At 40.8% G+C, this 139,806-nt stretch overlaps 4 protein-coding genes and 2 non-coding genes across 6 annotated transcripts; 3 read left to right on the top strand and 3 right to left on the bottom strand.

Annotated features, from left to right (window-relative positions):
* Positions 1-4,599: 4,599 nt before the first annotated feature.
* TRNAS-GGA (transfer RNA serine (anticodon GGA)) lies at positions 4,600-4,671 on the bottom strand. Its single transcript has one exon. It is a non-coding gene; the product is annotated as a tRNA-Ser (tRNA).
* Positions 4,672-40,342: 35,671 nt separating this feature from the next.
* On the top strand, positions 40,343-40,819 carry MPC1L (mitochondrial pyruvate carrier 1 like). Its single transcript, XM_068963029.1, has one exon. It carries the CDS (start codon positions 40,343-40,345, stop codon positions 40,817-40,819), a length of 477 nt encoding a protein of 158 aa, XP_068819130.1.
* A 5,728-nt stretch (positions 40,820-46,547) lies between these two features.
* CXHXorf38 (chromosome X CXorf38 homolog) lies at positions 46,548-71,556 on the bottom strand. The gene is made up of 7 exons (XM_068962983.1): positions 71,341-71,556; positions 71,039-71,173; positions 64,576-64,695; positions 62,660-62,809; positions 61,093-61,266; positions 47,206-47,368; positions 46,548-46,766 (listed from the first exon to the last, which is right to left on the bottom strand). The coding sequence occupies exons 1-6, from the start codon at positions 71,554-71,556 to the stop codon at positions 47,207-47,209; spliced, it is 957 nt and encodes a 318-aa protein (XP_068819084.1). The 3' UTR covers positions 46,548-46,766; position 47,206.
* On the top strand, positions 52,834-52,905 carry TRNAW-CCA (transfer RNA tryptophan (anticodon CCA)). Its single transcript has one exon. It is a non-coding gene; the product is annotated as a tRNA-Trp (tRNA).
* A 3,939-nt stretch (positions 71,557-75,495) lies between the features above and the next one.
* MED14 (mediator complex subunit 14) lies at positions 75,496-135,361 on the bottom strand. Its single transcript, XM_068962199.1, has 31 exons — positions 135,153-135,361; positions 131,127-131,153; positions 127,898-128,003; positions 122,082-122,255; positions 121,320-121,449; positions 120,727-120,855; positions 120,299-120,406; positions 119,415-119,547; positions 118,554-118,704; positions 117,946-118,057; positions 113,780-113,905; positions 111,406-111,484; positions 107,834-107,993; positions 104,744-104,938; positions 104,211-104,345; positions 101,390-101,466; positions 97,653-97,813; positions 97,391-97,537; positions 96,627-96,718; positions 95,734-95,886; positions 95,247-95,516; positions 91,856-91,996; positions 90,203-90,314; positions 87,309-87,440; positions 84,350-84,532; positions 83,231-83,466; positions 80,692-80,871; positions 80,489-80,596; positions 79,072-79,197; positions 78,609-78,801; positions 75,496-76,061 (listed from the first exon to the last, which is right to left on the bottom strand). Exons 1-31 carry the CDS (start codon positions 135,359-135,361, stop codon positions 75,988-75,990), a joined length of 4,359 nt encoding a protein of 1,452 aa, XP_068818300.1. The 3' UTR covers positions 75,496-75,987.
* Positions 135,360-135,704, top strand: LOC138071825 (putative uncharacterized protein MED14OS). The gene has a single exon (XM_068963226.1). The coding sequence runs from the start codon at positions 135,360-135,362 to the stop codon at positions 135,702-135,704; it is 345 nt and encodes a 114-aa protein (XP_068819327.1).
* Positions 135,705-139,806: the final 4,102 nt, after the last annotated feature.

Genomic DNA, 139,806 nt, shown 5'->3' with positions numbered 1-139,806 from the left:
TTAGTCAACATAGCTTTGGAAGTCCTAGTCACATCAAGAGAGAAGAAAAATAAATAAAAGGAATCCAAATTGGAAAAGAAGTAAAACTGTTACTGTTTGCAGATGACATACTACACAGAAAATCCTGAAGATGACACGAGAAAACTACTGCTGCTAATCAACGAATTTAGTGAGGTTGCAGGATACAAAATTAATGCACAGTAATTTCTTGCATTCCTATAGACTAGCAATAAATGCTCAGAAAGAGAAATTAAGGAAACAATCTCATTTATCACTGCAACAAAAAGAATAAAATACTTAGGAATAAACCTACCTAAGGAGGCAAAAAAACGTGCCCTGAGAAGACTATAAGATACCAATGAAAGAAATCAAAGAAGACACAAACAGATGGAGGGAGATACAGTGTTCTTGGATTGGAAGAGTCAATATTGTGAAAACGACAATAATTACTCAAAGCAAGCTACAGATTCAATGCAATCCCTATCAAATTACCAATGGCATTTTTCACAGAATAAGAACAAAAAACTGTACAATTTCTATGGAAACACAAAAGACCTAAAATAGCCAAAGCAATCTTGAGAAAGGAAAATAGAACTGGGGGAATCAGGCTTCCTGACTTCAGATTATACTATAAACCTACAGTCATCAAGACAATAGGGTGAAAAGTGAAAGTGCTCAGTTGTGTCACACTCTTAGTGACCCCATGGACTACAGAGTCCATGGAATTCACCAGGCCAGAATACTAGAGTGGGTAGCCTTTCCCTTCTCCAGGGGCTCTTCCCAACTCAGAGATTGAACCCAGGTCTCCCGTATTGCAGGCGGATTCTTTACCAGCTGAGCCACCAGGAAGCCCAGAGACAACAGGATACTGGCACAAAAACAGAAATATAGGTCAATGGGACAAGACAGAAAGCCCAGCGAATAAACCCATGCACCTATGGCCACTTCATCTTTGACAAAGGAGGCAAGAATATACAATGGAGAAAAGACAGCCTCTTCAATAAGTGGTGCTGGGGAAACTGGGCAGCTACATGTAAAAGAATGAAATTAGAACACTTCCTAAAACCATACACCAAAATAAACTCAAAATGGATTAAAGACCTAAATATAAGGCCAGACAGCACAAGACTTTTAAAGGAAAAACAAAGGCAGAACACTTTGGCATACGTTGCAGCAAGATCTTTTTTGACTCATCCCATAAAATCATGAAAATAAAACCAAAATAAACAAATGGGACCGAATTAAATTTAAAAGCTTTTGCACAGCAAAGAAAACCATCAACAGGATGAAAAGAAGACCCTCAGAATGGGACAAAATATTTGCAAATGAAGCAACTGACAAGGGGGTAATCTCTAAAATATACAAAAAACTCATGCAGCTCAATATAAAAAAAAATCCCAATCAAAAGATGGGTGGTAGCCCTAAATCGGGGCTTCCCAGGTGGTGCTAATGGTAAAGAACCCACCTGCCAATGCAGGCGATAAGAGACACAGGTTCAGTTCCCTGGGTCGGGAGGATCCCCTGAAGGAGGGCATGGCAACCCACTCCAGTGTTCTTCCCTGGCTGACAAACATACGAAAGATGCTTAACATCACTAATAGTCGGAGAAATGCAAATGAAAACTATAGTAAGTGGAGAAGGAAATGGTAACCCTCTCCAGTAATTTGCCTGGAAAATTCCATGGACAGAAGAGCCCAGCAGGCTACAGTCCATGGGATCACAAGAATCAGACATGACTAAAACACCATGACCACAGATGAAACCACAAAAAGCAAAAACCTTGGATAATAAGGTTTATTATCCAGTACTATTTACAATAGCTAGGACATGGAAGCAACCTAAATGTCCATGAACAGATGAATAGATAAAGAAGATGTGGTACACACACACACACACACAGGAATATTACACAGGCATGAAAAGGAACAAAACTGTGTCATTTGTAGAGACTGTATTGCCTTTTAACTATAAAATGATTCTCCAAGAGAATAAATGAAGAAATAATTTTTCCCCAGAATTTGTCAGCATAAACTTAAAGTCTTAAGAATCTCAGGAATGAGAAAAAAAGTTAACACTAATTCCAAGTTTTCAGTTAGGAAACAAAAGGTGATTTTACAGTCTCCTACGTTTTGTACTCCAATGGACTTACTCAAATGTTCTGGTTATCCTTCAACATTCCTTCTCAAAATTTTCTTCTAAAAATCTCATTGAAACCTTATCTAATCAAGTATAGTTGGAAACTCTATACATCTGCTTCCAGGTCACAAGCTGTTGAGAGTAGGTAGACTTAGGTCACAGTGAAGCATCTCCAACCACAGATTACTGGAAATGAAGGTGAATTTAGGGATGTTCTATTTCACCCTCTTTCCCACAGGGATAGAGATAACCATAGCACTCACAGATGACCTTCAGGACTGATTGGTTGGCCAAGTGATTTTGATACATACTTATTTAGCTTAAATGGCAACTGTCTTCACATCTATTTGTAAAGAAACATTTTTCATTCAGTATCTTTTAAAATGTAACATGCACACATACACACAAAACCAATACCACCTATACCTCATTTTAGTAGTACGAATCCCAAATATTTCTTTAGAAGGGGAACTACCCATTGCAGGCCTTCTGTCTAAGGATTATAGAAGTTTGCCACCTACTGATCTTTCACTGAAGCACCTTGTCCTCCATGAAATGGAGATTGCTAATACAGTGTATGGAGTGACATACACTGACATACACTGACATACGCTGTTAACGTTCTGCAAGTATTTCCCAATAAAATGTTAAGTTCTTTAAAATATAAAATTACAGTGACTTACTACCTCACACCAGCAGAATGGTCATCATCAAAAACTGAACAAACAATAAATGCTTCAGAGAATGTGGAAAAAGAGAACCCTCTTGGACTGTTGGTGAGACTGTAAATCTGTACAATCACTAAAGAGAATAGTAGAGAGGTTCCCCAAAAAACTAAAACTAGAACTACCATGTGACCCAACCATCCCACTCTTGGGCATTTATCCAGGAAAAAACCCATAATTTCAAAATACATGAACCCCAATATTCACTGCAGCACTATTTCCAATAGCTAGGACATGGAAGCAACCTAAATGTCCATGAACAGATGAATGGATAAAGAAGATGTAGTATGTATATATATCAGTTCAGTTCAGTCGCTCAGTCGTGTCCGACTCTTTGCGACCCCATGAATCGCAGCACGCCAGGCCTCCCTGTCCATCACCAACTCCCGGAGTTCACTCAGACTCACGTCCATCGAGTCAGTGATGCCATCCAGCCATCTCATCCTCTGTCGTCCCCTTCTCCTCCTGCCCCCAATCCCTCCCAGCATCAGAATCTTTTCCAATGAGTCAACTCTTTGCATGAGGTGGCCAAAGTACTGGAGCTTCAGCTTTAGCATCATTCCTTCCAAAGAAATCCCAGGGCTGATCTCCTTCAGAATGGACTGGTTGGGTCTCCTTACAGTCCAAGGGACTCTCAAGAGTCTTCTCCAACACCACAGTTTAAAAGCATCAATTCTTCGGCGCTCAGCCTTCTTCACAGTCCAACTCTCACATCCATACATGACCACTGGAAAAACCATAGCCTTGACTAGACGAACCTTAGTTGGCAAAGTAATGTCTCTGCTTTTAAATATGCTATCTAGGTTGGTCATAACTTTTCTTCCAAGGAGTAAGCATCTTTTAATTTCGTGGCTGTAGTCACCACCTGCAGTGACTTTGGAGCCCCAGAAAATAAAGTCTGACACTGTTTCCCCATCTATCTATATCTATATCTTTATATATATATATATACACACACACACACACACAGAAACACACACACAATGGAATAATACTCATAAAAAGGAACAAAATTGTGCCATTTGTAGAGACTGTGGAAGGACCTAGAGTCTGTCATACAGAGTGAAGCAAAAAGAGAAAAACAATTATTGTGTATTAATATATGCATATATAAAAAACATGTATTTCTGCTTTATTGACTATGCCAAAGCCTTTGACTGTGTAGATCACAATAAACTGTGTAAAATTCTGAAAGAGATGAGAATACCAGACCACCTGACCTGCCTCTTGAGAAATCTGTATGCAGGTCAGGAAGCAACAGTTAGAACTGGACATAGAACAACAGACTGGTTCCACATTGGGAAAGGAGTATGTCAAGGCTGTATATTGTCACCCTGCTTATTGAACTTATATGCAGAGTACATCACGAGAAATGCTGGGCTGGAAGAAGCACAAGCTGGAATGAAGATTGCCGGGAGAAATATCAATAACCTCAGATATGCAGATGACACCACCCTTATGGCAGAAAGCGAAGAAGAACTAAAGAGCCTCTTGGTGAAAGTGAAAGCGGAGAGTGAAAAACTTGGCTTAAAGCTCAACATTCAGAAAACGAAGATCATGGCATCTGGTCCCATCACTTCATGGCAAATAGATGGGGAAACAGTGGAAACAGTAGCTGACTTTATTTTTCTGGGCTCCAAAATCACTGCAGATGGTGATTGCAGCCATGAAATTAAAAGACGCTTGCTCCTTGGAAGGAAAGTTATGACCAACCATACATTTCCTTCTCCAGGGGATCTTCCCGACCCAGGGATCGAACCTGGGTCTCCTGCATTCCAGGCAGATGCTTTAACCTCTGAGCTACCAGGGAAGCCCATGACCAACCTAGATAGCATATTCAAAAGCAGAGACATTACTTTGCCAACAAAGGTCCATCTAGTCAAGGTTATGGTTTTTCCAGTGGTCATGTATGGATGTGAGAGTTGGACTATAAAGAAAGCTGAGCGCAGAAGAATTGATGCTTTTGAACTGTGGTGTTGGAAAAGACTCTTGAGAGTCCCTTGGACTGCAAGGAGATCCAACCAGTCCATCCTAAAGGAGATCAGTCCTGAGTGTTCATCGGAGGGACTGATGTTGAAGCTGAAACTCCAATACTTTGGCCACCTGATGCGAACAGCTGACTCATTTGAAAAAACCCTGATGCTGGGAAAGATTGAGGGCAGGAGAGGAAGGGGACGACAGAGGATGAGATAGTCGGATGGCATCACCGACTCAGTGGACATGGGTTTGGGTGGTCTCTGGGAGTTGGTGATGGACAGGGAGGCCTGGCGTGCTGCGGTTCATGGGGTCACAAAGAGTCAGACACGACTGAGCAACTAAACTGAATGCATATATGTGGAATCTGTACATGGTACAAATGAACCTATTTGCAAAGCAAAAATAGAGTCACAGACAAAGAGAACAAATGTATGGACACTAAGGGGGAAGGGATAAATTGGGAGACTGGGATTGACACATATATGCTACTATGTATAAAATAAATATCTAATGGGAACGTACTGTCCAGCACAGGGGGAAAGGAAGGTGCAATCTATTTGCAGAACATACATTGTTGTTTAGTCGCTAAGTCACAGCCAACTCTTTTGCCACCCCACAGACTGCAGCCCACCAGGCTCCTCTGTCCATGGGATTTCCCACACAAGAATACTGGAGTGGGTTTGCATTTCCTTCTCCAGGGAATCTTCCTGATCCAGGGATCAAACCCACATTTCCTGCATTGGCAGTCAGGTTCTTTACCACTGAGCCACCTGGGAAGCCCAAGACATATCAGGTTTAAAAATGTAGCATTTATAAGGTGCAAACAAATACTGTATGATTCCACTTAAAAGAGGTACCTAGAATAGTCAAATTGGTAAGAGTGAAAGTCCATTGGTAGTTATCAGGGGTCTGGGGGTAGGGAGTTGGTTTAATGGGGATAGACTTTCAGTCTAGTAAGGTCAAAAACTTTGGAGATGGGGCGATGCTGAGAGTTGTACAATGTGAATGTATTTATTGCCACTGAACTGTACAATTAAATGTGGTTAAAATAGTATGTTTTATATTATGTGATGGCTTTTACCATAACAAAAAAACATTTAAAAAGATACATGGACCTCTATGTTCACAGAAGCACTAAGCGTGGAAACCTGAATGCCCATTGACAGACAGAGGAATGGATAAAAAGATGTGGTGCATATATACAATGGAATATTACTCAGCCATAAAAAAGAATGAAATAATGCCATCTGCAGCAACATGAATTGATGTAGAGATTGTCATACTGAGTGAAGTGAGAAAAAAACACCGTATTATGTCACTTACATGTGGACTCTAAAATGTGGCACAAATAAACTTATCTACAAACGGAAACAGACTCACAGACATAGGCTTGTGGTTGCCAAAGGGCAGGGGAGTGACACAGGGAAAGACTGGAAGTTTGGGGCTACAGATGTAAACTATTACATATAGGATGAATAAGGAGCAAGGTCCTCTGTGTAGCACAAGGAACGGATTCAATATTCTGTGACGAACCATAATGGAAAAGAGTTTTTAAAAAGAACGTCTGTATGTGTATAACTGAGTCACTCTGCTATATAGTGGAGATTGGCACAACATTGTAAACGAAGTATACATACTGAAATTTAAAATTTTTCAAAAATAAAAAAATGAAAAATTTAAAAAACCTTGTACACAACTGTTCACAGCAGCACTATTCACGATAACCCCAAACTGGAAACAACCCAAATGTCCATCAGCTGATGAACAGATGAACAGATTGTGGTCTATCCCCATAGTATATGAGTGTTCCACCATAAAAAGGAATGACATACTGACACACACCACATGGACAAACCTTGAAAACATAATGGTAAGTGAAAGAAGCCAGATCAAAATGCCACATATATGAGATGTCCAGAATAGGCAACTCCTTCGAGTCAGGAAGGCATTGAGAGGGTGCCAGGGGCTCTAGGGAGGGGACACAGGAGGAACTATCAATGGGTATGGAGTTTCTTTTTGGTGTAATGAAAATGTTCTAGGATTGATTACCTCAATGCTGGCACAATCTGTGCATATACTAAAAACCACTGTGCATTTTAAATGGGTGCACTGTATTATATGTGAATTATACCACAATACAGCTGTTTATACTCTGTTGACAAGGCTGTGGGGTAACACACACTCCTGAACACTGTGAGAATGCACAATGGAAGGTGGATTGTCAGTATCTAACAAAACTAGGTTTGTATTAATATTTAGCCTTTGACCCAGAAATACCATTTCTAGTGCCTTCCTCTTAAAACACACCAGTAACAACAAGAAAATACACAGGCATAAGGATACTCAGCATTACTCATGCTTACAAAATAGTAGAAACTACTCAAGTGTGCAAATCAAGGCTACTGGCTAAATAAATGATGATACACCCACAATACGGAGTACTATGTCGCTGTAGGAAGAGAGTGTGGATGATCTCTATGAGGTGGTGTGGGGTGGATTCCAGGGTCTACTTATCTATATACACAAAAATATATACATCATCCATTCCCATTTATTTAACAAAGGGGAAAGAAGTAAATATGCATATATCTCCATACTTTTGCAAAAGGAAACAGGAAGGATGAACCAGAAAACAATTCACCTATAAGTTTAGGGGTGGATGTGAACAATATGGAATAAATCAAAAGGAAGCTGGCCCTTGCAGGGTATATCTTTGTGTATAGTTTAATGGTGAAAGGTCAGAAGAGAGAGCTTCTAGGGGCTCTCAGTGTCCATATATGGGCCAACTGGGGCATCAAATAAAGGTGACAGTAAAGGATTATTTCAAGGGATTAGATCTGGTAGACAGTGCCTGAAGCACGATGGACAGAAGCTCGTAGCACGTACAAGAGGTGGTGACCAAAATCATCCCCAAGAAAAAAGAAATGTAAGAAAGCAAAGTGGTTGGTCTGAGGAGGCCTTGCAAGCAGCTGGGAAAAGAAGAGAAGCGAAAAGCAAAGAAGAAAGGAAAGGTATACCCAACTGAATGTAGAGTTCCAGAGAATAGCGAGGAGAAGAAAACACTCCTGAGTGAACAGTGCGAAGGAATAGAGGAAAACTATAGAATGGCAAAGACTAAAGAGCCCTTCAAAAAAACTTGAGGTGCAAAGGGAACATTGCATGCAAAAATGTGCACAATAAAGGAGAGAAACCACAAGGACCTAACAGAAGCAAAAGAAATTAAGAAGAGGTGGTAAGAATACACATAAGAACTACACAAGAAAGGTCTTCACGACCTGGATAACCACAATTGTGTGGTCACTCACCTAGAGCCAGATATCCTGGAGTGTGAAGTCAAATGGGCCTTAGGAAGCATCACTGTGAAAAGGCTAGTGGAGGCAATGGAATTCAAGCTGAGCCATTTCAAATCCTAAAAGATGATGCTGTTGAAGTGCTGCATTCAATATGTCGGCAAATTTGGAAAACTCAGCAGTGGCTACAGGACTGGAAAAGGTTAATTTTCATTCTAATCCCAAAGAAAGGTAATGCCAAAGAATGTGCAAACTACTGTACAATGCAACCATTTAACATGCTAGCAAGGTAATTCTCAAAATTCAAGCTAGGCTTCAACAATACATGAACCGAGAACTTCCAGATGTACAAGCTGGAGTTAGAAAAGGCAGAGGAACCAGAGATCTTCAAATTGCCAACATCTGTTGGATCACAGAAAAAGTAACAGAATTCCAAAAACAACTACTTCTAAAAAAAACAAAAACAAAAACAACTACTTCTGCTTCACTGACTACACTAAAGCCTTTGTGTGGATTACAACAAACTGTGGAAAATTCGTAGAGATGGGAATACCAGACCACCTTACCTGTCTCCTGAGAAATTTATATGCAGGACAAGAAGTAACAGTTATAATCAGACATGGGACAACAGACTGGTTCAAAATTCAGAAAAGAGTATGTCAAGGCTGAATATTGTCACCCTGCTTACTTAACATCTATGCAGAATACATTATGTGAAATGGGCTGGATGACTCACAAGATGGAATCGATTGCTGGGAGAAATATCAACAACCTCAGATATGCAGATGATACCACTCTAATGGCAGACAGTGAAGAGGAACTAAAAAGCCTCTTGATGAGAGTGAAAGCAGAGAGTAAAAAAGCTGGCTTAAAATTCAACATTCAAAAAACAAAGATCAGGGCACCCGGCCACATCACTTCATGGCAAGTAGATCGGGAAAAAGTGGAAACAGTGACACATTTTCTTTTCTTGGGCTCCAAAATCACTGCTGATGGTGACTGCAGCCATGAAATTAAAAGACTCTTGCTACTTGGAAGAAAAGGTATGGGAAACCTAGACAGCATATTAAAAAAAGAGACATCACTTTGCCAACAAAGGTCTGTATAGTCAAAGCTATGGTTTTTCCAGTAGTCACGTACGGATGTGAGAGTTGGACCATAAAGAAGGCTAAGTGCTGAAGAATTGATGCTTTCAAACTGTGGTGCTGGAGGACTCTTGAGAGTCCCTTGGATAGAAAGGAGATCAAACCAGCCTATCCAAAAAGAAATCAACCCTGAATACTTATTGGAAGGACTGATGCTGAAGATCCAATACTTTGGCCACCTGATGTGAATAGTGAACTCATTGGAAAAGACCCTCATGCTAGGAAAGATTGAGGGCAAGAGGAGAAGGGGGCAAGAGAGGATGAGGTGGTTGGATGGCATCACCGATTCAGTGTACATGAGTACAGCTCAAGAACCTCCCTGAGATTCACCTCTAGGCTGTATTCTCAGGATCTGGAAAAAATCTGACCCTGAAAATCTTAGAAAGCAAAGGCTCACATTCTTTTTGCAACAAAACTTGGAACCGGTACAAATTGAGGAAATACGAAAAATAGCCTCTGAATGGCACACTAAATTATAACACAATCCTCCAACTTGATCTCTTTTGCTGTTCCTCATGCTCAAACCTTATGGCACTTAGTCTGACTCGGACTCATGCCACATACGTCTTTCTGTTGCCACCTTATCCCCTCAACTCTCTCTGGCTCTCCCTCTCTGTTAGATTTCTGAGCCCAGGACTTTCTCCTATAATCAAAAGCCTGGGAAAACTCTCCTAACATTCTAAAGAATCCCCTTCTCACTCCTCCTACCTCTTGGGGGCAGGGTTGGGGGGAGGGAGAAGAAAATGGGAAAGAAACCAAGCTTCCCCTCTTTCTGCAAGTTCCCTTACTCCTCCAAATTCTTCTGATCAAACTAAGATCCCACCTCCCCAGAGGAAGAATCGCTGCTGGGACAACATCAGTCAGTCTGCCCCTGTCATCAGAGCCAATTTGAGCACTCTCTAAGTTAAATGTTATCTATGAAACTATGACTACAAAACAGAGAGATGACATTTTTGACATTGGATGGCCATGATATTCTTTAGACCCTGAAAAAAAAACTGGTTAAAATGAAATCTTTTTGAAATTGCAAAACTGGTTCTTTTTGCTATTGCAATTAGGAAAAAGCTGGTTTGTTAAAAAATCTCTTTTTCTTTTTTTAGCTCTGACCCAGCCTGAGAAAACAGAAACATACCTAGGAAAAAGCCTGAAGTTAACTTACCATGCCCTGAAATATACACCCCACTCTGCCTGAGACTCCAGCCATGAGCAAGTTAGCAAAACTTCAAGCCAAGGATAAAAAGGGGCAAAGAGACATGTTAAATCTCAAGCGGAAAACTGTGAGATCTCTGTCCAGATTTATGTATGTCGCAGTGTGTGTCTGTATCTTTGGATAATATTGCTGAGGTTATTCTGTCAATAGGCTCTATTTAATATGCCTAAAGAAAAGAAAGCACTTACAAATCATACAATTCTTAAGTCAAGAAAAAAATCAAACTGAATGAATTTCAGGTTCATATGAACTGGAAAATATTCACTATTAAGTTAATACCTGGTATTAACATTTATTTGTTAATCTAATGAACATAGACATTGTGAAGGTAGTTTTAAGAAAATGCAAATGACCTAAGAGTTTTGGGTGATTTATGTTTACCAATCTACGGAATGCTTATATAAAGGACAGTCCATGCTGAAGGAAAGTAGGATATACGTTTTCAGTAAAAAGGTATAAGAAATGAAATTACATTCTATTAAGGGAAAAGGAAGTTAAGTCTAAACTTACAGGTGCCTGTTCTCTGACTGAGCAAGTGATGTATTTACAGAAAGCATAAAAAATGTTTGTGGGACATGGACCCTGGGAAGAGAGCTTTGTGCATGGTACAAGTTTCTTAAGATGTTAAACTGCATTTGAAATCTTATTGTTACTTTGGCTAAGTGAATAACTATTGTTTCACAGTGAATATAAGCTGGTACCAAACTGGAATTTGGTTTTCTCTCCCTGTTAAAAGAATAAACTTTTCTTGGAATATGGCCTTTAATAACAGATTATGTAAATTTCTTCATCTTTAAGTGATTTATATTTGCTTTCGAAACTTACTGTTACTTTGGCAAAATGAGTATTATTTCACTATGATCTATGAAGACTGTGACACACATAGACAAAGCTCATTCTGCTCCTACAAAAATTAACCCCTCATCAACTCCTAAGTCAGGGAATTTAAAATGGATAAAGAATGGCTGTAAATCAAACAGTCAGGGCTATGAGAAATCCAAGATGGCTGTTTGGCTTTTCCTGGCTCCCTGACAAACCTCAATTTCATTTGATGCAATAAAGCCTTTCCTGGCTGCAGATTTGATGCTCTTACAATGAAAAAAAAAAAGTTTAAAATGCTTCTTCCACTTGGATATATGTTCTACAATCTCCAGTGATCAAGGCACCCACTTCACTGGACAAATCATACAAGCATTAACAAAAACTTCACAAACTTCTTAAAAACTATCACTGTCATCCCCAATCATCAGGCAAGGACAACAGAACAAGATTAATTACATAGGATTAAATAAACTGCTAAATATGATTACAATTTTCATGACTTTTTTGTCTTTGTTTTCAGATATAAAGAAGCTCTTCTCCTCAAACTAGTTGTGGTCTAAAACAATTTGGCAATTTACACCTATGGGTAAAATTAAAACTTTTTTCTCTCTGCCTTGTCCCTCTAGAAATTTGAGACACTTGAGCTCTGAATAACCTTATCAGGTAAATGAAAAGACTGTCTCCTGGCATATACAGAGATTTCAAAGTGTAGCAGGGACCTATAGAAGAAAATATCCACCTTACAAAAACTCATGACAGGTGTACGGTATCTATAGTCAATGGACCAAACTTATTTTAAAAAGAAATTAGTCTTGACTGTGTTTAATAAAAATGGGGGCAGAAAAATTTATGTTTCACTGAATATTAAATTCTAGTTTTGTTAATTTAAGGTCTGTGTTTACCAAGACTCGCTTCCCAGTTAGTTCCCTGCTGTTATGTTTTACTATTATAAGATCTAATTGAGTTGATAAAAGGACACTCTAAGGTTGTTTCTGAAGCCTAACTTCATAATCAATCTTTGGATAAAGATCAGGTGCCTCATGACCTACAACCAGGAGATGAACATCAGCCTACAGTCGTTCAACAAAGTCAGACAACATGGTATATACTGGGCTGCATCTCATAAAGGTTCTTAAATTCTTACTTGTGAACTTACTACTAGCATATTGTTTTCTTTTTTAAATTAATTGGAGGATAATTTCTTTACAATATTGTGGTGGTTTTTGCCATACATCGACATGAATCACCCACAGGTATACACGTGTCCCCCACGTCCTGAATCCCACCAGCACCTCCCTCCCCACCCCATCCCTCTGGGCTGTCCCAGAGCACTGGCTTTGGGTGCCCTGCTTCATGCATCGAGCTTGCACTGGCCATCTGTTTTACATATGGTAATAGACATGTTTCAATGCTGTTCTCTCAAATCATCCTACCCTCCCCTTCTCCCACAGAGTCCAAAAGTCTGATCTTTACGTCTGTGTCTCTTTTGCTGCCTCGCATATAGGATCATTGTTATCATCTTTCTAAATTCCATATATATGCGTTAGTATACTGTATTGGTATTTCTCTTTCTGGCTTACTTCACTCTGTATAATAGGCTCCAGTTTCATCCACCTCATTAGAACTGACTCAAATGCATTCTTTTTTATAGCTGAGTAATACTCCATTGTGTATATGTACCACAGCTTCCTTATCCATTCGTCTGCCAGCGCACATCTAGGCTGCTTCCACGTCCTGGCTATTGTAAGCAGTGCTAGCATCTTGTTTGTTATATTGCACAGTTTACAAAACTGTTGTCTCTTACATTACCAAACGTGTGACTGAGCCTCTAATAAACTGATGATATACAGTTCCATATGAGATCGATCAATGATTGTAATAATGTTGACTCTAGATATGGGAAGAAGCAACACGAGGGAATATTTTCCTGGACTGTAAGAGACTAGCAAGGCAGATATGGTCCAGGACTTCTGTTACTTTCACGGCCTAGCCCAGTAATGGCATACTGAGTGACCTATCGAAAATAAATCTTCACCAGACCTGAGCACTGCTACCACCGTGGGACAAAATGGACCATGAGTTGCCCCCAAAACCAAGGTCAAATCCATAGCCACGAAGGAGCCCTGCTGACTGGAAACTGGCACTTGCTGTTTGCCTCTACGGAGATAAAATCAGGAGCCACTGCAGCTACTGACCTTCAACAGCCCCTGAAAGCAGTTCAGGGTAGCAATCACAACTGAGGCACTTTGTGCTCTGGGGAAAACTGGCAGAAAAGGCCTTCAGATAATTAGATATTTTCATGAGTCCCAATTCTTGCATCTTCGCACACCTGGAGAAACACCAACATCATGGGCCAATGTCTGATCCTAGTTCTCCTGACTAGCCCCTCTTCTAGGCCCCGTGGCAGCTTCTCTACTTCTGTTTATCTTTGGGCCACGTTATCTCTAACCATCCTGATAAGTTTGTTTTTTTCTAGAAGACACCTCCAGATGCTGTTGCAAGAAGGATACCAGCTGGGTAACACATTGGAACAAGCGGTTTTGTCATTCTGTGGACTCTCAACTCCCTGAGCAGATGCACCCTGACAGGGAGCGGGCACTGGGACCCAGGACCCCACAATGCCCCTGTCCAGCAGGAAGAAGCCAGAGTGGTCTGTGCCCCTTGCCCCAATGACCTGGGTCCCCACGTCCCAAGACCAGGATAGGCTGGTAGTTAGACATGAGCAGGGTGTTAATGGGCCAAAGATTCATAAGAAGAGGGACGAATGTTGAGTTCCTGCCCCCAAGGCCACAGGTGCGAGGCCTTGTACCAAGGCCACAGAAGCGGAGCCCAGAACCAAGGACACCTCTGAAACTGACTGAACCCCTTTGAGATCACTGAACCCCTTTGAAATCCCTGATCACTAACAAGCTTCCTGATTCCCAATTAGGTCTTAGGAGTCTTGGGAAGACTTGGGAAGGTGTCTTGGGAGGACCCCTACTCCAGTAAACACCCTAAGGCACCCCAACTAATCACCTAATGTCAACCATCCAGCAGGAATTTTGTCTTGAGGCTATAAAAATTGGCTATTAACTCACAAAAACTATCGACTCTCCCTGGCCTGTCAGGAGGATGGCTCACTGCACTCACGGTGCCCATGTTATCTCTGCTCTTTGTTCTTAATAAACTAACTCCCTTCTCAAATGCTCTGTGTCTGGAAGTTCTTTTCCAGCCCTGACTCAACAAATACTATCTACAATGATGATAAGGCTTTGGCTGGTTAGGCTGATCTGTTAAAATACAGGGAAACATACAGCAGGCCTAATTTCCCTGTGAGGAAAGGTAATTGCAGACCGACATTACTGATGTTCTCTACTCCTAAAACTGTTTCATAACTACCTCTGCCAGGCAGGATTCTCTACATGTTTGTTCAGTTTTCACCTGGTATCCTTCTCGAGTCTCACCAAGCTGCACTGAAATGTCTTATTCTCCACTTGGGCCATTGATTCCAACAGTAAGAACCAACGAATATCTCCTGGGCACAAACCTTATACAAAGACTACATTTAGCTAGGCATCTACCAGCTGGGGTTCTACTAGGAAAGTCACTGAAAACTTTGTCTGTACCTCCATTTCTCTGCTTTAAAATAGCCCCCGTGAACAGGAAGATCTTGTCTTCAATTTGGGCCACGTCCAGACAACACATCAGAGAAGGCAATGGCACCCCACTCCAGTACTCTTGCCTGGAAAATCCCATGGACGGAGGAGCCTGGTGGGCTGCAGTCCATGGGGTCGCTAAGAGTTGGACATGACTGAGCGACTTCACTTTCACTTTTCACTTTCATGCATTGGAGAAGGAAATGGCAAGCCACTCCAGTGTTCTTGCCTGGAGCATCCCAGGGACGGCGGAGCCTGGTGGGAGGCCGTCTATGGGGTCGCACAGAGTTGGACACAACTGAAGTGACTTAGCAGCAGCAGCAGACAACACATTAGAAATGCTTGTGGGGAGAAGGAGTATTTCATTTGGTGATACTTCCCTAGCCTAAGGGAACTTATAACACAGCTGGAAAGACAGAAACACATCAGACATTAAAGTGATTTGTGCAGAGGATTGATGTGAGAAAAGGAAATTTTAATCCTGGTCTACCATGAATTCCCTGTGTCACCATGGCACATGATACAATCTCTTAAACCTTCCTGTCTCATTTGTAAACTGAGAAGGCTGGACTGGATGATGATAATAATAACAGCTCAAATTCACTGAGCATTTCTTATATACCAGGTCCTATATTAAGTACTGACCATGGATTAACACACTGACACCTCACAATACTGCTGAGGTCGGTACCATTATCGCCCCTATTCTGCAGATAATCCATGAGATCCAATGTTCTATAATTATGTGGTTTCAAGTTAAAGATTATGGTGGACTGTATTTTCCAAAGGTGGCCCCAACAATAGTTCCCATTCCACGTGCTCTTCTTAGAAAGCATGACTTTGACACTCCTGCTTTAGAGAGGTCAGTCTATGTCCCCTCTCACTGAATCTGGGTGGGCTTTTGTCTGGAGAAAGTTATGTTATGGGACTTCTGAGAAGAGATCATAAAAGCCAATTAATACAGCTTATATTAGTTTTTAACTGCTGCACAACAGATTATCAGAAACAGTGGCTTAAAATAAGACATTTGATCATCAAAAAATCTATAAACAAATGTTGGAGAGGATGTGAAGAGAAGGAAACCCTTCTACATTAGTGGTGGGAATGTACATTGGTACAGTCACTATGGAGAACAGTATAGAGTTCCTTAAAAAACTAAAATATAGAGCTACCATATGACCCTGCAATTCAACTCCTAGCCATATAGTTGGAGAAAAATACAATCCAAAAGGATACATCCACCTCAGCGTTCACTGCAGCACTGTTTACCACTGCCGAGACACAGAAGCAACCAAGACCCAGAGGAATGGATACAGCAAATGTGGTACATATATACAATGGAATATTATTCATCTAATAAAAGAATGAAATAATACCATTTTCAACAACATGGATGGACCTAGACACTGTCATACTGAATGAAATCAGAAAAAGAAATACATGCAGACGCTAAAGACAAATGATAGAAATGAACTTATTACAAAACAGAAACTGTAATACTGAGTGAAGTTAGTCAGACAATGAGAAATATATGTGGAATCTAAAGACAAATGATAGAAATGAACTTCTTTACAAAATAGAAACAAACTCATAGAATGAATTTGTGGTTACTAGGGAAGGGTTGGGGGGAAGATATAGTTGTGGAGTTTGGGACTGACATGTACACACTGCTATATTTAAAATGGGTAACCAACAAGGACCTACTGTCTAGCACAGGAAGGTCTATTCAATGTCATGTGCCAGACTGGATGGGAGGGACGTGTGGGGGAGAATGGATCCATGTATATGCATGGGTGGGCAACTCTGCAGTCCACCTGGAACTTAGGTGGTGTAGCAGTGAAGAATCCAGCTACCAAGGCAGGAGACGCGAGAGACGTGGGTTCAATCCGTGGGTTGCTAAGATCCCCTGGAGTAGGAAACAGTAACTCCCTTTAGTAATCTTGCCTGAAAAATTCCATGGACAGAGGAGCCTGGCGGGCTACAGTCCATGGGGTCTCAAAGAGTCAGACAGGACTGAGCATCCACACATGCACTTGCCTGGAATACTCTTCCCCACCTCCAGTGAAACTATCACAACATTGTTAACTGGCTAAACTCCAATATACAATTAAACATTTAATAAAGAAACTACACAGAGAACATCAATTGGGATGTCTGCAACAAAAATGACAGAGAATATCAAGTGTCAGTGAGGTTGTGGAGACACTGGAACCCAAATACATCACTGGTGGCAATGTAAGAAAGATACTGAAGCCCACTTTGGAAAAACAGTCTGGCAGCTTTCAAAAGACTAAACACAGAGTTACTTATGACCCAGTCATTTCACTCCTAGGGGTCTACCCAAGAGATGTGAAAACATACAACCACATAAAACAACCCAATCAAAAAGTGGGCAGAAAGCCTTAACAGACATTTCTTCAAAGAAGATATACAGACGTCAGTAGGCACATGAAAAGGTGCTCAACGTCACTAATTATTAGAGAAATGTAAATCAAAAGTACAATGAGGTACCGCCTCACATCTGTCAGAACGGCCATCATTAAAAAGCCTACAAATAACAAATGTTGGAGACGGTGTGAAGAAAAGGGAACCCTCCTACACTGCTGATGGGAATGTAAACTGGCACAACCATTATGGAAAACAGTGTGGCATTTCCTCAGAAAACTAACAACAGAATTACCATATGATCTAGCAATCTCATTCCTGGGCATATACCCACACAAAACTATAATTCAAAAAAGATACCTGCAAAAAAACACTTGAAGACATTATAGTCAAAAACTTCCAAACATGAGAAAGGAAATAACCAGCCAAGTCCAGGAAGCACAGAGTCCCATACAGGATAAACCCGAGGAGAAACACGTGGAACACATATTAAACTAAAAAATATAAATTCAAAGAAAAAGCATGAAAAGCAGCAAGGGAAAAGTAACAAATAATATACAAGGGAAACCTCATTAGTTTATCAGCTGATGTTTCAGCAGAAACTCTGCAGTCCAGAAGAGAGTAGCAGCGTACATTTAAAGTGGTGAAAAGGAAAAAACTACAACCAGGATTACCCTACCCAGCAAGGTCATCATCCGGATTCAATAGAGAAATCAAAAGTTTTACAGACAAGCCGAAACTAAGAGAATTCAGCACCACAAAATCAGCTTTACAACAAATGCTAAAGGAACTTCTCCAGGAGTGAAATATAAGAAAAAGACTTACAAAAACAAACTCAAGAGAATTAAGAAAATGGTAACAGGAACATATATTGTGATAATCATCTTAAATATAAATGAATTAAATGCTCCAACCAAATGGCACAGGCTGGCTGCATGGATACAAAAACAAGACCACTATATATGCTGTCTACAAGAGACCCACTTCAGATCTAGGCACACATACAGACTGAAAGTGAGGGCATGGAAAAAGATATGCCATGCAAATGGAGATCAAAAGAAAACTGGAGTAGCAATATTTATATCAGACATAATAGACCTTAAATTAAAGACTCTTGCAAGAGACAAGGAAGCACATTACATAATGATTAATGAGAATCCAAGAAGATACAACAATTGTAAATACATATGCACCAAACATCAGAGCACCTCAATGCATAAGGCAAATTCTAACGGCCATAAAACGGGAAATTGACAGCAACACAATAATAGTGGGGGACTTTAGCACTCCACTTACACCAATGGATAGATCATCAAGAAAAAAAGTTAATAAGGAAACACAAGTCTTAAATGACACACTAGACCAGATAGACTTAATTGATACATATAAGACATTCCATCCGACCGCAGTAGAATACACTTTCTTTTTAAGTGCACATAGAACATTCTGCAGCACAGATCACATCTTGGGTGAAAAATGAAGACATGGTAAATTTAAGAAGACTGAAAGCAGATCAAGCATCTTTTCAAACCATAATGCCATGAGATTAGACATCTATTACAGGGGAAAAAAACTGTAAAAAAAAAAAAAACACCCACAAAAACATGAGGGCTACATGATATGCTACTAAATAACCAAGAGATCACTGAAGAAATCAAAGAGGAAATAAAAAATACATAGAAACAAATGACAATGAAAACACACACAAAACCTATGGGATGCAGTAAGAGCAATTCTAAGAGGGAAATTTATAGCTACCTCAAGAAACATGAAAAATCTCAAATAAATGACCTAACCTTACACCTAAAGCAAGTAGAGAAAGAAGTACAAACAAAACCCAAAGTTACTAGAAGGGAAGAAATCGTAAAAATCAGAACAGAAATAAATGAAATAGAAACAAATAAAACAGGGGTAAAGATGAATGAAACTAAAAGCTGATTCTTTGAGAAGATAAAAAAAAATTGATAAACCTTTAGCCAGACTCATCAAGAAAAAATGGAAAAGGACATACTATATAAAACTATAAATGGAAAAGAAAAAATTACAACTGACATTGCAGAAATAGCATCATAAGAGACTACTTACAAGCAACTATGAGGCTTCCCAGGTGGCTCAGTGTAAAGAATCTGCCGGCCAATGCAGGAGATGTGGGTTCAATCCCTGGGTTGGGAATATCCCCTGGAAAAGGGAATGGCAACTCACTCCAGTATTCTTGCCCGGAAACTCCCATGGAAAGAGGGATCTGATAGGCTACTGAATGACTGAGCATGCATGGACAAGTAAGTATATGTCAATAAAATGGATAACCTGAAGGAAATGGACAAACTCTTAGAAACGTACAATCTTCCAACTGAACCAGTAAGAAACAGAAAATATGCACTGGCCAATCACAAGTATTAAATTGAAACTATGTTTAAAAATCTTCCAACAAACAAAAGTCCAGGACCAGATGGCATCACAGGTGAATTCTATCAAACACTTACAGTAGAGCTGGGGAAAGGCAATTTTTAAAACGTACTTGTAAGTAAAACACAGAGGAACATTTAAGAAATCATCTCACCGTCTAGAGATAGCGGTGGCTTGGCGTTTTGCTCTTTATCTTGCTAGTGTTCTATCTGTATGCATTATGTCTGAGAAAGACATGGTCTCCAGACAGGCATGCTGCTGCTGCTGCTAAGTTGCTTCAGTCGTGTCCGTCTCTGTGCAACCCCATAGACGGCAGCCCACCAGGCTCCCCCATCCCTGGGATTCTCTAGGCAAGAATACTGGAGTGGGTTGCCATTTCCTTCTCCAATGCATGAGAGTGAAAAGTGAAAGTGAAGTCGCTCAGTCGTGTCCGACTCTTCGCGACCCCGTGTACTGCAGCCCACCAGGCTCCTCCATCCATGGGACTTTCCAGGCAGGAGTACAGGAGTGGGGTGCCATTGCCTTCTCCATAGAAGGGATATATTGTCCATGGTGTTTTGCTGTCTACTCTTTCACTTTATGTTGTGAACACTTCTTATTTCTTTTAAGTCTGCTTCTCCAGCAGGGTTTATAATGGATAGTACACCTTCTCAGCTATTGCTCGTCATTTATAACAGCTGCAATAGTAATCCTCAGTTAACGGAACAATGTCTATCTTTCTGCTGGACATTTAATTTCTTTTTAGGGTTTTTTTCCTTGTTCCTAATAATGCTTTGCTTTATTCCCCAAGTGTTCATTTATAATGTTCTAGGTACCAAGCATTCCTATTTTAGGTACCCAGGAGAGAACAAGTGAACAAAAACCACCTCTGCCCTGAAGGTTCTTACAGTCCAGCTAGTATCTGTAGCTCGCCATTGTACGTATCTTCCTTTGTTTGTTGGGGTTCACTGTGCCCTGTGCTTTCTCCTATGCCTGTCTGTTGTCTCCCACTCCAATTTCCTTTGCTCTTCTGGACAGCAGCTTTGTAGTGTAAAGGCTCAGCCTCAGTGAAAGGGAAGCTGTAGAATCTGCTTGCTTGTGAGATTAGAATTAGCCTTGGCTCAGACTGCTCCTGGTTTTCTAGTGAAATCCTCACGAGTCAGAATCTACGGGAAACAGCATATGTACGCTTGGTTGACTGGGGGAGCTGTCAGGAAACATGTAACGCTAATTAAGGAATTTAGTCTGTTATTATTACACAGAGAGTGACTGAATGGTGTCTTTCTTGACCTGCTTTCTTAGCTGGCCTCATGGGAAGCCCCGCGCAGCATAGGAGAGGCATGAAGAGGGTGTGAGGTTGCATGCCTTTCCTGAGTCTTTGACCTTGGCAAATAACTTAGTCTCTTTGGGCCTCAGTTTACTCTTGTGCCTCTTAAGAGTTGTTGCCAGATGTGGATCAGATGTGGGAGTTGCATTTGGAATGGGGTCTGGGAAGTGGTGATCACTCGAGAAAATGGAGACTGGTCTTGTTCCCATTGGACAGCATTTTGCATCACCCTGTGAGTGCCGGCGGTGGACAAGCTGTAGAGCAGATATTTGCCATTCTTTCTTCCTTTTTTTTTTTTTTAATGGACCATTTTTTAAGTCTTTATTGAATTTTTTACAATGTTGTTTTGTTTTTTTTTTTTTTTGGCCTTGTGGCATGTGAGATCTTACCTCACCAAACAGAGATTGAACCCACACCCTCTGCATTGGAAAGTGAAGTCTTAACCACTGGACCACCAGGAAAGTCCCTTGACATGCATTCTCATAGTAGATCAACATAGGCGGAATTCTGTCCATTTTTGCTTCATATATTTTGAGGCTCAGTTGTTAGTGAATATACATTTGTAACATCTTTCTGGAGAAGGCAATGACACCCCACTCCAGTATTCTTGCCTGGAAAATCCCATGGACGGAGGAGCCTGGAAGGCTGCAGTCCATGGGGTCGCTGAGGGTCATACATGACTGAACGACTTCACTTTCACTTTTCACCTTCATGCATTGGAGAAGGAAATGGCAACCCACTCCAGTGTTTTTGCCTGGAGAATCCCAGGGACAGTGGAGCCTGGTGGGCTGCTGTCTCTAGGGTCACACAGAGTCAGACACAACTGAAGTGACTTAGCAGTAGCAGTAACATCCATCCTTCTGAAACTCTTCCAAAAAAATTGCAGAGGAAGGAACATTCCCAATCTTATTCTACAAGGCCACCATCACACTGATACCAAAACCAGATTAAAATATCACAAAAAATTATAGACCAACATCACTGATGAACATGGATGCAAAAATCCTCAACAAAATACTAGCAAAAAGAATTCAACAACACAGTAAAAGGACTGTAGAACCATGATCAAGTGGGATTTATCTCAGGGATGCAATAATTCTTCAATAAACACAAATCAGTGTGATACACTGTATTAATAAATTGAAGTATAAAAACCGTATGATCATGTCAACAGATGTAGAAAAAACTTTTGAAAAAATTCAGTACCCATTTAGACACTGAGGGAAACTACCTCGACATAATAAAGGCCATATACAACAAAAACAAAGGAAACATTCTCAATGGTGAAAAACTGAAAGCATATTCTTCAAGATCAGGAACAAGAGAAGGATGTCCACTCTCATAACTATTATTCAAAAATAGTTGTGGAAGCACTAGCCAGGTCGGCAGATAAGAAAAGTAATGAAATCCAAATTGGGAAAGAAGTTATAAAACTGTCACTGTTTGCAGATGACATACTATACACAGAAAATCCTGAAGATACCACCAGAACATTACTGGTACTAATCAACAAATTTAGTAAAGTTGTAGGATACAAAATTAATCCACAAAAATCTGTTGCATTCCTATACATTAGCAATGAATGATCGGAAAGAGAAATTAAGGAAACAATCCCATTTATCACTGCAACAAAAAGAATAAAATACCAAGGAATAGACTTACATAAGGAGACAAAAGACCTGTACTGAGAAGACAATAAGATACTAATAAAAGAAATCAAAGATGACACAGATGGAGAAACATACCATGTTCTTGCAATGGAAAAATCAATATCGTCATGAAAATGACGATAACTACCCAAAGCAATAAACAGATTCAATGTAATCCCAATCAAATTACCAACGGCATTCTGCACAAAATTAAGACAAAGAATCTCACAATTCATATGGATACACAAAAGATACCAAATAGCCAAAGCAATCTTGAGAAAGGAAAATGCAACTAGAGGAATCAGGCTTCCTGACTTCAGATTATACTACAGACCTACAGTCATCAAGACAGTAGAGTACTGGCACAAAAACAGAAATACATATCAATGGAACAGAATGGAAAGCCCAGTGATCAACCCATGCACCTATGGTCACCTCATCTTTGACAATGGACACAAAAATATACCATGGAGAAAAGACAGCCTCTTCAATTAGAGGTGCATGGAAAACTGGACAGCTACATGTAAAGCAACGAAATTAGAACACTTTCTAAAACCATACACAAAAAATAAACTCAAAATGGATTAAAGACCTAAATATAAGGCCCAACAGATAAGACTTCCATGGGAATACCAAGACAGAACACTCTTTAGTATAAATTCCAGCAAGATCTTTTTTGACCCACCCTACAGAATAATGAAAATAAAAACAATATAAACAAATGGAACCTAGTTAAACTTTAAAGGTTTGCAGAGCAGAGGAAACCATCAACAAGACAAAATGATGACCCTCAGAAAGGTGCAAAGTACTTGCAAAGTAAGCAAATGAGAAGGGAGTAATCTTCAAAATATACAAACAGCTCATGTAGATCAATATTTAAAAAAAGCCAATCAAAAAAATGGGTGTTATCCCTAAACATGCAGTTCTCCAAAGAAAACATACACATAAAAATATGCTTAATATCACTATTTATTAGAGAAATGTAAATCAGAACTACAGTGAGGTACCATGTCACACTGGTCTGAATGGCCATCATAAAAAAATCTACAAGAAATGAATGCTGCTGATGGTGTGGAAAAAAGAGAACCCTCCTGCACTGTTGGTGGGAATATTTATTTGTACAATCACTAAGGAGAACAGTATGGAGGTTCCTTAAAAAACTAAAAGTAGAACTACCACATGACCCAGCCATCCCATTCTTGGGCACATGCCTGAGAAAAACCACAATTCCAAAAGATGCACGGACCCCAGTGTTCATGGCAGTACTATTTACAAGAGCTAGGATATGGCAGAAAGTAGAGAAGAACAAAGGAGCCTCTTGATGAAAGTGAAAGACGGGAGTAAAAAAGTTGGCTTAAAATTCAACATTCAGAAAACTAAGATCATGGCATCCGGTTCCATAACTTCATGGCAAATAGATGGGGAAACAGTGGAAACAGTGGCTGACTTTAGTTTTTGGAGTTCCAAAATCACTGCAGATGGTGATTGCAGCCATGAAATTAAAAGACACTTACTCCTTGGAAGAAAAGCTATGACAAACCTAGACACTGTATTAAAAAGCAGAGACATCACTTTGCCAACATAGGTCATCTAGTCAAAGCTACGGTTTTTCCAGTAGTCATGTATCAATGTGAGGGTTGGACTATATAGAAAGCTGAGCACCGAAGAATTAATGCTTTTGAACTGTGGTGTTGGAGAAGACTCTTGAGAGTCCCTTGGACTGCAAGGAGATCCAACCAGTCTATCCTAAAGGAAATCCGTCCTGAACATTCATTGGAAGGACTAATGTTGAAGCTGAAACTCCAATACTCTGGCCACATGATGCAAAGAACTGACTCATTTGAAAAGACCCTGATGCTGGGAAAGATTGAAGGCAGGAGGAGAAGGGGACAACAGAGGATGAGACGGTTGGATAGCATCACCAACTCAATGGACATGTGTTTGAATAAGCTCCAGGAGTTGGTGATGGACAGGGAAGCCTGTGTGCTGCGGTCCATGGGGTTGCAAAGAGTCGGACATGACTGAGCGACTGAACTGAACTGAGGATATGGAACCAACCAGAATGTTCATGAAGAGATGAATGGATAAAGAAGATGTGGTACACAGATACAGTGGAATATTACTCAGCCATAAAAAGGAGCAAAATTGTGCCATCTGTAGAGACTTGGATGGATCAAGAGCTTGTCATACAGAGTGAAGTAAGTCAGAAAAAACAACTATTTATCATATATTAATGCATATATGTGGAGTCTAAAAAAAATGGTACAAATGAACCTAACTGCAAAGCCAAAATAGAGACACAGATGTGGAGAACAAACGTATGGACAACCAGAGGGGAAAATGGGGGCTGGGATAAATTCGGAGACTGGGATTGACATATATATGCTACTACATATACAATAAATAACTAATGAGAACCTAGTACACAGTACAGAGGGGAAAATGTACAATCTGTTTCAACACATAGGTTATTGTTGTTCTTTAGTTGCTAAGTCATGTCCCCATGGACTATAGCCCGCCAGGCTCCTCCGTCCATGAGATTCCCAGGCGAAAATACTAGAGGAGATTTCCATTTCCTTCTCCAAGGGATCTTCCCAACCAAGAGGTCAAACCCACATGTTGTGCTTTGGCAGGGGGGTTCTTTACCACTGAGCCACCTGGGAAGCCCAAGACATATATTAACTTTAAAAATGCAGTGTTTACTAGGTGCAGATAAATAGTTTGATTCCACTTATATGAGGTACTTAGAATAGTCAAATCATAGAGTCAGAAAGTACACTTGTAGATGTCAGGGGCCCTGGGGTGGGAAGTGAGAGTGGGGAGTGTTTAATGGGGACAGACTTTCAGTTTAGAGAGGTGAAAAATTTGTGAGATGGGTGATGTTAAGAATTGCACAACAACATGAATGTATTTCTTGCCACTGAGCTGGACAGTTAAATATGGTTAAAATACTATGATTTAGACCCAGATAATCATGATGATGTGATCACTAATCTAGAGCCAGACATCTTGGAATGTGAAGTCAAGTGGGCCTTAGAAAGCATCACTATGAACAAAGCTAGTGGAGGTGATGGAATTCCAGTTGAGCTGTTTCAAATCCTGAAAGATGATGCCGTGAAAGTCCTGCACTCAATATGCCAGCAAATTTGGAAAACTCAGCAGTGGCCACAGGACTGGAAAAGGTCTGTTTTCATTCCAATCCCAAAGAAAGGCAATGTCAAAGAATGCTCAAACTACCACACAATTACACTCATCTCACATGCTAGTAAAGTAATGCTCAAAATTCTCCAAGCCAGGCTTCAGCAATACATGAACCGTGAACTCTCTGATGTTCAAGCTGGTTTTAGAAAAGGCAGAGGAACCAGAGATCAAATTGCCAACATCTGTTAGATCATCGAAAAAGCAAGAGAGTTCCAGAAAAACATCTACTTCTGCTTTATTGACTATACCAAAGCCTTTGACTGTGTGGATCACAATAAACTGTGGAAAATTCTGAAAGAGATGGGAATACCAGACCACCTAACCCACTTCTTGAGAAATCTGTATGCAGGTCAGGAAGCAACAGTTAGAACTGGACATGGAACAACAGACTGGTTCCAAATAGGAAAAGGAGTACGTCAAGGCTGTATATTGTCACCCTGCTTATTGAACTTATATGCAGAGTACATTATGAGAAATGCTGGACTGGAAGAAACACAAGCTGGAATCAAGATTGCCGGGAGAAATATAAGTAACCTCAGATATGCAGATGACACCACCCTTATGGCAGAAAGTGAAGAGGAACTAAAAAGCCTCTTGAGGAAAGTGAAAGAGGAGAGCGAAAAAGTTGGCTTAAAGCTCAACATTCAGAAAACTAAGATCATGGCATCTGGTCCCATCACTTCATGGGAAATAGATGGGGAAACAGTGGAAACAGTGTCAGACTTAATTTTTTGGGGCACCAAAATCACTGCAGATGGTGACTGCAGCCATGAAATTAAAAGACGCTTACTCCTCGGAAGAAAAGTTATGACCAACCTAGATAGCATATTCAAAAGCACAGACATTACTTTGCCGACTAAGGTCCGTCTAGTCAAGGCTATGGTTTTTCCTGTGGTCATGTATGGATGTGAGAGTTGGACTGTGAAGAAGGCTGAGTGCTGAAGAATTGATGCTTTTGAACTGTGGTATTGGAGAAGACTCTTGAGAGTCCCTTGGACTGCAAGGAGATCCAACCAGTCCATTCTGAAGGAGATCAGCCCTGGGATTTCTTTGGAAGGACTGATGCTAAAGCTGAAACTCCAGTACTTTGGCCACCTCATGCGAAGAGTTGACTCATTGGAAAAGACTCTGATGCTGGGAAGGATTGGGGGCAGGAAGAGAAGGGGACGACAGAGGATGAGATGGCTGGATGGCATCATGGACTCGATGAACGTGAGTCTGAGTGAACTCCGGGAGATGGTGATGGACAGGGAGGCCTAGTGTGCTGCAACGACTGAGCAACCAAACTGAACTGAACTATGATTTATATTATGTGATTATTTTTACTACAATAGAAAACATTCAAAAAGATACACACACCCCTATGTTCATAGGAATACTAAACATGGAAACAAGCTAGATGCCCGCTGACAGATGAATGGATAAAGAAGACATGATGCATATATACAATGGAATATTATTCAGCCATAAAAAGAATGAAATAATGGCATTTGCAGCAACATGCATGGACACAGAGATTGTCATACTGAGTAAAGTAAGTCAAAAAGAGAAAAATATCCTATGATGTCACTTAAATGTGGAATCTAAAAGCTGGTACAAATAAACTTGTTGACAAAACATAAACAGATTCACAGACATAGAGAATAGACTTGTGTTTGCCAAAGGGGAGGGGATTAAGAGAGGGAAGGGTTAGGAGTTTGGGACTCCAGATGTAAGCAATTGCATATAGAATGAATAAGCAACAAGGCCCTAGTGTATAGCAAAAGGAAATGTATTCAACATTCAATGATAAACCATAACAAAAAAGAATTTGAAAAAGAATGCCTATATGTGTAAAACTGAGTCACTTTGCTGTACAGTGGAGATTGGCACCGCATTGAAAATCAAGTATACTCCAATTTAAATTTTTTCAAAAATAAGAATTTGAAACAGCCTTGTACACAAATGTTCACAGCAGCACTGTTCACAGTAACTGAAAAGTGGAAACAACCCCCATGTCCGTCAACTGCTGAACAGATGAACACAATGTGGTCTATCCCCATACCAGAAGAGTGTTCCACCATAAAAAGGAAGGCAGCCCTGATAACAGACTGCTAAGCGAAAAAAGCCAAACCAAAATGAGGTGTCCAGAATAGGCAACTCCTCAGAATCAGGACGGAGAAGGCAATGGCACCCCACTCCAGTCCTCTTGCCTGGAAAATCCCATGGACAGAGAAGCCTGGTGGGCTGCAGTCCATGGGGTCGCTCAGAGTCAGACACGACTGAGCGACTTCGCTTTCACTTTTCACTTTCATGCATTGAAGAAGGAAATGGCAACCCACTCCAGTGTTCTTGCCTGGAGAATCCCAGGGACGGGGGAGCCTGGTGGGCTGCTGTCTATGGGGTCGCACAGAGTCGGACACGACTGAAGCGGCTTAGCAGCAGCAGCAGAATCAGGAAGGTGTCAGAAGGTTGTCGGAGGCGCTGGGGAGAATATCAGGGAGGAGGAAGTACTAATGGGCATCAAGTTTCCTTTTGGGTGGTGAAAACGTTCTAGGATTGATGACCATGCCGATAGCACAGCTCTGAGCATATACTAAAAACCACTGTACATTTTAAAGGGGTGAATTGTATTATATGTGAACTATACCTCAAAACAGCTGTTTATACACTGCTGACAAGGCTGTGGGGTAACACACACTCTTGAGCATTGTGTGAATGCACAATGGAAGGTGGATTGTCAGTATCGAACAAAACTAGATCTGTATTAACATCTAGCCTTTAACCCAGAAATACCATTTCTAGTGCCTTCCTCTTAAAATACACCAGTATTGGGGCTGGTGCACGGGGATGATCCAGAGAGATGATATGCGGTGGGAGGTGGGAGGGGGGTTCAGGATTGGGAACTCATGTACACCCGTGGCAGATTCATGTCAATATATGGCAAAACCAATACAGTATTGTAAAGTAAAATAAAGTAAGAATAAAAAATATATATATAAATAAAATAAAATACACCAGTAACAAGAAGAAAATACACAGATACAAGGTTATTCAGCATTACTCATACAATATGGAAGAAACTATGCAAGTGTGCAAATCAAAGCTATTGGCTAAATAAATGATGATACACCCACAATACGGAGTACTATGTAGCTGTGCGAAGAGAATGTGGATGATCTCTATGAGGTGGTGTGGGGTGGTTTCCAGGATACATTGTAACACAAAAAGTGTATAAATCATCCATTCCCATTTGTTTAACAAAGGGGAAATAAGTAAATATGCATATATCTCCTTATGTTTGCAAAAGGAAACACAGAAAGGATGAACCGGAAAACGATGAAGTTTTCTACTTATAAGTTTGGGGGTGGGGGTGGACAACATGAACTAAATCAGAAGGAAGATGGCCCCTGTAGGGTATATCTTTGTGTGTATTTTAAAGTTGAAAGGTCAGAGGAGACTGCTTCAAGGGGCTCTCACTGCCCAAATGTGGGCCAACTGGGGCATCAAATTAAGGGCCCAGTAAAAAATTATTTCAAGGGATTAGATCTGGCAGACAGAGTGCCAGAACTATGGACAGAGGTCGCTAACACTGCATAGGAACCAGTCACCAAAACCATTCCCAAGAAAAAGAAATGCAAGAAGGCAAAGTGGTTGTCTGAGAAGGCCTTACAAATACCTGAGAAGAGAAGCAAATGGCAAAGGAGAAAGGAAAAAATATACCCAACTAAATGTGGAGTTCCAGAAAATACCAAAGAGAGGTAAGAAAGCCTTCCTAAGTAAACAGTGCACAGAAATAGAGGAAAAGAACAGAATGAGAAAGATTAGAGATCTCTTCAAGAAAATCAGAGATACCAAGGGAACATTTCATGCAAAGATGGGCACAATAAAGGACAGAAATGGCATGGACCTAACAGAAGAAGATATTAAGAAGAGGTGGCAAGAACACAAAGAACTGTACAAAAAAGGTCTTAATGACCCAGATAACCACCATGGTGTGATCACTGACCTAGAGCCAGATATCCTGGAGTGTGAAGTAGAGTGGGCTTTAGGAAGCATTACTATGAACAAAACTAGTGGAGGTGATGGTATTCTAGGGGACTGTTTTGGATCCTAAAAGATGATGGTGTAAAAGTGCTGCACTCAATATGCCAGCAAATTTGGAAAACTCAGCAGTGGCCACACAACTGGAAAAGGTCAGTTTTCATTCCAATCCCAAAGAAGGGCAATGCCAAAGAACATTCAAACTACCACACAACTGCACTCATTTCATATGCTAACAAGGTAATGCTCAAAATTCTTCAAGCTAGGCTTCAATAGTACATGAACCAAGAACTTCCAGACGTACAAGCTGGATCTAGAAAAGGCAGAGGAACCAGAGATCAAACTGCCAACATCTGTTGGATCATAGGAAAAGCCAGGGAATTCCAGAAAAACATCTACTTTTGCTTCATTGACTATGCTAAAGCCTTTGACTATGTGGATCACAACAAACTGTGGAGAATTCTTGAAGAGATAGGAATACCAGACCATCATACCTGCCTCCTGAGAAACCTGTATGCAGGTCAAGAAGCAACAGTTAGAACCTTACATGAAACAACTGACTAGTTCAAAGTTGGGAAAGGAGTACATTAAGGATATACATCGTCACTCTGCTTATTTAACTTCTATGCAGAGTACATCATGCAAAATGCCAGGCTGGATGAAGCACAAGCTGGAATCAAGATTGCCAGGAGAAATATCAATAACCTCAGATATGAAGATGACACCACCCTAACGGCAGAAAGTGAAGAGGAACTAAAGAGCCTCTTGACAAAGGTGAAAGAGGAGGGTGAAAAGGCTGGCTTAAAACTCAACATTCAAAAAACCAAGACCATGGCATTGGGTCTGATTAATTCATGGCAAATAGATGGGGAAACAATGGAAACAGTGACAGACTTTATTTTCTTGGGCTCCAAAACCACTGTTACCGGTGACTGCAGCCATGAAACTAAAAGACGCTTGCTCCTTGGAAGGAAAGCTATGACAAACCTAGACAGCATATTAAAAAGCAGAGACATAACTTTGCTGACAAAGGCCTGTATAGTCAAAGCTATGGTTTTTCCAGTAGTCTTTGTATGGATGTGAGTGTTGGACAATAAAGAAGGCTGAGTGCCGAAGAACTGATGCTTTCGAACTGTGGTGTTGGAGAAGACTACTGAGAGTCCCCTGGACAGCAAAGAGATCAAACCAATTAATCCCAAAGGAAATCAATCCTGAATATTCATTGGAAGGACTGATGCTGAAGCTAAAACTCTAATACTTTGGCTACCTGATGTGAATAGTCAACTCATCAGAAAAGACCCTGATCCTGGGAAAGAATGAGGGCAAGAGGAGAAGTGGGCAACAGAGGATGAGATGTGTGGACGGCATCACCGACTCAATGGACCTGAGTTTGAGCAAACTCCGGGACATAGCGAAAGACAGGGAAGCCTGGTGTGCTGCAGTTCATGGGGTCACCAAGAGTTGGACACTACTTAGTGACTGAACAACAAAGGATTATAACCAGTAAATAAAATATGAATCCGTGAGATCACTTTAATAATAAATAGGTAAGTATATAAATGGGCTTCCCATGTGGCATAAAGAACTCTCCTGCCAATTTAGGAGACATCAGGAGACCTGGGTTCCATCCGTGGGTCAAGAAGATTCACTAGAGGAGGGCATAGTAACCCACTCCAGTATTCTTGCCTAGAGAATCCTGTGGACAGGGGAGCCTGGTGGGCTATATAGTCCATGGGGCTGCAAAGAGTTGAACATGACTGAAGGGATTTAGCACATGGGCCAGTCTCTCTTCAGGGCCCAGGGCCCGCTCTGGCTCCTTACACTGCCTGGTTGGCAACTTCTCCTCACTCCAGGTCCCCCATCACATCATCTCCCCAGCTTCATCTGCTGCAACAAACCCCTTCTTAAGCTCAGTGGCCCTGCTTCCCAGATAGAACCCTAAGGCTGGTTGATCTCAGGAAAGGGTATGTGAGAATTTTTTGCATTCTTGCAACGTTTTTTGTTAAGTGTGAAATATTTTCAAAATAATATCTTAAAAAACTGAATTTTTCTAAGATTTACTTGAGGATGCTTTCAGTAAAAGGTTAATAACAGAAGGTTTTCATTTCTGGTGCCAAGACTAAGTATGAGTAACAGGCACTGCATATTTCCTATGACAGGACCCTGGGAATGAGGCCCTGGCAGGAGAGAGAGGGGGGAGTCCTGCAGTCTTTTGCTTGTTTCACCACTGACCTGATCTGAGGACATAGGAATCAGGGAGAAATGAAACAGAAGATGACAAGGAAGCCATGGTCCACTGGGGGCTGGAACCAATGACCCCCTCCTGCCACTCGACCACAACGAGGGGACCAGACCAGAACACGGGGTGTTTTATAGCTAGAGAAGCTGAGCTACAACACACTTGATTGATATTTCTGAGTTACAGGAATACGCTGGGTAACCACCCAGCCTTCAGCCATTGTATTTATACATGGGGGAAAAGAAAAATAGCATAAGAAGGCAAAAGATTAGAATCAGGGCCACAGATGGCTCTAATATTAATTTTTGCAGTAACTGAAAATAGCACAACCAATATATCCACCTACTGTCTTATTTATCCAGCTTTTCTGGAGGCACTATTCTATTTATTCCCTTTGGTAGAAGGTGAGAGCAAATATTCCAAGGAAATCAGCATCAAATGTGGCCCCCAAATTTTATAAAATACCTAAATCATAAATGTTCAGTTTTAGGAATTCAGGAATATTCTCATGTTTTATAAATGTTGGCCAGCATGCCAGGCAGCTCTAAAGAAATACAATTTCTGATTTTTGTATTAAACCATAAGACAGAAAATCATTTAAAAAAATAATAAAATGTTGCCATCATGACTGTAATTCTTTTTTTTTGCCTGCACTGTGTGGCTTGCAGGATCTTAGTTCCCCGAGCAGGGATTGAACCTGGGCCCCTGCAGTGAGAGCACTGAGTCCTAACCACTGGACCACCAAGGAATTCCCACCCATGATAGTAATTCTTGATTCAGGCAGAATCATCAATGGATGCTAAAACTAGTAGTTAAATATTCGATGAGGAAATGGATATTTACATAGGCTCAAAGTATCTCCCCACAAATTATGAATTACAAAGGGGAAAATATTGTGTTTTTGAGAAATCTAGGGAACATCACTTCAGTCTCATGCGTCACCAGAACACCACCTGTCTCACTAAAAACAGTCACGTGCCTCCTAAGGTGCCTTGCTGGGCATAGGACGTCATTTTTGTGGGGCTCCCAGGAAACATGAACTTCCTGCAGGCAGTCATGAAGAAACATGCAGTGAACCCAAACTGAGGGACATTCTAGGAAACAGCTGGCCTGTACTCTTCTCAAATGTCAAGGTCATGAACACTGGGGAAAGGCTGAAGAACTGTTGTAGATTACAAGAGATTACAGAGACAGCTGTCTTATTAACAGATTAACAGAGACAATTAAAAACAATGTGTGACCCTGCTCTGGATCCTGGACTAGAAACAGAAGATTGTTATACAGGACATTACTGGGACAATTGGCAAAATGAGAATAAGGATTGTAGATTACAGTACTATATCAATGGTAAAAGCCTTGCTTTTGATGGGTGTATTGCGGTAATGTAGGAGAAACTCCACGAGCATCCAGATGCTTAGGAAATAGACACTGAAGTTCATCTGAAGTTCTTAGGGGCAAACAAAACCATAAAGCAAATGTGTCAAAATGTTAACAGCACTGGTAAGTCTTGGTAAAGGATATACATGAGTTCTTTTCACACTTTCTGCTTTGTTATTCTTGTTTTAAACTATTTTCACTTTTCTGTGAATTTCAGATTATTTCAGAATAAAAAATTTTAAAGAAAATAAAATCAAAAGGTGTGCTCTCCATGGCCCATCTCACTGGAACCCCCTGAGGAGAACCATGGGTCCAGGTCCTTAATGTCAAGGAAGATGGCAAGAGACCTATGACCTGGAATCTTTGTTGGAAGAAAGTATGCAATGGCGCGTTTTCAATAGACTACAGAAAGGTAGAAAATCTATCTTAGTATTTGCCAGTCTTCTCCAATTGTCTTCCTTTCTTAAATTAATAATTAATCTGGCTGCATTGGGTGTTAGTGGTGGAGTGCAGGCTCTGTAGGTGTGGCACACAGCCTTAGTTGCCGTGAAGCATGTAGGATCTTAGTTTGCTGACCAGGGATTGAACCAGTGTCCCCTGAATTGCAAGGTGGATTCTTAACCACTGGACCACCAGGGAAGTCCCCAGTGTTTTCCTTTGAAAGGTGATAGTGAACTTGCCCTCCACGTTCATGTGTCTCGAGGTGGAGCCACACAGGAGACCCTGAATGCTTTATGTTGGCAAGGCGGCACAGACTGTAGAAAAGCCACTTTCAATGATATTAATGATAATATTATCTACAATACTATCTACAATAATCATAAATCTTTAGCTGCTTTGTCTCGTCTATTAAAATACAGTGAAATATACAGCAAGTCTAACTTCTCTATGGGGAAAGGTAATCCCAGGACAGCATTACTGATATTCTCTCATTCTAAAACTGATCATTATCTTTGCTAGGTAGGATTCTCTACAGCTTTGTTCATTCCTTGCCCTGTATCTTTCTCAAGTCCACCCAAGTTGCATTATGATGTCTTACCCTCCATTTGGCTCATTCATTTCAACTGCAAAAACCAACAAATATCTTCCAGGCACAAACCTTATACAAAGACTATATTTAGCTAAGCATCTACCAACTGGGATTCTATTAGGGATGTCACTTAAACTTTGTCTCTATCTCCATTTCTCTGCTTTAAAATGCTCCCCGTGAACGGGCTTCCCTGATAGCTCAGTTGGTAAAGAATCCGCCTGCAATGCAGAAGATCCCGGTTCTATTCCTGGGTTGGGAAGATCCACTGGAGAAGGGATAGGCTACCCACTTCCAATATTCTTGGGCTTCCCTGGTGCCTCAGATGGTAAAGAATCCACCTGCAATGTGGAAGACCTGGCTTCGATCCCTGGGTTGGGAAGATCCCCTGAAGAAGGGAAAGGCTACCCACTCCACTATTCAGGCCTGGAGAATTCCATGGACTGTGTAGTCCATGGGGTCACAAAGAGTCGGAGACGACTGAGTGCCTTTCACAACACAAAACAACATGAACAGGCAGATCTTATCTTCTTCAATTTGGGCCACATCCAGGTAATACAGTAGAAAGGTTTATGGGGAGAAGGAATATTTCACTTGGTGATACTTCCCTGGTGGCCTAAGGGAACTTAGAACACAGCTGGAAAGACAGAAACACATCAGACGTTAAAGTGATTTGTGCAGAGCATTGATGTGAGAAAAGGAAATTTCAATTCAGGTCTACCATGTGTCACCACGGCACATAACACAACCTCTTAAAGCTTCCTGCCTTATTTGTAAACTGAGAAGGCTGGACTGGATGATGATAACAATAACAGCTAAAATTCACTAGGCATTTCTTATATACCAGGTCCTATATTAAGTACTGACCATGGATTAACACACTGAAACCTCACAATACTGCTGAGGTCGGTACCATTATCGCCCCTATTTTACAGATAATTCATGAGATCCAATGTCCTATAATTATGTCATTTCAGGTTAAAAAATATGGTAGACAGTATTTTCCAAAGGTGGCCCCAACAATAGTTCCCATTCCACGTGCTCTTCTTAGAAAGCATGACTTCAACAGTTCTGCCTTAGAGAGGTGGGTCTATGTCCCCTCTCCTTGAATCTGGGTGGGCTTTTGTCTGGAGAAAGTTATGTTATGGGACTTCTGAGAAGAGATCATAAAAGTCAATTAATACAGCTTATATTAGTTTTCTACTGCTGCACACAAGATTATCACATATTTAGTGGCTTAAAATAACAGCCATTTAATCATTAAAAAGTTTACAAACAACAATTTGTAAAAACAAAACAAACAACAAAAAACCTGCTAGAGAGGCTGTGGAGAGAAGGAAACTCTCCTACATTGTTGGTGGGAATGTAAATTGGTATAGCCACTATGGAGAACAGTATGGAGGTTCCATGAGAACTAAAAACAGAGGTATCATATGACCTTGGGCATATATCTGGAAAAAAAATAAACATGATCCAAAAGGATACATGCACCCCAATGTTCATTGCAGCCCTGTTTACAAGAGCCAAGACATGGAAGCAACCTAAATGTCCATCCACACAGGAATGGATACAGAAGATGTGGTATATATATAAATGGAATATTCAGTTCAGTTCAGTCGCTCAGTCGTGTCTGACTCTTTGCGACCCCATGAATCGCAGCATGCCAGGCCTCCCTGTCCATCACCATCTCCCGGAGTTCTCTCAGACTCACGGCCATCGAGTCTGTGATGCCATCCAGCCATCTCATCCTTGGTCGTCCCCTTCTCCTCCTGCCCCCAATCCCTCCCAAGCACCAGAGTCTTTTCCAGTGAGTCAATATTACTCAGCCATTATAAAGAATGAAATAATGCCGTTTGCAGCAGCGTGGAAGGACCTAGAGTGTCATATTGAATGAAGTCAGACAGAGAAAGAGAAATATCATATGACATCCCTGATATGTGGAATCTAAAAAGAAATGATATAAATGAACTTACAAAATAGAAAGAGACTCACAGACTTGGAAAAAGAACTTATAGTTGCCCATTTGAGGAAGGGATAATTAGGGAGTCGGTAAGGTTATGTATACACTGCTATGCTCAAAATGGGTAACCAACAAGAACCAGTTGCATACCACATGGAACTTTACTCAATGCCATGTGCCTGCCTGGATGGGAGGGTGTTGGGAAGAGAATGCGGATGTGCTTAGTCACTCAGTCATGCCCAACTCTGAAACCCCATGGACTATAGCCCACCAGGCTCCTCTGTCCATGGGGATAATCCAGGCAAGAATACCGGAGTAGGGGAGTGGGTTGCCATTTCCTTCGCCAGAATATCTTCCTGATCCAGGGATGGAACCCGCGTCTCTTGTCTCCTACACTGGCAGGCGGGTTCTTTACCACAACCGCCACCTGCATGGATATATGTGTATGTATGACTGAGTTCCTTTGCTGTTCACCAGAAACTACTACAACATTTGTAATCGTCTACACCCCAATACAAAATAAAAAACCTCAAGTATGAAAAGAAAACCCCAGCCATTTACCCCAGCTCATAGTCTGTAGGTTGGGATTCTGGGCAGAGCATGGCTAGGCTCTCTGCTCAGGGTCTCACAAGGTGTGCATGTTGTTGGAGGAATTCAGTTCCTTGTGGCTACAGGGCTCTGGTCTGCCTCTCCTCACTGGCAGCCAGCTGAGGATGCACTCAGCTCCTAGAGGCTGCCTACATTCCCTGCCAGGTGGCCATTCCACGCTCCAAGTCGGCCAGAGAGACTCTCCCTCATGTCAAGTCCCACTCAGTTTCGATCTCTGGCTTTCTCTGTCTCTAACAGACCCAGATTCAAATGGCTCATATGAGACAGAAGACACTCAGAAGAGGAAGCGGCAATGTTGCCCCAGAGGCAGAGTCTGGAGTAATATGGCCACAAGCCTAGGTATGGAAGATGAAAGAGGCTGAAGTTTGGACTTTTAGCTTTCAGAACTGTGAGAAAATAAATTTCTGTTGTCTTAAGCCAAAAACAAAACACCTCATGTGATCAGGTCAGGCCCACTTAGAGAATCTCCCCATGTTAAGGTCAACTGATTTGGGACTTTAATCTTATCTTCAAATTCCCTTTCGTCATATAATCATGGGAATGATATTTAATCATATTCATGCATTCTGCCCACACTTGAGGGGAGATTATGTAAGATTATGCCTACAACACATCTTCTTAGGCACCAGGCTGTGAAGAAACAAGTGGCTTAATAGTTCCAGCTGAGCTCCCAGTAACAACCAGTATCAACTTGCCTGCCTTGTTAGTGAACCATTTTGAAAGTGGATCTTCCAGCCCCAAGCTGAGCTGCCTCAGGTGGATCAGATAAGCTGGATTTATTTAGTCTCACCCAAATTGAAAATATCTGAGTAAAATAAAAGATTGTTGTTCTAAGCCACTATATTTTGGGGTGATTTATTACACAGTAATAGGTAATCAAAACCAAGTAGCAATCTATGGGAGATGATCTCCAAGTACTAATAGCTTCTAATGGACAAGGTGTGGCAACTTACATTTATTTTAGGACACTGGAGCATCTGGCAGTGTAGACCTAAAATGTCATTCCATTCATGGTTTGCTAATTTATTAATTCCAATTTATAATGAATTGACTCACACCAGTGTATCAGTCATCCGTATCTGGAAGCCCAGTACTTTAAAAGGGTTATATAAAAATAATGCTGCTTTCCTTTTGAACAATGGTTATACTGTGTGTTTTAAAACTATATTTGTAAAACATCTGGGATGTAAATGAAGGCAGATAATGAATGTATTCATTTTTAAAAGTATAGCGGGCTCATTATAAATCACTGCGTGTATGCTCACCTGCTAAGTCATGTTTGACTCTATGACTTCATGGACTATAGCCCGCCAGGTTCCTCTGTCCAGAGGATTCTCCAGGCCAGAATACTGGAGTGGGTAGCCTTTCCCTTCTCAGGAGATCATCCCAACCCAGGGATCGAACCCAGGTCTCCCGCATTGCGGGCGGATTCTTTACCAACTGAGCTATCAGGGAAGCCCATAAAATGAAAGTCACTCAGTCGTGTCTGACTTTTTCCCACTGTATAGTCCATGGAATTCTTCAGGCCAGAATACTGGAGTGGGTATCCGTTCCTTTCTCCAGAGGATCTTCTCAAGCTAGGGATCAAACCCAGGTCTCCGGTATTGCAGGAGGATTCTTTACCAGCTGAGCCACCAGGGAAGCCCATTAATATTTCAATGTATACTTAATTACTTTTCAACTCATCATTTTTACTGGAAAAAGTAGAAAACACTGGGAAGACCACCATCAGTTTTGTCATTAAGAATTTTCATCAATGGATATTAACTGTTAGGTGAAAGACTTGGGAGAACAGAATATTCATCCACTCTCAAAAGAGGCTCCAGAGAGGAGAGGAAAAGGTACCTTTATAATGGAGAAACCTGACAGGCAATTCCTTAACCACATGACAGGCAATTCCTTAACCACATGATCAAACTCACAGTCACCAATGATGGAAACAAATGATATCAGGTGCCTCCCATTGTAATATATTAAAGACAACCACATCTGTGTAGTATTCTTACCAAAAAAACATTCAATTTAAATTTAATTAAGATAAAACTGACTAATCCAAATTAAGGACATTCTGAAACCACTGACTTGTACTTTTCAAAAATATCACATCACAGAAGAAAAAAAAAAGCTGGGGAACTCTTCTAGATTAAGGGAGGTTAATCTAAAAAATATAACTACATGTGAATCTTGAGTGGATCCTGAATTTTCCCCCTCCAACAAAAAAGAAATAAACAGCCATAAAACTATTTAAATATGCACTGCTTATTAGCTGATAATGCTGTACTAAATGTTAAGCATCTGAGATTATTGTGGTTTGGAGAATGTCCTTGTGAAGAGCCAGACACTGAAATATATAGAGGTGAAATATTCGCAGGTAACTCAGGCAAATTGTACAGAGAAAATTCTGTACTTGAAGAATTTTATATCAACATCTAGTCAATGCAATGGCAACCCACTCCAGTACTCTTGCCTGGGAAATCCCATGGATGGAAGAGCCTGGTAGGCTATAGTCCATGGGGTCGCGAAGATTCGGACATGACTGAGCGACTTCACTTTCACTTTTCACTTTCATGCATTGGAGAAGGAAATGGCAACCCACTCCAGTGTTCTTGCCTGGAGAATCCCAGGGACAGCGGAGCCTGGTGGGCCGCCGTCTACGGGGTCGCACAGAGTCGGACACGACTGATGTGACTTAGCAGCAGCAGTTAATGCAGTCCACAGACTAGAGAGAGCAAGCAGAGTTTCCCTTGTACCTGAGAAGTGGTAAGCTAGACCACCGTCTCCGCCGCCGGCACCTGGAGCACTGAAAGGTTTCAAGTGGCGGCAGCACACCACGGAGGGAAAGACAAGGTTGTACGCGCATCTTTGCTTAAATCACTATTGCCCGCGCAATGCATGCACATTCTACACACTTTACGGCAGTCACGCAAAGGCACGAAGGCGAGGCCACACTTCCTGTTCCCAAAGACGGACATGACAGTGGCACGTGCCCTCTGGTGCACTTTACGGCAGAAACACAAAGTCACGAGGGCAGGCCACGCTTCTACCCTCAAAGGAACGCAGCACAGTGGCACGTGCAGTCTGGCATGCTTTACGGCTGTCGCGTGTAGGTGCGAGACTTGGGGCTAATGCAGCTTCAGGATAGGCTGAGGTTCCAGGTTCTACGCCCCACGTCAGTGTCGGTTAGCTGTCCGTTTGTTGGTGCTCGCAAGCCTTAGCGATCATGGCAGCAGTGGTGGCTCTGTGCCGGAAGGCGATGGAGACCGTAAAGACTAAGGAGTTCCGAGATTACCTGACCAGCACTCACTTCTGGGGTCCAGTGGCCAACTGGGGCCTCCCGCTGGCTGCCTTCAGGGACATGAGGGCATCACCAGACATCATCAGTGGCCGCATGACAACTGCGCTCATCTTCTACTCGATGGCCTTTATGCGCTTCGCCTACCGTGTACAGCCTCGCAATTTGCTGCTGATGGCATGTCACGGCACCAACATGGTGGCACAGAGTATTCAGGCAGTCCGCTACCTGAATTACCACTATGGCGGTGGCACCCCGGCAACCACCACTGCTGCTGTCTCTGCCACCTCTACCGGCTCTGTGGATTCTACTGCAGCTACCACCCCTGCAGCTGAAGACCCTGTGGCTGACAGCAACTGCCCGGAGATCACCTGCTGTTATCTAGTGACCTGGGACCGTGATTGAGTGGCCTGATCGAATCTCTGCAGCTTCCATGCACTGAACTAATCTTCCTAAAGAAAAATTAAAAAGTTTGGTTTTGACTCTCAAACAGTGCAAATTTGATTGAAACCTGCAGTTCGGTTAATAAAACATGGCAAATAGCACAGAACTGACACTGTTGAGTATCATTTATTTCGTGGAGAAATAAAATGGTTGTTAGAAGTTGAGGGTAGATTGGCTAGTCTTCCTCTACGCCGGGCCTGCAACTCGAGGGTTAATTTATGTAGGGGAGGAAGAGTGAATGAAAAACACTTCAAAGTACTGATTTTTTTAAAAAAAGCTCTCTTGAGAACGTTTTTGGCACTTGTTTTGGGTGTTCAGGTTTAAATAAGGGTGCTTAGTAGAATATGACTTTAAAAACTTGATATAGCCACAATCTCTTTATACCAATAAATTCAAGGGCTATTTCTACTGAGGTAAATATTTCCAAGTGGGTTTAAATGAATTCAGTGATATCCAACTTAGACTTTTAAGGTGTACTTAGCAAGAGACCATAGAATCTCTTGGTGACCGAGAACAATGCTAGAACCTTCCATGGAAACAAGATTAACAACTCTGAGGTCAGTGGCTATCAAACCGGAATTCTTGGTAAATAGAAAATAAAAACAAATCATAATCCTTTCCTCTTTTCCTCATGCCTAAAAATGGGGGAAATGGCAGTTTGTAAAACTGGTGAACTTACCACCCAGTGTTGCATGCTAGCTAGGGTTGGGGGTGAGGGTCAGTGGTCAACAGTATTAGCCCAGGGTATCCCTCTCTAGGAGGACTTCCTAAATGGCTTGGTGGTAAGGAATCCACCTGCCAGTGCAGGAGATGCAGAAGACATGGGTTTGATCCCTGGGTCAGGAAGATTCCCTGGAGAAGAAAATGGCAACTGACCCCAGTATTCTTGCCTGGGAATCCCATGGACCGAGGAGCCTGGCGGGCTACAGTAGTCCATGGGGTCTCAAAGAATCAGACATGACTAAGCACACACACATCCATGCTAGTCCATGGGGTCACAAAGAATTGGATATGACTAAGTGCATGCACATGCACACACACACGCGCGCGCACACACCCAGGCTAGGAATCCTATGAGTGCTCAAGGATTTGCTTAAACCTGGGAGCGTGAGAAGGGAAAAAGATAAGGATGGGGTTGTGGGTGTGAGGCCATTACCTCTACAGCAGAGGCTGCCCTCTAGGATTTGATCCCAAATCCCCCAAATCCCTTGGGAGAATGCAGGAGGTTCCAAAGGGATCTACTGGGGAACCTCAATCAATGCAAGCGTTCAAAGGTGCTTACACCCTGCTTCTGTCAAAGATTTCAAATGCAAAGACACTGAAAACAACTCTGAAAGCTTCTGAAGACATCAGATTTTGGACAAGACAGGCCCAAGTTTACCTTCTGTGGCATCTAAGCAACAGTCCTCTTTGGAGGCAGTCTCTGCATTTCACATTTTGCATACAGGGTAAAAAACAAACTCTGCAAAATGACAGCGTATGAGTTATCTGATTCTGTGTAACAGATCACCCCCACACTTAGCTTAAAACAACAAATATCTCACACAGAGTTTTGGAGGGTCAGCTATCTGCGAGGGGCTTAAGTGCTTCTGGCTTGGTCTTTCAGCTGTCGGCTGGGGCTGCAGTCTCTGAAAACTTGCCTGGGGCTGGAGGATTCACTTCCAAGCTCATTCACACAGTTGTTTGCAGGAGGCTTCACTTCCTTGTCATGTGGGCCATAGGGCTGCTCACAACATGGCTTCCCCCAGAGAAGGTGTTCCAAGAGACAGAAAGTCCAAGATGGAAGTTGTAGTCTTTTATAGCTTAACCTGGGAGGTGACATACTATCACTTCAGCTGTGTTTGCTTGGTCACATGGACCAACCTTGGTGCACTATGGGAAGAGAGCAGAAGGGTAGGGATAGCAGGAGGAAGGGATCATCAGGGGCCATCTTGGAGGCTGGCTACCACACGGTTCTGAAGTAAAAATTTTCATACCTTTCTGAAACTCAGTAGAAAGTAATAAATCATGCAAGATCACTGCCCACCTTCCCCAAGAGATGTCACAAAATGCTCAGTTTATAATTGTGCAATCATTACAAACAAGCATATATCATAGAGGATGGTTTTTGAGAAGCAGGAAAGAAGTCTCTGGAAGACATGGTAGCTTCTAATATTTCAGATAGTTCAGACATACCATAATAAAAAGCAGTTCTAAAAGTTCTGAAATGAATCATAACATTGGTATCAAGATTTTTATTGAAACTTTAAAGGATTTTCCCCCTTCGCTCTCACATGAGTAGAAATTAATATATTTCTAGATTTGTTTTACAAAATATATTTTGTAATTTGAGTATTGCATTTCAATCAAGGGCCACTGTCTGTTGAAGACATATGAGAGCAGGGAGGTTTCTAATTAACCGGGTAAGGGGAAAGGGAGTAATCCCTGCTGATAATTTTCTGTTACTCTACATTCATAATTTAGAAGCCAAAACAGAGAAAAAAAATCCCAAAGATTGCAACGCCTCCATTCTAATGCAAGGCTTCACTTACAGGATCTAATTTGTAGTACGCCCACCCAGCTCAGAGCTCCAACCCTTTGTTGTCTAGGATATTAGTGTTTACAGCCATGTAAGTGATTAATACTTTAATAAAAATGCACTCTTCAAATCATTAGGGTAATAATCATTTCATAATCCCCCCAAACTCTCAAACATAATCCTTTCTGTCCTTGACAATTTGACTTCAAACTGTCTACAGGTCTCTACCATTGCTTTATGAAGCAATAACATTTCCCAAATTGGCAGAGCTCTTGTTCCAGAAGTTTTCGTTACTGACACACTTCGGTTATTTCCCAGCATTGCGGTTTTGTATTGAGTTTAATACATAAACGTCTTTGTCTTGAGGTCTTCTGACTTTCCCGGCAAAGCCCAAGATAAAATCCAAAGAACTGCATTATCCTTGCAACTTGAATGCTACAACCATTTTGCTCCTCTAATTCTTTCAAAACTATGAACCTTATACCATGTACCAGGGAGAGGCCAGGTGTGCATAGCACTGCTGGACCCAAACAAGCCATCTGGAGATGAAACAGCACTGTGTGGGAAGGAAGCTACTTCCTGGGCTTCTCCTGACCCTGACAACTCACAAATGCCCCTGGAGGGGGAGCTGACACCCACAATAATGTAGACCACAATATATTCCAGCAAATGTGACACATAGGTCTTGCAGCTTGAGTTTATGTCTATTATTTTGAAATACAAAATTTTAATGAAAAAATTTCAAAATACAGGAGTGCACGTTGTCATTCAAATTCCATATGGGAGTGTGCCAAGGACAGAAAAGCCAAATTTGACCCCAATTCTTCTCGCAGAGGTGACCTGGGAAAAAAGCTTGGGAAAAGCACACAGCTTTCCAGATCTCCGTTATCTGAAAGCGCCATAGTTTTATAGCACACTATGCATTGTTATACATTCTGCTTTTCTATCTGTATGTCTTAGACATCATTTCCTATCAAAGCATGGCAGCCTTACCTCCTCCTTTTTTAACAGTCGTGCAATTCTCGGCAACATGGATGTGCTGTGATTATTTAACCGGTCCTCTCTCCATGGCCGCCTGCCAAGACTGCTGTGAACACCCTTCTGTGCACGCTCTGTGCCCTCGTACAGAGATCCAGAAGGTTGATGTTCCTGTACACACAGTTTGCTTTAAAGCCCCCTCTGGACGTGTCTTCTTATATTAAATGCTGGCCACACCTCGTGGGTCACGGGATCTTAGTCCCTCACACCAGGGATTGAACCTGGGACTCATGCAGTGAAAGTACTGAGTCCTAACCACTGGACCACCAGGGAATTCCCTGAATTCATTTAATTCATCAGAGCAGACAATAAATCCAGTAAGATGAGAGCTCACATACCATTGTCCATACTGTACAAATCTTCACTTTTGCATCTACTTCAGTGCCTGACATGTGGCTGACACTTGATAAATGTTTGTTTGGTAGATAAGGAAAAACTAAATAGATACAAGAGGAATGAAATGAAAGTATTCATAACCCAAAGTTCCTAAGGCGAGAAACCAGATCTTAAATTGGTTAGTGAATCAATATTTGATTTGATCCCAAGGTTTGTTACTTTATATCTAGAAACTATGAAATATTTCATGAAGTTTCTTAGTTTGGTTGGGGGGGGGGGTTCCAAGATGAAAGAAAATTGCCACTGTATTACTGAAGTCTTCTAAAGGTATTCCATGAAATAAAGGGAGAAAGAAAAAGCAAGATTAAAGACCAAATAGTAGCATGAAAGATGAAAGCAGGAAGTTACAGGCATATGTGCATTCATCCAGGTTTTACACAATTACGTTCAATGCATTTTAATGTAAAAATACCCCAAATATATCCCCCACCCCCATTCCCTAAAAATCACATCCTTGATGGGCAGCTGAGTAAGCAAAGGAGCAGGGCTTCACTTGGGCTCGGACTGGAAGCACTTTCTCCAGGCAGCGGGGAATGTGGCAAGTCTGTCCCTGAAGATCCAGGGGCAACATGGCCTAGCTCAGCACCGCTGTGCTTTTGTGCTTAGTCACTCAGCCATCTCCAACTCTTTGCGACCCCATGGACTATAGCCCACCAGGCTCCTCTTTCCATGGGGATTCTCTAGGCAAGAATACTAGAGTGGGTTGCCATTTCCTCCTCCAGGGGATCTTCCCAACCCAGGGATCAAACCCAGGTCTCCTGCACTGCAGGTGGATTCTTTACCCTCTGAGCTACTAGGGAAGCCCAAGAATATTACAGTGGGTAGCCTATCCCTTCTCCAGGGGATCTTCCCAATCCAGGAATCAAACCTGGGTCTCCTACATTGCAGGCAGATTCTTTACCAGCCGAGCTACAAGGGAAGCCCACTGGCTTTGGAGATGAGCAGACGTGGGGGAAGGTGAGGGTAAAGCTAATCCCACAGACTACTGCACACAACAGGACAGGGATTTGCAGTTCAAGAAACAAATAGGACAAAGCTGAAAGTGGATGACTTTTGGGGTAAGAGGAACAGAGTGAATCTGTGAAGTTGCTGAAAGAAAATGATGTCTTTGAACTTCCATAACAATGTTCAAATTTCCTTCTTAAACCTCATAACAAAGGACCAATCTTGGTTAACAATGTAATGAATATTTATATCTATGAATACCTCTGCACTATCAGCTGACCCTTTAGTTAAGGAATATTCATCAAGCACACACGGACCACACCCTGCACTCAGCACTTGGAATAACTGAACAGAAAGAGCTGTGATACCAGCCTGGGCCCTCCCCCTATGCTGTCAGTCAAGTTACTGTGTTCTCAGCCCAGCTCTCTGTCTTACCGTCTCAGGCTACCAGAAAGGGGAACTCACAGTTCTGTACTAACTGGAAATGCTGGCAAGAAGGAAGGATTTCTATCTCAACATCAATACATCACAGCCCACCTGTGGGCATCCTCACGATTGAGACTCTGAGGCAAGGGTGTGTGTGCCAATGGGCAGAGAACTTGGCGTGGCCCTTCACAACAGGCCTGGCCGAACACAAGCCTAGTTACTGTTGAAGCAGTTAGAGTTTTAGGAGCAGAAAAGAATGTCACCTTTTAAAGAGCAACACAAAACGAAAAACAAAACCTGAAAAACAAACCACAACAAAAAAAAAAACCCTGGATGATACCAAGTTTGGTACAAGAGTATCTAATATTTTTTGGTTGGTACAGATAACACCACCAAGCTTGTGAATGTTAAAAAAAAAATAATACTCCCAAAGAGTCAAAGGAAAGTCCAGGAGAAGACAATACAAATCCCTTTTTGTTTGAGTGGAGTACTCGGGAGAGTTTTTCCTTTTGCCCAGAAAAGGATGCCTGAGATGGAAGCCTGGGCAACTTTCACAGAACACGCCTGATCTTTTGGAAGGTCGACCTAAAATAGAAGAGAACATTTAATTTTCTTCATGAGGGAAAAAAGTAAAACACTGAATACCATTACTTTAATGAGCTTTTCTTATGAAAAGTAACAAGTTGCCATTATTAACGTCACAGCTAAGAGCAAGGCATCACTGCTATCATTTTAGGACTGAAGCGCTTTTTGATTGTCATAGAGTTGATTCATGTCAGGCTAGCCGAATGACTTCAGGTATACTTGACTAAACAAAGCTGGCAGGGAGTTTATTTTGAATCAGTTCAGATGTGAGACCCATCAATTAGAAAGAGCACAAAGCTCCGTGTTCTTTCTTTCAAATAACAAGGACACAGTGAAACTTCAGATGAGACCATGTGTGCTATGGCCTTACCTAAGGGAACAGACATCAAAGAGACAAGGCCATTCAGTCCTTATTTAAATATCATATGCTTAAACTCACCTCAGGCCTTCCCTTCAGGTGTCTGTACCCCAGGTTCCTTTGAATCTGGTTTTAGATGCTGTTGACGGAGGCTGTCCAGCTTCTGCATATCTTCTGTCAGACCATTTCTAAGATCCTCATTGTTTCTTAGAAATTCTTTCACCACTTCCAGTTGGTTTAAGATCTGTACGAAGAAACCATACAATGCACAGCTTAGCTAATTTTATAGCAGACTTGAAATTCAGATGAAAAACTTAACTAGCTCCAAGACTGAGTCCTGCTCCTGTGTCTACCGATAGCTGGTTTGGGGACCATACAAGTTAGTGTTTACTTGCCTCCTTAAAAATTTTTGCTTTTAGGGGTTAATATCCAAAATATATAAAGAACTCATATGATTCAATAGCACAAAAACTACCCAAGTTAAAAATGGACAAAGGACCTAAACAGGCTTTTTCCCAAAGAAAACATACAAATGGCCAACAGGTACATGAAAAAGTGCTCAATAGCACTAATCATCAGCGAAATGCAAGTTAAAACCACAATGAGGTATCACCCCATACCTGTTAGAATGGTCATCCTCAAAAAGAGAGAACAGATGCTGGTGAAGGTGTGGAGAAAAGGGGTGCATGAGCACTGTTCATAGAAAAGTAAATTGGTGCACACACTTTGGAAAACAGTATGGAGGATCTTCAAAAAATTTAAAGAGGAACTACCATATGATTTAAAAACCATACGTTTAAGGTCAGGAGGGGCAGTGGTGAGGAGATACCCCTCGTCCAACGTAGGGAGCAGCGGCTGCGCTTTGCTGGAGCAGCCGTGAAGAGATATCCCATGTCCAAGGTAAGAGAAACCCAAGTAAGACGGTAGGTGTTGCATGAGGGTATCAGAGGGCAGACGCACTGAAACCATAATCACAGATAACTAGCCAATCTGGTCACACTAGAACCACGGTCTTGTCTAACTCAATGAAACTAAGCCATGCCCATGGGGCCACCCAGGACGGGCAGGTCATGGTGGAGAGGTCTGGCAGAATGTGGTCCACTGGAGAAGGGAATGGCAAACCACTTCAGTAATCTTGCCTTGAGAACCCCATGAACAGTATGAAAAGGCAAAATAATAGGATACTGAAAGAGGAACTCCCCAGGTCAGTAGGTGCCCAATATGCTACTGGAGATCAGTGGAAAAATAACTCCAGAAAGAATGAAGGGATGGAGCCAAAGCAAAAACAATACCCAGCTGTGGATGTGACTGGTGATAGAAGCAAGGTTCGATGCTGTAATGAGCAATATTGCATAGGAAACTGGAATGTCAGGTCCATGAATCAAGGCAAATTCGAAGTGGTCAAACAGGAGATGGTAAGAGTGAACGTCGACATTCTAGGAATCAGCAAACTAAAATGGACTGGAATGGGTGAATTTAACTCAGATGACCATTATATCTACTACTGCGGGCAGGAATTCCTCAGAAGAAATGGAGTAGCCATCACGGTCAACAAAAGAGTCTGAAATGCAGTACTTGGATGCAATCTCAAAAACAACAGAATGATCTCTGTTCGTTTCCAAGGCAAACCATTCAATATCAGGGTAATCCAAGTCTATGCTCCAACCAGTAACGCTGAAGAAGCTGAAGTTGAACGGTTCTATGAAGACCTACAAGACCTTCAAGAACTAACACCCAAAAAGATGTCCTTTTCATGATAGGGGACTGGAATGCAAAAGTAGGAAGTCAAGAAACACCTGGAGTAACAGGCAAATTTGGCCTTGGAATGCAGAATGAAGCAGGGCAAACACTAATAGAGTCTTGCCAAGAAAACGCACTGATCATAGCAAACACCCTCTTCCAACAACACAAGGGAAGACTCTACACATGGACATCATCAGATGGTCAACACCGAAATCAGATTGATTATATTCTTTGCAGCCAAAGATGGAGAAGTTCTATACAGTCAGCAAAAACAAGATCGGGAGCTGACTGTGGCTCAGATCATGAACTCCTTATTGCCAAATTCAGACTGAAATTGAAGAAAGTGGGGAAAACCACTAGACCATTCAGGTATGACCTAAATCAAATCCCTTATGATTACACAGTAGAAGTGAGAAATAGATTTAAGGGACTAGATCTGATAGATAGAGTGCCTGATGAACTATGGAATGAGGTTCATGACACTGTACAGGAGACAGGGATCAAGACCATCCCCAAGGAAAAGAAATGCAAAAAAGCAAAATGGCTGTCTGGGGAGGCCTTACAAATAGCTGTGAAAAGAAGAGAAGCAAAAAGCAAAGGAGAAAAGGAAAGATATAAGCATCTGAATACAAAGTTCCAAAGAATAGCAAGAAGGGATAAGGAAGCCTTCCTCAGCGATCAATGCAAAGAAATAGAGGAAAAGAACAGAATGGGAAAGACTAGAGATCTCTTCAAGAAAATTAGAGATACCAAGGGGACATTTCATGCAAAGATGGGCTCGATAAAGGACAGAAATGGTATGGACCTAACAGAAGCAGAAGACATTAAGAAGAGGTGGCAAGAATACACAGAAGAACTGTACAAAAAAGATCTTCACATCCAAGATAATCACGATGGTGTGATCACTCACGTAAAGCCAGACATACTGGAATGTGAAGTCAAGTGGGCCTTAGGAGGCATCACTACGAACAAAGCTAGTGGAGGTGATGGAATTCCAGTTGAGCTACTTCAAATCCAGAAAGATGATGCTGTGAAAGTGCTGTACTCAATATGCCAGCAAATTTGGAAAACGCAGCAGTGGCCACAGGACTGGAACAGGTCAGTTTTTCAGTCTAATCCCAAAGAAAGGCAATGCCAAAGAGGGTTCAAACTACCACACAATTGCACTCATCTCACACACTAGTAAAGTAATGCTCAAAATTCTCCAAGCCAGGCTTCAGCAATACATTAACCGTGAACTTCCAGATGTTCAAGCTGGTTTTAGAAAGGGAAGAGGAACCAGAGATCAAATGGCCAACATCCGCTGGATCATGGAAAAAGCAAGAGAGTTCCAGAAAAACATCTATTTCTGCTTTATTGACTATGCCAAAGCCTTTGACTGTGTGGATCACAATAAACTGTGGAAAATTCTTCAAGAGATGGGAATACCAGACCACCTGACCTGCCTCTTGAGAAACCTATATGCAGGTCAGGAAGCAACAGTTAGAACTGGACATGGAACAACAGACTGGCTCCAAATAGGAAAAGGAGTACATCAAGGCTATATATTGTCACCCTGCTTATTTAACTTATATGCAGAGTACATCACAAGAAATGATATACAAGCTGGAATCAAGATTGCCAGGAGAAATATCAATAACCTCAGATATGCAGATGACACCACCCTTATGGCAGAAAGTGAAGAGAAACTAAAAAGCCTCTTGAGGAAAGTGAAAGAGGAGAGTGAAAAAGTTGGCTTCAAGCTCAACATTCAGAAAACGAAGATCATGGCATCTGGTCCCATCACTTCATGGGAAATAGATGGGGAAACAGTGGAAACAATGTCAGACTTTATTTTGGGGGGCTCCAAAACCACTGCAGATGGTGACTGCAGCCATGAAATTAAAAGATGCTTACTCCTTGGAAGAAAAGTTATGACCAACCTAGATAGCATATTCAAAAGCAGAGACATTACTTTGCCAACAAAGGTCCGTCTAGTCAAGGCTATGGTTTTTCCAGTGGTCATGTATGGATGTGAGAGTTGGACTGTGAAGAAAGCTGAGCGCCAAAGAATTGATGCTTTTGAACTGTGGTGTTGGAGAAAACTCTTGAGAGTCCCTTGGAGTGCAAGGAGATCCAACCAATCCATTCTGAAGGAGATCAGTCCTGGGATTTCTTTGGAAGGAGAGCGAGGTGGGAGGGGGTTTCAGGATTGGGAACTCATGTACACCTGTGGTGGATTCATGTCAATGTATGGCAAAAGCAATACAGTATTGTAAAGTAAAATAAAGTAAAATTTTAAAAATAAATAAATAAATAAAAGAGACTGAAAATGCAAATAAATAAATAAAGCTGAAACTCCAATACTTTGGCCACCTCATGCGAAGAATTGACTTATTGGAAAAGACTCTGATGCTGGTAGGGATTGGGGGCAGGAGGCGAAGGGGACGACAGAGGATGAGATGGCTGGATGGCATCACGGACTCGATGAACGTGAGTCTGAGTGAACTCCGGGAGATGGTGATGGACAGGGAGGCCTGGCGTGCTGAGATTCATGGGGTCGCAAAGAGTCAGACACGACTGAGCGACTGAACTGAACTGAACTGAACCATATGATTTAGAAATTTGACCTCTGGGAAGGTATCTGAAGAAAATGAAAACATCATGCTGAAGAGATATCTACATCTAACATGTTAATAGCAGCATAATTCACAATAGCTAAGACAAGGAAACAACTTGAGTGTCCATAAACTTATGAATGGATAAAGAAGATATGGTACATATACACAATGGAATATTACTTGGCCATAAAAAGATGGAAATCCTATCATTTGAGACAACATGGATGGACCTGGAGGGCATTATGATAAGTTAAATAAGTCAAGCAGAGAGAGACAAACACTCCATGATCTCACTTATATGTGGAATCTAAAACAAAAACAAAAATATAAATTCTTAAGAAAAGAGATCAGATTTGCAGTTACCAGAGGTGGGAATGGGTAAGTGAGTAAATCTTAAGTGATCTTACCACAAGGTAAAAAACATCTTTTTCCCTTTTTGGGGCATCTATATGAGATGATGTCATATAAATATAGGAAGTCCCCTAGAAAAAAATTTTTAAACATTTTTTTTTTTGCTATAAAACTTCCTGAATAGGTATATACCTATATGTGTGTGTTTATATACATATATAAATATACATATCTACGTATGTATACATATACATATAAATATGATATATATGTATATAAAAAATAAAATGAAGCCCTTTCATTTTGAATTTTGTATCCATTTATTATAATTAAATATATATATACACATACATATGAGGGCTTCCCTGGAGGCTCAGTGGTAAAGAATCTACCTGTCAATGCAAGAGATGCACATACATACACATATATGTATGTACACACATACACAAATATATACACAAACACATATAAGTGTATACAGTCACACATATAGATCTCTTTCATTTTGAATTTTGTACACATGTATGACTATTAAAGTTAGCCAAGGCTGTGGTCCTAGTGTGATTAGATTGACTAGTTTTCTGTGAGTATGGTTTCAGTGTGTGTTTCAGACTGGTTTCTAATAGGAAAAGGAGTACGTCAAGGCTGTATATTGTCACCCTGCTTATTTAACTTATATGCAGAGTACATCATGAGAAATGCTGGACTGGAAGAAACACAAGCTGGAATCAAGATTGCCGGGAGAAATATCGATAACCTCAGATATGCAGATGACACCACCCTTATGGCAGAAAGTGAAGAGGAACTAAAAAGCCTCTTGAGGAAAGTGAAAGAGGAGAGTGAAAGAGTTGGCTTAAAGCTCAACATTCAGAAAATGAAGATCATGGCATCCGGTCCCATCACTTCATGGAAAATAGATGGGGAAACAGTGGAAACAGTGTCAGACTTTATTTTTTTGGGTTCTAAAATCACTGCAGATGGTTACTGCAGCCATGAAATTAAAAGACGCTTATCTTCCCTGGTGGCTCAGAGGTTAAAGCGTCTGCCTCCAATGCAGGAGACCCGGGTTCGATCCCTGGGTCGGGAAGATCCCCTGGAGAGGAAAATGGCAATCCACTCCAGTATTCTTGCCTGGAGAATCCCATGGACAGAGAAGCCTAGTAGGTTACAGTCCATGGGGTCACAAAGAGTCGGATACGACTGAGTGACTTCACCTCACCTACTCCTTGGAAGAAAAGTTATGACCAACCTAGATAGCATATTCAAAAGCACAGACATTACTTTGCCGACTAAGGTCCGTCTAGTCAAGGCTATGGTTTTTCCTGTGGTCATGTATGGATGTGAGAGTTGGACTGTGAAGAAGGCTGAGTGCCGAAGAATTGATGCTTTTGAACTGTGGTATTGGAGAAGACTCTTGAGAGTCCCTTGGACTGTAAGGAGATCCAACCCGTCCATTCTGAAGGAGATCAGCCCTGGGATTTCTTTGGAAGGACTGATGCTAAAGCTGAAACTCCAGTACTTTGGCCACCTCATGTGAAGAGTTGACTCATTGGAAGACTCTGATGCTGGGAGGGATTGTGGGCAGGAGGAGAAGGGGACAACAGAGGATGAGATGGCTGGATGGCATCACTGACTCGATGGACGTGAGTCTGGGTGAACTCCGTGAGTTGGTGATGGACAGGGAGGCCTGGCGTGGTGCCATTCATGGGGTCGGAAAGAGTCAGACATGACTGAGCGACTGAACTGAACTGATGACTATTAAAAATGTCTACATATGTACATTTATTACTATTCAGTATTTATAAAATATACATACCTATTCACTAGTAGTAAATATACTGGTATAAAATTCAAAATGAACACAGGGTACAAGGTAAAAAGTTGGTTCTCTTTCACATCCTGTCCCCAAGTCACTCAGCTCCTCTTAGAGGTGACCACAGTGAAGTTTCTTGTATCTCTTCCAGAGATATTCCATGCATTTACATGTGAACACATGTATATGTGCACACATTTTTAAAATTCCAGTTTTACTGAGATGTAATGGGCACATACACATCTTACAAAAACACAAATGGCAGCATATTAGATGTTATTCAACTGATTTTTTTTCTGTATCAGAATATAAAGAGTGGCCTCATTTTTTTTAATGGCTAAACAGTTTTTTAGTTATGGATGTTTCATATTTTAACATATTATTTCAAGCCTTCTGCTAAGAGAAATGCTGCTGTAGTAACTAACCTGGGACATGTGTCATTTTGCATAAAGTGACAGGTTATTTCTAGGATCTACTTTTAGAAGCAGAATGGAGTTTTAATTAATAGAGTTTTCTGTTTTAATGTTAATAGATTTTGCCAAAACTGTCATCTCTAGAGGTTACAGCAATTTAAACTCCCATCAGTAACATACTTCCTGACATTTAAACTTAATAAAAGTATGTACTCTCAGAATAGTACCACAGACACGTTTTCACTTAGCTTATCCCAGGATACCCTCAACTGGTCACTGTGCTTATCACAAAGAGGAAAGTTATTAACCTTTTGGGGGTATGGTGAATTTTTTTTTAAATAAGAGACCCCCCAATTCCAAACTAGGTCAAGATGATCAAAAAGTGATGGAGTACCCTACTCCTAGCAGAGTGGTGGTTCTTAAATTTTAGAGATGTACCCAATTGATTCTGGTTCCGGACGCCTAGTGGAGAACACAAGCAGGCACCAGATTATTGTGATGTGAGAGAATGAGAGAGTCAGATGCAGAATAATGGCTGCCAAAGATGGGAAGGAGGGGAAGACTGGCAGGGACTTGGTGCCAGGATGAACAGGGAACAAAGCTGAGGTCTTCAGGTAGGTTACTAAGTAGATGGGGATGTTCCCTTCAGCTGGAGCTGGGTTTTGTTTTTTTTTTTTTTTCAATTTATGTTTATTTTTTGGCCAGGCATATGCGATCTCAGTTCCCTGACCAGGGAACAAACTCGAGCCCTTGCAGTGGAAGCTCAGAGTCTTAACCACTGAACCACCAGGAAGTCCTAGCTGGAACTGTTTATTACATGGCTAGAAACAAGCCTACAGCCCCTGAAAGACTGCTGTTGCTGTTGTTGTTTAGTCACTAAGTTGTGTCTAACTCTTCGTGACGCTATGGACTGTAGCCCACCAGGCTCCTCCGTCCATGCGATTTCTCAGGCAAGAATACTGGAGTGGGTTGCCATTTCCTCCTCCAGCAGATCTTTCTGACCCAGGGATCAAACTCGCCTCTCCTGCTTGGCAGGTGGATTCTTTACCACTGAGCCACCTGGGAAGCCCCGCCTGAAAGATGTGTGCTGTGCTTAGTCGCTCAGTCATGTCTGACTCTTTGCGACCCCATGGACTGCAGCTAGCCAGGCTCCTCTGTCCTCGGGAATTCTCCACGGAAGAATACATGCCCTCCTCCAGGGCATCTTCCTGACTCAGGAATCGAATCAGGGTCTCTCACATTGCAGGAGGATTCTTTACCAGTGAGCCACCAGGGAAGCCCCTTAAATAAATTTGCAAACCATAAAGATGTGCAACGAAGCTTATATCAATGATGTTATTCACAGTGGACGTTAGTCACTGTGGGTACTGCACTGTTAGCGCTTTTTGCCTGTGCCAGGCATTCTAGATGCAGCCCAGGGTCCTTCCCATTACTGTATTCTCATCAGATGCCTGAGACCATGCTGGCCTGGTCTCTGCACTAAGATGGACTGGGGTCCTCCCTCCCCAGAGACCTTCTCATTTGATGTCTTGAGAGCTATGATCCTTTATGCTGTCACCTCCTGACCCTCTCTGCTCTTGAAATGTGCTTCACAGAGGTGATTATTTTAGCTTGGGGGGAGGATAGAGTCAAAAGGAGGTTTTTTTAATTATTAAGAATGGGGAAGTCTTGTGCACCTTTATATGTTAAGTGGGAAGAGGAAGTAAAGGTGGAAAAACTAAGTACTAGAAAAGTATCAAATGCAGTTGGACAAACTTGGGTATTGAAACCCAGCTCTGTCACTTAACTAGCTGTGTGACTTTGGGCAAGACTTGACCTCTCTGAGCTTATTTCCATATATGCAAATATAGGATGACCATACATTTGCCAACCAGGATTCTTGCAAGGGTTAGATATAATCTACTAAAAGCACATAGCACTACATCTGGTACATTCCTTCCTTCTGACAATCATTTAACAAAAGTATCGTGAGAGTTAAATGGATAACTCAGAAGCTGGAATGAAGACTGCCAAGGGGAATTATCAACAACCTCAGATATGTAGATGATACTACTGTAATGGCAGAAAGCAAAGAGGAAGTAAAAAGCCTCTTGATGAGTGTGAAAGAAGAGAGTAAAAAAGCTGGCTTAAAACTCAACATTGAAAAAACTAAGATGGATCCAGTCCCATCACTTCATGGCAAATAGATGGGGAAAAAGTGGAAGCAGTGACAGATCGTATTTTCTTGGGCTCCAAAATCACTGCGGTCAGTGACTGTAGCCATGAAATTAAAAGATACTTGCTCCTTGGAAGAAAAGCTATGACAAACCCAGACAGTGTTATTAAAAAGTGGAGATACCACTTTGCCAACAAAGATCCACGCAGTCAAAGCTATGGTTTTTCCAACAGTCATGTACGAAAGTGAGAGGTGGACCATAAAGAAGGCTCAGTGCCAAAGAACTGATGCTTGTGAATTGTGCTGAAGACTCTTGAAAGTCCCTTGGACTACAAGATCAAACCAGTCAATCCTAAAGGAAATCAATTCTGAATGTTCATTAGAAGGACTGATGTGGAAGCTGAAACTCCAATATTTTGGCCACCTGATGCGAAGAGCTGACTCATCGGAGAGGACCCTGATGCTGAGAAAGAATGAGGGCAGAAGGAGAAGGGAGCGACAGAGGATGAGACGGTTGGATGGCATCACCGACTCAATGGACATGAATCTGAGCAAACTCCGGGAGATAGTGAAAAACAGGGAAGCCTGGCGTGCTGCAGTTCATGGGGTAGCAAAGAGTCAGACGTGACTGTGTGATTGAACAATTCTGAGCCTACTATGTGCCTGGTAGGCACTATTCTAGGCAAAAGATGGTTAGTGAGTACTCTCAGCACGTAAGCCAAAACCCCTGCACTTGTCTTTGACGCCTTTCCTTCTCTCACACGGCATGTGTGCCCCCCCAGCTTCTCATCACCTCTACTCTTCACCCTTCCACCCTGGCCCGAACTACCACCCTCTGACCAGGTAACTGTGGCAGCCTCCTAACATCTCCCTAGTTCCATCTTTGGTCCCCGGACAGCATTCTCTACATGGCGGCCAGTGTACTCCTTTTATTGTCCTGCAGCGTTGCTACCATCTCAGGAGGAAGAGCCTGGGTCTACCCAATGGCTCACAAGGCTTCCCTTCTATCTGCTCCTACCACACTCCCCCTATGCTGCTCATATCGCTGTGCCCTCGGCCTGAATGCTCCTCCTCCAGATCTGCCACCTGTCACAGCCCAACACCTGTCCCCATTCGGCCACTCCTGATCCCCACACTCTGCTCTACACAGTCCTCCTCTCTCTAAATGCCCCATCATTACTGATTACATGGACCGTTTACCATCTGTCTCCCCCATGGGGACCTTTGTTTTGTTCACTGATGCACGCCAAGCTTCTAGAACTGTGCCTTGCACACGTCAGCACTCACTCATGAACTAAATCTGGACTTTAACAAATGGAGTGTCAATTACATCCTTTCCCCACCTGCCTCGACTGCATTCTATTGCTGTCCTTTCTCCCCAAGCTTCCCTATGAAAGTGGCTCCCCCACCAGGGTTTAAAAAATCAGTAATGATTTTAAAGAACAAACACATGGACACAGGGGGTAGGACTGACATATATACACTACAGTGTGTAAACTAGATGGCTGGCGGGAAGCTGCTGTATATAGCACAGGAAGCTCAGCTTGGTGCTCTGCGATGACCCAGAGGGACGGAAAGGGACAGTGGGGGTGGGAGGGAGGCTCAAGAGGGACAGCATATATATATATACATAGAGCTGATTCACGTCATTGCACAGCAGAAACTAACACAACACGGCAAAGCAATTATTCTCCAATTTAAAAAAAACGATGTGCAAGGTCTTTACATGTTTGTTAGCCACTTATGGCACTCGACGTTCTTTTGCTGAACTTTGAGCCCCCGAGATCCTAACAAAGCAGATGTGTGTGAAGGGCTCTTGGGTGGCACCTGCTGCTCCCATTTGGCTCTGAGGTGAACCACCCTAGCCCTGCAGCTCTAACGAACACCAGAAACATTCACCAAAAGAGTCCCGTGCTCATAATACAACCACTGTCTTTCTTGATTCCTTACTGCACGTTTTCTCATATTTTAACATCTCAAATGAGATTGCACTTTACGATTCATAGCACGAGCTTGCATGCTAAGTTGCTTCAGTCGTGTCCAGCTCTTTGCAACCCTATGAACTATAGCCCTCTGGGCTCCTCTGTCCATGGGATTCTCCAGGCAAGAATGCTGGAGTGGGTTGCCATGTCCTCCTCTAGGGGTCTTCCTGACCCAGGGATCGAATCTGTGTCTCTTAGTCTCCTGCACTGACAGGTGGGTTCTTTACCACTAGCGCCACCTGGGAAGCCCACCATGTATCTTACAGTAAATGAGCAGCGTTTTTTTTCTTTGAAAGTAACTGAATCAGTGATGCGTCATGCAATTCATAGTGTTTTACAGTCACTGAAATTTGGTTTATCAAATCCTCTGACTTTGGAAACTAACCCAAAAGAATGTGAATAATCATACATGGTGCTAAAATTTCAAAAGAAGTCCTTTCCACGCATCGTGGATAGACAACCTGCAGCTTCTGAGATAACGTGCTAATCAAGCCAAACTTATATTGTGATCAATTGAAATATCAAAAGAAATGCCATGGTCTACTGAACAGAAAGCATGAAAAATGAGAATTTATCACCCCTATCTAGAGACTTTGGGACCCAGAGGACAAGTCAATTAACCCCAATTTCTTCTCTGTGAAATAGAGATAATGAGGGGTCAAAATTTCCAATTGCTAGCTCCTTGATGACACGACAGGAGACAGGATAACCACTGCGTGGCATGTGGGAAGGCAGGCTCAGGGTCAGAGGGGGGCAACCCCTGGGCCAGCCCTCATGCCTGAGCCCTGAGGCCTCTCACGCAGCAGCACATGCTCCTCAGGGTTGCTGTAAAGCAGCAAATTGCCAGGGTCCCTTCCCACTCTCAACTGACAGAGACTCCTGGTTTCAGTGTGTTGCTACTGATGCATTTTGCTCTTTGTTACGCAAACAGGAAAAGAACTGCAGCTCCCTCAAGGAAGAAGACAGAATTTCTGATGACCTGGGGTCCATGAGCCTGAGCGCCTGGTTTTCATCTGTTGGCCGACTTTGGGGGTTAGTTCTAATGGCATTTTCAAATAAAGCCAGATGAAACAGACGGATTTAGAAAATAGATTTCACAGTCTTATTCATCATCTTAAATACCTATTGTGTGCCACGGTGGGTGTGCCCCCAAACCAGTGGTATCCAGTCCCTGTGCCAAAGGAGTCCATCAAGCTGAGTGAAACACCTGGGTCAGGGTCAGGCGACTTAACAAAGGCACATGGGCCAGTACAGAGCATGGCCTCAAAAAGGAAGTACACACTTCGGACTAAAATATGCTGTGTTTTATGCGACAGCCTGGATGGAGGCGAGTTTGCGGGACAATGTGTACGTGCTGTCACTTTAGTCACATTCGACTCTTTGTGACCCCACTGACTGTAGCCCGCCAGGCTCCTCTGTCCATGGGATTCTCCAGGCAAGAATACTGGAGTGGGTTGCCATGCCCTTCTCTAGGGGATCTTCCTGACCCAGGGATTGAACTTGCGTCTCTGTCTCCTGCATTGGCAGGTGGGTTCTTCACCACTACAGCCACCGGGAAAGCACTTGGGGGAGAACAGATATAAGTATATGTATGGCTGAGTCCCTTTGCTGTTCACCTGAAACTAGGATAACATTGTTAATTGGCTATATTCCAACACAAAATAAACAAGTTAAAAGAAAGTAAAGTTCAAAATCAGCCTATTAAAAAAATAAATAAAACACGCTGTGTTTAACGAGGTTATCAGCAAAACTTTCCTCGGACAAAGTGGAATGGACAGATAAAATGACCTGTCCAAGATCTCCTGGGAATCTGGAATTCTAATCCAGCAGGATATTTCTAAACCTTACAATATAATTCTATTATTCTTAACTTTTTAAAATACCTTGCCTGTAACAAAGGAGATTCCTAGCTCCTGTACTTGAGACCCTCATTAGCCTGCGGTGTCCAGAGCTAGAAGCCTTGTTGATCCTTTAAACTTTGCCACCTCCTGCTGGGTCCAAGAAATCTCACTGGCAACTACAAGCCATCAGCTTTGCCCAGCAGTGCCTCCAGAACTTGGCTCCCTGTCCCCTGCACACCTCTAGTTTATGTCCTTTTTCTCTCATCCTCACACAACTGCAAGAGCCTCCTGGCTTGTCTTCAACCTCTGATTGCACTAAGACTTCACTTTGCAAAAGCCATGATCTAATCTGTTTCATTTACTCTCTCTTGCTTTAAAACCTCTGTTGGCTGCCAACTGCTTTGAGGGAATAAGGTCCAAACCTCTCAGTGTAGCACAGAAAACCTTTCAAAATGTGGCTTTGAGTTGCCAGACCACCCTCACACCTGACCACACCTCCCTCCTACACTGCTTTGTCACTGTCCAGCCCAGGCTAGTCTTTCATGCCTTGGCAAGTGCTGTTTCTTCTGCCAAGAACGCCCTTCTGCTCTTGCCAATTTTCCAAACTCTGATTTGATTCTTAGTCCCAGTGATGGACAGGGAGGTCTGGCTGCAGTCCATGGGGCTGCAAACAGTCGGACACGACTGAGCGACTGAACCACCACCACCACCACCACCCAGTGAAACAGCATCTCTCAGCAAAGCTGGTTTTGCAACCCCTTCTCCCCACCTTGACCTGCAGACACTCCCCAGAGCCTGAGGCTCAGGATTCCGTGGTCACCCTTCCTGTAGTTTTCCACTCAGTGGCACATACTAGGCACCCAAATGTTTGCTGATCAAGTGAAAATATTTAAGGGTAACAGGATTTTATGCCAAAAGAATATTCATGTCTGGAAATTATTTGACTTTTCAATCAGAAACATAACCAGTGACAAGTTAAAATGAGCTACTCTTCCTCCCTGGGGCCTTTCTTTACTTTGTTTACTCACATAAAGGATATAGTGAGATTTTGAATTTTGTATTTTTTTTACCTCTTCAGGCAACACCTCTTGTTCTTTTACTTGAAGATAGAGCTCTTGAAGTTTTTCCTTTAGTAATTCCATTTCTATCTCGTTTACTTGGCTCTCACTCAGGTAAACTCCTTTGTCACACCCATCTCGCTGATCTTCCTCAGGGATGTAAACAGCCCAGTCAGATGTCAACAGCTGTTGGGTTACCAAACAAATAGATGAACTGAATGGAAAATATATTAAAAAAAAAGAGAGAGAGATATTCCACTGGGTTACATAAATGTGAAAGGGAAAGTCACTCAAGTCATGTCCAACTCTTTGCAACCCCATGAACTATACAGGACTATACATTCCCCAGGCAAGAACACTGGAGTGGGTAGCCGTTCTCTTCTCCAGGGGATCTTCCCAACCCAGGAATTGAACCCAGGTCTCCCACATTGCAGGAGGATTCTTTACTGTCTGAGCCACCAGAGAAGCCCAAGAATACTGGAGTGGGTAGCCTATCCCTTCTCCAGGGGATTTTCCCGACCTAGGAATCAAATCCGGAGAAGGCAATGGCAACCCACTCCAGTACTCTTGCCTGGAAAATCCCATGGGTGGAGGAGCCTAGTGGGCTGCAGTCCGTGGGGTCGCTGAGAGTCGGACATGACTGAGCGACTTCACTTTCACTTTTCACTTTCATGCGCTGGAGAAGGAAATGGCAATCCACTCCAGTGTTCTTGCCTGGAGAATCCCAGGGACAGGGGAGCCTGGTGGGCTGCCGTCTATGGGGTTGCACAGAGTTGGACATGACTGAAGCGACTTTGCAGCAGCAGCAACAGGAATCAAATCAGGGTCTCCTGCATTGCAGGTGGATGCTTTACCAGCTGCCCTACCAGGGAAGAATTTATAATTAAACATTGTTGACTGGATCCATTCTAATATCATCCCGTGACCACAGAAAAGCTGCTCAGATGAATCACAATTCTGACTTCATGTCAACATGCTTACTTTCTAAAATTTTGTTTAAATCTAATAAGCTTTAAATTCTAAATAAGTGACTGTGAACTGTAATATATGATGATCTTTTACTTCTATCTAGCTTGTTTCATTTTTTCTATTTCATATTCAATACTCCCACTTGATTTTGTTTCTATTTTCCAATTTCTCCATGTCTTTGTTTTTTGATATTTTTCTCAAGCTTTGGTATACATATATATAAATAATTTGTATAATATATATATTTTAAGAAAACATGAATTTTTGCCTAAAAACTTAATGACATTTTGATTCCACTTGTTTGACTTAGTATGAATAGAATGCTAGATTTCTAATTTAAAAAATAGATATGCAACAAGTAACAAAGGTTTATTGTATAGTACAGGGAACCACAGTCAATATCTTGTAATAACATATAATTGAAAATAATTTCAAAAATAACATACATGTACATGTATAACTGAATCATCTTGCTGTGCACCTGAAACATTGTATGTCAACTATACTTCAATAAAAAATATATATTAAGAAAAATAAATAAATAAGTGACTGTGGCTTCTTTTACCTCCCCTTAGTTCTTTATACCAGAACTGCTAAATGTAATTTTTACCTGTTCTATTTGGGAGTATACTGCCACAATCTCTGGGATATTCTTGAATTCATTTAGAAAATTTTGGATCTTCATCTGAAAATCTCGTAGCCATACAGAAGATACTTTCATCTCTGAAGAATGCATGATCTCGTTACGACACTTAATCACCTACAGAAAGGCAAAAAAAAAAAGAGAGAGAGAGAGAGAGAGAGAAACCTTCAAAATCCAACAGTGGGGTACACTGAGATTTTGGAGCTCCAGAGAAAAATCACAGAAAGGCCTTGTTCATTCTAAAATCCACAAGTGTGTGGCCTGCAGGTGTTGCCAAGGCTTATTCAACCCCCTGTCATTTGAAGACTAAATTAATCAAGGTAAGAAATATAAACAAGAGTACAACTGTCCTGAGTCCTTGAACTCTTGGGTGAATCTCTCTTACACAATCCTCCAAATGCCCTAACTTAAAATCACCCGCCAGGGTTTTCATAGTGGTTCTGTGGTTAAGAATCAGCCTTGCAATGCAGGGGACACTGGTTCGATCCCTGGTCTGGGAAGATCCCACATGTGTCCATGGTGATGGGCATGGGCAGCTGAGCCCATGGCCTTACTACTGACCCTGCATTCTGGATCCCCTGAGCTGCAACAACTGAGCCCATGCACCACAACTACTGAAGCCCCAGAGCCCACGCTCCACGAGAGGCCGCCACAATGAGAAGCCCGCATACTGTAACTAGAGAGGAGCCCCTGCTTGCTGCAACTAGAGAAAAGCCCACACAGCAACGAAAACCCAGCAGAGCCAAAAATAAATACGCATTTTTTTAAACACCTGCCAAAGAGCAAGAGTATTGGCTACTGGCTCTGAAAATACCCAAAGGCTGAAGCAGACAATGCAAAACTATTTTAATGTTAATATATAATTCCTGCCCAGTCTTCCAGATTCTTGATGAAAAGCTATCAAAGGGGTCAGTTTTTTATTGTGACAGTTTTTGTCTTTGCTGATGGTAAAGGACTCTCAGTCCCTTTGGCCGCTGGCATGCTAGCAAAATATACATTCATTTCTGCACCGATTATAAATAATCTGTGTGTGCCATATACACTTTTTAATGATCCTCAGAGTAACAAATGCACCAGCACTGTCCTCTGGTGAAACAGAGACAGCTGAAATCTCCCAGAGGATGTCTGACAAGCACAGTGATCTGTTCTGACACTGTTTATCTACTCATGTTTATATTTTCTTTAGGTCAAAGTAACTTGGTCTTTCAACTGTTTACGCTTCCCTGGTGGCTCAGATGGTAAAAACCTGCCTGCAATTTGGGAGACCCAGGTTCAATCCCTGGGTCTGGAAGATCCCCTGGAGAAGGTAATGGCTACCCACTCCAGTATTGCCTGGGAAATTCCATGGACAGAGGAGCCTGGAGGCCTATAGTCCATAGGGTCGCAAAGAGTCAGACACGACTGAATGACTAATACTTTTACTTTCAACTTGGTCTTTCAACTGTTAGCCAATGAGATTGAGAAGGGCAGGACTCAAATACTAGCATCCAATGGAGAGAATGATGCATTGCTCTGTATTTGTTTTTTTAATATGGAAAATTACTTTGCCTCAGTTTATGACAGAACAGGGAGGAGAAATTTGAGGTTTGCCAGTTTAGTGACACACAGTACAACGGCAAGTTGTTTAACAACTTGGGAAAGTTCAATCAGGGAGAGCTGAAGGGTCAGCTGCTTTCACACGGGGGTTCCAGACATCACAGCAGGTACATGTGACAAGAGCGCTGCTCACCTGCTCAGCAATGCCAACGGTGGACCCAAGTCTAACTCCTCTGTGCACCACTGTCTGGGGGAAAGACTGTGAGCTCCACCCACGTGGCTGCTTTAGCAACACAGGGTGTGGTTCCTGCTTGGCAGCATCTGCTTGGCAATGTGAGGGTTCTTACCTCTGTGACTTTTCTTCGATCAACCACGAAGTGATCGCAGGAGTTGATGAGATTCAGAAGAGCAACTGCGTCACATTCCTCAGGTCCTGTTTTGTCTGCCAGTCCTCGGGGCATGAAGGCCTGCAGCAGGGGAGGCCCAAGAGGCTCATGAGTCTCCTCCAAGCCAGAGACATCTATCTACACGGGGCTAGTGGAACAAAAAACGTTATCTGCCTGCTCCCTCAAGGACGACTGAAACTCTCTTGCTGAAGTTAAATTAGAGCCTCATGAGTCCACAATGCAAGTCAGGAAACACTGCGGCAGCCAAGCCTCAGCCCAGGGCAATAACTGAAGAGCTGCTTTATCTGTCCCCCTGCTGGTAGAGACACTTCTACACCTGAGCTAACTGTCCTTTCTTAACAGCATATAATAAGCAGGAGGCAGGCGTAGGAAGCAGGCTTCCCCGGTGGCTCAGTGGTAAAAGAATCTGCCTGCAAGGCAGGAAACCAGGGTTCGATCCCTGGGCTGGGAAGATTCCCCTGGAGAAGAGAATGGCTACCCACTCCAGTGTTCTTGCCTGGAGAATTCCCATAAACAGAAGAACCTGGCGGGCTACATTCCACAGCAGAGTGCAAAGAATCAGACAGGACTGAGCATGCAAAGAAAGAAAGGAGTAGAAAACACCCATTTATTCCCCCTTAAGTTTCAGTGGCTGAGTTGTTAAGATAATTTAAAACTAATACTTTGCTCCAAAGTGAAAGTTCAGTATGGTGGTAGAATGTGAAGAGTTTGGGCTTTGGAATGTGACAGAGCTGGGCTGCAAAACACTCTTCTGCCATTTGTCAACTGCGTGACCTTGGGCTAGTTATCTATCCTCAGATCTCTCATCAGTAAACGGGGGTAACTGTCCTCATCTACCTTGAAGGATGTTTTGAGAATTAAATGAGTCAATGCGGGTAAAGCACTTGCATGGTGCCTGGCACATCAGGATGCAGCTGCTGCTAAGTCACTTCAGTCGTGGCCGACTCTGTGTGACCCCATAGACAGCAGCCCATCAGGCTCCCCCGTCCCTGGGATTCTCCAGGCAAGAACACTGGAGTGGGTTGCCATTTCCCTCTCCAATGCATGAAAGGGAAAAGTGAAAGTGAAGTCGCTCGGTCGTGTCCAACTCTTCGCAATCCCATGGACTGCAGCCCACCAGGCTCCTCTGCCCATGGGATTTTGCAGGCAAGAGTACTGGAGTGGGGTACCATTGCCTTCTCCGGGCACATGAGAATACACAGGCCACAAATGTTGGCAATTATGATGCTGATGGTGTAAGGTAAGCAGAACCTACATAGGCATTACAGATGGAGTCCCAGGGTGTGAGATACTAGATACAACAGAACGGCCTCATTCTAGCATGATCTTGACTTTGGTAGGATTTTATGGTGTGGACCCACAAAATGGTGTTTTAACAAGGCTTGAGTATATTTCTTTCCTGAAATATTTCCAAATTTCTGTCTGAATGCACCAACTTTACCAAGCCACAAAAGAGTACATTCCTGCTAAGGGACTAAAAGAGATGACATATGAAAAATGACTCACAAAAAGAACTCTAAATAAAGAGACCTGCTGCCTTGACTACAAACACGTTTCTGTAGGCAGGCAATCAGCCACTTCCTATAGTGCTGCTCATAGTGCTATTTTGAAAAAGGCACGTGGCCGGGGCCAACGCCCAGCAAGGAGAATCAGGGTTGTGTTCCTGATAGTGGTTGAATGACACACCCTGGCTTCATATGACTGAGAATTTGTATACTGTACACTACGTGAAAGTGTTAGTTGCTCAGTTGTGTCTGACTCTGCGACCTCCTGGACTGTAAGGGACTATAGCCCTCTAGGCTCCTCTGTCCATGGAATTCTCCAGAGTATCTTTCCAACCCAGGGATGGAACCCACATCTCCCACATCTCCTGCACTGCAGGCGGATTCTTTACCATCTTAGCCACCAGGGAAGCCCCCATCACTGTCTCTATCTTAACAGACACTGCCATGTCCCAACCCACTGAAAGAAATTGATTATGGATGCTGCAAATGTTAACCAAAAACTAATGTATCACAGGCCAACTAATTTGAAGAAATGATGAAATGGAGAGGAAATGAAGAAAAGAAACATGGTTGAGAGGGCCATCCAAAGTGAGAGGGGCCTTAGTTGACTTAAGACCAGGCAGTTTCTCTTGCCCCTTACAAGGTATGTCCAGTCTGGCATTTTCTCACCAAAATAAACCCCATGAAGGTTTCTCCACATGAAGGTTTTATTCTAGTACTTTTTCCATTCTTCAGAACCAGAAGCCAATGAGGAGGCTCCACTGCCTCCTTGCTGCTGACATCTGTTTCTTAAAATGGCATTGATCACTGCTGCTTTCCAAATGTGACAAGCACAGGGTGAGAGACACACCTGACTGCCTCTCACTACCCACTCCTGAAGGGCTTCCCAGGTGGCACACTGCTAAAGAACCTGCCTGCCAATGCAGGAGACATAAGAGACCCAGGTTTGATCCCTGGGTTGGGAAGATCCCCCAGAGGAGGGCATGGCAACCCACTCCAACATTCTTGGCGGGAGAATCCCATGGACAGAGGAGCCTGGTGGGCTACAGTCCACGGGGTCACAAAGAGTCAGACATGATTTAGCATGCATGCATGGACCCCCTTCTGTCTCCTCACTGAGTAGTTGGAGAAATAAACAGGGGCCAGAACATGCTGGGCCTTACTGGCCTTGACATGGAGCCTGGAGTTTATTCTAAGGACATCAGGAAGCCATCCAAGGATTCTGGGCAAGGGAAGAAAGTGATCTAATTCCCACATGAAGACTGCACATCCTCCATCAGGGGTGAACAGAGCAGCAGAGGCAGGCAGGTAGGAGGCTGGCAGAAGGAGTCCAGAGCCATGACCTAGAAAGGGTGAGGAAGATTCCAAAAATAATCTGCAAGTACAAATATGAGGGGGAGAGGGTGGAAGAGATGAAGCAAGAATGATTGTAGGTGGTTGGTGGTGGGGCATGGGGACAGGCTGGGAGGGGGAGATGAAGAATCCTGCTTGAGAAGACAAAGCACCCAGGAAGTGAGGAAGTGAAAGCGTCACGTAACAGAGATGGGCCTCCAGAGCACAGAAGACAGCAGAGAGCTGTTCTGTTGGCAGAAATGTAGTATTTAATATCTCACTCCACAGGCCTGGGCAATATCCATGAGGGGAGGAGAAGCGGGGAACAGAAGAGGCCCAAGGAAGGCTAACCGACATTCAGAAGGAGCCTGAGGAGGAAGAGTTGGGGGGACAGGAGGATACTCAGAGAGGAAGATGTCTCACGGCCGGGATGGTTTCAGGAAGAGGAGTGGCCGGCAGTGTGGCAGTGCTGAATGTCTGAGAGGTAGGAAGGAGGAAGCTGGAGAGATGCAGTGGAGGGGCAGGGGCGGCAGAAGCCAGGGGGTAGTGGGTTGAAGAGTCAATGGGACTGGAGGAAAAGAGAATTAGGCATAACGCACTTTTTGAGAGGTTCTACCGGGAATACATATGGGAGGCAGTTAGAGAAATGGGGAGACAGCAGAAGGGAATGGATAAGGGGAGCTTTCATTTCCTTCTACAGTTTATTTTCCAAGTGTTTATTCAAAATTTTTTTTAAAGCAGCTTTACTAAGATGGAATTCATATACTATTATAATTCACCCACTTAAAAGTATACAGTTCTTTGCAATGACATGGATGGACTGTGAGGGCATTATGCTAAGTGAAATGTCACAGAAAGACAAATACCATATGATCTCACTATATCTGGAACCTAAAATAAACCCCCAAACCCGAGCTCACAGATGCAGAGAAGAGAGTGGTGGTTGCCAGAGGTTGGAGAGGGTGGAGGAAGGGGGCAAAATGGGTGAAGCAAAAGTTACCAACTTCCAGTCTTAAAATAAGTAAGTCCTGGGGATGTAGTATTTGAAAGTTGCTAAGAGAATAGGTCTTAAACGTTTGCATCAGAAGAAAAAAAGATTGTAACCACACACAGTAATGGATGTTAACTAGACTTATCATGATAACCATTTCACAAAGCATATATCAAATCATTATGTTGTATGCTTGAAACTACACCTCATTAAAAAAAATTAAGCATTTACAGTTCACTGGTTTTTGGTATATTCAAAGTTGTGCAACCATTGCCACAGTTGATTTTAGGACATTTTCATCACCCCCCAAAAGAAACCCTCTACCCATCAACTATTGCCCCCTCTTCTCCTCCAGGCCCTGGCAACACTAGCCTACTGTCTGCCTCTATAGATTTGCCTGTTCTGGACATTGCATATAAATGGAATCATACACTAACTATATGACTGGCTTCTTCCACTTAGCATGTTTTCAAGGTTCAAGAAAAGATATGGCATGTATCAGTACTTCACCCTCTGCCCCCATTAGTATCTTTATGTTACAAATACTTAATTTCTTTTTATGGCTAAATAATATTCCATTGTCTGGACAGACCACATTTCACTTACCCGTTCATCAGTTGATGGACATTTGTGTTGTTTCAACCTCTTGGCTAGTGTGTATAGTACTACTTCTTTGAATATCTGTGCACAGGTTTTTGGGCAGCTGTATGTTTCAATTTCACTGGGTATGTGCCTAGGAATGGCACTGCTAAGTCATATAGTAACTCTTTAGTCATATAGTAACTCTATATTGAATCTCTTTTCTTTTAAAAAACTGAATAGACCAAGGCAATACTAAGACTATTTGGAGTAAGACTATAGGAGTAAGCTGGCAGGTCAGAAGAGTAGATAACTGGAGATTCAAAGTCGTTGGGCAGGTGGGAGGGGATAAGGTCCAACACTCAAGTGGAGGGACAGGGCAGTAAGAGGAGAGATGCCCTTCCTTCTTTGTAGCAGAAGGAAGAAGATGGTGCACACAGAGATAGGTTGGTAAGTCTGGCAGAAAGACGAGGAAGCACGTATCTGGGGCTATCCGTGAACTCCAGGAAGCGAGAGCAAGATTAGAAACTGGGATCGAGGGTGGAGGGAAGGGCAGTAACAGTAGTCTCTGGGAAACAGGAGCCCAGGGAGAGACAGAGCCTGAGGGCAGGGTGTTGGGCGGGGGCTGGTGATTAAGAACTGAAATCGAAACTGATCAGCTCCCTTCGAGCTGAAGTAGATGATGCTGTCAGGAAGGCTGGAGTTGGGGCCTGGCCAATGCAGAGAAAGGAGAATAAAGGCCGAGAAAACTGCAAAGGACTAAACAGAATGATGGACCATGGAATCTGGGCTAGCCGAGGAGACAAAGGACGTGAGGAAGGCCAAGGCTGGGGACTGGGAAAGCAGGGGAAACCTCAGAGCTGTGAACATTGTATAGGGACAAGGGAGATGGGGCGGGAGATGTTAACAAGAGTGCTAAGAGTAAGGAGGCTGCTGGACACCACAGCTCCCTGTGCTGACACAGCCCCAGATGTGAGCCTGCAAGTGGGAGGCTGAGGTGGATGAAATCAGAGGATGCTCAAGCGGGGAGTCTAGAAACTGAGAAGATGGGGTTTGACTAGGTCTGCGGGTGACTGCAGTGATGAGGGGAAAGAGTGGCAGAAACAGGTGGCAAGGGCTTCAAGTGGATTCTGAGGGCATGAAAGCAGCAGCTGAGGGACCTTCACTCTACACCAGTAAAGGGTAGAGTTTTAAGTCTTCTTTTCTAGGTAAAAGTAGAAGCTGGCAATTCTATGGCAGAAAGGAAAAAAAAAAAAAAGAGAGAGAGGAAGAGGGTGTAATGACTGCTCCGTGATAGCCAAAAGTCTGGGGGTCACTGATATAGTCCAATTTCCTCATTTTTGAGGTTAAGGAACAGAGGCTGGCCCAGGACTGCACTTCTGATTCCGGTTTCCCAGGCACCTCCAAAGGTGAATGCAGGTTCGGAGGTGACTTCAACAGGCCCCTCCCACCACCTACCGGGCTTCTGGCAAATACCAAAAAGTCAAAAAAATTCCTCCATCTGCCCAGCTAGTGAGTCACAGCGCCAAGACCTGAAAACAGGCCTAATAAACCCCCTTCTATCTTGCTGCCTACCCCAACCATCCTCCCCAAAGTTTTATGCCTTAGCTGCGCACTCATGGTCCTTTCTATCTTTGCCCCAACTTTCTTTGCTTTATTCTGCCATCTACATGGCACCCTACAGACAGAACAAGCAATTCAGGAAGCCTACTCTCATAAACGCCTTGCCTGCTCTTTCCTCTGTGCCTGTGTTCAGGATGCTCGCTCCACACCTTGCCCCAGCCACACCTGTTGAAATCTTCTACTTCACCAAGCTGCGCTGGGTCCGATATAACAGCCCTGAACCACCTAGACACTAGATCAAAAGCCCAATCTCTCTCTCTGCATCCGCTTGTGAGGCTTCAGCTTCTACAGAGACCGGACAGAAGCCCCGGGCTCCAGGTAACGCCTACCTGGTAGGCCAACTCCTTATACCCTCCCGACCGCAGATGCTTACCTTGGCCACCTCCCAGGCGTCGACCGGCCACAGGGCCGGCCGGCAGTTTCCCCAGTGGACGTCTCCATTTCTGTTGGTGTGATGTTTCAAAATCTCCCGTTTCCACTCTGCGCACACCTGACACTGAGGCTGAAACTACAGGGGGCGGCGGTGAGGAGGGGCCCGGGAGGGAGGGGCGGCATCTGGGCTTCGGAGCCTCGGGTAACGCGGTCGGTTCGGCTCCGGGGAGGGCACGAGATACTGCACCCAGGGAAGGGGACGGGGTGAGGGGCGACGATCAAGACCGCGGGCCAGGTGCTCACCTGGCGGGCGCGCGGGCTGCACCGCGAGCCGCTGCTGCAGGCGGCGCGGGGACCCAGGCCGGGGGCGGCGGCGAGCAGGCTGCTGTGGAAGGCGAGCACCTCGCGGCCGACGAAGCCCTGCAAACAGCCGCGCAGCAGCAAAAGACAGTGGCCCGCTTTCACCCAGTTCTTATACTCGGCGCAGTTGAGGCGCACGGCCAGCTCAGAGAGCACCATGTCCAGAACTGGCCGGCGCGGCTACCGGGTGAGGGGCGGGGTGGACTGCCGTGCGCAGGCGCAGAAGCCTGGGAGCGCCGGAGGCAACAGAGGAGCCTGGGGCGTGGCCCCGCCCCCTTCCCGTGACTGGGTGTCCTAGTTTCCGGGGCAAGTCGGCCCCACCCCAGTCTTATAAGACAGCAGACACGTAAGTTCTTTGTCTGGTGCTTGCCCAGAAAGCCTCTACCTAAAACTGTCTCCCTCTTCTCTGTTCCCCGAAACTGAAACCTCACCAGGCCCGATTTTAGCTCCCTCTCCTTGAGCCTGTGCTCCAGTTCTCTTACTGTAAAGCTGTAGGCGGTGCTCGGGCTTCCCTGGTGGCTCAGATGGTAAAGCGTCTGCCTGCAACGTGGGAGACCTGGGTTCAATCCCTAGGTTGGGAAGATCCCCTGGAGAAGGAAATGGCAACCCACTCCAGTACTCTTGCCTGAAAAATCCCATGGACGGAGGAGCCTGGTAGGCTACAGTCCATGGGGTTGACTGAGACTTCACTTTCACTTTCTAGATGGTGCTCAAGGCCCAATTCTTGGATTACATATGTTCCTTGCGTTATATAGTTCTAGGAAGTTTACTTAACTGGATCCTAAACCTGCAGATTGACTGTAGCAAATCTGGACATTAGTTAAACTTGACCGCTGGCTGTCTGGACCGCGCACTTGTTTATGTGCCTGCTGTGTGCCAAGGTGACACAAAGCTCAAAAACTTCCGCCATTGGGCCACCTAGCAGAGGCAAACAGGACACCACATCACCTGGATTCTGGAGGGCTGCATCGTCCCAAGTGGGATGAGGACTTCTTCCACTATGGTTCTGAAGCATCGTTCTTAGATGATGATGATTTTGGTTATATGATAGCTGGAGCTCCTTGCATAGGGTAAGCTAAGTTCCCAATCAGTGCTGTAAGGGTCAGAAGGCAATGGCTTGTCAACTCTAAATGACAAGAAGTCATCTCAATTTTAGTTGCTTTTAGTGAGCTTCTTGACCTTGGAAAACATGTTAAAATTGCATGTAGTCAAAAGGCTCTGAGGGAAGAGTGTAAACGTTTGAAGTCTTCCCCTGACTTTGTTTCACAGCAAAGTGGCAGTGCTTGCTTTGACTCAAAATGCTGCTTCTTAGCTGTTTGATCTTAAGCAATGTTGATTTGATCTCAGCAAATTACTTCATTTCTCTGGGCCTCAGTTTATTCATCAGAAAAAGGAGGCCTACCCTGTTGGGTGGTTGTGACAAATAAAGACACTGCAATAGTTAGAATAGTGCCTGGATATAGTAAGCTCTCAGTAAATATCATCTATTATTTTATATTGAGCTAAATGTGCCCTTTCGGTCAGTCATTCCTGGGCAAGATATTTTAACAAATCACTGGCTACCTGAAAATGGAGGCATTTTATAGAAAACTGTGAGCAGATCAGTCTCCTGGAATTGTGCAGCACACAATGCTGGCTAGCCTCTAATTTCCCCTTAAAAACCTCAATGTTAAATCCATCCCAAGTAAATTTAAAATCATTTCCTTAGACAAAGTGTCCATTCCCATTAAACCAAAGGAAGAGGGAAATTCCACAGGGTACAATGAAATATACATTAACGTTTCTCCTTTCTGTTCCTTAAATTACCTGAATATAGGTAATATAAGTTCTCTTGTAGCTTCCTGTGTATGATTTTATATCAGGAACACTTTGATGATACTAAATGATTAAAGTAAAATGTAACAGGTATTTCTTCTGGGGAAGAAACCATGAAAGGAATTTCTTTCTTATGTTGAAATTGGATACAAATTTATAGTGGCAAAATTTTATTTCTTGAAGTTATCAAATCAATCATGACCCAAAAAATGACTAACAAACCATTTAGTATCCTTGCTTTACAGGTTACTGTGCTAACTGCAACATAGTAAAGTTATTAGTGGAATTTAAATTCAAAATCATGTATATTTTAGTTATGCCTGCACTTAGCTCACTCGGTGTTAATTTTCAAACAAAAGGTTCAACTCTTGCTATTAATAACTTGGTATGTTCTGGTAAAGTTTTTGCTTTCTTCCTAATTCTGAAAATACTTATACATTCTGAAATGGCATTTCAGCAGGTGGAAGAAAGATGTGGCAAATTAGGACCAATTTCTTTAAGGTTAAACCAGACTATTAGCCAAAACATATTCATGAAAATTAACTAAAGAGTTGTTAGTTCTCTGAAACTTGTATAAATTTCATTTATTACTGAAATTACTATAATCACATTGAAACACACTAAAAATCCAGACCATCAATTAGCAAAAAGTCCTATGAGTATCCAGTCCCTTTGATTGAACTTGGTTAACAAAAGAGGTAAAAGACATAGTTTGTGATGAAACTTAAGATCCAAATGCTAAGCATTTTCAAGCTGTAATAATAAAGTATCAAGTATGATAGCAAAATTCGAATTCATGGATTTACTCTTAATAAGCATCAAAACCAAATTCTGTTCACTGACTCCTATCTTACTTTTGATTTGTACAATGCATTCAGAGATGAGTTATTAATAAGGAAAAAAGTATTCACTGAATGCATGTTAAAAATGCAATTAGTATTTCAAAACCACCCTTAAAAGGGAAACTCTTAATAAAATTATTTGAGACAATATTATCCTGCAGATAAAAATACATTTCTTGTATACACATGTATAATTCTACATGAAAGAAAGGATTCAACTCCAAATAGAAAAGAGCTGACCCTGGATAAAATCTCAGACTGCCAAACTGACGTGATTACCATTGTAAGTTGAACCAAATACAGAAGGATAAAAGCTAAGTTATGGGAAGGATACAAGTTTAGTCACCTGCTTCCACACAGTGGCAGAGTTGGGGGTGAAAAGCAGGAAATGAAGGCAGAAATAAGACATAGAAGAAAAGGCAAAGAAGGCCTCAACTCTGACCAGAAATGAATGGAGTCAAGCAAAGCTGAGGACAGATATAACTGCAATGAGATGCCTGAAACTAGAATTTGGTAATTGACAGTCACAGAAGCTCAACTGAATCATCTTAAAGTAGAATTAGACAAAAGCATCTAAAATTTCATGGAGAACAGTAGTACAGTGACCAGACAACTCAGCATGGTATTACCATTTTAAAAACTTTCCCAAATAACATCAAGTCTTCAGAAGACCTTTGCTTTGGATCATTCTCTTTGAAGCTTAAAAAAGTTCCCGACTGACTGGGAGAGGCAGTACATTGCTCCAAAAAGAAACTGCTGAGATGGGTCAGTAACAGAACCCCCATTTGACCCTGGACAGACCCTGGGTCTTGGATTCTTCAAACTGAGTGGACTGTACCAGGTTTTTTCCAAGTAAAACATTTTATCATTTTGTTGACAATAAATTAAATTGGGATTGTTTAGAACCACCCCAGTTTTGGTGAGGAAGGCAAGGGGAAGAAGTTACTCAAGATAAAGAAACGTCACAGAAATTTCATGCAAGGGTCAGCATTCAAGTTCTTGGTTTCCTAATGAATGCTGTGTGCAGAAGTATCCTGTAAACTACATTTGCCTAACAGAAAAGTTCCCACATCCTCAGCAGAGAATGACTGCATTATTTGGAATCTTTGATCAATATGAACTACTCACTGTCTCTTCTCAAAGACTGAGTTCTTTTTTTTAAACCCAAATCCTACACTGAAAGACAACCAAGGTACTAAATGTTAACCACCAGTCAAGTTAGGAATGTTTGAAGAAAATAAATTAATCTTGAAACAAAGAAGCAGATGTTTTGGTCAAATTTCAGACATATATTATTAGAAATTAATTACTGGCCCCACTAGGTTAAAGATAAAGGGAGGCCAAGAAGTCTACAGAACTGATATACACACAAGTGAGTGTCACTGTTTTTTTTGTTTTGTTTTGTTTTTTTAAACCTAGTTTTATTAAATATTGCTTCCTTGGGGTGTGTTTATAACAACTCCCAGAACATTTTCATGTAAGGATTCAAAGCGGTCATATTAAAATACAGCTTCAATATAAAGTTATCACAGTTTTACAGTATTCAAAAATGACAGACCTGCCTTAAAAAACAAAACGAAAAAATGACTATTACACCCAAAACATAAGAAAACAATTAAATAAACAAATTTGGCATTTCCGTAACTTTATAGTATAAAACAGAATATTAAACCTATTACTGGCAAACGGACACTGATATATTACCTAGTTTGAAACGTGTCCCATTTAAACACACTATACAAGTTAGCTATACAAAAGATTGATGGTCTTTTTGATGAAAGAAGTGCACCCTGAAAATTTTTGCCAGTTTAGAATATTTAGCTCTTAAAGTCAAAAAAGTCCTTTTTTCTTTTTTAAACTGAAGGCTGAATTCAGATTTTTTTTTGTTGTTTTGTTTCTTTTGTCAGCCTTCCTGGTTTAAAAACAATAGTGTCTATGGACGCCCACCAGGGGGCAGTGTAAGATTAGCCATTAAATCACGAACAGCTGCAAATATTGTGCATTCACCTGCAACAGAGAAAAATGGTCATTAGCTATTCGCAATACAGGAAAGATGATAACACACTGGTGGGGTAGGGGTAGTTAAATCTAAAATTAGTAAGAACTTTAAAGATCAAAACGAAAGACTAAATTTTAACTGCACAGATTATAGGGGATTATAGGTGTTAAGTATTTATTAGATGGTACTTGGTTTGGGTTTTTTCATCATGAAGACATTTTGGGCAACTCCCAGTTAGATGTGAATTTAAGCTAATATGCCTAGAGTTTCTTTACAGAAACACTGGAGCATTGGATAAGCCTCTGAAGCTGGACTTCAAGGCTACTGATGACCTGGTTCTTGAAACTAATGAAAGATCTAGTTTTATATTTATGCATTAGTTACAACATCAATGATATCCTTCTGCTGTTACACTAAAGGCCAGGTAACACCTGTGATAGCACTGTCTTAACAGAATCTTCTGTGATGACAGAAATATTCTATATGTGTGCTGTGGCTACTGAGTACTTGTAATATAGCCAGTGACTGAGGAGCTGAATTTTATACTTTTTATCTGATTTTAATTAACTTAAATTTAAATAGCCAAATCTGGAGAGTGGCAGTTATACTGGACAGTGTAAGTCTGTGACATCTATTGGCGTTTTCCCCCAAATTTCAAGGAATTGATCAACTTCTAGAGTTCAATATTAAAATCAATTAATAAAGTGATTCCTCCTTCACCAGGGGAGGAAGTGATGAGTCTGGAAGGAGGGAAGGGAGGCTAAAATATGGCATACCAACAATCCAAAAACAAGATTTGTGCGTGTGGGGTGGGGAGGGGGGAGGGGCGGATTGTAGGAGGTTAATGATTCATCCTCTCAATTTCTCCTTTGTTCCAAGAACCAAAGAGCCTATGCCTCTTACTTCTTGTATATGTAAATTAAAAATAGTTCAATACAGTTAACCAAAACCAGTTGTAAATACGATAAATCCCAAACCAGATCCTTTCCCTGGAGCATGGTCTAATGCTGAGAGGCTGTGAGTGAGGGAAGTGAAGACCTCAACTGAATAACGCCCCTCGGGCAAAGAGCAGGATGTGCAGTGACCCTGTGCAAGTCACTGCAACCTTCTCTCCAACCACTGGCAAATTAAGGTACAGAAAAAAAAAAAAAACCCAAAGGTTTAACCAGGCTAAGATAAATAAAAGAAAACTACTTCCAAAATATCTCAACAATTTCTTAAATAAAAGAAGTTACATCTTTTTCTTTTTTTAAAACACATTTTCATTATTGATAGGGAGAAAAAGTTGTTTGATCCCAAACAGGATCAAAACATTTGCTCCTTTAAATTTTAAATTCCATGAGACATGATGGTCATCTGCTTGTGAAAGAATGGTGTTTGTGATCAAGGTTATATTGAAAATATAATGCATGCTTTGAAAATGCTGATAGCTTTAAACTGATACTGAAGGACGACCTATTTTGAGCTGAAAGAAGAGATAAGTCAAAGGATGAAAGCAGAAAATTATAAGAAGTGGAAGAAGCATTACAACAAAAGCAGCACACCCTTCTCTACTGCCCAGTGCGTTCCTTATAAACTATACTTAGGTAGAACTTGTCTTTGTACATAATGTGGGGTAACAAATAGCTGAAAATATAACTTCTCCCATGATCCTGTGTCTAGTAAAATTTTGACACTGTGGTAACTAAAAAATGTTTCAGAGAACAACTTCCCCTCATTTTAAAAAAATGAATTCTGTTATCATACTAATCTGAACAGAAAGATATAGAGGACTTCCTTAATATTAGATATAAGCAAAATGTACTTTAATTTCCTTAGTGTTAGAAACAAGCAGAATGGAAGATAAGTTCTCTTTGCTGAGCATTATGTTTTAAAACCAAAAATTTAGCACTGCCAGGAGTTCCAGGTTAAGCATAGGCTACTCCAGTATTGAAGGGACCATGTTTATCTGCCAGAATCATTCTGGTCTCCTCGAAAATGTTCCGTTTGAGAGCTTCACTGTGCACTTGGTGAAAAGGTTCACTTGCACCCACCTAACACTTATATAAGAAGCCCAAAAAGCAGGAAGCCATTTGTATCAGCTTTTATTCTTCACAAAACATTTAGGAGATACAGAAATTTGGATGATATTATTCTATTCATGACTGAACCATGAAATATGAGAAACCAACATGCATTTCAACTTGGTGACATACAGAGTGGCAGGTATCGATGGTGGGGCAGGAATTCACAGCCATGGAAAATTCTATCATCCTAACCTACGGCTTAGTAGCAATGTGTGCTATAAATACAAGCTTCTGGCATTAGCAACTGGGTCAGTCCTAATCACGAACAAAAATAAAGTCCAGGCAGCAGAGACGTGGACAAAACTGAAGAGCCAGTGAGAAAGGAAGAAAGCGACAGGCAGACATTAAGAGGGCCACGGCAACCATAGCTCTACTACTAGGATTGGAGGGGTGAGGTGGGTAAGAAAGAAGCAGAGGGGAGAAAGGGGGATCTCTCAGAAGAACGTTTATAACATATATGCAATAAAATATCATCTACTGGTCATGTACCTTGTCGTGGTGGGTTCATCTCTGCAAACCTCTTCAGAATGTTGCTGACCATCATGGGAGCAGCAACAGAAGAGTTCTGCTGCCTGGGAATGTCTGCCTGCTGGGTGGTACCTGAAGCCATGTCATAAATGATTGGAACTATAATACTAACAGGTTCTTGGGGAGGGACTGATGTCTTCTGAGTCAGCTGAAGCTGTTGACATACAACACATACAAAAGAAAATAAAAACACAGTAAGAAAACAAAATACTTACTGAAAATGATTCAAAGGTACAATCATTTACTCAGATTAAAGATACAACAAGTAAAAGAAAATTAAATATAACAAATGAAATGACCAACAACTAAATACCATGATTAAGACGCAACTGTGTCACACAATTACCAGGTTCAATATACTTCTTACTACAGAAACCAAGATTACATGAAGTCTAAACTCACACACACACCAGGTAATACTTACAAAAAACAGCATTTTGGATTTCAGCACCACAGCAGGTGTCCCAGGAGGTGCAATTGGTGGTGCACTGGGAGGGATCGTCAGGCAAAACTGAACGTTCCATTTTAGCTGTGTTGCCTGGTCAGGAAACTATTTCGGAAAAAAAAAATCATGATAAAATCATATTAATGGTTAAAATTATACTGTAGTGTAGGAGCCTGAAACTGGAATTCTATACTCACTTATCAACAGATCGTGAAGTTGATAACCTGCATTTTTTCAAAGGAAATACACATGTGAAGTTGCTAACTGAAGAGTCAAGCTCTCGGTTTATGAATATGTTCCCTTTCCTTTCCTCCCACTTCATTAATCCCCAAGGCCTGTGGGTTCTGCTTCCTTGTTGTCTCTGACACCCGTTCCCGCCTCTCTATTTTCACTGATGCCAAGGAGCTGAGGGATCCATAACTTCTCCCATGGCCCCTGTTACGGTCCCTTCTGGTGGCTGCCTCTCCCAGTCTACCCTTACAACACTGCCAGACAAATGTCCTAGAGCATAGTTCTGATTTAGCTTACAAATTCTCAGTGACACTCAGGGATCCATGCTGCCCCAAGCACCCCGACCCTGCCACCCAGGGACCAACACTGGCATTCAAGACACTTCCTAACTGGGGCCAATCTAGACTTTCCAGTCTCATTTCCACCTCCTTCCCTAAAAGCAACTGGTCAAACTGTACTACTCATTTTAAATTATATCTACTGGAGCTTTTTTAGTGACAATATTTACTCCTTTAAAAAAACTCAAATGGATTTTTTTTAACATAAATAATGTTTCCTATAGCCTATCAGAGCAGAAGCCAAATGCTGAGACTATTAGCAAAGAGACAGTGCCGTCCCAATATTAACGGTAAAACACCAACTGAAAAAAGGATTGAGGTATTTACAGTTAGCCAAAGCAATGCTAGAAACATTAAAATGAAGGACTACTGTAAAACTGGAAAAATAAAATTAGCTTCCACCTGGATTCCAGCTATATAATTGTATACTTTCATAGGAAAGAAGCAGCATTAAAAATTTCCCCAGAGAAAACAGCTTTTTCAATAAATGGTATTAGGCATGGGAGGATTATTTCATGATCTAAGAATAGGAAGAAGATATTAAATGTATTTGTTTTTGTAAGAGGGAAGTCGCTGGCAACTTAGGTTACCTATGGGGAAGAGGACTAGACAGCTGGACAAGGAAGGATGTGAAATTTCCCACTGTCTCACTGTAAACTCTAAAGATACAAGAGGATTGTATTACCTACCCAAAGACAAATAAAATTTAATTTAAAAATGTAAGAGGAAAATGCAGGTACATAATGGTGAAAACCAACATATGCTCTCCCACCAACTCCAACCTCCTCTGATTGACCTGGCTAGAAAAGTTTGTCTCTGTAACTTACCAGCTCTAGCTTCATAATATGCACACAGTCCCTGAGGATGTGTGTAGGAGCTCCTAACAGCTTGGTGAAAGCTATTAATGTATTGGCTTTAAATGGTGGTCCTGCAACCTATAAGGATAAATAAAGCAAGTTAAGTTACTCTTTATTCTACCCTGATTCTATTTCACTGAGTGTATTAAAATTATGCATTAAGAAACACATACTCTTGTTTCGAAGAATTTCTCCAAAACTTGAAGTTCATCAGGTTTCCACTGTCCTGCATTTTCGGGTGTCACTTTTAGCTGAAGTGTTTGGTTGGTTTTAGGACTAAGGGCTACTCTGCATTTCAGCGCATCAGTCTTAAACATGATCACCCCGGGTTCATTGGAATTTATCAGCTGTAGCTGCAAAAATAAGAAGCATGCATCAAATTAACATATGAGGCAATATGTAAGTCAAAGAGAAAATGTAATTATAAGTAGATAATTGTTTCAAAAGGAAAACAACTAAGTTGAGACCTGTTCCAAAATGAAGGTATCTAGCCCTTGAGCACCAGCAACTGCTACCTAACCACATGGCAGAGAGAGAGGTGATCAAACATTATGTGCCTCTTGATGGAAGAACATAACACCACCTATCAAATGCTCTTGAAAAACAACGAACTTGAGCCTGAATTCAGTAGTCAGATCCACAGGACTGATCGACATTACAAAAATATGGGAGTCAAAACAGCATGTCAGGTGATTCAAAAGGGATGCGATCACCAAGGTCCAGACTGAGAAATTCTAGAGGACAAATGATATGGCTTCTTCAACAAATAGATTATTTAATGAGAAATAGAGATTGAACCTATAATTTAAAAAGGACTTAAAAATGTGTATGGATTCTGACTCAAATGGTTAAAAACTGTGACAACTTGGGAAATACGGACACCAACCAGATGGTTGATTATAAAGAAACCATATTTATGATGAAATGATATCAGGAATTTGCTGTCAAACAATCTGAGAGGCGTTATAGATGAAATAATATTAATGTCAGTTCACTGTTGAAGATGGGTATGAGAACAGACAGGTTCATTGTATAAGAGAATTATGTATTCTCTCTACTTCTGTATATGCTTAAAATTGTCCACAGTAAGTTTAAAAAAAACTGTCCATTAGAAAAAAAAAGAATAAAAAGTTCAATTACAAAATGTTAGATCTGGGTTGGGACGTTATGCTAGCCCAGGATTGGTAAATATAAGTTCTATGGTTTCTGCTGCAACCACTCAATGATGCCATCATAGGTGAAAGCAGCCACAGGTAACAGGCAACTGAATGCGTGTGGCTGTGTTCCAATAAAACTTTACAAAGACAGATGGAGGGCAGGACTTGGCCCCTAAGGCACATAGTTTACTGACCTCTGCTCTATCATAATGTATTGATTATGCACATGAGCAAAATGAGGTTCAAAGGCTTTGTGGCAGAGGTGAGGCTAGATAAGGGGTCTGCTGATTACCATTTTAAATGCTAATTTATTCAACTTATGTTAAAACTTATTTCTTTCAAATTCAAATGTAAAGGTTGCAAAATAGCTTGGTGCCATCTGTGGAGAGGCTATTTTAAGCATTCACCATTCTGACTACCTCATTAACATAACTATTAATAACAATAAGTATTATAAATAATATATAACTGAATACCAAGACATTATGTAAAGAAAGGTTTTATATAAAGTTATCTCAAATTCCCACTACTGCCAGGAATTAGGTAGATACTACTATCTATTATCATCAAAAAAGTGAAAAAATTTGCCCAAGCTTAAACCAGCCAGTAGCATGTCCTGGCTACAAACTGGGGTAGCCTGATTCTAGAACTAGAATATTCCAGTTATAGTTCAACTCTGAACTGTATAGATTATATATATATAATTATTATTAGATATTATTCATATTAATATTTATAGTATTTTTATATAGTATATATTTATAATATAATAATAATGATATTATTATATAATTATAAATAAAATATATAATATTATATATACAACTCTGAACTATATATATTATAGATTCTAGAATAGTTCAACTCTGAACTATTTCCTAATGGTTATCACCACAGGATAGAAGTCTTTCTACAGGAGTTTGAAATCCATTCAATTGCTCATGTATTTATGAAGCAGCTTTCAGGGCTTTTTCCTGGTAGCTCAGCGGTAAAGAAGCAGCTTGTCAATGCAGAAGACACAGGTTCAATCCCTGATGCAGGAAGATCCCACATGTCGCAGAGCAACTAAGCCCGTATGCCACAACTATTGAGCCTGTGCTCTAGAGCCTGGGAACCACAACTACTGAAGCCCACATGGGCTAGAGCCCATGCTCCACACACAGAAAAACAGCTTTCATCCTTTTGTGATCATAAATAACTTCAGGATCACAGATTCAGAGTCAGCCTGCCTGCAGAAGCATTCCAGAAGGCAAGTAATTACTCATGTGCTATTCTCTGCCAAATCAGATCCTGGGTACACTTGTCTCATGGTATAGTGGAGATGTCTCTCCAGATTCATGTTAGCCACAGTACAGTTAATGATAGAATCAGCAACTTGTTAATATAAGAAGGTAAAGAAAACAGTGGATCCACTTTCAATGCCAGGGTGGGGAGAAAGCGTAATTCTAACGAGCTGGTTAAAGGAGGTGAGGGAACAGTTCAGACCCTATTCTGGGAGGCATCTGAGCATTGACTCGACAATCACCACTCAGGAATTCACCAGGTACCCACATACCGTTTCCTGCTGAATAATTCTTTGAAGGTGGCGTCTCATGATGACTGATCCAAGGAATCTCTCAAGCGGAGAACAAAGGTAACTGCCTGCCAGGCCGGGCACGAGGCCTGGCGTTGGAGAGGGCAGCAGCAAAATGTTCAAGGCACTGTGAGTGAGGATGGTAGGGATGGAGGCTGCCCAGGAGCGCTGAGGTAGTTTACGAGGTGGAGGCATGTTTGTTGGCATCGTTTGGGAACCTTTTGGGAAGGGAAACATCATTTTTTTTTTTAAACAAACGCATACTACCTCACTGTTCCCTGTTTTGCTTTGTTTTTATATAGCAGTTTGTACTGTTTCTGTTACTCCTTGTGGTGTAACAATCACGTATAAGCTTCTTACAGTTAACTTTCCTCCCTGCAGCCAGGTCCCTTGCAGTGTGACTTTATGGCAACTGCTTCAAGGAGTGATGTCTACTTCTTTACTTGTATTCTGGGCTCACCCTGTCAGTTGCTGTGGCCTACAGAAGGCACTGGAAGTGACACAGTGCCAGCTGTCGGCCTAAGCTTTTACTCACTCTCTTGGAACCCTCTCCAGCCCAGGCGACCAAGCCCATATTAAGTATGAGACCACACGAAGCAGAGAGAAGCCAGGCCCCCGCCAACCCAGGAGCTGACCACAGATGCACAAGTGAGCCCAGCAGAGCCTGGAAGCTCATCCAGCTGGGCTCAGCCCAAACTGCCAACCTGCAGAACAGCAAGCTGACATATAATTGTTGCTTTAAGCCACAAAAAGTCATGCGGCAAAAGCTAATTAAGATATCTGTACAATTCTTCTGTAGTAATCTGCATAACTATGCCAGTTACCTTGAGGTTATCTTTCAAGGTCCAGTACTGCAGCTAAGTTAGCAGTCATAACAGAGATACAAGACTCTCCTCCAAATCTGGAGAAAACACTCCCCTTCTTCTGCCTAACTTTGCAAATTAACTATCGTTACAACCAGCTTACTAAATGGATAAGTTTAAGTTGTTAAGTATCCTTATTAAGTCATGACTTTCAAATGTGAGGATGGGATAGGATGATTAAAATACGTCATTTGTTGGTTATCCTAAAAGCTCACATAAAAATGTTGATGACACTCACTTGTTCCAGCTCGAGGGGAATGAGAAGCATCTGGAACTGGAGAATGTAGTGATGGGTTGGCTGGTGACATCCCAGGCATGCGTGTTGCTGGTGAGGGGCCAGACACTTGAGGAGACCCTGGCCAGTTCCCTGCTCGGCCACTTGGTGACACCATAGTGTATGGAGAACTAGGGTCCAGGGTTCCTGCAAACAAGTAAACAAATGGTTTTCAAAACCTGTATTTTAATACCTGAGAAGTATTTGACAATATTCACGTGCTTATACCCTATGTAGTGATAATTTTATTCTTTCTTTCAGAAAGATATTTCACTAAAGCCTGATGGACATGGCACATTTGATCTCTACTTGGTGTAGTTTTTGTATTTTTTAATGTGATAGAAAAATTAGGAACATTGAGAAAGGATAAAATTTACCTTTACATAAGGTTCAAGATGTATAATACATAACAGTCTCCTTTAGACTATATAGGAAATACTATGGTTGAAAAGATAAAGAAAAAAAAAAAACACCTCAAAGCTCCATTAAGGGCAGAAATCTTTTATTTTTAAACTAACCCTGACAAATTATGTTTTCAATCTATTCAGAGAAGGCTGAAGAGAGGGAATTTTCCATTTTCTTTATTTAGTAAAAGACATAGTAGCAAAGAAATGAACCAAGAATCAAGCTTTGAAAGCAGTGACTTCCTGAACAATATAAAATTAAAATTTCATCCTGCAGATACTTTTAACATAATTACACCCTTTTGTAACCATCATGAGAAATGCTGGGCTGGAAGAAGCACAAGCTGGAATCAAGATTGTCAGGAGAAATATCAATAACCTCAGATATGCAGATGACACCACCCTATGGCAGAAAGTAAAGAGGAACTAAAAAGCCTCTTGACGAAAGTGAAAGAGGAGAGTGGAAAAAGTTGGCTTAAAGCTCAATATTCAGAAAACGAAGATCATGGCATCTGGTCCCATCACTTCATGGGAAATAGATGGGGAAACAGCGTCAGACTTTATTTTTGGGGGCTCCAAAATCACTGCAGATGGTGACTGCAGCCATGAAATTAAAAGACGCTTACTCCTTGGAAGGAAAGTTATGACCAACCTAGATAGCATATTAAAAAGCAGAGACATTACTTTGCCAACAAGGGTTCGTCTAGTCAAGGCTACGGTTTTCCAGTAGTCATGTATGGATGTGAGAGTTGGACTGTGAAGAAAGCTGAGCACCGAAGAATTGATGCTTTTGAACTGTGGTTCAAAAGAGAAGACTCTTGAGGGTCCCTTGGACTGCAAGGAGATCCAACCAGTCCATTCTAAAGGAGATCAGTCCTGGGTGTTCTTCGGAAGCAATGATGCTAAAGCTGATACTCCCAATACTTTGGCCACCTCACGTGAAGAGTTGACTCACTGGAAAAGACCCTGACGCTGGGAGGGATTGGGAACAGAAGGGGACGACAGAGGATGAGATGGCTGGATGGCATCACTGACTCGATGGACGTGAGTTTGGGTAAACTCCGGGAGTTGGTGATGGACAGGGAGGCCTGGCATGCTGCAATTCATGGGGTCGCGAAGAGTCGAAGACGACTGAGCGACTGAACTGAACCGCACTTGTAACCAAATGACAAAATGAGAAAATACTACCATATATCAGAGAGTAAATGTTCCTTAATCTTACAAATTGGTAAGAAAAAGCACAAGAATATAGGCAAAAGATATAACCTAGCAGGTGTAAAATAAGAGACATGAAAAGACTAATGAACATAAGAACTTCACTAATAATCAAAAAAAACACACATTGAACAGTAAGATGCCATTTTTTACTTATCAAAGTTACTGAGACGTCTTTAAAAATCACAATACCCTGTGCTGCCAATGATGCAGGAAAACAGACACTCTTGTACGATACTAGGGGAAATTGGCACAGCCTTTCAGGTGAGCAATCTGCAATGTTTCAAAAGCTTTAGAATTTCTCAAACCCTGTGAGACAGCAATTCCACTTCTAGGAACTTACCTAAGAAAGTAATCCTGTGAGCAGAGAAGATACCACTTTCAGTTGTGAAAAAATAGAAACATTCTAAACATATATTAGGAGAGCAGTTAAATCATGGTATGCCCAGACTAGGGGATACTATGAAGCCATTAGTATGATGATATAGAGTTTTTACTAACAGAAATGCTCCTGCAAAAATATTCATAGTAAAGAGTAGAATCACAGGTGCTACCCAGCTGTACAACCTGAGGAAGCTCTTTATGTTCAAAACTGGCACGGAATTCATGATACAGTTAAGTGACGGAAGTAAGGCACTGAACATGGTGTACAGTATGCTGCCATGTACATAAAAGAGAGGGAGAGACCACTCCACATAAAACATCTTGCCAAGAATTCATGAGAAATTAATAATGCCTTTGGGAAGAGGAACTAGGTGGTTTTGGTCAAAGGGAAGGGAAACACCTCACTGGCTACCTCTTCTTTATCTGAACAAATTCAAAATAGAAATTTTGAGTTAAAAAATTCAAGTCTCAAAGCAATACATATGATGGGGTCCCAATTTTTTTTGACGGGGTGGTGTTTGAGCAGAGAGACAAGAAGATGGGTAGAGAGCAAGCTACAGCAACAGAGATTCAGGCAAGCAGCAGGTACATGACAGGTCACGTGATGGGGGAAAGAGTTCAAAGCAGACAGACTAACTGGTAGATCTCTTGGTGGTGTTATTAGCAAAACCCTAGTGTTTTCATTTTTGGGGGGGCTGAGCCACGCAGCATGTGGGATCTTAGTTTTGAACCTGCACCCCCTGCAGTGGAAGTGCAGAGTCCTAACCATTGGACTGCAGGGGAATTGCCAGGAAAAATATTTTCTTTTGCTATTCCCCCAATATGTAAGTGCTAATTTTGCAAAAAGAAAACTTTTATTTCACAAAAACTACTTTCACATCAAACTCTTATGCTCTAACGATTTCTATGTATGGACTCACCATGTGGACTAGCAAAACTGGCCCCTGGTCCTATTGAGATTCCATGCGAGGATGGGGGAGGAGTTGGAACAAATGATGCTGGTGATGGGGCTCTCAAAGCCCCACTCGGGGAGCTGGCAGCATGCAGATTTCCTAATAAAGGAAAATAATTATAGATGATCTTGCAGGACACATATTATGTCCTGACCAAGGACCCCGAGTTAAGACTATCTACAGACTAAAGAAACGAGTAATAAAGCTCCCAGAAGTAGCACAAAGAAAAACTGGAACAATTTCACCACTAAAAGAGAGATCAATTCCATGGGGCCCCAATTCTAGCTCTTACACTGACTAATTTTTTTTAAAAAAATATATGCAGTGTAGCAGTGCACTTTTTTATTCACTCATTCAACAAGAAGGCATGAACATCAATGTCATGCCAAGCACTGTTGTAGGTACTGGGGATGCAGCAGTTAACAAGAAAGAAAAATTCTTGCCCTCATGGGAGCTTATATTCCAGCACAATGAGAAAGACAAATACATGTCAGGTTATGCTAAGTGCTATGGAGAAAAACAGGGCAACATAAGGGGGATCTATTGTGTGGTGGTAGAGGTAAGTGCTGCTTTTTATATAGAGCAACTTCTTCAAGAAGGGGCTATGTGGGCTGAGACCTAAGTGAAGGATGAGGCATGAGGATATCCAGGGAATCACACACTGAAGGCAAACAGAGGAGCTAGTGCAAAGGCCCCAACAGTAGCAGCAGTTAAAAATAACAGGGGGAGGCTAGCGTGGCTGGAACAGCGTGAGCAAGGTGGGGAAAGGGAAATGGAAGACAATTAGGCCAGAGAGGTGGGAGGAGGGTCCCAGATTTCACAGGGACTTGTAGGCCGCTTTAAGGACTTAGGGTTTACCCTGAAAGAGATGGGAAGCCACTGCAGAGTTTGGAGCAGAGGAGTCATGACCTAACTTCTGTACCCCAAGGATCATTCTAGCTGCTACTGAAAAACAAGACTATAGGGCAGGGGGCAGGGAAACCAGTCAGAGGCAACTGCAATTACCTAGGTAAAGATGGTTAGTGACTCGGGAAAGGGTGAGGCCGAGACATTGAAAAGTGGTTAGGTTCTAGATAAAGTCTGAAGACAGAGCTGACAATATTTGGTAACTGACTGACTGTGGATGTGAGAGAAAGGAGTCCAAGACGACTCCTACAGCTTTGGCCCAAGTAACAGGAAGGAAGAAGCTGCCACTTGCTGAAATGGGGTGTCTATGGGAGCAGTAGTGGGAATAGCTGGAGGGTGTTAGGAATTTAGTTTCAGCTGTACTGAGTTTCAGATGTTGGTTAAACATCTATCGATACATGGAAATGCTGAACAGATAGCTAGAAAATAATAGGATTCGAGTTTAGCAGAGCGGCCTAGATGGAGATATTAAAAACTGGGAGACATGAGCTTAAGGATGGTGTTTAGCCACAGGACAAACTTTAATTTAGAATTATGAAGGGCAGGGGCTATGACTACCAAAACTATGAATGCAACATTAAAATACTTGCTACATTACCATAATTATCCTCATACCAGCAGTTAGTTTTCAAATTCTCCACTATTATGTAAGAGAACTTCATATTTTTTATGTTATGTAATACCTAATGCAGTATTAGTTCAATACAGTATGAATTCAATATTAACATATTTACATTCAAGAAATATGTTAACTGACTTGGTTAATCTTTAAGTATTATATTTACATCTAGCTGTGTAACCTGGACAAGTGACTTAACTTCTCCATGCCTCATTTTTCCTCTGTTAAATGGGAAATAATAGGACCTATCCTACGGGTTTGCTGTGGAGACTAAAGGGGTAAAGTACTTAGAACAGGGCCTGGTGCACAGGAAGCACTATAGAACTGTCTGCTACCATAATTATTTCAAAATAATCATCTCTCCTTCTATGCGAAACCAGTCTCAACTCACATCCTAGAAACCCCCTCCCCTCGGGTGCTGGGTCCCCGCTTCCCATTCTCTCCCTTGCTCCCCAGCTGCTCCTCCCTAGGCCCCCACACTGTCTACTGTTGGAACTTCACAGGGGCTGAGTCCCCCACCAGCTCAGCCTTTGGGAACCTTCAGTGACACAATGATCCAAGTCTTCATCGGGGGTGCCACCAATTCTGATGAGCAGGGAAGAGCTCATCTACCCCCAAATCTCATACCAGTCCTCCTTGCTAACTTGAGCTAGCAGGGTAAGCTTGAGGAGCAGGGCTGTTATTGGGCTCACTGCTGAATCCCCAGCACCCAGCAGCATTAGACACACAGCAAGTGCTTAAAACATACTGTTTTAACATTTCAGTTAAAAGTCTAAATCTGGCATTCTCCAGCAATTTTTACAGTGCACTTCATGAGGCTGCTCACAGAGCCATTTTGTTTGTACAAGCAGGTTGTGCCCTGCTTGACTCTGAGGGCGGGGCACCGTTCACATGCACCGGGGCTCTGTCAGCTCCTTCTGTAAGGGAGCTTTTCTGTAAGCAGTCATCGCAGCAGGAAAGCAGTCCCAGACACTACATACATGGGTGTGGTTGTGTTCCCATGAAACTATTTACAAAAGCAGGTGGTGGGTAGGACATGGCCCACAGGCCTGAGTGTGTCAACCTCTGACATAGATCACGCTGTGATTCCTGGAGTGGCACCATGAGTCTGGTTCCGGGTGACAACTCTACCACTTAATTCAAACCTTTTAAAAGTGCTCCTGAATCACAAACACAGATTTCACAACCCTGCAATAATGAATGAAGAGCAAATATCTGGCCATAGACTAGCAAAGCAGTTCTCTCTGAAGTCTCAGGCTATATGTGTAGGATTTCTCACTGTATGTGTGTCTATTTGGGATCTGAAAGTTGCACATGACAAGAGTTAGTATCTTACCTGGAGACTGTGTATGCATCATAGAGGGAGACTGGTTGACTGTGCTGTGGTAAGATGTAGGGGGTGAAGTAAGAGGATAAGCACCTGATGATCCTGGCTGCTTTGGAAATGGCTGAAAAGAAGAAAATTCCTTGTTGGTAAAATGGCCAACCATGTTGCATATGTGGGCGTGGCTTTCCCCAATCAAGAGCTACAGTGTTAACTAACATTTACATGTCACTGGTTATCAAATAGGAAAGGTGAGGTGTGAAAATGCCCCAAATTCACACCAGTATTGCAAATTTTAAAAAGCTCCCTTTCAAACTGTTTTAAAATAGCAGCGTCCCCATTCCGGACTTTGCAGTACCACTACTTTATCCCTCAAGATCTTTTTTTGCTCATTTTATCTACCAAATCACTGATTTATCAGTACTATTTATCTACCATTTCACTGATTCTAAGATCAACTCCCCCCACATTTTAACATCTCTGAAATTATGGTATGTCTTCCAATTCGTGGCATACTGCAGTCGAACTGGCAGCGCTATTTCAGGCAGGACATAAAAACAGTGCACCTTACATTGGTGGCATTTTAGTGTCAGTGAAATATGATAGTTCAACCTGGTCCCTACTCACCTTCACCTTCATCTCCAGTAACAACAATCCTAGGACAACTCTTCCTAGTGTATTTTTTTAACTAGAGTATGAGTCACATACAACAAAGCACACAAATGCGTAGTCTGATGAGGGTTTATAAATGTAACTGCCACATAAGTCAAGATACTGAAGGACATTACCAGAACCCCAGAGGCCTCCCTCCTTCCAAATCTCTTATCGCCTCCCAAAAGGTAAGCAGTACTCTGACTTCCATCACTCAAGCTTGGTTTTGCATTTCATCTAAATACTGAATGTACTCATTAGTGTCTGGCTTCTTTTGTTCAACACTGTCAGTGAAAACCGTTGTTTTGCTGCATGGAGCAACAGCATTTTTCTTTTCTGTGAAGTATTTCTACGTATTCCAGTTTACTCACTCATTCTTCTGTTGTCGGTTATTTGGGTTGTTTGTAATTTTTTGCATAAATAATGTTGCTATGAACATTCTTGTATTCTCCGGCTGCATTTCTGTTGTGCATATACCCAAAGTAAAACTGTTAAATCACAGGCATGCATAATGTTCAGCTTTAGCACTCTGAATACTGCTAAACACCACTGCAAGGTAGCTGTACCATTTTATACACCTTCCAGTAGTGAGTGAGTGTTTCAGGGGTCCTGATACAAAATGTTGGCAAGGATTACTGATTTTTTTCCTTAAAGCCATTTTTGTGGGTATGGGGTATTAACTCACCATGGTTTTAATGTATAATTCTGTGGTGCCAGATGACAATGTTCACCTTTTCTGTGCTTACTGGCCATTTGGGCGTCATCTTTTATGACCTCATGGGTGATCACCCGACATTATTTTAAGTGCATGAGTCTACAGTTAGTGCTGTCTCTGGTACTATTTCCTTCCCTTCACTGGAAGCCTCCCCCTGTCTCCCTTTGTCATTATTTTTCATATGGCGATCTTGGGTCCACCAAGGACCTCCTCGCCTTTTAACACAGAAGAGCAGACGCCTGTAGAACCTGTTAAGTAACAGAAATGTGATGCCATGTGCAGTATCAGTTAGACATCACCTGTTGCTGCGGTGGTGGTTGGAGTTGTGAGATTAAAGAATCCATCATATCTCCTCCAATGGGAGAAGGGGGATTATCGTCCTCATTTACAGACCTTCTTCGAGCATCCTGATTGCTGTCAACAAACATATTCAGGAATGTCTATGGATATAAACAGGTAAAATTTAGATTATTTTACCTAACTTTAGTAAGATATTCTTAATCATTTAGCATGTGTCAATAGAAACAAACATATCATGTCCATCTCTGAAATACAAGTTTGACACATGGCCACCATCATTAGGCCAACCTAGAAGAGACAGTCATTGTTTTGAAGGAAAGAGGGAAAATTGAGGAAAATGGTTAAACACAACAATAAAAAAATCTAAGTGCTGTTATGTGAACAAAAGTTAAAGAAAGAAGTACATCCTGGTCAAAATATTTTATTAATTTCTGAATCAGAAATGTGGAAAAGAATAAAAAGTTGCATGGTAGGCATGTAAACAACTTCAATGACTTGGAAAATTTCCTGTTTGGTGAGAGTTCTCACTTTTTAAGCCAGCAAATATGAAAGAGGAAAACTGAATAAAGAAACGAAGCCATCTTTTTCCTTTTTATTTTATGTAACAATTTTGAACTATCAAGAATGGGATAAGCGTGTGTTTTATAGAGTATGTCATCAAAAATTAGGTGAGGCTACCAGAATTTGTGTCTCAATCACAGATTCTTTTTAATACCCTCTATCTGCCCAATCTTCAAAAATATAGATTATAAACTTATCAGAATTACTGAAAAGCTTTTAAAGGTACATAAGTCTGACTTCTAAGTAAAGGTAATAGATTATTCACAATACTGATTTCATCTTCTCTCAACAACCCCCTGAAACTCCTAAAAAATTTTTTTAAGCAAAAGTCACAAAGACAAAAAGAATGGGATAAGAGAGAAATAGCAATAAATTCTAGGAGGCTGCAGAGCAGATGGCTGAATGGTAACTGAACTATCCAATGTGAGGAAGTCGTTTCCTAAGCAAGCAGTGGGGAAAGCCAAGAAGCAAAGCTATTTCCACCCAGATCTCCAAGATACACAGGAACTGACAGCATCAGACACCTCTGGAAATGAGAATGAAAGAGACTAAAAGCAGAAGGACTGGGTGATCATCTCTTTCCGAGACAGTGAAACCCTCCAGAGCCTCTGTCCTCCCAGTGAATGAAGCGGACCTCTACCACTTGGCAGAAGGTCTCTGATTCGGGGGGACTCTAGGATCAATTGAGAGCTGGGGTACCATATTAAAAACGAAGATTAAAGTTTCCATATTGAATGGTGAGAATCCCAGTTTCCTTCTCTTATTTGCCAAAAATTGGGAGCCAGTGCACAACAGCTATGCAGAGTTTTGATATTCTTCTCCTGGTCCTCACACTGGCCCAACAAAGAGATCTAAAGCTACTGACACTGGGAGCTACACCCAATGAAATGGCCCAAGCAGATCGTCCCGCAGTGAAGATCACAGTCAAGTGTCACCTTCAACAGAGGACAATGTAGCCATATAGAACAGATGTCATAAAATGAACTTTGACAAACAAAAAGAGCTGTCGAATTTTTTCTTAAAAAGATGGCAAAAAAAGTTCTTGATGGAAATGAAAAAATAAAAGGATTGGAGGGAAAATGAGGAAATCTCCTAGAAACAAAGAGATAAAAAAACAGAAAATATAAGAAAATCAGAGGATATGTCCAGGATCCCCGACATCAGAATAGTGGGGGTACCAAAAAGAGCTCACAGAGAACACAAAGAAAAAGACTTGAGGAATGGCATAAGGAAGTTCCCTAGAACAAAAGGATGTAAGTTTCCAGACTGAAGGAGTCCACTTGTTCACGTAAGGTTGAAGAAGTGGAATGGATTAAACGTCTCAATGGTCACAATAGAAGCTAGGGGACAGTGGAGCAATGCTTTCAAAATTCTTACAGAAAATGACTGCAATCTAGAATTCTACATCAAGCCCCTCCCTCAACTAGATGAGGTTAACTAAAGCCACTTGCCAACACACAAGGTCTCAAATTAACCTTCCGTGTATCTTCTCCAGGGAGCAACATAGAGTATCCCACCAAAACAATGAAGTAAACCAAGAAAAAAAAGTGGGGTTCAAGTTACAGGGCAAGCAACACAAGAGAAATGAAGGACTCTCCCGCTTCACCACCGTTTTTGCAGATCCCTAAATCAAAATTAGGCAAAAGGTCTGGAGCGTTTAGAGGTCAGAGACTGTGGAAGAGATGGCTTCAAGATGAAACTGATAAGGTATCTGATTTTTGAACAGACTGAGGGGAGAGTTACATACATGGGAGAGACTTTAAGGCTGTTAGTGGTAAATACAGAGAGAGCTAATAATTGTAATTAACTATGAATTTTTTAAAAAATTAATAATTCCCAGGAAAATAAAATGTTGAGCAAGAAAGAAAAAGTAATCATAGTAAACTTGGTAGAATAGTGTTATAATATTCATAATAATGTGAACACTGAAAAATTGTCTAATTGAAACTGCTACCCTAACCATATTGCAAGGCTGGAGGAAAAGAAGGCAAATGTGTACTGAGAGTAGCCTGGAAAGTGGAAGGGGTATACAAGAAAGAGCTAAAAAAAGAATTAAATCCTCATCTTCCATTAGAGTCAGATAATGCCCTTAACTAAGAAGTCAACAGGGGACAACAGAGGATGAGATGGCTGGATGACATCACTGACTCGGTGGACATGAGTTTGAGTAAAGTCTGGGAGTTGGTGATGGACAGGGAGGCCTGGCGTGCTGCGATTCATGGGGTTGTGAAGAGTCTGACATGACTGAGTGACTGAACTGAAGAAGTCAACAAAGAGCAATGAAAGAATGCTATTTAGAGGTAAAGGTATGAACTGTACAGAGTAGGAGAACAGCAAGAGTGGGATTAATTTTCAATATAAACTATTAGACTCTAAACTATAAGAACACACAATTGAGCTATCATACCAATATCTCCAGGGATTGTGGCCTAGGACTCTACATTAAAAAAAAAAAATTTCACAGTTGAACTGATGCTCAAAGCTTCTCAATATTCACTGATAAAGGCTACTTTTAAAGTTCCCGGAAACTCCAAATAGCGAACAGGACTCTCTTGAGTACCTTCCACCTTACTCATTACATTGTAAGGAAATAAAAGGACATTTTATCATTTCATATACATAGGCACAGAACTTCTAGCTCCTTCAGAATAAAGCTACAGAGATGATGAATTACTACTAGAAGTAGTTACTACTACAGGGAGTAGTAACATGGCTACTCATTAAATTTAAACAGGAAATTGATGCTTTCCCTCATTATTTCCCTCTCAAAGGAATTGTTTTAGGGATCCCATTTATATTTAGTAATTCTGCAACATTAAAGTCCATTACCTTGAGTCCTGGTGCAGGATAAAAACCTTCAACTAACTTGCTATTATCGAAAAGACTATAGGCCCCATCCCGTATTGCCACAACACCTCGACTTCGGCAGTATATATCAATGCAATACATGTTCCTGAAGGCCAGTCGGATGTGGGTGGACGACTGTGGTAGGATGGAGAAGCACTGGTAGGCAGTGTTGGTCCTCTGGGTCAAGCCCAACATCGGCACAGTGGGCAGTTTGTTGATGGCATTCAACGGTGCCTGAGTATCAAACAGTACCTACAAGGAACAAACACGGTGAGAGCAGCCAGTTTCTGTACAGATGCTAAAACCTCAGAATCTTCAAGGTAAAAATCATCACAAATGAGACAATCTCCTTCTGGCACATTCGGTAAAAACTTTCATCATTAAAGATGAATTAAGTCCACATGATTTTTTGAGGAGTTTTATATCACACACAGAGTCTTATTTTTAAACAGAAAATAAAGTTAATTACCTGTAATAACTGAACCACATTTGGTGTTTTGTTGAACATTTCTTGAAGCTGATGGAGAATGGTATTGTGACAGTTACTGCATCCTGAGTTTGGACCCACAGTTCCCAAAGAAATGTGAAATTTCTGATGAATGGAATTCCACTGGATACTAATCTAAATCAAAAAGATTATGTTTCAGAAACCAAGAAAGGAAGATACAAGGAGAAGAAAAAATAATCTTTAAACACTAAGGCAAAATGCCAAAGATCTAAATAAGGTCTTTTTGGGAAGCAACTTGTTAAGATTAGACTCTGTAAATTCTGGATGTGCTGTCACTATGGATCAGTACATTCACTGAGCGTGTGTGTTAGCCCACTTCTACTAAATTTCTGATATTACTTTATGTGGAAGAGTTCAGAAAGAAACTAGATAGCTGAAATTTGTATACTAAATTTCTAGGACTTTACATATGGGGTGGGGGAAAAATAAGAACTACAGATTATGGGGAATACCTTCAAGATTAATATAGGATCAAATAATGTTAACAATCATGTGACTAAAAGCGTAGACATACCGTACTGTTCAAGACCATTTGTACATAATCTTCATTATAGTAATCACGCTGCTAAGTAGATTTGAAATCAGTGAAGAAAGAAACACAAATACCAAAAGTACATTACGTTGCCAAAACTCTTTATGAATACACACTCTGAAGAGGGTATAATTTTTGTTTTCAATTTTTAAGAGTTAACCATTACAAAATACTATAACAAAGTATTTAAAAATATCATTTTATCCCTAATTTTTACTTGTAGCCTCAATTATTTCAAGAAAGTTTTCATAACTATTGAGTTCTTGATTTTTTAAAAAGACTTACAAAAGGAACTTTAGTTTTAAGTAATTCATAAACTTACTGAACTTCCCTTGGTGGTTCCGTAACACAAGATAAGTTTTCGGTAATTATAAACACGAACTTCTGAGAAAATGTTTAGATGAGTGGGTATGTCTAAACAGAAAGAAAACAAAAAGGAATTTAAGATTATACATGCAAAACTTTAAAATATATATGTGAAAAAGACGAGATCTTGGTAATATTATACGCCTAGATAGAAAGGTCTCTCTCTTTTTTTTAAACTAGGTTATAAAGAAAGAGAAATAAAACAAAAAAAGATCAACAGCATAAATAGTTAGTAGGCTCAAATTTCCATTTAGACAGACAGGGGCAGGGCGGAGCAGTGGGCGAGATGTACTGAAGCACAGTGGTTCAGGGGTTCCAATTCCAGCCCTGTCTTTTACTAGCTATGTGAACTTCAGCAAGTTTCTTAAGTCTCTGATTTGTTGTCTTCATTTCTGACACGAGGAATGGTAAATTACTTCCCTCATAGGGTTACTGTGAGGAATGAATGAGTTAATGCAAGCAAAGTTGTTATTACATTTATGGCACCTAATAAATTCTCAATAAGCACTACTATAATCTTGTATACCTTTGTGTAAATATTTCTGAATATATACAAATTGTAACAGTAGCTGTCTCCTGGGGAAGGAAACTAAGTCAGAGGTAAAACAGAAAACTTTTGCCTCAGGATTTTTTTTTTAACAATGTACATGTTTTACTTCCTCCAAAGGCATTGGCACAGGGAGGGATACCTGCCCTCCCCCACAAGATGATCACTTGTACCTGGTAGAGAACGTGCAAATTCCAACACACACTCATATAATCGTGCAATGCTATTCCAATCATTAAGGAACATTTCAACCACTTTTCTACCACCAACAGGTTCAGACAACAGGTTTTCATATGTCAGATAAACATGCCGGGATGGTCCTACAAGATTAAGAGAGAAGATTAATAGGAATCAATACTAAAAAAAAAAAAAAAAAAAAACCCAAAAAAACAGAAATAGAAACATGCAAAGACAAAAGTGTGTGAAGCATCTCACCTTGTTCCCTGGTAGAAGTGCCATTAAGTGGGCAATTTGCAAACACTAGCTCTGCCACCCACGTGCGGTTATTTCTGCCTTGTAATCGGAAAGTGCAGTCAAGGAGAGAGCGGTCCAGAGCCTTTTGGGTTTCCTCATTTACACCCTTACAGGGAGGAATTCTGGTGATGAAAGATAGCATATGAAGTGTACTCCACATCACAGAAAGACAAAAGCACAATTTACACAATGACAGGCAGGGTATCACAGTAGAGCTTCGGTTCAAACTCTACTACGAGGTACCTTCTGCAAGAGGAGGAAGCAATTCATAGCAATTCACAACAATTAATAGCATTTAACCCACTTTCATTCCTATCAACGTGGATTAGGACTCTCATTTTAATGGTGATGTTTGCCTTTGTCGTTAATCTGGTTATTAGAAAGACCACAATTTCTCAGAAAATCAAATATGCTGGCTTTCTACGAAATCTACCTAGAATATCATCAAGGAAAAGTTAAGGAGAACAAAATATTTTAAGACCAGACTTTGAAGGCAGCATGATCTAGTGAAAAGGACAAGGCTCTGGAATCAGGCACCTGCATCCTAATTCTGGCTCAGCCACATTCACCCTCTCTGAATTTGTTTTGCAAGTATAAAATGAACATACATAATTACCTTCTGGGTCACTGATTTTAAAACATGATGAAACATATATATAAAGTGCTTACAGTGGTTGGTTCAGCAGGTATTCAGATATGTTAGTTTCTCCTTGCAGTAAAACCAAGTCTTAATCACTAACCACCATGACAAAATTTCAGGTTCATTATCTCCCCCGCCTAATTATTTCATTATTTCCCCTCCTCCACTGTAGAGGTAACTCATTGTGATGGAGCTATTCATGTATAAATTCATTTACCATACATACTGTCTCTTATATATACCACATATACAAGAGGAAGGTATTAGCTTTGGTGTTTTAAAATACCCATCTATCTCTTCTCCTCTTGCAGCTTTATGAACTATTTTATTTGTCATAAAACATTATGAGGTAATATATTTTAGCAGTTTTTTCAGTACTGGATGAAATAATGAGATAATATTTAATTACACACTATCCTTTAACTCATAGGAAAGAAAGAGGAGTTAATCAGATTTGATATAATTTCTCCCACCCCTTCTCAGTCAATAATAACCAAGAATATCTCCAAACATTGCTAAATGTTCCCTGGCAGGGAAAACTGTTCTGAGGTTGAGAACCACTGACCTAGAATAAACAATTTAAGAGAGCAAAAAGGGTGGAAAGTTTGCTCAAGAGCTCATAACCAGGCACTGCAAGCATGCTGCTCTCAAGACTTGTGTCATCTGTGTGGTGTGATCAAGGCTCTTTTGAATCTGCACAAGGCAACAGCTCCATGAACCAGAGCAGCCTAAGGTGTTTACCATGATATTTTCAGAAATACAGCAAGAAGACCTGCTCAACAGATTTTCATGGAGATAAGTTGAAGAACAGACTATATCTTTAGCAAAGAGGAGAAAAATGTGCTCAGTTTTAAAGCTTTGAAGTATCTACTCATATTTCCACTTAATATGAAAATACCTAGGACTAAAAGCTTAAAAGTTTCTGAAGATTAAATGTATTAAAGCAATTACTTAATAATTAGATCTAGACCAGATTTTAATAAAATCATATTTAGACATTATTTTTTTCCTTCTTCACATCTATGAAGAAAATACCCCCAATAATGGACATCATGTGCCAGACAAACAGATCTCTTTATCTGTTCCTATATATTTTCCTAAGTTTTAAATAAAGAAAACAATAGCCAGGATATAGTAAAAACTTTCTTAAAAATTACTGTGAAATGAAAATTAAAAAATATGAAGTGCTTTCTTTCTAGGTAAGGACTATAATGAATTCTCTTGAGCACAAGAAGAAAGGGGACTGAAATTTCTTTCGTAAAAATGCTGAGAGCAGGACATTTTAAGATTGCTGTAAAACATGAAAAAATAAGAGAACACAAATGTTATCATCTATTAATCTGCAATTGTCAAGAAGAGTAAAAAGAAACACCCCATATTTTAGGCAGCAGTAATATAAAACCAAAGGCAAATAAACTAAAAGTATTACATTTCCTTTTGATTTCTATTGTAAAACCAGCTCGCTCTCTAGAAATCATTTTGTGGACATGGCACTATGGTAGCCATGCAGGGCAGCTTTTCTAGTTCAACTCTTTATCTAAAGTAAGCACCACGACACGTGGGTGGAGTGCATGCTATCTGCTAGACCTTCCCATCTTCCACAGGACAAACTGATTTGCAAGCAACAAATTGGTTACAAATTGATTCCTGCTGGCTCAAACTGCAGAGCCGTCATGTCTTGGTAGACAGAGAAATTCAATAAATAAAAATTGCTTCTGTGGTGTATATTATTAAGCAACATCTAAGAAACAATACAAATGCAAAAAAGAAAACTGCTTTCTGCACCAAAAAGGCTGATCTCTTAAAAATGACATTTGAGCTTTGCAAGCCCATCCTGGTCAACTCATAAATCACACATGCTGCCTTAGTTTTCCCTCTAAGCATCCACTGGCCCCTAGTCCTCTACCCATTTAGAACCAAGCCCTCTGCACATCTCCTACCATGTACTTTTCCCCAGTGATCTAAGTTACTATCCCAGTTTAATTACTTCCACCTTGGTAGTGACTCATCTATTTCCCCTGCCCAGACCTGTCACCTGAGTTTGAGACACATCCTTGCCTGCCCAAAGAGATGTCTAGACACCTCAAACTTAGCAAAACCTCTTCAAACTCACATCTTCATTCCCTTGTCTCAATAAACACCACCACCGTCCATCATCTGCCCAAGATAAAACTAAGAGTCATCTCTGCCACCTTCTATTCTCTCTCTCTCTCTTTCAGTATCACTTATAAAGACTTCATCCCCTAAGTCTTTATGGAACTTGCCCTGGTCCAAGCTACCAACAACTCTGGTATGAACCATTTCAGCAACTGGTTTTTCTACTTCAGTGTTGTTCCTCTCCCATTTATTCTCCATGTTGCTATCAGAGCGAGCTTTCAAAAACAGAAAAAAAAAACACCTATCTAATGATGTCAGTTTCTGCTTAAAACCATCTGATGGCTCTTTACTGCCATTCGGATAAAGTGAATTCCTTAAGGACATTTACACCAAGGCCCTACAGGATCTGACCCTTCCTGTGTACATCTGCAGGCTCATCTCCCCTAATTCCTGCCATGCCCTACTTCTTTCAGTTCCAGGATGCCGAGCTTTCTCTCCCCTCTAAGCCTTCATTTTAGCAGTTACTCCTTCTGGTTGGGACACCCACTCCCACTGTAGCTCCCTTTCCTCTGGCTAATTCTCACCTTTCCTTCAGTCCAGGTACAGCTGGTACTTCCGTGGGGACACCCTTCCTGATTTTCAAACTAGCCCAGATCCCCCTGCTATGTGAACCCACAGCATCCTGAAGGGCTCTATCAGAATTCAAGCCTGACACATATACTCAGAAGACATCTGCTGAATGAATGAAAGAAAGCCAGGGGAAGGACATCCTAAAATACCAACAGGTGCTGGATGCCCACTTCGCAGGTAAAAGAGAATCCTCTCCTAGACTGTGTAATTCCATACAGAAACCTGTGACTTCCGCAGATTCTGAACTCTGCTTTATGCTGACTCGCAGGAGTAGCACTGGCGGTATGGCTGCAGTGTGTGGCACCACATCAGACGCATGACAGGGACTTACTTCAGTAAGCGAATTGCGTGGCTGAAGCCATCACCTTCCATTTGCACTCCTTGATGTGGAATCTCCAGATTGGACAACTGGAAAGAGAAAGGTACAGTTATATGAGACCACTTTTCTAAGTACTATTGTCTCTCTTCTCATGCCATCTGTTCTAGAGTCGTGAGCATTGTCCCCCCTCATCTGATTTCCTGGGGAACTAAATAAGACTGGTTTCCTTGCATGATGCAATTAACGTCTATCTGAAAACAAAGTATGAGTCATAGCCACATCTCATTTTTAATCACAAACATTATTTTTCAGTTTATAACTTTTCTGGAATACATTTTTTTAAATAACTATTTCCTCTGTGAAACTCGAAAAGAAAAGATTTTCAGTTGATGCATTTACCCAGAGACCCTGTCAGTGGAACTACAGGTTATTTGGGTATGCTGGGAAGTCATTCTAGTCACCTAGCAGAGGAACACACTTGCCTTCAAGCAGATATTCCCAGGTCTTCTCTGACAGACTATATATTTATATCCACCTTATCCCAGAAAGGATTTAAGGCAGCCTTAAGCATATCACTGAGCCCTGCTCTTTGGGCCTGGGAAGAGCAGAGGTGTAGAAAAACAGCTGCTGACCATGAACTAGGGCCCCAGATTCAAAAGACAGCAAAGTGTGGGAGAGCTCAAAAACACTGCCTCTGTTCTATGGATCACAAATATTAACATTCCTGCTAAGATCAGATTTAGTTATTCACATCTCAGTGTAAATTACCTTAAGCAGAAAATGTGCTTGCTTTTGCCTTTATCATCTTTTTCAATGAGAGAAGAGAAAGTTTTTAAGAGCTTAATTGAGTTCAATAGAGTACTACAGAATGTTGAATAGCCTACATGTGCAATAGGTACAGGAACACAGAGAAGGAGAAAAGAGGCCAATACGCTTACAGGTGTCTATGTGGGCACTACAAAGACACAAGCTTTTGCAACTTCTGGCCTGTGGGTAATGAGGATGAGAGCAGACAATGACTGAGGCATTCCCCCTGGGTATCATGTAGCCTCCCATTCCACTGCAAGGGAGTAACTGAATGACATTCATGTAATCCATCCACGGGTTGTGCTTGGTCAGTCATGTCCAACTCTTTGCGACCCCATGGACTGTAGCCTGCCAGACTCCTCTTTCCATGGATTCTCCAGGCAAGAATACTGGAGAGGGTTGCCATGCCCTCCTCTAGGGGATCTTCCGAACCCACGGATTGAACCCAGGTCTCCCTCATTGCAGGCAGATTCTTTATTGTCTGAGGCATCAGGGAAGCCCAATCAATCCATGTAGCATGATGAAAAACCCCAACAACAGAGTCAAATAGTTGGAAGCACAGACACTGTAGGAGCTTTGGACAGTTTCCAGACAAGAGGACACTCATCAGGCTCACAGTTGTAGCAGCTGGGACATCGAGGACATGAGTTTCTACTTTAGTCACCTATTTCTGGGCTTGGATTTTCTGGGCTACTGCTGCTCCTCACAATTTCACACCTTATTTTCTGCCTTTAGATCCTGAAGCCCTATAAAGCAGCAACTGGCATACCATAGCTCATGGGCCAAATCTAGCCACTGCCTGTTTTGGTAAATAAAGTTTTATTGGAACACAGCCACACTCATTTGTTTAAATATCAACTATGGCTGGTTCACACTACAACAGCAGAACTGAAGAGCTAAAAAAGAGATGGACTGATGCTGAAGCTCCAATACTTCGGCCACCTGATGCGAAGAGCTGACTCAGTCAAAAAGAGCCTGATGCTGGGAAAGATTGAAAGCAAAAGGAGAAGGGGATGACAGAGGACAAGATGGTTGGATGGCATCACCGTCTCAATGGACATGAGTTTGAGCAAACTCTAGGAGATGGCAAAGGACAGGGAAGACTGGCGTGCTGCAGTCCATGGGGTCGCAAAGAGTTGGACAAAACTTAGTGACTCAACAACAACAATAAATGACCCACAAGGCCTAAAATATTTACCATCTGCCCCTTGATAGAAAAAGTCTGCTGATTCCTGCTCTAAAGCATCAGTGTTTTCAACAAGTCTTCCCAAGACTATTATCAGCCTAACAAACAATCCACTTCCACATTTCTAGGTCTTTCCTTCATCACCAATAATTTACAGAAGGGAGGAGTCTTACAAAAAGTAAAACTTTAAACTAGAGGGAAATAATTAAGATTTTCATGTATTACTTTTTAATTGTTGCCAATCCTTGGCCAAAGCCCTTTTTGGAAATACAAAAATGCAGGTTCTGTTACCTCCCTTTCCTTTCATGCTTGGGGATCGTGCTGAATATCATACAATTGTGTACTCTTGAAAGACACTAACTGGGGCTAAGTCTATTGCTTCTTCCATGGGAAAAAAGTAAAAACTTAGTTTAATACTCTTTCTGACCTGCTTCTCACAAAGGTACCCAGTTTTATTAGTAAGCAATATGTAGAGCTTCACCAACTGAAAAATAAGCAACCCCTTTAACTATTAACCATCTCTTTAAAAAAGGTAAATAATGCTCCTTCGAGGTATACAAGTAAGGTTCTCAAAAGTTGTCTTTATTTTTTTTTTAAACTGGGAAGAATTTACTTCCCATTTCCACAAAGAACAGAAGGCCTACAATTTGGAATCAGAGATAAATAATTTAATAATTTCATGGTATACATGTATACCATAAGATGTTGTAATTTCAACCCCACCCCTCCCCAAATAAATAAGATCACAACCATCTGGTTCTCCTAATGGAATTCATGTAGCTTTAGCAAGGCATTTAAAACATTACTCTTTGGGTACCCAAAATTGTTCCAAAAAATTACCTCCAACCGAAGTCCTACAAATGGCATGTTTGTATCACACATAGCGACAAAGTGAGCTAGAACTTTATTGAAGGCACGCATTTCTCCTGATCGTTTGGTTTTCTTGGATTCTACCGGACATACATCATCAGACAACTAGAATTTAAGTGAAGAACACAAGTGGGTTAAAAAAAGAAAAAGTATGTGATGCAATCAGTTAAGCACTTGGACTACTATAACAAAAGTCAAAGTTAACCAAAACAAACCTTAATTCATTCAACAAATGTTTACTGAGCAAATACTGACCTAAACACTGGAAATTTAGTAGTAAATATTATGTACTTAACAAGTTGCCTTGTGGGAAAGAGTGTACAATTAATTATTAATTAAAGGAGAAGCATTTTCAAGAATGTGTAAACATTTGTTACCTAAACCTTATTGTTGACCAGCCTCTTAAAAACCATACTTAATTCTTTCCCATTTAAAAATAGTTAAAAGAGTACAGCAAAGTTAATAGACACAAATCCTGGGCTCATTTCTGTTTGTGAGCGTACCTTGCGCTTGGTACTGGTTCTAGGCTGTTTCCCATTTTTTGTACGATAAACTGATTCCTGGAGGTTTTCCTTAAACTGCTGCAGCAAGAGGGCCATGAGAGGGCTGTCTTCACGATCCACTGCATTCACAGACAAGAAGTAGTACTTGTACGACAGTTGTGTGGGTTTGTTGGGAACTTCCAACATCTCTACAACCTAAAAAGGTCCAAATCAGAAATGAGACTCAGAAACATAACTAACTGTTAAGTGTTGAGTATTTTCCTCCTTGTATCAAGTAGGGCTCAGAATTAAGGACAAATCAGTCATGATCTCAAAAAAAGCACTGCAATTAAATATGTAATTTTTCTAAAAAACAGATCAGACTAAAGAACAATGATGAAAATAAAATGACAACTGTATCTCATACTTGGAAGGATATAAAAATAAACCCTGATTTTTCAACTGAAATATACAGTCGCTATGAGGATGAAGATAACAAGAACATGAACAATAGTTAATATTGATGGAGTTTATCATGCGCCACGTACTCTCCTAGTGAGTGAGGTAAGTGAAAGTTGCTCAGCTGTTTGAAAGTTGCTCTGACTCTTTGAGACCCCATGGTCTATTCAGTTCATGAAATTCAGTTCATCAAATTCTTCAGACCAGAATACTGGGGTGGGTAGCCGTTCCCTTCTCCAGGGTATCTTCCCAATCCAGGAATCAAACCCAGGTCTCTCGCATTGGAGGCAGATTCTTTACCAGCTAAGCCACCAGGGAAGCCCTATACTCTCCTAAGTACTTGACAGATGTTAACACATTTAATCCCAGTAACTCAATGAAGTAGGGATTCTTATCTTCACTTTTCTGATAAAGTTAGGCACAAAAAGCTTAGATTAATTGTCAAAGGTCTCAGAGCTAAGAAGTGACAGACTCACACTTTGATCCTAGAAGTCTGGATCCAGAGACCTTGCTCTCACTATAGAGGCTTACTATTGTCAAGGTCTACCTAAAATTTAAGAAGAGTCCCCTAAATACTTGAGTGAAAGAAACAAATGCCACTGGACAGGGCTCTTGACCAACACACACTTATCTGTCTCTGTTCCTGTCTCTCTCCTCTCTCTACCCTACACCTCCCCACATAGTCTCTTCAGGAAATTGTTTGGCCAACACCTAAGAATCAACACTGAGGAAATGAATTAAAAGTAAAATGGAACTTCACCTAAGATATATGGACAGCAAATCAGCAGATGAAAAGATATTCAATATCATCAGCCATCAAGGCAGCATAAATTAAGACTACAATAAGATACCACTACACATCTATCAGAATGGCTAACTTTAAAAAAAAAATCGCAATAACAAGTACTGGCAAGAATGCAGAGCAACTACAAATTCTCACGTATTGCTGGCAGGAATGCAAATGGTCTGGCCACTTTGGAAAACAGTTTAGCAGTTTCTTATAAAGCCAAACATACACTTAGTGTGTGACCCAACATTCCCACTTTTACTTATCCAAAAGAAATCACCAAAAAAATCTATATGCAAATACTTATAGCAGCTTTATTCACAACTGCCCAAAACTAGAAACAATGCAGATGGCCTTCGACGAGAGGCTAAACTGTGATACATTCATACCACGGAACACTACTTAGCAATAAAAAGAATGAACTACTGTAAATACAACAATATGGATGAAAATCAAAGGCATTATGCCAAGTGAAAGAAACGACTGAAAGGCTCAACTGTAGAGACAAAAAACAGGTCAGTGGTCACTAGAGAGAGCAGACGGAAAGTCTGATTATAGAGAGGAAGCATGAAGAATTCTAGGGGGTGACGGATAGCTTCTGTGTCTTACTAAGATGGCAGTTACAAAACTGTATGCATTTATTAAACTCCAGACACTTAAAAATCTGAATTTTTACTGTGTGTAAATTATATCTTAATAAAGCCAGCAAAAGTAAAATAGCAAAGACATTTAAGGGCAATAAGACTTTCCTCTATTCTTCTTAAAGGCTATTGTAGTTTTCACCACTATTATGTACTCCTAAGTGAGAAGGATGAAGCGTGATATACATTCAGTTTGGTCTAAACCATGTGAAACACATTATTGCTTTATAATAAACCACTAGTTATTGAAACTGAAAGCCTGGCATTTTGTTGATACTAAATAAAGTCAGAAAATACATGTAGATCAGGCAGCACATGGAGAACTGAAACAACAATCCTGTCACATGCCAAATCCAGCTCCACAGCTGGGGTTTTACAATTCAAAAAACAGTGAATTCATATCAATGACAGACTTATTTGTCAACATAAGTAACCCTAACTTAAGATATATCAGGCTACACAGAGTACCTTTTGATGATAGTATCTTTTTAAAAGTACAGCTTAAAGCTTCAAAAAAATTCACTCCCATTGAATTAAGTTTTTCCAAACACCTTAGAATCTTAGCCAAAAGTATCTACTTGGTGTACACAAAAACTTCTACATGCAGGAAATACATTTATGAAACATACGAGTACATATTTCAAGCTCTTGCAAATTTTAACCAGTTCAATAATCTGAAAGAAACTACTAGAAAAATCTAGAAAGGGTGAAAAAATGAGGGTTTTACTGTGTACTGAAAAGTACATGCAATCAACAAAATGGATACATATACCTTCAATTAAGGATGAGAAAATAAAGCTAATTTAGTCCATCATGTTTAAAAAGCAGCATTATGCAAGCTAACACTTGATTAAAACCAAACAAGTTTATCTGACACCAAAACATCTCCAAATCTTCACAATAGTTGCTTTCAAATTTTTTTTTACATAGAGGAGATGCCTAATTCCAAGCAGAAACTAGGCCTCACTATAGGACAGATCTTGGGTTGCGGGACGGGGCATACCTTATATTCCCCAAACCCACCTAATCACTGTATTATTTCCTACAGATAAGATTTTCTCTCTGCCCCATCCCTACCAACTCTCCCCTCTCTTGGCTTCAGAATCATTATACAAAATTCAAATATCCAATAAAAAATACATTTGCAAATTAAACAATAAATGATTCAAGATACAAATAGAATTATTGAATTCAATCACCGAAATCACCCGTTTGCATACTTACAATGTAGTATTGTGGAAGACGGGTAAGTCTGACAAACAGCTTATTCTTAGAAAGGTTTCCTATGGGATGAGTTGAATAATTGGACAGCTGCAATGTTTCACTGGTTATTGTAGGCAGGTGTTTTATAGATTGTTTGCAACGCTGTTGTCCAAGCCAAAACCTTAGTTTAAAAGAGATCATCCACATCACAAAATCAGACTTCTGATTAACTGTGTGCTACTGTTTTACAAATAGATTATTAAAACCCACTAAAAAACCAATTAATATATGAAACTTAACTGAACTACTAAAAGGACATATGACCATAATGATGAATCATTTCTCTAATCTTGTACTGGACCACTAATTTTAAAGAGTTTAAACTGCAGTGTGAATGACCTTAATTAGTTATAAGGTAGAATCCACTAGTATTAAGGCTGAGAAAGTTATCAGTTTATTATAGGAGATGAAAGATCTCCTGTGGTTTATAAGACAACACAAACTAATCTCAACATCTTTTATAAAATGCCTGAAGTGTTTATAAACCAAAATAGAACAATAAATAAATATAAAAGTATCTCATTTTCCTGGTTATCACTGGAGATCTCCAGTTCCAGTTTTTATCCTGCTCATATAAAAGTGATGGGTATGTCTAGCAGGTGCCAGTAAGTGTTCATTACCTTCCTCTCTCAGTTAAGCCACTAGATTTCTTTGTTGCTTTTACTGTAGTACCCCCCTCATTCCTTTTATCTGGTTATCTATCCTAGAGACCAATATCATATTAACATGTGTAAAAGGTAAAATGATAGGTACACAAACTCACTGATCCACCATGAGACAACTAAAAAAGTAAGAATACACATTTAGAAGCTTTTCATAGCAATATAACAATGCCACAACATCCAAGCTCATGATCAGTTGGCTTGTCTTACATAACAGGGTACAGACCAGTTCGGGTGCTGTTGCATTTGAGTGATGAGCTACGTGTGATACAAAGTGCGTCCTAGCTCTGTGCAGTAAGAAGAAGTGAAGTGAACTGAAGTCGCTCAGTTATGTCCAACTCTTTGCGACTCCATGGACTGTAGCCTATCAGGCTCCTCTGTCCATGGGATTTTCCAGGCGAGAGTGCTGGAGTGGGTTGCCATTTCCTTCTCCAGGGGATCTTCCCGACCCAGGAATCGAACCCGGGTCTCCCGCATTGCGGGCAGACGCTTTACCATCTGAGCCCCATAGTTAATGTGTAATATTTTAAGAACAGTTTGAAAACTATTACCCCAAAAATGTATAAAATCTGAAAACTGCTTTTTTATACTGAAAAACAAATTTAACTATAGCTTCACAGGATCAATTGCTAGAACTATTAATAAAGGAATGACGATAATTTTTTTAAATATACCAAAACATACTTCATTTTGGAAGACAGTTAAAAACAAATACCCTGAACTTGCCAAAATTGCTTTCAAATCTCTACTTCCAGTCTTATCAACATATTTTGTGAGACTGGTATCTCTACTATATATGTTATTTTTAAAAAAACACAGAAACATTTAAGATAAACATTATCTCCTGTAATTATCATCACCAATCCAACTTAGATTAGTTACAACAAACCAGAAGCTCTTTTGCCACATTAACAATTCTAAATATATTACAAGTATAATATATACAAATTATAAACATGAATAATAAATGCAAGATATTCTTTCAGAGCACATAAGGAATTGCTATTTCACTCAACTTTTTTGTTATGACTTTGTGGAACAAAAAGATTAAGTGATGAGTAACTTGTCTATACATGTGTACTTTCAATGAAAAATGTATAGATTTTGAATTTTTTATTATTTTTTGTTCTGACCTTATTTATTGCAATGCAATTTTATGACTGTTGACTCTAATAAAAAATTGGGGCTTATATTTTGAACATGTTTTTTCATTTCTTTTTTCCTAGATTTTGTTTTCAGTGAATATTATCAAAAAAATTAATCACATGAACAGATGCCCAATACTAATAGTCCCTAGAAAATATAAATTAAAACCACAGTCATACCTCGTCATACTCACTAGGGTGGCTATGCTCAAAGACAGTAACAAAGGCTGACAAGGATGTAGAGAAATAGAAACCCTCATACACTGTTTGATGTGACTGTAAAATGGTACAGTTACTTTGGAAACTAGTATGGTAGCTTCTTAAATAATTCCACTCCTAGTGGAATGCAAATGCACACATATATTTGCACATGAATACTCACAGCTGCATTATTCATAAGAGTCAAAAAGTGGAAGCAATTCAAATGTCCATCAAATGATGAATGAATAAATAAAAGGTGGCCTAGTCATACCATGGAATGTTAGTTAAGCATAAAAAGGAATGAAGAATTGGTACATGCTTCAACATGGTTGAATCTGGAAACATTACGCTAAATCAAAGAAGCCAGTCACAGAAGACCACATACTTTATAATTCCATTTTTATGAAATGTTCAGAAGGGGAAAATCTACAAAAACAGAAAGCAGATTCATAGTTGCCTGGGGTGAGGCTGGGAATGGGGATTAACTGTAAATGAGCATCTTTCTGAGGCAATAGAAATGTTAAGTGTTCTGAGACTGGATTGTGGTTATGGCTGTTACAAAACTCAGTAAATTTATGACAAGACATTGAATGGTACACTTCAAACAATTGAAGTTTATGCTATGCAAATTTTATTTCAATAAAGTTATTTCAAAAAATTAATGTCCCATGATAGATTAGTGATAAACTGATCAAAGATCATCTGAGAGGCATTATAAGTGACAGACCTTTCCTATAAATAATGTAAGTTTAAGTACAGGTACATATTTGATAAGTTTAAAGCTTTGGGGACTTGATGTCTTTGGTTTTAGGCTATATTTCTACTAGCTGGAACTGCCCAACAACCTCAAATTATGCAAGATGTGAACTATTAAGACTTAAGTATTAAAATCCCACTGAACAGTCTGCCCCACCCCCACCACACCATTTGCCAGTTTGGTTTTAATCTCTGATATTTATTTTTATTCCTTGGAATTCTGTTTTACTGATTTGACGAGTCTATTAGAGTTGCCATAATGATACCTTTGTGTACCAGGGTGGTAATGAAACCTCAAACAATTATCTCTAGCATCATTTTCAATTTTATTTAGTGTAACAGTCTGAAGCATTCAAAGAATTCTGAGACAAACTGAATGAAGCAGACAACTACTCTGAAAGTATCAGCTGGTCGATTCATACCATGAAGATTATCCTAGGAAGAATCTACTGCACAGAACACTAGATACAATAAAATTTGTTGTGTAAGTGATTTGCAGAGTGCTTATACAGGAGATAACATGACAAGGAATCAAAGCTGAGTGTCATGCCCTTCATATCTATATTTGCTTTCGAGAGGAATTTGATATGAAGCACTGCCATCTCAGACCTAATTCAAGAAAATTTAGATTCTAAGTACCAAAAGGGGCTCAAGTTTCACATCATAAATATTAAGGATAGTGGCTGATCAAGAATAATGATGGGGAAGAAAATATATCTTGTCAAAGTAAGTTTCCATTTTTAGTTCTGAGCTAAATAAATAGCCTTACTTAAGTTGTTGAATCCAAGGAATGATCCGTTTCATATCATCATTCACAGACTTCTCCATGTCATCCAGTGTGGCTTGGTCTATAGCATAAAGCACTTCATTAATTAATGGCTTACACGAGACACAAGATATCCAGGTAACCCAAAATTTAAATGAAAGTTACTGTTTCAGGCAGAAAGTAGTGTTATTTTAAGTTAGAGAAAAGCTAAATGATAATGCATTATGAGGCATAAATTAATCTAATTTGTTTTCCGTCTTTAATTTTTAGGGAGAGTTATAGTTAAGATAATTAATAGCAAGTGTACATTAGCAGGAAGAATGAGTAACAAATACATTAAATTATTTGCCCATATTTTAATTACCCAAACTCTTAGTCTAGTTAGTTAACATTATAAATGTGTATGTATTTAAAACTCATAGTATCACTAGACTTAGAATTTTAAAAATTACAAAAACTATAAAACTTCATTAAAATGTTTATTTATTAAACACAAATGATCTCTGGCATAAGCAAGAGCTGTTGGTTGAAGATTAGCTTGCTAAATAAGCAAGAGCTGTTGGCTGAAGATTAGCTTGCTATATGTCACAGAATTTTTAATGACATGAGAAAATGCTAATAATAGAATGCTGAATAGAATGCTAGATTTCTAATTTAATAAAATAGATATGCAACAAGCAACAAAAGTTTACTGTATACACAAGGAACTATAGTCAATATCTCATATTAACCTATAATGGAAAATAATTTCAAAAATAATACATGTGTAAATGTATAACTAAATCACCTTGCTGTGCACCTGAAACACTAAGTCAACTATACTTCAATAAAATACATATATTCAGAAAAAGAATGTTGAACAAAAAGCAAAATATAAAATGATTTCAACTAAAAAAAAGTAGAGAAAAAATTAGAAGAGCACTGCTATGGGCTGAATTGTGTGCGTGCTCTGTCAGTCGTGTCTCACTCTGTGACCCCATGGACTGTAGCCTGCCAGGCTCTTCTGTCCCATGAGATTTCCCAGGCAAGAATGCTGGAGTTGGTTGCCATTTCCTTCTCCAGGGGATCTTCCCGACTCAGGGACTGAATCTGCATCTCCTGCATTGGGAGGTGGATTCTTTACCACTGAGCCACCTGGGAAGTCCATGGACTGAATTGCATCCTCCCAAATTCATATGTTGAAGCCCTAGCTCCTAATGTGATAGTGTTTAGAGGTGGAGCCTTTGGGAGATAATTAGGTTTGGATAAGGTCATGAGGGTGGGGCCCTCATATAAGATTAGTGCCCTTATAGAGACACCAGAGAGCTTGCTCTCTCTCTCTCTCTCTTCCTGCCATGTGAGGACACAGCAAGAAGGCTGACAACTATAAGCCAGGAAGAGAGCTCTTACCATAACTTGACCATGCTGGCAACCTTATCTCACACTTCCAATCTCCAAAACTGTGAGAAAATAAATTTCTGTTGTTTAAGTCACCCATTCTGTGGTTCTCTGTTATGGCAGCCTGAGCTAAGACAAGCATACATCCCTTAAAAACAATGATTACCAACAGGCAACTGTTTACTGCTTCTCTCATTTTTACACATTTAGTTTTTCTACTTATATGAGTATGTACTATTTTAATTATCAAGAAAACCATTAAAGTTTTGAAGAACAATTTCCTAACATGTCACTTATCATTTAGCCATCATAAATGTGATGTAATTCAAAGTAGTGAGGCCAGTTTTTCCCACGAGCAGTTCACAGAAAAATCTATCTTTATAGCCATGTAATATAACCAGAAAGGATTTTTATTTTCATAAACCTGGCTTAAAACTAATTTCAAATGGGAAGTGTGCTAACATATTCAAGAATACTATATCATTAGCAACACAAAAACACTAAGTTTCCAGTGTTTCATCATTTCAGAACACCAACTTGGTAACAGAAAATGCCAGAAATCAAATTTCAATTTCTATTGTGTTTAAGCCAGAAAAAAAAATTCTTTCCTCCAGGATTCTGTATTCAAGTCATCTTGAGATATTTATACTATCATAAATTTGTTCTTCAGTCACAAATGACATTAGATTGTAGTCTTCTCCATGACACCCAACTATTAGTGGTAAAACAGTTAATCTAAGAAAAGATCAGCCATCAACATTATTACTTTTACATAAGAGAAACAACATGAATGGACTTCATATTGGGAAGTTTAACTTCTTGTACAAGAGAGTTAAAATGGGCCCCAAGGAACAGACACCAGTCAGTTATTTCTTCCATATCTACTTTCTATATACTGTTTATACCACCCTTCCCAATACCTAATGGCAAAAATTTTTATTCTGCTTTTGTTAAAAATATTTTTCTTTATACTGAGTGAGTCTATCATTTAGTAACTTACCAAGTCCATAAAGCATCAACTGGAACATTCCAGAATGCAAATCGACAAAAATATGTAGACACTCTGAACTACCACAGGGCTCCAAGATGGGAACAACAAGAGCTGGAAGTGCAGTCTCTATGGAAGCTGCAAAGTTAAAAACTAATTATATTTCTATCTGAATATTCCCCCCCCCCAAAATATATATATATTTCTCAGCAAGTAGAAACAAACCAACTACTGAAATGTTCTGAATGTTAGAGAAAAGACATAACTTTGCTAACCTAGATTAGTACTATTATGTCAATTAATAACTCAAAGGAAGAATGTAACCTACAAGGTGACCTGAAACAAACATACCCATCCCAAATACTATAGCCAAAAAAAAAAACCCCTCCAAGATTCCTTTAAAAAGGTTAAAATAGCTAATGGAAATTTAACCTTATCAATGAGGTGTGTTCTAGCTTTGCTTTCAGTCAGTAATTACGAATAAGCTAATTTTAAGGAGTTTCTTTTTGATATGTGTGCTTCATTGCTCAGTCGTGTCTTTGCAACCCCATGGACTGTAACCCACCAGGCTCCTCTGTCCATTCTCCAGGGGATTCTCCAGGCAAGAATACTGGAGTAGGTTGCCATGCCCTCCTCCAGGGAATCTTCCCAACCCAGGGATTGAACCTAGGTCTCCTGCATTGCAGGCGGATTCTTTACCATCTGAGCCACCAGGGAAGTCCCTTTTTGATATAGTGGGGGAAAAAAGTTGTTTGGTAAATAAAGTATATTTCATTCACAACCTAAATATTTTTAATGCCATTCTTCATAAAGAGAGATTTTTCTGGCAATTAGGGCCCATATATTTAAAAAACATTTGAAAGCTATTAAGCATTATTTATTATATAGGACAAAGTTTTTTCAAGTTATTTATGTACCTCATTTTCAAGTCACAGATAGAATAAGAACAGAGGCAAACTACTAAACACAAATTCCCAATACTCGTTCTAGAGTTTCAAAGTATTTCCACCAGGCCCAATTAAATTTCTCCTTAATCTCACAAGTTAACATAACAAAATCCAGTAGGGAAGCAAAGTACTGAAAGCACACCCACCGTGTGCTAATCAGACTGATGACCTGCAAAAAGAATAGGCTCTCCTGGTTACCACATTCCTCTAGAACTACAGTGCAGAAGGCAGGCAGGCAGTGAGGAGAGTGATAATGTAGGCCCAGCCTTTCACCAGGGGTGACTTCTCTATGCTACCTCATTAAAGAAGGGCAAAGACATCTTCCTGTCTACACCATGGGTTCTCAGGAAGAAGCAATGACAAGCTTGTAAGGGTGCTTTGAAAAGCAAAGTGCTCAATAATATACATTATCTGTATTCCTTTCTGAACCAAAGGAAAAAACCAAAACCTCCCGCTATATAGTCTGCAACAAGTAAAATGGGAGGTGTTGCCATTGGTGCTGTCTATACAAATTACTAAAGCAAAAAAGATTGCAGGAAACATATTTAATCAGATGAAAACTGCTTTCAAGTATATCTAATGTATTTGCATACAAGTCTTTAACATGCAGGTCCAGCTTAACTCTCACCTAAAACAAAAACAAAAAAACAGGACAGAAAGGCACAAACAGGAATTTCTTTTACAATATTCTATATTCAGATTAACGTGAAAAATTTTAAAAGTGCTTACAGACTTGAAGCAGACTTGCTGATTTTTAAAACACATCTGTACGTCTTAAATCCTAATAGGTTAGGAAGGTATTCTTTAAAGCAAAACTATTTTTAAAGTGTAGTAATAGAGTAAAACGAACTCTTGACAATTGGGATAACAATGATAATTTCAATCTAATTAACAAAATTAAATATTTTTGAAACAACAGGGAATCAGAGAAGAATACAGAGAACACAGTCCAAAAGATATTAATAGAAAATATGTTCATATGTATCTCTGAACATATTTTATGGTTACCAGTGTCTGTATTTTTCTTTACAGAAAATACTGATAAAATACGTTAAGGCCCTGAGCATTTAAAGGCTACAGGTTTTAACGGAGAAACTTATAAAGAAACAATTAAAGGCTGTGCAAGATAACCAGGCTGCACACTACTTTTTCCTGCAGCAGGAATATACACACATCTCCTCTTTCATTTCTCCCTGTTTACTGAGGACAACAGGAATGGACCAATAGATAGTAATACAAAGTGGGAAAACTAAGAGAAGCAATTAAGCCCCATTAGGAATTGCTGTGTGTGGTTCACAGCTTCTGAAACTCATCTCGAGACCCTGAATCTGGCACTGACAGAGGACAACTTGAGGGAGAGCATCCTGGCTCTCTCAGCATCAGGTGATGCTGAGAAGGAGCCGCAGGACAAGTTACCTTACATTGCCTTTTAAAAATTTCTCTCCAAAAGTCTTGCCTACTCTCCCCTAAGACTATCTCACCCCTATCTCCCACCCTCAAGAAACCACACACTACCCCTTGGGCTATGCAAAACCTGCAGTCTGTGCTCTCTCTAGCCCTTTCTTGAAATGCTCCATTCTCTGAGCGACTAATTTCCTCGCGTATCCTAGTGAGGAGCTGGAAGAAAAGACAGCTAATGAAGGGTTACTGCACGAAGAGATTCCCAGAACAGACTATGGCCCCTCGTCCCAGCAAAGGATCTGACTAAAGCATGCTTTCCCATCACAAAAGCGATCAAGTGAGGTTATGCTGTGTATAAATGCGTGAACGTGACCTAAAAAAAAAAAAAAGCATATGTCCTAAAATGGTGAGTCAGCAGACCTTTTCCTCATTTCCAGAACTGCTCTGATTCAAGTAGGACTGAGGGGCCCAACCTCACATGCAAGATCCTCCCTCTCCTCCAAAACTTAAGTCTCCAAAGCACCCTTCTCTAACACTGAGGACTCAACAGACTCACGGGGCTTGAAAACCACTGCTATAGTACACTCCTACTAGAATCAGAGATTCAGGAAGAGCCTGGAGTAACACCCTCAAATACAGATGAGGAGAATGAGGCCCAGAGAATTTAAGTGACTTGTTCAAGAGCACATGAGCAGCTATACCAACATCTTCTGACTACTCAAGCAGTGATATCGCTACAAAGTGCCACTCAAGAAAAATCTTCACAACTTCCTTGAAAAACACACAAAATTATTCCCAGATAAACACATTTTCAGAGTTCATTTTTCAAAGTAATTTAAATATCCCCCAGGCAATCATACTGAGCTTTTTTTAAACTTACTAAGCCTTGTTTACAGATGATACTAAAGTAAACCAGAGCCTATCAAAAGATCATAAACCCCAAATTTCTACAATCCCAATGATACTATTTTGAAAAACTTGAAATTAAAATTAGAAAAATTAAGACTGTGAAAATACTATGGGCACAAGGTAATACCACTCAAAAACAATTGGGGTTGGGAAGTAAATATTCTCATCATGATACTGGAAACTGTATTCCTGGAATGAAAACACTTACTTTCTAAATGACTGACCGTTCGTCTCCTAACGCTCTGAATATACTAGGTAATTAGAAGATTTTTCACTCTGTGTACACCTGTATTTCTTATTTTGAACTCTGTTGATATATTACCAATTTAAAAAAATTATTTTGAAGACATGGGATAAATTTAGCATCATTTCAAGAGGCATATTTTATAAACACATTATAAATATTTGCAAAGCTGCCTTATTAACCTTTTAGAAGAAAAACTGGAAGAATGAGATTCATATTAAAATGTTAAGTTAGCTTCTGTTTCAATAGGGAAGTTTTAACCAGAGTCAATATGCATACATTTCAAAAATAAGGTCAAGCTAAATGAGAAAGAAGGAGAAAATTAGGACAAGCTTGATAGATCATAATTTAAAAGGCAGAAATGCCCAGCTTTTACAACAAAATCAATACATCAGGGAAAAAAGTCATTTAAAAAAAGACTCTTCATAAAATAAAAGCAGATGCTAATTTAAACAAAAGAAAGACATGCATGCTAAGTTGCTTCCCGTCAAGCTCCTCTGTCCATGGGATTCTCCCGGTAAGAACACTAGAGTGGGTTGCCATGCCCTCCCTCCAGGGGATCTTTCCTATCCAGGGATTGAACCCACATCTCTTTATGCCTCCTGCATTGGCAGCTGGATTCTTTACCGCTAGGGCCACCTGGAAAGCCCCAGAAATGTCAATTTAAAAGAACCTACAGTTTTCATTAGCATTGACGCCTCTAAGAATGGCCTTCAGTTCCTGAAGCTTCTGATGAGCTCGTGCATGGACACTGTCAATCAGGAGTTTTTCTATTGATAAATGATCAATCTGCATAAACAAGAACAGAATCGTTATGTACAATTGGAACATTTTTACTTTAAAAGTCTGAGTAGATTACTATGCTTCAAGATACTTCCTTTTAGAATCACAGTGATGAAGTGTTAACCAATAAAAGAAAGCAAACTTAAAACAATGGTACTGATAGCTTAAAGTCTATAGTTAACATCTGGCAAGTATAGATCAAGACACTGTTAATCATAGTTATCATAGTGATTAAATGGCAGATCTTAACAAAAATTAAAATGGTGATCTGATCTAAATTTAAAAATTTGAAAGAATATCTTAAAAATTATACCTTACCATATTAGATGTTAAAACAACCACAACAAACCTACCAGCATAATATTCATTTAAAATAAGTTTCATAAAGGGTTTTAGGAACCATTAGATATTTTAAAGCATTTATGCTAAAAGCTTAAGTAGAAATAAGTTACGTTATATTCATTTAATCAAGCCAATATTAAAATATATTGAGTTCTTTTACCTTCATGGCTCTTTCTACTAATTTGGAATCAGAAGCTGGCAAAGGAGGATCATGAAAAATCTGTAAAGGCTTGGAGGCATCATTCTCATCAATTTTAATTGTAACTTTGTGAACAGATGCTGTCCCTGTTTTTCTCCCAAGAACCTGTTGACTAAAGAGAAAAAGAATATTAAGAATTTTTTCCAACAATCTGTTAACTTCTGGAATAAGAGAGATTCTACTGTGCACCTTATCCGACGTCTAGAACATGGCAGGCCCTCACTCTTTGTTGAGGGAATATTAATATTGGGAAGACAGCTATTCTGTAATCCAACACAATATGATCTACATTAAAAAAAATACACATAGAATTAAAAACACATAAACACATTAAAAAAATCACCAAACAAAACAAACTGTCTCTAAGTGGTGCCTATTCACCTCTGATTCCTTTACAGAAAATGAAAACCAAGCAAAGTTCAAATGCAGAATAGAAGATTATAAGTCTGATAACTGACCTTCCCCAAAAGTTTGTAAAAAGGACAATTCAAAATATAACATTGTGACTCGCAAGGATTTTTAAAAAATGATACCCAGTAATTTAACCTACTGGTCTGTTAGCAATCTGGTTTGAAGCCAGAGTAATCTAATCTTTTAAGAATAGTAAGTTTTAGTACAAACAGACAAATATCTACATATTTAAAACATGCCATGTTCTAAGAAAGGTGCTAATTATGGATGTCGTATGTGGTTTATGATACCATGGGACCTTACCATACAAATTCAGGTTGCTAGATATACAGAAAATCAGATGCATGAGAGAAAAGGAGAAACAAAGATTATTTACAGTCATTGCATGACCCCAGAATCAACTTTACTTACTTCCAAACTGAGAGGGAGAGGCACTTTCCTGCATGATACCTTTCCACCTGTACAAGGTCTCCCCACCGCTCTCGGATTAACATTAGAGTTTGAGAATGTAGCACTTCCAACTGAAGTGATAAGCAGAAAGAATCTGATGGATCTCATTAAGCAAATCTAATTTATTACTACAACAGCCAAAGAAGTATAAGCAAACTTCATATAACAAATGCTCTATTCCCCAAAAGTTGACCATTTATTTCTCCAGTGATGTATGTGTGCAATTTGGGACATAATTTTAGAAAAAGGCTTTACATTTAATTTTGAACCAATATAAATAAAACATAAGGTCCAGGTTACCCCTTAATTCATCATAGTTTAGAGAATATGGATAGACCAAATAGTACTATTTTTTCTCTCCAAAGAGTACTATTTCTACCTCATTATTTAAAATTTTTACCTGCAAAGTCAAGAGTAAAATGAAAAGCTTGGTTCAAAAAAAAAAAAGATCTACCATTATTCTTTACACTGGCCAGTTCCCAAGCCCCATTTCCACCCTGAAAGGGTAAGGGAGAGAGTTTAAGCTGCTCCAGTTCAGGACTAGAGGCAAATGGAAACGTGTGTGCTGAGGGGTGTTGTTGTTTAGTCACTTAGTCGTGTCCGACTCTCTTGCGACCCCATGGACTGCAGCACACCAGTCTCCTCTGTCCATTGGATTTCCCAGGCAAGAATACTGGAGTGGGTTGCCATTTCCTCCTCCAGGGGATCCTTCTGACCCAGGGATGGAACCCACATCTCCCACACTGGCAGGTGAGTTCTTTACCACTGAGCCACCAGGGAAGTGTGTTGGCAGTGGAGGGATACAAATTCTTCACGAATACAGGGCTCAAATTTCAGAAGGATACGCAGGCAGTTGTACATGTCCTGAAGAGGTTTCTCATCAGCAAAGAGCCTAGATTGTACCAGTTGATGGATAAAGTTGATCTGCATACTATGAACCAAGGCTCGTCCATCTTCCATTGGTGGGAAAAAGAAGGCGGTTATTCAGAAAAGCGTCCAGACTGTGTCATAGACCAACTAAGGAAAAGTATACTCACTAACGATAAGTTAAAAAAAAACCCTGAAATTATCTATGTATGAATATTACTGATTATACTATAGAAACACTGAAACCTTTGTGGTTAGTAGGGAGGTATGAGTATGGTAAAATCTGTTTCAAATTACAGGATAAATTGTTAAACACATGTATTATTCTGCAAGAATGTATCAATAACACAAAAACATCCAACATTTAAATCAATACTTATGATTTAAATCAGTATTTATGATTTACCTCCTGTTTCCTTATCCTCAACTAGAATTTCTAGCTTGAGAAGACGCCATGGAACATCAGGGTCATCTCCCATCACAGTCAAGGTGGCTTCAAATTCTCCTTCAACTCGAAACTTCACTCGGCCATTTGCTTTTAGAAGAAGAAGGAGAAGTCTACTTTGCTAGAAAATAAGCAGTCTCCTCCTGCTAACCTAGAATTTTTCAGTCTTGCTCACAAGAAATCTTAAATAGATTGAAGATTCTTTCATAAGTGTTCAAACAATTCAGTATTTCCTGCATTAACAGTAGCCAGCTTCCAGGTCATCAAGAAATCAAAGGCAACTCTTCTAAACATCAAGGAACAATACTGAGGCTCAACTCTAGGACCCAGGTTCTCCTCCAGCCCCAGGTGATCTTGCCCTCTTCTCAGCTTCAAATACCAGCACTGTATTTCCAGATACAGTGAAATGATATGGCACAAATTACAGTTTTAAACACCACCAAGATTATAGGTAAAGACTTCATAATGATATTTTAAAAGATAAAACTCCCAAAAGCTGATTTTAAAAACATTCTAACAAGTCAATTCTTTAAAAATATATTCCAAGCACATACCAACTGTAAGATTTGCTAACTGAGGAGGAAGATCCGTGGTTACAAGCCGATGTCTAAGAATCTGGTTCAGCTGGTGAAGTGTAGCTTGTTTCTCAATTTTTGTAATTGGGTCTGGAGGAATAATTTTATCCTACAAAAGTGTTCAAGTGATTTAGAAATAATGTACAAAGAGACATAATTTTTACCTGCGCCTGACCTAACACAGTACTTTCTTACCTTACCCAAGAGAATCTCAACACTCATTTCTGCAGTCTACATCCAATAACAGTGACCATTACTATCATGTATTAGAGTGTCAATGATTCCACCAGTCGCCTGGCTAAGATAACAATGCAACACAATCTTCTTCATGCTCTATTTATGAAACCAACTTAATGTCACTAGATTTCTACCACTTCCTAGAAATATAAAATACAATAGCACCGAGTGAATAAACAACTGCAACAAATTTTATAAAAGACACTTTCAAAAAGCAACAGTGTGCCCTATTTTCACATTTGAAATAGATGTCACCTTCACAATTCTGTTCACCCTCACCTAAATGAATACATAACTCATTTTGATAGCTACTCATGTTCTGGCTCCAATTTATTTCAACATCTCCCCTCCCCCAAATTTTAATGAGAGAAAAAACAAACTACATGAAATATTTATTTTAAAACAGAGAACAGTTTTTTTTTGGGGGGGGGACTGGGCTACTTATTAATATTCTAGAATCTAATGCCAAAGCCTTCAATTTTGGGGGGATGGGAACACACTTACCCTGATGCAGGTTGGCAGCCGTGGATAAGACCCAGTAGTCAGTACATCAATAGCATATGGGATGGCAAAACTAGGCAGGCGTGCATGGACCAGGGCATCTCTAGCTAACGAGGCCAGGCGATCCGCAGTATCCACAAACAGGATGGCTTGCTGGTCTAAGAAGCTTGAGATCATCTTTAAAGCAAAAGGTAATCGCATTAAGCTTCCTTGAAAACTAGCCACCTTTCACTTTATATATCATTTATTGATTCCAAAGTAAACCTTAAGAAATAATATAGCTTTTCCATACGTCAAAATATTTCATCAAAAAATTTTCCACTAATTTGAGGAAAGAAGAAATAGTTTTAAAAATCAGTAATTTTCTATCAATTTAAATAAAAGGTTTCCCAATTCATTTCTTCATCCTTAACATTACACATACATATGACAAGTCAGGGAAAATAAATAGAATGAAATGCTTTTTCTCTTACAGATTTCTAGAGTTGACTGGTAATAAAGTAGATATAAATGCATGGACTCCTGGACCCAGACTGCCTTGGTCTCAATTTTAATTCTGCAATTTATTAGCCCTGTAACCCTGGACAAGTTACTTTCTCTCTGTGCCTCCTTTTTTTCAATATAAAATGGAGATGGTTTTCTCCCTCTCATAAGGTTGTTCTGAGGATTAAGAGTTTATGCCTATGAAACCTTTAGAACAACGCCTAGAACATATAAAACACTCAGTAAACATTGCCCATTATGAGATCTAGGCCAACTTCATGCCCGATACAGAAAACCTTTCCATCAGTTCTCTACTCAATGCATTTCACAAGTGTGCCTAAACTAACGAGTTCATCCAGAAGCTGAAAACTAATTCCTTTTGGAACAATATTTAAAAGTCTCTCATGTCTTTCAAATAGGGGAAGCCGCACTCTATCTTCAAGCTGAACATTGCAAACCATATCAATTAGTCTTCACATCTCCAAATTCCTGACTTACCATCCCTAGTCCACTGCTTGGAAATGGTCCAGTTTATCAGTGATCAACTTAAAATATTATATCCAGAATTAGTAACACATCAGGCTCACACAATGCCCTACATTTTCTCAGCATTCCCACACTTATTATCTGATTTTTACAACTCTAAGAAATAGACAAAAACAGTTAATTACCATCACCTTAGAGATGAAAAACTTGAGGCTGAGGTTTATACACTTGCTCAAAGATAGTCAATAATCAGAGAAGCTGGAACCAAAAACTTTTTTCTAACTCTTCAGTTAAGACCAGCACAGCCCTGTAGAAATGCTACCTTCCATGACTAGTAAAATGGGAGTCCTACGAATACCACCAACACTAACTTCTAACATCAGGAGCCATGACACTGTTACCACACAGCAACTTTGAAGTTAACTAAAAGGCCTTGATCTTCTGTGCATCAATCTCCTTCAAACAAGGTCCCCTTTCCCATCCTGAACCTGAAGCATGGCTCTACTCTGATTTTAACATATTTAAAACCATTTTGAATCCTGCTTCTCTCAACTTCTGTTACTGTTACTTTCTGTTACTTCTGTTACTTTCAACTACTGTTAATCAGATTTAGGTCATCCCAAGTCTCCATTCACTCAGGACACTGTAAAAATGCTTAAGCCAACGAATACTAAAGATTTCCCTCCAGGAAGATGTGCATCAACCCTCATGGGGTGTCACAGTTTTATCCGGCCTACACTGCTCCACCTTAAATGTGGGTAATTAACGAAACTCTCTAAACGGCCCTGCTAGACTCAAACTAACCCAGCTGTATTTCTTTGACTTAGAAATCAAATTAATAAAAGTTAGGTTTTGAGTTACTTATTAAATAAGTGAATCCATATAGGTCCCTAATGATCACCATGTTCTTTTTTTAAGTACTCACATACCAGCTTTTGATATGATTAATAATAAACTCCTTTATGGAGAAGGCAATGGCACCCCACTCCAGTACTCTCGCCTGGAAAATCCCACAGACAGAGGAGCCTGGTGGGCTGCAGTCCATGGGGTGGCTAAGAGTCGGAGACGACTGAGCGACTTCACTTTCACTTTTCACTTTCACGCATTGGAGAAGGAAATGGCAACCCACTCCAGTGTTCTTGCCTGGAGAATCCCAGGGACAGGGGAGCCTGGTGGGCTGCCATCTATGGGGTCGCATACAGTCGGACAAGACTGAAGCGACTTAGCAGCAGCAGCAGCAGCAGCAGCAGCAAACTCCTTTAAAATTTTTAACTGAGCACCAAATAGACACTTCTCTAAGGAAAATATACAAATGACCAAAAGCACATGAAAAGATGTTCAATATCACTAGTCATCAGAGAAATGCAAACAAAAAACACAGTGAGGTGCCACTTCACACCTACTAGGATGGCTAGAACCAAAATGTCAGACAATAACAGGTGCTGGCATGGAGAAACTGGAACCCTCTTACATTGCTGATGGGAATGTAAAATGGTATAGACATTTTTGAAAATAGTCTGGCAGTTCCTCAAATGATTACTAAATGTAGTTACCATATGATCCAACCATTCCACTCCTAGGTATATACCCAAGAGAAATGAAAACACATGCCCACACAGGAACTTGTATATAAATGTTTATAGCAACACTATTCATAATAGCCCCAAACTGGAAACAACCTCAAAGTCCATTGATGGATGAATGATCAACAAAATGCAGTAGATCCATATAATTCAGCTATAAAAATGAAGTACTGATACACGGTACAATATGGAAGACCCTTGAAAACATTATGCTAAATGAAAGAAGACAATCACAAAAGACCATATATTATGATTCCATTTATATGTAAATATTCAGAACAGGCATATCTATAGAGACAGCAGAGACTGCTTAGGGCTGGGGGGGTACTTGGGATGACAATTAAAGGGTAACAATTTGAAAATTTTCTAAAACCAACTGTGGTGATGGTTGCACATACCTGTGAATATACCAAAATCCACTGAATTGTACACTTTTTTATTATTGTCTTTGGCCACACCACATAGTCTGTGGGATTTTAGTTCCCTGACCAGGGATCGAATCTGTGCTGCCTGCAGTGGAAGTGCAGAGTCCTAACAACTGATCACCAGGAATTCTCAGAATTGTACGTAGCCTGTACGGTATGTGAATTGTACCTCAATATTGCTTTTAAAAAAGCTCAAGGAGAGAGATTTTTCTTTTTCTTAGCTAGAACATTATCCAGATTGTTTTACCATTAGTCAGAGTTCTATAAACCATGTATTTATGCATTCAGCTAGCAACTTAATGTGTCTGGCATGGCTAAAGATCATTATCTGTTAAGAACCTCTAATGAGTCTAGTTAAATAATCATTAAGTTGAGAACACCAAGTGTCAATATGTGAATAATCCTCTAATTCTCCAGTTTATGGACTTTATTCTTGACAAAAGCACAACGGTATCTACATTCAAAACAAAAATACTGAAACATTATGTATAAAGTTAAATATGAGACTTTATTCAGAATATGACTTACTGTGACAGCCAGTTCAAAAAACTAATAGGAAAATACTATGAATTAATGAAAGATGAATACAATATGGCTCAATATCAAAACCAAGAGTTTTAGATTTTGCTTGTATTATTTTATCAACATACAGCTCAGTAGTATCAAACAGGTAATTTAAAGACCCATGGTATAATAAGGGATTTAACACTGGATTTGAAAAATTGAACACTTGCATTTTATATACTTCAGTAATACCTAATTCTTCACTGAAAGTTTGAATATCTTTAGGAAAAGATAACACCAAATTAACTAACTACTGAAAAGAAACCTTGGGACTTTTCAGAAATACTATACCATGCTTCTTCATTTTGGCCAAAATAGATTCATTAGGCTCGGTGCCCAAATTTCCAAAAGCAATGAAACGAATTGTAAATTTTCTGATGAATAAGCTTAAAATAAGCCAGTTTATTCATCTTTATATTCATCTTTATTTTAAAAAAAAAGTATTCTTTGAATGATGCTTTACAGTGTACAAAAGACTTTCTGTCTACAAACTTTAATTTACCAAGCAAATCAATGGACAGATGAATAAATAAAAGGACTTTTCCCCCATTAAAAAAACTAAATATATTGTATAAGATACCCCCCTCTTTGACCAATGTTATATAGAAGGATGATATCAGCTTACTCCTAGAGACAAAGAAAATCTGTGGCTAGAAAAGAGTCTTCTTTTAACTTTCAAAAAATGTATTATTCTAGAATTTTAAGTTCTCAACTTCTTCATAACCTCTTTTCCTTTCACTTTAGCAATTTTCACATAAGCTTTCTGTCTAATGATAGGGGAACTTAGTGAAACTGAAGATATCAAATGCACTGGATATCAAATGCACTAAAATTGAGGTGACATTTCAGAAAGTCATGGGCAGAAATACAATTGTGTTATAGATTTCTTTCTGAAGTGAAACTTTATGGAATATGCAAACCCTAATAAATCTGCAGATACAGTTACTATCAAAATATTTCAACTTAGCTTGACAGGTGCAAAAAATAAATTACCTCTACACTGAGTAGCTGATTTTATCTAGGAAACCTGGTAAATTCAGAATTTGAAAATGATCTGAATATAATTTATCCAGTGTAAGCTTTTCCTGAACTTGCACCTATAAAAACTGATAAAACTTTTAAATGTCATTACATATGACATGGGAATGGGAAAAAAGAATCTGAGCATCAATGTCAAGTTCACTTAGAGAACCTATCCACTTTTCCTACAGTGGCTAGAAGGCTACTTGACCTTGCAGAGCTGGATCTGGAGAATTGACTTCAATTAATGTGGATTAATACATGCTCTCATCATTTTAGGATTTTATTCACTTTATTATAATTACTCTACCCTTTCCAATATGAACTCCTTAACCCTTCTTGAACACAGCTTAAAACTTTTGAGGGGAGTGTGTGTGGTGGGCATATTTTAGCATCTTTGGTAAACTCCACTACAGGTCATCCTTTTGAATTCAAAAAAGTGACCCAACAGTCAAAAGACCACGAGCTTCTTGAGGGCAGGGACTATGCCTTATTCGAGTCTCAATCCACCATGTCTTTATGCCTTGTGTGCAATAAAGGTCTGGAGAATGAACAGATGAATAAACAAGTATGTTAGCTGTTCAGTCGTGTCTGACTCTTTGCGACTCCATAGACTGTAGCCCACCAGGCTCCCCTGTCCATGGAATTCTCCAGGCAAGAATACTGGAGCAGGTGGCCATGCCCTTCTCCAGGGGATCTTCCCAACCCAGGGACCAAACCTGGGTCTCCTGCTTTGCAGGTGGATTCTTTACTGTCTGAGCCACCAAGGAAGCCCCAATGAATAAATAAAGGGACAGATAAATGCTATCGTCAGTTCTGTGGCCCTGAAAAAGCCATTTAACTTCTAGGAACCTTATTTCCTTAATTTCCTTATCTGTAAAATAAGAAGAGAATACAGACTCTGCCACTCTCAAAGGGTTGTCAGGAAATCAAGAGGCAAAATTTAGGGAATACTTTGTAAATTCTAAGAAATCATACAAATGTAAACTAACCATTTTCCCCCTTTACATCCAGTCTCATGTTTAATGTCTCCAGATATGGTCTACTCTTTTTTTTCTGATTAGGTGTCCATAAACAAAAAATAAGTTTCTACAGATATATACTATATATTATCATACAGAAATGATTACTCACATAAGTAATGCCTCCGAAAACATATCAGCATATATGTTAGAATTAAAATTAGAAACTATGCCTATTACAAGTTAACATTTCAAAAAGTTATTTTATATAAAATAAAGTCGAAAGTTTAACTCACCGCACATTTTTCCACTTTGCCAGCATTATTAGCCCATTTTACTAAAGCTAATAGTCGAACAAAGAGTTGGCGTGTCCGGCTAGCAAACTGCACTATTTCTATTTTCCTTTTAAAAAAAACAAAACAACTCTTAATGAATCAGCATATTTGAAGGAGTATTTCACAATTAATTTCATCTGAGCTAAAATATGAATCAATCTGTTTACAACCATTACAATGAAAGAACTCACCTAAAATATTTATCTAAATATGAATTATTGTCACATTTTGTATACCACCTGCATATGCCTCATTTTCTACCTCAGAATAATAAATCCAATAGAATGCTTAGGCAATGAATCACATGCTATAATTAATTTTATACTACAATAAAAGTTGTTTACTAAAATATACTATATTCACAAATATAAAATTATTATATAAAAGTTAACTGGGTCACAAAGGGAATGAAATTATGCTTTGAAATCCAAGGAGTAAGCGTCTTTTAATTTTATGGCTGCAATCACCATCTGCAGTGATTTTGGAGCCCCCAAAAATAAAGTCTGACACTGTTTCCACTGTTTCCCCATCTATTTCCCAAGAAGTGATGGGACCAGATGCCATGATCTTAGTTTTCTGAATGTTGAACTTTAAGCCAACTTTTTCACTCTCTTTCACTTTCATCAAGAGGTTTAGTTCCTCTTCACTTTCTGCCATAAGGGTGGTATCATCTGCATATTTGAAGTTATTGATATTTCTCCCAGCAATCTTGATTCCAGATTGTGCTTCTTCCAGCCCAGCGTTTCTCATGATGTACTCTGCATAAAGTTATGACCAAACTAGATAGCATATTGAAAAGTAGAGATATTACTTTGCCAACAAAGGTCCATCTAGTCAAGACTATGGTTTTTCCAGTGGTCATGCATGGATGTGAGAGTTGGACTGTGAAGAAAGCTGAGTGCCGAAGAATTGATGCTTTTGAACTGTGGTGCTGGAGAAGACTCTTGCGAGTCCCCTGGACCGCAAGGAGATCCAACCAGTCCATCCTAAAGGAAACCAGTCCTGGGTGTTCATTGGAAGGACTGATGCTGAAGCTGAAACTCCAATACTTTGGCCACCTCATGCGAAGAGTTGACTCACTGGAAAAGACCCTGGTGCTGGGAGGGATTGGGGGCAGGAGGAGAAGGGGACGACAGAGGATGAGATGGCTGGATGGCATCACTGACTCGATGCACATGAGTTTGGGTGAACTCTGGGAGTTGGTGATGGACAGGGAGGCCTGGCGTGCTGCGATTCATGGGGTCACAAAGAGTCGGACATGACTGAGTGACTGAACTGAACTGAACCTTTTTGGTAAGAGAAAGAAGTGAAAAATCCCTTACCAAAGCTTGAAACTGTATTATTTCTACAAAAGCAAGGGTCCTTTTCCCATTTGGCAGGAGCATGATTTATAAAACTGAATAAAGAGCTTAACTACGCAACTCCTTACCAAACTAATTTCAGTGAAAAGCCTGGATATTAAATTATCCAAGCAAAGTTAAAGAAAGCACTAAAAATAAAAGCTAGGTCTGTCCATATCTATTTTCATGCTATATCCACTACAATGCTTTTTCTCCCAATAACAGTATTTTTATCCTTTCCTCATAAAGCCTTAAAAGCTTTACACCAAAAGCTTTATCTTGTCAATCAGCATGTTAGCTAGACCTTGCAACTTCATGTCGGCTACAAAACTGATAACATTACCTTTTATGATTTACCTTAAGACACACAAAAAAATATTCAACAGGTCAGGACTGATGACAGGCCCCAGAAAGACATCAACCTCCCTCCAAGTGGACTCTGACATATTAATCTTAGTACAGCTATCCAACAACCTACATATACAACCCATACCTCTGCATCTTTGCAACAGTAACCCCATAATACAATGCACCAAAATGAAACCTTCTGCTGCAACATAATCCTGACTGAAGACCATAGAGTCTAGCTCCTATTAAGAGCATACATAGCCCACAAACAACCTGAAAAGCTTCCTGAAGATTCAGCCTGCAATAGGATTATTGGTGGTAGAGAAGAATCCAGGACACTGATACAATTATGAATCTTTGCCAGTGTCTGTGAAGGATCCTTAGAGATAAAACAAGCAGAGTACATCACAGGCAAGACTGGGACACAGCAGAAATGTTAAATGTACACTCACAACTGGCAGTCCCTCAGTGCTCTCTAACTCAGCAACAGCTTACAGAGGAAGTGAGGTCTCCTCTTCTCTCCCAAAGCAAACATATTTGTACACTATGAACTTCATTTGCCAGATGAGCTCCTCTACTGGAAAGGAGACATACCCCTTTGTAAACTACTTGTACATGTTTTTTTCCTTGACAACACGCTGTCTGGGGTGACAGGCAACAAGAGTTGGTTCTCCAAGGCCCAGTTTCCCTTTCTACCCCGGAATGGACAGAACACATCCTGATTTTCATTTCCTTCCTTTAAAATGGACCAGCCAAACCATAACACAGGTATACTTCAAGGTAGAGGTCTCATTTACCTCTATCTTTTCGATCTCTGTCCAATTCTATCAAAAAGGTCATTGGGAGTGGGGGTGGGGGTGGGGGTGGGTGGAGCATAGCCACTAACAATGCTAAAATTCACCCAAGTGATTTGGTATTTTAAAAAACATCAACCAAGAAGCGTAAGTAGTACCAAAGACAGAGTCAAGTAGTCTATACTGTAGCCACAATTTAAATCTTCATCACCTGATATCTTTCAAACTTTAATTTATCTTGTTCCCTTGGACTGTGGAAACGAACTAGCATTTAGTTATGTCTTAAGCCCCAAACTCCAACTGAATCAAAATTCTCTTAACTATAAATCAGTAATAGCAGTAGGCAAATGTCCATTCTCTAAAGATATCTAATCAGATATCACTGCAGAAAGTGAGAAATGACCAACCAGCTATCTCCATTTAGTTCTCTATCTTCCGCATCTTTTTACCCCCTGAGGCACTTGACCTGGTCAGTTTCTAGAAGACAAGGTCCAGAGCTGGCCACATACCAAGAATTGTCAAGGATACAGAAATTACACTTCCAGGGACATCTTAAACAAATGATGTGAGAAGGGCCTAGGTGCCCAGTCCACAATCCTACTACCCATACCTACACATATCTCCCCCCATACTCTCTCTCACTCACATAAACTCACTCACTCACTCATAGATATATCAACACAGATTTAAGGTTTTTTTCATACTCACCTTTCCACATCAGATTTCCTTGGCAGCCTAAGAAGAAAAAAAAAAGAAGTTGACTAAATATATGCACATCTTCATCAAAGTATGATTATGGCCTTTACTTTCACTCTATTAAAATACCTTAGCATTTCAGAAAAACTGGACAAATAGCCACTATAGGCTTGTGTGGCTCCACTCATAACTTTTGTAACTTTTCAGTGATATAGCTACAAAGGAAAAACTAACAAAGAAACATTTCTCTCCATTCTTCAAAAGATACTGCGCGAACCTCAAACATTAAAAAAAAAAAAAAGCCCAAGTCTTATTAGCACACTATATCACAGAGAAGTCAAAGAAAATCTTCTTTTAAGACCAAATGGTCATGAATACAAGGTACTACTTAGTTGCGAGCCTCTCTATATTCAACAGAACCTTGCTTCCAAGCACCAATCCCTTCACGCTTTGTTATGGTGGGTTAAGCTAGGCATGGGAAAGGGCCAGTGTCAGCCAAGGGTTATACAGCAATTATGATGTCGCTTGGTGAGATGCATATGATTATTTTCAAACAGCTCCAGGAAAACCTTGATCTCTTTTTTGCTAGTTCTGCAGTACTGACAGCAAGCAACCAATGTCACCATTTTCCCTGATAAACTATACCATTTAACACCCTCATACCCATTGATGCTTAGAAAGGTCCTGATCTGCTTCCTGAATCACATTCTCCATGGTTCAAGATTCAACAGTCTGAACTCTAAAGCCTCCCCTACATCGGATCCATTCTTGAAGAACACACACTGAGCCACCTAAGACGGTCTTTTCCCACTGACATGCCACAGGTGCAGAAAAACTAAAACCACCGCGAGAGATTCATGGTACAAGGAAGGGGAACTATTAAAATGAGCTCTGGCTTATAGTTACCTACAGTTCTTAGTGTATACAGTGGGATGGGAGCTCAAGTTATGATTCAAGTGACAAAAGAAACTGGGTCGGAGTTGGAAGGGCCAGCAGATCAGAGGATGAAACAAAAATTAAGGGCTTATTATGATAAGACTGTAAGTAAAAGCAGTTGCTGGCAAGTTCCTATGCCTGTGAAAGACTCAGAAGACACTCCTTGAGAACTCTCCCTGTCCTTAAGAGAGGAGAGATTGAGAACCATGGATGCTTGTGTGCATGTGAGAGAGAGAGAGAAAAAAAAGAGAAGAGCAGAGTCTTCAGGGGCAGAAAGAACAGGAATCATTGTTTCAGCTCTTGCCCCTTGTCCCAGAGACCCTAAAAGGATCTTCTCCTGCCAGAGGTGGTATCTTTTCAGGGACAAAGGATAGGCTTTGCTGCCCGCATCCCCTTCTCCCCAGTTCCTCCTCATCTATTTAAAATTCCTTTATGGATGACAAGTCCACCACTTGGGGCAAGAGCCCGAAAGTGCAGTAAGTCACAAAAACCTTATTTACACCAAAGAGTGTAAGATTCTAGCATTTTCTGATTTCAATTAAAAAAAAAAAAGTTTTAAAAAAGTAGAACCTAAATCTGTTAAAAAAAAAAATCACAACAGAATGTAAACTCTAAGATAAGAGCATATACATGGGTGAGGGAAAGGCAGGAGGAAATGAACAAGCAAAAGAAAAAAATTTAGAAATCTGGGGCCAAAAACAAGCCACCTTTTTTACTTTCAATACTCCACAAACATCGAATGTGGCAGAAATAAGACTCAAAGTATACTTGAACACTGGTGTTATATTAATACACTAATCCTGACAATCTCTACCTGGAACAAGGGAAAATACATGATCTAGGAACTTATTCCTAAACCAATTTTGGTGACCACAAATCAAATGAGAAAAAAGTTATTTTATATACCTATGTATCAAGAACAACAGTGAATTTTCCCCTTAAATTCTCCATGGTCTACAACGGAGGAAACAGAGACAGCAACCCATCCCAGTATCTTGCCTGGGAAATCCCATGGACAGAGGAGCCTGGTGGGCTACAGTCCATGGGGTCGTAAAGAATTGGACATGACTTAGTGACTAAACAACAACTAAACAAAGGCGGTAAGGGAGAGAAGACACATCATGTAGGACCTTAAAGGTAGACCACAGTCTTGGTTTGCTCAATACAGTCCCAGTTTATGCCTGTTGCTCTGACATAGTTATTAATAGCACCACCTTTCATGTTCAAAAGCATCCTCATCTGGACCATAAACTTTATGATCACTCTATTGGTGACTATAAAAAGTTTTTTACTCTGAGATGGGGAACCATGGGAAAGTTGTGAGTAAAAATAAGTTTGAAAAGGATCATCCTGGGTATTTCATGAAGGAAAAACCATAGAGGGAGGGGCAAGGGTAGCAGCAGAGGTACCAGTTAGTCAACTACTGCCAGCAACAGGAGCAAAGGATTAACACTTGATGGAATGGTTGAAAAGTGGTGGGATTCTGAAGCCAGAGATGACAGAATTTACTGATGTGGGATTGGAAGAAAGAGGAGCCAGGAATTAACTCCAAAATTCCTGGCCTAAGCATCCAGAGGAAGAATAGAGAGAGTACTTAGTGAGATAGGAAAGGGTTTTTTTTTTGGGGGGGGGGGGAAGGATTGAATGGAATCAGGAGTTTGGTTCTGGACTTGGTCCGCTGAAATGTCCACTAGGTACTTAAATGAAAGCATGTGGATAGAGTCTGCAGCTCAGTGGAGAGGTCTGTGCTGGAGAGATAAGTGTAGGAATCATCCTCATATAAAGTGTGTAAGACTAAACCTATGTACTTATCCTACAGCAATAAATATTTCTCTTTTCATAACTAAGTGCTAAAACAGAATAACACAAGAATTTCTACAAATGTCCTATGGAAAGACAAATTATACAAATTACACACCACAGACGGCAGCAGTTTTCAACATTTTCCCATAGCTATACATGGGATGGGTACATTTCTCTCCTGGCTACTCAAATTCTTATATGAGAGCCAACAAGAAACGGTGCAGAGAAGTATACTACCACCATAATCTAATCATGACAGCTATTTAATTTCCTCATTAGACAGGGGTAGCCTTCTTTCCATCCCCCTCAATAAAGTATATCAAAATTCTCAGAATGTTTTACAGGAATAAGTGGAACTTTTTTTAGTCATCTGCAGAAGAATATTTTAACAGTCTCTAGCAACAAATTACTGTGACACTTCACAGCCTCATACCTACATACAAATGTACTTCAAATGAATAATACACTGGAGTCTACTAAAAGATAAAAATGAATCTAACTGAAAACTAGTCTTACTTTCTCTGAAACTAGATTTTAAAAATGTTAAACAGTAATTCAACTATATATACCCCTAAATTTCAGTTTCTTTTCTTCACACACCTGAAAATCATTACAGTGTATTCTGATCCTATTCTGAAGGGATTAACACTCTAATCATATCCCAAGGCATTTTACTGCTAACTTGGTGATTTATAAACTCCCCTGATACCCCATGAGACAATAACAACAGGCTAGCCACCAAAAAAATCTTTACTTACACTACATGTGTTAAGACTTCAAACAGTCTCAAACATTCCAGGAAAACAAACTTGGAATCCAACATTTTGCATTATTTTACACACATCTCCTGAGTTCAAACTTTGTCAAAAGCAATTACAACCTACATTTAAAATGTACCGTAAGAGGCTGTAACACAATTTGTCTTTGGGAATTTTTTTAAACGCCCGAATAATATATATTCCTAAACCCTAAACTAGGAGTCTGGGCTAAAAAGCTTCCAACCAACAAATCAGTAAGGTTCAGCTGGCAAATCGAGCAAAAATTCCAAAGATGGGCTTTTCAGGGAAAGTCAAACAACGTGCATAATTTACAAGTCTCGGTTGCTTCATCTCCAGGACCCCAAATGGAAAGCTCCTCCTCCACCTCCGCTGGGCCCCAAGAGTTCAGAAATTCTAGACTTAAGCAGCCCAGCGGAGAGGAGAAAGCAGCAGCCTCTTGTGGAGAAGGAGGTGCGAACCTCTCAGCCGGCTGGGCGGGAAGCGGGGGCTGGGGAACAGGCGTGGATTTCGCGGCACTTACAGGTCCGTCAGCACCATGAGCTCCGAGTAGGCCCGGTGCAGCAGAAATTCGATGAGGGTGCTCAGCCGGTAGCCGGGGCTAGCTGCGGCCGCAGCGGCCGCTGCCACGGCGGCTCCGGGAGGAGGAGGCGCCGGGGCTGACGCGGGGCCGCCGCTGCCGCTGCCTCCGGGCGGGACCAGCTGGTGGTTCTCCAGCTGCACTGGGGCCATGGCGGCACAGGGCCGGGCTTGGCGCAGCGGTACAAGATGTGGCCCTCGAACCTCCCTCCCGGGCGCTCAGTCACCGCGCCTAAGTGGGCGCGGGCGGAGTCGCCGCCGCCGCCGCCTGCTACTGCCGAGCCGCCTCCGAACAGGAAGCCTTACGGCCGGCCGCAGAGGCCCGCCCCCATGTAGCGACAAGCCCGCCGGCTCCAGGGACTGGAGCGAGGGGCGGGGGGAGGGCGGGGAAGCGGGGCGGCAGCCGCAGAGAAGCAGCGCCACAGCAACCGTTCAGAGGCCGCTCGGCCAGGCAGCCGCAGCGTCCATATTGACGGCCCAAAGCGGAAGTCGTTAGGAAGAACGGAAGGGGAACCAAAGGGGGACTTCCGACAGCAACCTGTGCCTTTTCTCCCTGCGGTCGGGCGCTGGGACGTTGAGGGGCGCGTGGGAGTGGGGCGGGGCTGGCGCGCGGACGGGAAAAGCGGAAATGGGGGCTGCGCGCCGCCGGAAGTGAGTGTAAGGGCGGAGCCAGTGTTGTCATTGAGAACGTCAGCAGTTGCCCGGCCCTTGCCCTCGGCGCCCTTTGGAGTTTAAAAAGATCAGATTTGTGCTGAGGTGTCCATCAGCATTCCCCTGGTGGGTGCAGCTTGCCCGGGGAGGACACCCTATCCCAGATATTTGTGACCTGTGTTCCTGGACTCGAAAGGAAATTGTTACGGCTGAGCGCTTGTGACGTCTCAGATCTTTGCATCTCCCACAGTCTGCCCATGCGCCTTTCGTGGGATAGGAGACGTTTCCGTCATTTTTTTTTTAACTGTGGGAAAAGATGCGAGAAAATATTATTGAGGGTAGAAGAAGGGCCACTGGCAGAATAACTTAACTTGAATGGAGTTGAATATATGCTGAGCTCATTAGCTACCTCCAAAACCTGGCAGTTCTACCGCAGAAACAGTCTTTACATCCTCTACCACTGATTCTCCCACTTGTTTCTTGTCCCTGCTCTTGAAGTAGCCGCCCTGCCTTCCAAGGACTTTTCAGTTCGTTTTCTATGCCCTACTGCCACATTTTCCCGCTCAAAATGCACGCTTAATATTTTGCTTTCTGATTTAAAGCCATGATTCTCAACCTTGCCTGCACGTTAGAATCTGGGGGGAGATGGAGGAATGGGTGGCTTTAAAAAATACTTAGGCTCCTCTCCACATAGATTCGGCTTTAATTGGTCGGGGCTTCAGGATTTTTAAAAGCATCCTAGGTGATTTTAATGTGCACTGTTTAAAAGCGTCATTTGCCGCCACCCTTTTCAAATATCTTTTTGCAGAGTCTTATCTATGACTCTTAGAAGTAAGAGATGCACTTGCCATTTCCTAAGGTTAAAATACTCTCATTCTTGTCCACTTGTGTAATTCTTGGTCATTCTTGAAGACAATTCACCTGTTTTCTGAGGGTGTAATGTTAATCACTTGCTCCCTCTTTTGTGATCCTAAAGCACATTTACACAAACAGTACCATCCTGCTGCTGCTACTGCTGCTAAGTCACTTCAGTCGTGTCCGATTCTGTGTGACCCCATAGACGGCAGCCCACCAGGCTCCCCCATCCCTGGGATGCTCCAGGCAAGAACAGTGGAGTGGGTTGCCATTTCCTTCTCCAATGCATGAAAGTGAAAAGTGAAAGTGAAGTCGCTCAGTCCTATCCGACTCTTAGCGACCCCATGGACTGCAGCCTACCAGGCTCCTCCATCCATAGGATTTTCCAGGCAAGAGTACTGGAGTGGGGTGCCATTGCCTTCTCCGAAGTACCATCCTAGTACTCATTAAAAGGCAGTAGGATCACTTACAGTCTCCACAGATACAGTTGCTGAAGGTAGATATTCTCCCTAAGATCCATCCCTATGCTGCTACCTTAGGAAACAAATTTTTTTCTAAATTAGCTAGAATGGTATCATTTCTTTGGCAGTTGCTTTGTTTTGTTGAAGGTTCTTTTTCCTCTTTTGAAAACTGTTGACTTCAGCTAAAAAGCCGTGGTGGTCACATACACACAAAATGTACAAGATGGTCCTTAGTTCTCCAAAAAGTGAAAATGTTAGTTGCTCAGTCCTATCTCACTCTTTGCAACCCCATGGACTGTAGCCTGCCAGGCTCCTCTGTCCATGGGATTCTCCAGGCCAGAATACTGCACCAGGTAGCCGGCTGTTCCCTTCTCCAGGGGATCTTCCCAACCCAGGGATGATACCCAGGTCTCCTCCATTGCAGGGGGATTCTTTACCATCTGAGCCATCAGGGAAGCCCTTAGTTCTCCAGCCAAGTGTCAAACCCAAGCCCCCTGTACTGGCAGCAGAGAGTCTTAACCATTGGACCACCAGGGAAGTCTCCAAAATGGTCCTTAAGGTCTTTTCTAACACATTCTGATTGTGTGATGTTAATAGGATTTTGAAGTCAAGTGGGCCTTAGAAAGCATCACTACAAACAAAGCTAGTGGAGGTGATGGAATTCCAGTTGAGCTGTTTCAAATCCTGAAAGATTATGCTATGAAAGTGCTGCACTCAATATGCCAGCAAATTTGGAAAACTCAGCAGTGGCCACAGGGCTGGAAAAGGTCAGTTTTCTTTCCAATCCCAAAGAAAGGCAATGCCAAAGAATGCTCAAACTACCACACAATTGCACTCATCTCACACGCTAGTAAAGTAATGCTCAAAATTCTCCAAGGCAGGCTTCAGCAATACGTGAACCGTGAACTTCCAGATGTTCAAGCTGGTTTCAGAAAAGGCAGAGGAACCAGAGATCAAATTGCCAACATCAACTGGATCGTCGAAAAAGCAAGAGAATTCCAGAAAAACATCCATTTCTGCTTTGTTGACTAGGCCAAAGCCTTTGACTGTGTGGATCACAATACACTGTAGAAAATTCTTCAAGGGATGGGAATACCAGACCACCTGACCTGCCTCTTGAGAAACCTATATGCAAGTCAGGAAGCAACAGTTAGAACTGGACATGGAACAACAGACTGGTTCCAAATAGGAAAAGGAGTACGTCAAGGCTGTATATTGTCACCCTGCTTATTTAACTTCTATGCAGAGTACATCATGAGAAATGCTGGGCTGAAAGAAGCACAAGCTGGAATCAAGATTGCCAGGAGAAATATCAATAACCTCAGATATGCAGATGACACCACCCTTATGGCAGAAAGTGAAGAGGAAAAAGCTCAACATTCAGAAAACGAAGATCATGGCATCTGGTCCCATCACTTCTTGGGAAATAGATGGGGAAACAGTGGAACCAGTGTCAGACTTTTTTTTTCTGGGCTCCAAAATCACTGCAGATGGTGATTGCAGCCATGAAATTAAAAGACGCTTACTCCTTGGAAGGAAAGTTATGACCAACCTAGATAGCATATTCAAAAGCAGAGACATTACTTTGCCAACAAAGGTCTGTCTAGTCAAGGCTATGGTTTTTCCAGTGGTCATGTAAGGATGTGAGAGTTGGACTGTGAAGAAAGCTGAGTGCCGAAGAATTGATGCTTTTGAACTGTGGTATTGGAGAAGACTCTTGAGAGTCCCTTGGACTGCAAGGAGATCCAACCAGTCCATCCTAAAGGAGATCAGTCCTGGGTGTTCATTGGAAGGACTAATGCTAAAGCTAAAGCTCCAATACTTTGGCCACCTTATGTGAAGAGTTGACTTATTGGAAAAGACTCTGATGCTGGGAGGGATTGGGGGCAGGAGGAGAAGGGGATGACAGAGGATGAGATGGTTGGATGGCATCACTGACTCGATGGACATGAGTTTGAGTGAACACTGGGAGATGGTGATAGACAGGGAGGCCTGGTGTGCTGCAATTCATGGGGTTGCAAAGAGTCAGACATGACTGAGCGACTGAACTGAACTGAATAGGATTTTAACTCGGTCTTATTGTCTATATTAAACACAATTATACACCATGCCTCTTTGTATTCATCCTATTTGGCAGTAAGATTCTACCTAGAGAAATTACAACCAATTTGCGAATTAAAAAATTAATGGGTGGATGGGGATTGTTTTAAAAAAGAGAAATATTCACCCATATTCATCAGGTTAGATTTTAATGAAATTTCTGTATATCTTTAATAATTGAAAAGTTCTAACAGAAAATAGGGTGAAAATACAGGAAAATAACTGTATTTTGCTTAAATTGTTGGCGATCTGGGAGGTAATTTAATGAAAACTCCTGAAAGTGATAGCCCACCTCCCAACCTTATTAGTATAGTCACAGGCAAATATAGAAGAAATGAGTAAGGAGAAGAGACAATATTAGCATGTTTGGCTGAGATACTAAATGAATGGTTCATATCCAAATCACTTTTGGAAATAGTGTAATTTAGGAAAAGACTCATGCTGGGAGGGATTGTGGGCAGGAGGAGAAGGGGACGACAGAGGATGAGATGGCTGGATGGCACCACTGACTCGATGGACGTGAGTCTGAGT

The sequence above is a fragment of the Capricornis sumatraensis genome, chromosome X (assembly GCF_032405125.1).
Source record: "Capricornis sumatraensis isolate serow.1 chromosome X, serow.2, whole genome shotgun sequence".
Classification (NCBI taxonomy): domain Eukaryota; kingdom Metazoa; phylum Chordata; class Mammalia; order Artiodactyla; family Bovidae; genus Capricornis; species Capricornis sumatraensis.
This window is presented reverse-complemented; position numbering and strand designations above follow the sequence as displayed.

Bases quoted from the DNA above. Each gene is read 5' to 3' on its own strand.
- MED14 (XM_068962199.1), bottom strand. From the start codon at position 135,361: ATGGCCCCAGTGCAGCTGGAGAACCACCAGCTGGTCCCGCCCGGAGGC. The intron at 91,997-95,246 runs GTAATGGACTTT...TTATATCCATAG, and splicing joins ATCCTGCACCAGGACTCAAG to ACATTCCTGAATATGTTTGT. The intron at 80,597-80,691 runs GTATGTGTTTCT...TTATCCTTATAG, and splicing joins AGAAATTCTTCGAAACAAGA to GTTGCAGGACCACCATTTAA.
- MPC1L (XM_068963029.1), top strand. From the start codon at position 40,343: ATGGCAGCAGTGGTGGCTCTGTGCCGGAAGGCGATGGAGACCGTAAAG.
- CXHXorf38 (XM_068962983.1), bottom strand. From the start codon at position 71,556: ATGGTGCTCTCTGAGCTGGCCGTGCGCCTCAACTGCGCCGAGTATAAG. The intron at 71,174-71,340 runs GTGAGCACCTGG...CGCCCCCTGTAG, and splicing joins GCAGCCCGCGCGCCCGCCAG to TTTCAGCCTCAGTGTCAGGT. The intron at 64,696-71,038 runs GTAAGCATCTGC...CCCCTGCTGCAG, and splicing joins ACGCCTGGGAGGTGGCCAAG to GCCTTCATGCCCCGAGGACT.
- LOC138071825 (XM_068963226.1), top strand. From the start codon at position 135,360: ATGGCGGCACAGGGCCGGGCTTGGCGCAGCGGTACAAGATGTGGCCCT.